A 142,338-nucleotide genomic window follows, 5' to 3' on the forward strand; every position below is an offset into this window, starting at 1 on the left:
AGTCTTGGGTAAAATCCTCTTCTGCCAGTCCAATAAAATTGTCTCTACTCCGTCCCTGTCCTGGTCTCTGATATCTTCCATCTCGGATCATTCCCCGTCCCCGTCCCTGGTTTCTTGGGCCGGAGCCTGGGCCTGGGCCTGGGCCTGGGCCTGGGCGTACTTCTTCCAACCTCAAGGGTTCAGGACACTCCCGCTTCCAGTGACCCTCCTTCTTGCAATTTGCACATTGATTCCTTCCCAGTGGTGGATTCCTTCCTCGCCCTCGCCCTCCATTTAAGGGGCGGTGGTCTTGCTTCACTGCTGTGGCTAGCATCACCATCTTTTCCTTCTGCCACTTCTTCTTCTCTTGTTTCTCAGCCTCATCCCTATTCCGATAAACTCGGCGTGCAATGGCCATAATTTGGCTCATCAGCATCCCTTCCCATCCTTCTGATTTCTGAATTTTCTTACGAATGTCAGAAGCACACTGGGCCACAAATGTAGCCGTAATCATTCTGCTGTTTTCAGGGGCTTCAGGGTCAAAAGGAGTCCATATACGATAGGCTTCCTGCAGCCTCTCTAAAAAGTCTCCCGGACTCTCATTTGGTTTCTGTTCTACTTCTGAAACTTTAGACATATTAGTGGGCTTCTGACATGCCCTGCGGATACCTTGCACAAGCGTCTGGCGGTAGGTGGTAAGTCTGGTCAGGTGAATTGCATTGTTTGGATCCCAATTAGGATCTTCCAAGGGAAAGTTGTCTTGGAGATGACGGTCAATATTAAAAATATTTCCCACTCTGGCCTGCTCACGCAAATATATCTGTGCCTTTTCAATTATGTCTCTCCTTTCCTCAGTGGTGAAAAGAGTATTTAGGAGCTGGCGACAATCTGTCCAAGTAGGGCTATGAGTATTTACTATTGAAGTCACCAAGTCCATCATAGCCTGAGGTTTTTCTGCAAAAGATGGGGTGTGTGTTTTCCAATTCATCAGATCCGTAGTTGTGAATGGAATGTACTGCAGGGTCGAAGTTCGAGGTGGCCGTGGTCCGGGTTGCCCGTTAACCAGCGCAGGCTCCTCAAGTGCATCAAATACTCTTCTAAGAGGGGCTACTACGTGACCTTTCTCTTCACTTTGCTCTAGGGGCCTCAAATCATAAGGGATGGTATCTGTTCCAAGGCGTTCTTTTAGCAGCTTTATACGCCTGGCTGTATTGCTTGCTGACCGATCAAGGTCTCCCTGTAACTTCTGTAATATTTCTCTAGGACTTGGATGTACAGGGGTTTGGGGTGGGCAATCAGTTGTTCCACTAAGGGAGACTGTAGATGGAGGTCTATTAGGAGTCACAGGTGGAATAACCACTTCTGCTTGGGCTTTATTATAGGACTCCAATGCCTCCTGAAGATATTTATCATAATCTATCAAGGAATCAAGCTCTGTGACTCCACCCCCATTATTCATTCCACTTTCTTGCCTCGGGGTTACAACTGGTGGAGTGTTTGGATTAGGCTCCCTTCGATGTGGAGCATAGGGGGGAGGTGGAAGCACCTCTTCCTCTGGTCCCTCAAAAATGGGTTTAAGTTTATTTGGCAAGATTCCTTTCCTAGCTTCAGCTTTTACAGCCAATAATTTGCATCGTTGGACTTTGCATTCCCTTATCCATGGAGGATTTTTATTTAATGTGCTCAGCCAGGAATCTATATATGGAAATTGTTCTGGGCACCCTCCAGTTTCTTTGGCGATATCAGACCAAAGTTTGCTTACTAAATTTATATCAAAGGTTCCCTGAGATGGCCATTCAGTATTTTGTTTTGGCCATTCTAGTTCACATAACGTTCTCAAGCGCTCTGGCGTCATTTTGACTCCATATGCCCCTGAGAAGGCTTTCTTAAAATTATTTAACATACACTCAAGAGGTGTATTTTCCCCCTTTGAACCCCCAACTCCCATTGTATGGCCCTGTGAAGTATCCACTCAGTCACTCACAGACACGCTTTGTGGGTTTCCTTGCCTAGTGAAGTCGCCTTACTAGGAACCGAAGTACTGCCCACTCCACACTCAGGTCAGCTACAGATTGCTCTGTACTTTCTCACACATACAATGCGCTGGATACTTCACCACACTCTACCTCCCAATTTTCCCTTTTCCTCCACCAGACCACCATCTGATGTACCCAACCACCTAGCGTACTCAGTTTCCCCTTACTGAGACGCAGAAGTTTGATCAAGACTTCTCTTCCTCCTAATTAATTGGAGGGCCAAAAATCCCTTTGTGCACTTACCCTTGGTTGGTTCCCTGTTTCCCCCGGTTCCGTCGCCGCCAGTGAGCAGGGTATCAGACAGACGAGTCTTCTGCGTTCCCCCTGGAAAAATTTACCAGTGCGCGCTTTGGGTAAGCAGTTGTCCTCTCTCTTGTACCCTGCCCAGTAGGGCGAAGGGGCTGCGTTCCAGCAGACCACTTATCCGAGTCACAGGGCACCATAAAATGTAGCACCTCTGCTTGTGGTTAACGCTTAGCTGGAATGAAATATTCAACGCAGCAATAGAGAAATTAAAATATTAATTTATTTGTCAGACAAATAAATGAGAGGCACAGTGGTATATGGTTACCAAGCTCTGGCCTGGCCTCCTGCCATTCTGGCCAGCACTTATATTCCCTTAATCCAGCCCCCTTTGCTCCTCCTGTGGCTGCCTCTGTCCAATCAGCCTGGTTGGAATTCCTATTGGCTGTTTGGTAGAACCAATCACAAAAGATACACCCACAAAAGATACACCCATTTCCTTGCCCTTATAAGGGAGACAAAGAGCTATATATATGACATATAAGTAATAATATATCTTACATGGAATCTTAATTACCAGCTCACCTCTTGCCCTATTGCCTTCTAAAACAAATGTTTAATCTTACATTTTTATGTTCAACAGATGTCAAGGATCTTGAGTTCACATCAACATTGAAAGATTTCCTTCATTTAAGGTTTCTAAACAAATGCCTGACAACTATATATCAAGAGTGCTTGGATGGCGTCTTCTGTCTGGCAGGGGGGCTAGGCTGGTGGCTGACTTAATTTCAGGATAAATACAACTCTTACAACCATATGAAATAAGAATCTAGCATTCCTTAAATCCTTTGCATAATTACATTTAAGCCAATATATTTAAGCTAATATATTTCATACATTATCATAGGTAGCCTCTTAAAAGAATAAAGCTTCTCAAAGTAAAAAGGAAGGAACTCAGTAAAAAACAGCTTTTAAAAGAAGCCTCTTTAGTTTACACTCCTCCTTTCACCCCCCTTTCCAGCCTAAAAATAAAGTAGAAAGAAGCTTCTTCTCCAGCCAAGCCAGTTGCCTTTCCCCAACATTTTATTGCCCTTTTTAACTCTCTCAGTTTGAGAAAGAAACAGCTTTAGAAGATTTCCTAAAAATGTTCTCTTTTTTCTGTCAGCTAAATGTTTTTCCCATTTGCTTCTGGCCTTAGAGAATTCAGCTCAAGGTTTAACGTGAGGCCCATTGGTATCATTTTACTTATTTACCCATTCTTAATAGTGTTTTTTCAGCCTTGGGGCAGCATATGTAATTCTCCCTTTTTATGACTTTGAGAATTGTTTTTTCTACCATAAATCAATGGGGCCCTCTTGTCTTAGGAGAAAACCTCTTGCCAAGGTTTTTTCTGCCTGGCATGAAACATTTTGAAAATCTAAGCCCATTTAATTTAGGAACCTGATCAAGATATAAGCCAATATAAGTCTTGATTAAAAATGCAGTCTATATTCAGATGCCACAGTGCAATGAGCATGTTCTAGAGTTTTTGACACCTTTGACTGCACTTTTCTAATACACAGACCACTTTACTGAACTTAATTGTAACCATCCTCAGAGCAACTCTATGCAGACCATTGATTAATATTTCTGTTTTACTATTAGGGCATAGTCAGCATGTGCAACAGAGAGAAAGAGGCAGCTACCCAGGCAGGACAGAGCTGATCAGGCTTTAACTCACCTCTCCTAATTCCAATGCCCCAAATTATCTACTAAGTCTTGACACTTGGAAATAAGGCTGGCCCATCCCACAGGGCTGTAGTAGATGTGTTGTTTTATATTCTGTAAATTGTCCCGTACGTCAGTATCTTCCTATGGAAATAACATTGTAGTGCTGTCATCATGCTGCAGATCACATAGCTGCCTATTGGTGGCCACACCAACTGCAGCATGACAAATGGCAGGTAGGTGAGGAAGGAAGCAGTGTGAGTGGCAGACTGCCTATGTGAACGGTTTAACAGCTTGAACACGCCTACAGCAAGGTTTAGTGGAGGCAGGGAGGCATTCCACACACCAATTCTCTGTGAAGCAGCTCCCCCTCTTTTAAAAGGGCACTTGGGGTGAGCTGTGAAGGGAGGAGTAGATGTAAAGGTAAGAGCCTTTGGTCATGGTGGTTGGCAAAGCGGTAAGTAGGGTTGGTTTAGTATCCCCTATCAAACAGCAATGTAGGTGAAGCTGTGTGAGGATGTGGATGGCACTGTGGTCTAAACCACTGAGCCTCTTGGGCTTGCCGATCGGAAGGTCAGCGGTTCAAATCCGTTGTTCTGTCTCAGCTCCTGCCAACCTAGAAGTTCGAAAGCATGCCAGTGCAAGTAGATAAATAGGTACCGCTGGGCGGGAAGGTAAACGGTGTTTCCGTGCGCTCTGGCTTCCATCACAGTGTCCCATTGCGCCAGAAGCGGTTTAGTCCTGCTGGCCACATGACCCAGAAAGCTGTCTGTGGACAAACACTGTCTCCCTTGGCCTGAAAGCGAGATGAGCACCCCATAGTCGCCTTTGACTAGACTTAACCATCCAGGAGTCCTTTACCTTTTAAATTATTTTTTAGGTGAAGCAGTATATAAACTACTAAGTATTATTCGGCAAGTATGAAGAGCTGTTGGCTGTGGGTTGCCTGTTCATGTGAGCTACAGGCCTCCCTTTCTTCTCAGGGCATGCAAGCCTCTCTTTCTTCACTGGTTCTTATCAGTGCTGTTAGGAAGGAAGCAAGGCAGGGACTGCTACCTGCTTTCTTTGAATCTTCTTTACTGAGGGCTTTGCAAACATTTAATTAATTGGACAAACAGAAAGGTCTGAGGAAACACTTTCTTACATGCAAATCAGTGATAATGGAAAACAAAAGGAAGTGAGCCACTGTAGACCAGTGACAGTTCTTATCTCTGACCCTTCTGATAGAGAAATTGGAAGCTTTAAAAATTAACCAGTGTTCAATCAATACATGAGCAAGAATATTGCTAGCATTTGTTACAAATGCATGCTTTTTAAGTTTGTTTATTGGTTGGAGTTTTTAACCCCGGAACTGGAACGAACAATTGATGTCACTGAGCTGAGCTCTAAGTATAGAAATATTTTGTTTGTAACTATCTGCCTGTCGATAGAAATTTCAGGTGAGTGGTCCCAGCCATGTCTGAAAGCTGGCTAGTAGCCTTAAACACTTAACAACTCAACAATTAACGATTCATTTAAAAGATCTCAAATTTAAGTGAGCATAAAGTTTACTAATAGGCCAATTAACAGCTTCCAATACTATCACATCCCAAAGTAGCTCAGAAGCGAATGACAGTACTACCTAGCAATCCTCCACACCATTTATGAGCTCCCGTTGCTCTGTCCCAGCTCCTGCCAACCTAGCAGTTCGAAAGCACACCAGTGCAAGTAGATAAATAGGTAAATGGTGTTTCTGTGTGCTCTGGCTTCTGTCATGGTATTCCGCTGCGCCAGTAGCGGTTTAGTCATGCTGGCTACATGACCCGGAAAGCTGTCTGTGGACAAACACCGGCTCCCTCAGCCTGAAAGCAAGATGAGCGCCACAACCCCATAGTCGCCTTTGACTGGTTTTAACAGTCCAGGGGTCCTTTACCTTTACCTTTAACATAGTACCTAAAGGCCAGAAAGCCCTCTCACAGTTTCTGATATGAAATTATTGTGAGGTGTGTGTTTTTATTACAATCAAGCAGTGTATACATTTTATGAAATAAATAAAATTCATGTTCATTTCTCCCCTCTTTCAAAAGAGCTGATCACTGATGAAGAGTAAATGCTTCCCCCTCAAACTTGGAGCCAGCAGTGCCCATCATAATCTGATTATGAGCTGTGTACTATTTACCCTGAAGAAGAGGCAGCAAGTATAGGCATCACCCCAGATACAAAAGCAAGTGTTCTTGTTGGGGTGTTATTAGATACTAGGAGGGGGTATTGGATATTATTCTGATTTCCTCATGTGTGTGAGTTCAGTGGAGTGCCATCCCTTTTGCAGCTTAAAAGGGAAGTTGAGATTGGCTAGTTTTAGCCTTTTAGTTTAAGTAATCCAGGATGCTTTAAGGTAGACGGGATTTCCCTTTTCTCCCCCATAAATCAATAATCACACAAACAAGGATGTAAAAGGTAAAAATAACATTTGCGCACTCAGAATACTTCTTGAAGAGCAACAGATACAGAAGCTTTATTCAGGCAGGCTTAAAATGGTAATTCGGTTACAAAGACATGCAGGCATCTCCCCCCACCCCTTACACGGGGCACCAGGAAATCATTAAATAATTCAATTCAAACCCAGAAATGGCGAGCGAGAGCTGGAAGGTTCTTGTGGCTTGGGAGGAGACCTTCCCCGGAGCCCAAAGAAGACGTCATTGAGGGCGTAGGAAGCCCAGAAGAGACTTCGAGCACAGTGGGGCTTTGTTTAGGCTGCTCAGCCTCCCCGCCTAACAGCTGATGTTCGGGGTGGCAAAGCAGAAGTCGCCATTTCCACACACGTCCTCCAGACTCCTGCCAGCCCCAGAGCTTCAATTCAAGTTGTGGTCCTTTTTGCTACAGTATTTTTGGTGTGGAATGGAGAGAGAGCATAAGAGAAGGCATTTAACGGGTGCTTAGAGGTGCTGCCCACTATACGCAATTTCACTTATGTCTGTGGGGGCCCAGAATGTAACCCCTGCTCAAGGGGGGACCTGCATTTAAGTAGCTTTAAAATGGAGTCTGAACTCAGACTGCAGGTGTTCTCACATTGCTGGCCTGTGAAAGTGGAAAAAGCAGAAAGAGGGGTGAGGAGGAGGATATATAGCTACGCCCTCTTCCTGTCAGGGCACAGTGGGAGTGTGTCTCAGAGTTGTCTCTAGCAAATTTACAGGAGAAACTCTGTGACCTTTAGCTCCTAACATGTGCCTATCTAGGAAAACAAGAATAGCTGTTTTGACTGCACTTAACTATCCTTGAGTTCTGGCCCCAGGTAGCCTGGTTAGGTGACAGCAATGGCTGTACATCACTTGAAAACATCACTGGATGATTCTCAGCTGAATGCAGAAGCTGTTTGCAGGAATCTGAAGTGTTACGGAAATTCTCTCTTTAATGACTGAGCTGTGATGATGGTTTGTGTTGTTGCAGCTGTTGTGAGGGAAAGATCCATGTATGGACTCTTCTCAAACTCCTTGTCCCTATGGCCTTTGCTGTCCCTCTACCTGATCAGGGGGATCTAGTGAAGGGGTGTGCCAGGGATTCCTTACTCTTGCAAATAGAGCTCCACACTTCCACCACCACAAGGGAGACAGTAAAACATCTCCCTGGTTTTTTTTTTTACGACAGTCCCCTCATGACAGCTGGCTATTAATCTATGAGCCAATCATGAGAATAATGTTGTCACATAGATCAAATGAAACAAAGAGCCATTGCTCATTTGCTATGGTAATTCATGGAAATGTACGCACATTTAACATTTGCCTGTCACCTGGCTCTGAGTCCGAGATAAAATATACATGACAAGCTATACATATTGTAAAATTGGCAAGTATTATTTTAAGTAGGCTGGGAAGAAATTAGGGGTGCTTGAGGATTTTGACTTCTTTGAATTTTGAAGTGAAGTCCACTTGGACTAATGTGTGGATCAAAACCTAAGCAACGTTCAGGCTCAACCATTCTCAGAATTTTGCAATACAGCTCTCTACTGAAAAGTAGAGGAACAGTGGAAGGAGTTGGGTATGTTTAGCCTGGTAAAGAGGACACTAAGAAGAGATATGAATGCCAAATATCTAAAGGGCTTTCACATGGAAGATGGTGCAGGCTTGTATTCTCCTGCTCCAGAGGCTAGGAACCGAACCAATAGATTCAAATCTCAAGAAAGGCGATTACGACTAAACACCAGAAGAGCTTTCCGACAGTAAGAGCTGTTTGACAGTGGTATGGACTCCCTTGGAAGGTGGTGGACTCTCCTTCCTTGGAGGTTTTAAAGCAGAGGTTGGATGGTCATCTGTTTGGGATGCTTTGAGATTTCTGCATTGCAGAGGGTTGGACTAGAATCAGGGGTCAGCAAACTTTTTCAGCCGTGGGCTGGTCCACTGTCCCTCAGACCTTGTGGGGGGGGGGACAATATTTTGGAAAAAAAATATGAATGAATTCCTATGCCCCACAAATAACCCAGAGATGCATTTTACTCATGTAAAAACGCTCTGATTCCCGGACTGTTTGTGGGCCGGACTGAGAGGGTGATTGGGCCAGATCCGGACCCTGGGCCCTAGTTTGCCTGCCCATGGACTAGATAGCCCACTCTACAGTTATATGATTCTATGATTCAAAAAACATACTGAAACACATAAAAACCGGTATTTTAGGATAAAATACATTTATGAATGCTTACATACATTGAGATAAAGTGCAATCATAAACGTGTATTTTGTGGTGAAATTCATGTAGAAGTACTTAAATATTAGTTTCCTTGCATGTTTTATTTTTTTTTTAAAAAAAATCATATTAATGTGGAAATAGGACAGGATGAATGAACATGTGCAAAATCTACATCAATTGGAAAGAGACTGCTTCATCTTTTCCTAGTAAAAAAACCCCCTGTGCTTGGTAACACAGGCCTCAGTGAACTAGCAGGGAGCTGTCTTTGCTCTGCTTTCACTGCAGGGGAAAAAAACCACACACACCTCTGCATCCTGCTTCTCTTTTTACCCCTTAGGTACGGCTTGTACAATCTGAATGGAATGGCCTGGCCCAATTATCCTCCTTGCAGAGCTGAAAATTCCAGAGGTTCAGCAGCCTCGGAACACCCATTTCCTACAACAGGGTGTCCTGGGTCACTCAAGCCTATGTATCTCTGTGGGGGGAGGTGCTTAGGACCCAGTAGAATTCTCTCTGAATGACAGACAGTGCTTTAAAAGGCCAGGCAAAGCCCAGATGTGACAGCCTGTGCCATCCACAGCGAAACAGCAGTCACTAATGCAGCAGCAGCAGCAGCAGCCTCCCAGCCCCATTCCAGGTGCGGAGAATTCAACAGCAGCACCCCCTTCCTAGGGATTTTGTGCATCTCCTCTTCCTAGTCTTGGGCTACCTCCAGGGTGCAATAATTGCCTTGCTTAAGCTGTCTTCTCCCTGCAGCAGGAAAGGACTTTGATTCCACAAACAAAGCAGATCATTGTAAACAGGACAATAGTCCTTGTTCCCCCCCTTCATGGAGCTGGTACGAAAGCCAGCGGAGCATCACCGGTTTGCTGTCTAGGAAAATGGACATCACAGCAGAGCATGGAAAACTGATAAGCCTGTCAGCTCCTGAGAAGGAGGGGGTGAGATCTGAAGCCGCTACTCCTGCCCTTGCTGGGAAGTTATGAAGAACTCGCTGCTCTGGAGGAGACAGAAGTCAGAGATGCTGCTGGCCAGTGAAGGACCATCAGCCTCACTCGACTTAGGTGAGTGGCTTCTTTGTGGGTCCTTCTGGGGAGGTCGAAGGTCTGAGACAGCATTGGGGCAAAGGCACATACCTCATCTGGTAAGGAGAAGTGCAATGGCAGATCATCTGCTCTGCATGCAGAAGGTCACCTGTTCAATTCCCAGTATGCCTGAAACCCTGGAGAGCTGCTGCCAGTTAAAATTGAGCCAGTTGGACCAGAGGTCTGACTCGGTATATGGCAGTTTCCTATGTTCCTCAGCAATACAAGCCCCTTCCACTGAACGGGCTCCCTGGACCTTTTGAGGGAAATAGCTTCCTTCATCTTGTCCAGTTTCGTATCTGCAATGAATTGGGTGTGACATTCCAGAAGAGGCAGGGAAATCTAGAAATACCCTGGTACTAAGGCACAAGCAAAGCCTTTGCTTGAAATGCTCGGTCAAAATTGGCTCACCTGCATTCAAGGAGAGAGAGTAGAAACTGAAATGAGTGCAAAGAAGAGCCAAGAAAAAGGAAGGTTGTGATAGAAAAGCTGCTCAAGGGGAGAAATGGAAAGAACTGCCTTACCTTGGTGAAAAGGAGTTTGCAGTCTAAAATGACAATTCAGTAGTTGATACAGCAGCGAGGAATAAAGGGTATAAATGATATATACTTGTATAAGCCCTATGAACTGCCAAGTGGTAATAAAAGGAAGGTTTCTGATAGAAGCACCTTCCTGCTTTCAAAACTGGTGAAATCAATTATGGAGGTGATTTTTCAAGTTAGTTTGTTGGCTTGCTTCAGATTTTTTTTTTATTTATACCCTTCCCCCCCCCCACTTTCCTACATCCTTTCTGCAAAGCTGTTTCATCCCCCTTCCTTGCAACCTGTTTTACAATTTATTTTATTGTAGGTCACTATTTGCACTTGCTTGATCTTTGTGGATCACCCCATTGTCTTATCTTACGGACACCATGTGGGAGGTTGCTTCAGAGGCTTCCAGATTATAATGCAAGATATGCAGACAATGAGGAGAACTCTGAGGATAGCCACCAAGAGTCTCCAAAGCAGTTGTTTTTCAGCTTAAACATTGGAGCCTGCCCTCTTGAAGATTCAATACCATTCCATTCCTCCACCCATCCAGTCCCCACAACAGCCAGTAACTATTCCGTTGTTACTGAACGTAGCACTCATTGGGTTGTTTTTGGGGTTCCCATCGTTAGAGTGTTTGCCCTAAAAATGTTTTTGTACTTTTGTTAGCCTTGGGGCCCTCTCAAGCCTCTTGGTGCTTCCCTCTTGTGTGTGTAAACGGTGCCATTTTGGCAACACAAGCAGCAGCGCTCAGAGCCTGAACATCAGAAATGGAGGGAACAGTTTTAAAATCAAACCTGAACATTGATCCCATTTCAGCTTATGTGGGCATGCCAAAGAACGCTCTAACACTTAAGCATTTGCCTCTTAAACATTTGAGTGAGAGCACTATTTGAAAGTGCACTGGTGGTCCCAAGCCACAGTTTAACCAACCCTGCTCTAAGGCCCCCTTCACACCTGCAGCTTAAGAACCACCCCCACATGATGCACTCTGGTGTCTTAGGAGAGCATGTTATGGGAATAATGCAAGTACATGGGTTGGGGCAATTGGGTGAGTCCCTCAATGTGTTTGCATTATTCACACATCTCCCCCTGCCCCACTGCAGTTTGGGATTGCTTCATGCAGAAGTGGCTTCCAAACTGCTGGACCTGTAGCATTGTAAGAGACCCCAAAGGCCATCTAGTAAAGGGGTTTAAAGCATCAGAGACAAGTACACATGGAATGAGATACTGGAAGAATAGCCCTCGACCACCAGCTCCAAACACTTTTTCTGCTAGAGTCATTCACTTGACGGATGCTGTGGAGGTGGCCCTCAACAGAAGAGGAACAACTCACATCCCAGTGTCTCATCAGCACTGAAATTTATACCACAGGAGAATATAGTCCTCAATAAACTTATCCCAAAGGCAGTATTCTGTGGGACAGATTGTGGAGTTTGGGACTTGCCTTACCAATGAAAAAATGTGAGACACTTGCTTCAGGCCGTACAAATTCAAACAATTGCCTTCTGACCTCCATCTTCCTGTATTGTTAGAAAGAGAAGGGTTGATAACAGCAACCAATGTGCTTTATATTGAACACATCTGCCTGAATGATTTGGTATAGGAGCTGTGTCCTTTCTGCAAGGGTGAATGTTGAGGGGTGGCAGGCCTTGCAAGCCGCTCTCCTTTAGGGAGGGGGAAACTGCCCCTGCAACATCTGAGATGGTCTCAAGCCAATCCTGTCTCACAGATCACACTCTCCCGCTCTGTGTGCTCTGTGCCAGGCACTGGCTGCTCTTGTGTTGTCACAGGATCATCAAGGGCCAGAGGCAGATTTACAAGTATGTGCAGAATTAGGGCCTAGCATGGCTGAGTAGCCCCCAAAGTTACTAGTATACCTTGTTAACTGAGAGGGTACCTTCGAAATTTGACTTTGCTGAATTCCATACCCTCTGATGAAAAAAGGGGCATCCTATTCCATTATTATTATTATTATTATTATTATTATTATTATTATTATCATCATCATCATCATCATCCTGCCCATTTGACTGGGTTGCCCCAGCTACTCTGGGAAGCTACCAACATATATAAAAATATAATAAAACTTTAAACATTAAGAAACTTTCCTATACAGGGCTTCCTTCTAAAGATGTCTTCTAAATGTTGTATAGTTACTTATCCTCTTGGCTCAGGGGTTGCCTAACTCCATACCCTCCAACATTTCTCCAATGAAAATAGGGACCTCCTAAGGAAAAGCAAGACATTCTGGGATCAAATCAGAAACAGGGACGGCTTCTGTAAATCCAGGACTGTCCCTGGAAAATAGGGACGCTTGGAGGGTCTGGAATTCCAGACTTTTAGTTGTGTTATTTCCACTTTTCATTTCTCCTACTTCTTGTTTCAATCCAGGAAGCACTGGTCCATTAGGGCAACCAGCGTTGAGTCCTACCAAGCAAAATGTCAAGCAATTTTTTAAAGAAGCCCACAGCCTTTCCTATCCCATACATCCTTCCATCATAATCTAAAGAGGTTCGGGGAGAAATCTCCATCAATCTCCCATTCTCTGACCGACCAGTTACCTCCCTCCCAGCTTTGGGTTGAGCCAAGCATTTGTCACCACCACAATTTAGTTTGTTTGTTAACTAGGAGTTTGTCCAAGGCTGATTCTGAGCAAAGGAGCAAGATGACGATGACAGCAGCATGGCTACAAAAGCAGAAGCAGAAGCTGCTGGCCTGCCTTGCAGAGAAGTTGCTGGGATGGTCTTGTCACTGGGGTGAAGCCCAATATATCTAGAGCCCTCTCCAGCAAGTGTTGAGTTGCCCAGGCAACTCAATCTAAAGAGGAATCTTCCGCCACTGTTATTACTAGGCAGGGGAGAGAACTGTTTTGCTGGACCAGCAGACTATGCACCATTTCACACTAACCTTGCCTCTCTGGGAGAGAGGAAGAACGGTGTTTGGTCTCCTCCAGGCTCTGTGCATGTATGTGTGCGCATGGATAGACTGTGGCACTGGGCATGCCTGTGTATGAAAAAATACAGTTCTAGGTGTGCCAGGTCAGTGGAGGGGGGAGGGTGCATGTCACTTACAGTGCGCCTCTGTGTACATGTTGTTAAAGACTGTGCTGTGGCTATGTTTTTGTAAGATAAGAGTATGGTGGCCAGGAGAGTGTTAATGAAGCTAGAAGATGCCTTACTAGACCCAGCAAAATTGCTAGGTGCAGTTGTATTTTTAGGGAGATTGGCTGAGTCCTCTCAAAAGCTTGCCTTCTGAATGGCTGGAAAGATCTGAAGGGGGTGTGAATATGACACTATTGATCAATATGAAATTGGCCATGTATTCAGGCAACATGGTCCTGCTTAATCCAAACGTGTCTATTAGTTCTTTTCAAGACAAGGGAAATCCCAGGTTGACTTTTAAGTACTAATATTTTTAGTTAAGAACAGCAGTGGAGCTAGGGAGGGATCCTCCCCAGCCCACCCACCACCCAGTGTGATTTTCCCCAGTCAAAATCCCTCCGCTCCAACAGAAAGAAGCATATGGTGTGTGACTCCACAATTTTTAATTGAATGCAAACGTTCAGGACAAATTCATGAAGGATAAGGTTATGGAGGACTGCATTCTGCATCTGCTGTTGGAGAGTGTATGCCTCTGAATACCAATTGCTAGGGATCACAAGTGTAGAGAATGCTGTTGGACTGAGATCCTGCTTGTGAGCTCCTCATAGGCATCTGATTGGTCACTGTGATAATGAGATCCTGAACTAGATGGACCTTTAGCCTGGCTGAGCAGAGCTCCTCATATGTCCTTAGGTGGAGCCCAAATCAAGAACTGGGGCCTGAACAAAATGTCGTCATGGCTTATTAAGCTTCCTGGCTTGAAACAAGAAGTAGGAGAAATGAAAAGTGGAAATAACCATGTCACAGGGAAGATGTTCCTTAGAAGTGTCCTAGCAACATTTCTGTCTTAATGTTTTGCCATCCTTTCAGGCATGGTGTCCCATGGTGTCCCATTACTTTGCACTGGGGGCAAAGAAAGAGCCTGAATTATTATAGCCCTGTACCACAAAATAATCTTTGGGTCATCCCGTATCAATCATATGACCATAGCTCTGGGAGACTCACCTCCACGCAAACAGAGGGTGAGAGAAATCGATGGGGCCATCTGTAAAGGCAGTGGTGGGCTTTGGGCTCTCAAATTTCAGTGGTGCCCTGTGCAGTGCTGAAATTTGGTGCTCCCCTGCACTCCCTGCAGCACTCCCTGCAGCACGGCGCCCAATACAACTGCACTGATGGCTCTACCCTAAATCCACATCTGCTAATGGCCAAAGCTTTCATTGTTATTGTTTACTACAGCAGACTTGACAGCTAATTTATACGTTACCAGAACAGTTGGAGGTTCCTTCCTCACGGGTGGAATTATCCATGCTGCTCTGGTAATGTGGGTCAGGTGAATAATGATACAGTTCTTTCCTCTACCAGCATTGATCTGCTCCTGGGGTTGACAATGCTGGCTTGGAAAGAAAGCATGTCATTTCCACAAACTGTCCTTGCTTCCTTCTTCCAGATGATTCGAGAGGGGCACGGAATTCAACATGCAGAAGCAGGGCTGGCCTGACACATTGTGCCACCTGAAAAACCTCAAGATGGTGCCCCCTCACATTCCATATACAAAAGCAAACCAGGCTGGTGATTGAATTTGACTTTAGCTTTAGCACTGGTAATGGGACAGTGTCTTCCACTGCACCTGAGGGCAGCAGAATGGTTTAGGGGTGCAGGATATGTGTCACACACCACTCTCTCCTTCAAGCTCTGCCACCTGAGGTGACTGCCTCACTCTGCTTAATGGTAGGGCTGGACTTGTGTGGAAGGCGCTCCCATGCTCCCCTAGAACTGGCCTAATCTTGAATGCTAACATTGTGTTTAGCTCTCAGTTTGGATTTCATTTTTTTTTTAATATAATTTTTATTAAGATTTTCCAAATTAAAAACAAATTAGATCCAATTCATACACTTTCTTCCAAAACCAAAGCTAGGACTTCCCCTTCCCGCCCCCAATTGCGTTCCAAATCTTCCGAATAAGCAATTAAATTCAACAAGTTTTTATCCCATGACTCACTTAACATCAATAACCCAATTTTTCCAAATTCCCATCCCCTAAGATCGATTTTTTCCCTTCCACGAGTTCCCCCTTTCAAAATTTTATAAAAAAAGAAAAAAAGATATAAAGATAAAAAAATACTTTTACAACCTTTGGATTCCAAATTTCCCTCCCCCCTTTCTCTGTTGTGTTCCTTCTATCCCTTCATCCTAATGTCTTCCTGAAGTTCCTACCCACTTAATCCATATCCCTCTAATAGTTTGCCAGTCATATTTAATTACAAATGTCCAATCTTGGAAGGAGTCTGTCTCAAAAAGGGGCCCATTTTTTCTATCCAGATTTTTATATCCAGGAGTAAAAAACTCCCATTTAATTTCCATAAGCTTGTCAAATCTGGATGTCCCAAATGTTCCCAATTCTGTCCAGTTCATGATGTTTCCATATTCAGTTTGGATTTCAAACATGGTACCTCATCACAGGGTGGTGGGGCAGGGGACTGAATAAGAGAATATCTGTAAAAGTATTACAGCCTCCCCAAAAAGTGACGGAAACAATAGAAGGGAGCACCAATGGCAGGGAGATTGACCTGACTTTCAGAGGTTTAGCTTGGCATCAGCCAAGTAGTCTAGCATAAATGAGGTTAAACTATAAAATCATTGCAAGCCTCTTCCTTAATTAGATAGACATTGCAACTTTCAATATGTTGTTTCTTATGCTAGTTTGATAGGGGTTTTTTGTGTGTGTTTTTGTTGTTTTGCTGACTTTACTGGATTAAAGTGTGGTCACTTCCAGGATTAGCTAATCTAGAGGTGGGAATGAAGCCTCTCTCATTTTATTTCTTATTGATGGTGGATAGTATGGGGTGCCTGGTGAATACCCCTACTGGAGACTGAAAAGGGAATATACAAGGATGAAGTCTAAAGCTTGTTTCTAAAAAACTACTGGAATGAGGTATACACACAGAGAGAGACACATACACACTATTCAGAGTAACAGCACTGACAGTTTTGATTGAAAATGATTCTAGGTTGAGATAAGCCATCCTCAGCATTCTTAAGAGCGCGCGCGCGCACACACACACACACACACTGCTTATTATACCAGAAAGTGCCAGAGTCCAGGAAGATAGAGCTCATAGCAACCAATGAGGAACTTATTCCACCTACTAAAATGATGTCACTGTGTGCAGAAGAACCACCACTGCCTGTTCCCAAGAATGACCCTGATAAGGTGTCTCTTGGGAGCATTTCCTTTCTTTCCTGAGGGGGAAATCAGCCCAGGGTGACTTAATACCTCCCGGATCAATTTCTGCTCCTGTGTAAGCAGTGATTTCATAATGCAGGCTTGTTAGGTTTCATTTTCTTTGCCCTGCATATAAAGGGGCTGGTCTTGCCCCTGTGGAAGTCAATGGCAAACTCTTCCTGACGTCACATTCTCAGAATAAGGGGCTTTTGACTGGACCAAAATGTGAAGGGGTAGGAATTTTCTACTGGCTCTGTTAGATTAGCTGCAGGATCCAGCAGTTATCTGTATTCAGTTGAGGAAAGTTTTCCCAGGTTGCCATGGCTCTTCAGGTTTTTGGGATCTCACCTGAGGAGATTCCACCCTCCACTTCAAAAATCTGCTAGCCTGTTAATCCGAAATTCGATTTCTGGATACACTTTTGGGGTTTGTTGGGTTTGGTCAACTGCAATAAGAAAATTGCTCAAGTAAACAGAATTAGAATTATATTGAGGCTGCGGCCTTGTCATGACCCTTCCTATGCCAGCCCAGATAAATGTTTGCAGGAAAAAAGTTAGAAGCTAGCTCAACCACATGAATACCACCTTGCATCTTATTTACTGATGCCCCTAAAGGCCTTAACCTAGGGTTCATCAGAGAATGTGATTATAATTGTGCTGCCATATTTTGAAAGTACCACACATACCAACCAGAGCAAGAACTTCCTGATGGTGCAAACTGTTCAGCCGTGAAACAGACAGTCTCAGAAGATAGTGGGCTCTCCGTTATTAGAGGTTTGTAAGCTGAGGCCACATACGTTGCAGGAGGGGATTTCCTACTTTGGCAGAAGGTTGAAGTAGGCAGTAGTGTCCCATGAGCTAGGGTAAGGTGAAACCTCAGAGCTGCATCCTGACATCAGCATCACTGCCACTCAGAGGCATAGCATGGGCAGGGCTGGGGGAGCTGCTGCCCTGGGCATATTTTTTTCAGGGGGCACAAGCAGGTGCCCCCATGACAGGCCCCCTTATCAAGGCCAGAGCTGCAGGGAAGGAAGCCACAACCAAGTTGGGCCTTCAGGGCAAGGGTGGTGGCAGCACCTTTTGCTCATGGCCAATGAAGGGACACCCATTGGACCAGCCAAGAGGGGGAGGGTGTTACTGCCGCTGCCCCGTCATGCCTCTCCTCTCCTCTGTTTGGCTCCTCATGTGATGTCCCAGCACTGACATGCCAGAGCTCCACTCTCGGATCAGGCCTGACCCAGGGCAGGAGAGGAGAGGCAGCTGCAGCATCACTATGTTTTTCCTCTGCTGAGCTCCAGTGTGTGAGGGAGCTGCACTGCAGCCCAGCACCACCAGATTCCCCAGTCCACCAGCAAACTATGCTACACCACTGAGGAGCAACTGCAGTCACCTCAATTACCTTTTAACAGGATGGATAACGTCACAGTTGATTATTATAGCAATGAGCACCCCAGAGCTCCAATAATGGGAGGGGGGAGTTAGGGGGCCCTTAACAACATCTGCATGCCAAACACCACCTACACAAAATTATGCCCCCTATAGTCTTCCAAAACAGCAACTGACGGGGCTTCCCCCTCTGACCTCCTAGTATTTAAACCACTGGAACACCCTCACCTAGTTCACTGTGTGTCCTACTGATTGTGTCTCATCCCTACCCCATTATAGTCAATGTGTTCATTCTGTGTTCCAGTATTGCATGTGCAATGGTTAGTTCCTTCAAGCTACTTTGTCTCCCATTCGATTCTGGCAGCACATTCTGTTCCAGTCATTCCTATGTCACCAAGATTTCTTGTTCTCCACAGGGATCAAGAACTACCAGGAAGGAAAATGGTGGCAGTGACATATACTCTGAACATCCACTGGTACTTCTTGCTGCTAAGACACAGGCCACTTTGAACTAGACCATGGGGACAATGGTAAACAAAACTAGGATCAACTCTACCCAGGGTTTCGATGCCTTCTCTTCACTTGGGGTGTCCCAGTTTCAGGAGGCCATTGGCATTTTCTTCATGGTCATGCTGAGTGTCATTGCTTTGGTTGCCAACACAGCAGTTATGGTAGTCATCCTCAAGACGCCTTTGCTGAGGAAGTTCATTTTTGTCTGCCACCTCTGCCTAGTAGATCTGCTGTCTGCCATTTTTGTCATGCCGCTGGGGATCATATCCAGCTCCACCTGCTTCAACAGGGTATTGTACAGCATCGCCGAATGCCAGACTCTGATCTTCCTGAATGTTTGTTTCATCAGTGCCTCCATCTTCACCATCTCAGTCATCAGCATTGAGCGCTACTACTACATTGTCCACCCCATGAGGTATGAAGTCAAGATGACCACTGGGCTCGCAGTTACCGTTGTGGCTTTCATCTGGGTTAAGTCCATCCTCGTAGCTGCTTTGGCACTCGTGGGTTGGCCCCAAGTCGACGGGGCTAGCAGTGCCAGCAAGTGTACTGTGTACTGGAGCCCAGGTGCCCACAAGAAGATCTTTGTGATCATCTTCAGCACACTCTGCTTCATAGTGCCCACCTTAATCATCTTTGCTGTCTATGGCAGCATCTACAAAGTGGCCCGGATCGCATCCTTGCAGCATGCTCCTGTCCCATCCTGGACTGCCACACCCAGACCAAGATCAGACTCCATTCACAGCCAAGTCACTATAATCACAACCAGGAATGCACCTCCCAGGCTGTCACCAGAACGCTTGTTTGGTGGGAATAAAGCTGCCCTCACCTTGGTCCTGATTGTAGGTCAGTTCCTCTGCTGCTGGCTTCCATTCTTCTCCTTCCACCTCCACTGCTCCATCAACTCTGTCTTGACCATCCCCAGTTATGGTGAGATTATTGTGACCTGGCTTGCCTATTCCTCCTTTGCTATCAACCCTTTTTTCTATGGGCTGCTGAACCGTCAAATCAGGGAAGAGCTGTCCAAGCTGGGGCGACACTGCCTCAGCAAGCCCCTGAGCCAAGAGCTGTGCATCTCCAGTCCAGAAGGGTCCATCCATGAGAATTTCCTCCAGTTCCTGCAGAGGACCAGTTGCACAACAGAGACCCGTTCTACGTATGTGAATTCCAGCCCTAGGAACACTTTGGACCAGACTACAATGGGGTTCCGGATCCCAGGACAGATCCCAGAAGAAACCAACTGATGAAAGACCAGTGCTTTCAAGTCACTTCAGCCATCTCTTTCCACCTGCCTTTTAAGTTAAGAGGGGAAGAACAGAAGGTTCAGTGCGCTGAAAGACCTGACCAAGCCTCCTTTAGGGAGGAATCTGAAATTGAACAATTGATTTTCTCTCTGAGAATAAATGTGATTAAACGGGTTGTTTGCTCATGGTTGCTACTGGTGGGAACAGAGCCAGGTGTACCATTAGGCTACTGTTGGCATCCACCTGGGGGGAGGGGGGGCACTGTGAAGGAGAGCACTTTGCAGACAGTAAGAGATAATATTGGAAGTGGAGGCCTTTTCACACCACCCATCTCCCAAAGTGCTTGTTGGTATAGGTGTTAAAATACTGGCTGGGCCAATAGTGCTATTTCTCCCCAACCACTGGGAAAGGGCAGGTTTAGTTTTGTCATGGATAGATAGTGAAGGCCGTGGTAATTTATTTATTTTTTAAAATGTGAGCTCCAGTGCTAGAGAGCATTCCTGCACAACCCCAAAAGTAATTGGAAATGGTGGGGTGCTTTTAAACCCTCCAAAATGGCATGGATAGGGAAGGAGGGATGTGGCATTTATCCTACACCACTGATACTAGAGCAGTTTCTTTGCGCTATGGCTGATGGGAGTTGTAGTCTTTATCAGCTGGAGGGCACCAATTAAGGAGAGCTGTGACAACCATGATCTGCACTGGATTCATAACTGCAGTGCTTTGGTTGAGGAGAAGAAACAGCATTTCCCCAACAATTCAGCGCGGTGGCATGGAAGCAGGGAACACAACTGCTAGGTGGCGAAATGTTCACTGCATCACACTCAACAAATGGACAACCACTGTATATGCCCTAGGCAAGAATAACTCTAGAATTCTGGGCACTGTAGTTTGTTAATAGTTACTGGGAATTGTAACTGTGTGAATCATGAACTACAGTGCCCAGAATTCTCGGGGGGGGGGGGTAGGAATGAATGTGCTTTGAATGTGATTTAAAGGTATAGTGTATGTGCAGCTGTAGATACAGGGGGCAGAATCCATTGCATTTGCAAACAGATGCTTGAAAGGTTTGTGCATTAAGATGGCTCTTAGGACGGTTTTCTGCTGTTTTGCCATAAAATTATTCAAACTCAGATAATATAATCCAAGCCTTCAAAGCCACTTGCCCCGACTTTGTTTTGTGGCATAGGCAGAATGCGCCAGTTGACAATTAATCTTGGTCTTCCTAAAAAAAATGGCAGGGGGGTTGAGAAAAGTCTGTAGACCCTTCATTTCTTGTTTGTATTGAAGAGTAGGACAGCTATCAACCCCCCGGGGAACTTTAGAAAGTGAAGCTCTGTGAGGGAAATAGGGCCTCCCAAGAATTACCAGCATCCTTAGCAAACCACAACTCCCAGGATCCTTTGGGGGGAGCCATGATTGTTAGTGCTTTAAATGTATGATGTGGATGTGACTGTCCATAGTGTAGCAACACCAAGTACAGATTTTTCTCTGCTTTAGGGTTAGGCATTTTCAAAAAGAGGCACCTCTGTGGGTTAAAGCCTCAGCGCCTAGGGCTTGCCGATCGAAAGGTCGCGGTTCGAATCCCCGCGGCGGGGTGCGCTCCCGCTGCTCGGTCCCAGCGCCTGCCAACCTAGCAGTTCGAAAGCACCTCCGGGTGCAAGTAGATAAATAGGGACCGCTTTCTAGCGGGAAGGTAAACGGCGTTTCCGTGTGCAGCTCTGGCTCGCCAGAGCAGCGATGTCACGCTGGCCACGTGACCCGGAAGTGTCTTCGGACAGCGCTGGCCCCTGGCCTCTTGAGTGAGATGGGCGCACAACCCCAGAGTCTGGCAAGACTGGCCCGTACGGGCAGGGGTACCTTTACCTTTACCTTTACCAGTGTTCTTAGTGTTGAGTGAGTGATTGGTGCTCACAGAATTTCTCTATTTCCATGCTCTTTGTGAATAATCCTGGGTTGGTCAGAGATAGGACCATTAAGGAAAGAAAGGGAGGCGAACCTACACTGTAGGCTTTGTTCTCCCAATGAGGCCAAGCGAGAGTCAATTCATTCCAGCTGAGCAGAGCCATTGGTTCTGTGTAGCTGAATCCCTTGGTGACCTTGAAGAAAGTTCCACTGAAGCAAACACTTAAAGCAGGGGTGGAGGAGGCAGCTCACAGCAGCCGGCTGAGTGAGACAGCGCAGTACCTGCCTGCCTAAAGGCACTTCTAGCAAGCCAGCCTTAATCTAAAGTGAAAGCCTCCTCTTGATTGGCTCCATGTGACAAATTCGGTCTGTCACAGTAAGATGCCAAAGAGTTGTTTGTGTCAGGGCATGACTTAGTCCTTAACTCATCAGTAGAGAGGCACTCCATTTGTTCCAGGGGCATGCTCATCGGGTGCTGTTTATATAAATCACAGGAGATGGAGGTGGTGGTGGTGGTGGTGATGTGGCTTAGCTGGCTTGGGCTGACTTTCTCACCAGCAGTGAGTTTTGGGTTATGTATCAAGGCTACAAACTTAGGCGCACAACCTCTCTCAGAGGAAGCCTCAGGTAGGACATGCTTTTGAGGAAACTTGCACAGGACTGGGCTTGTAGGCTGATGGTTCTGGTACAAGGATTGTGAATATGACATGCCTTCAACCTCCCAACAGAGGAAGCATTTGTGGAAGGAAGGAAGGAAGGAAAAGTCCTAATGATACTGAACCTGTGGCCCTCCGGGCACTGTTGACTCTATAGCAGCCATCATTGCTGACCATTGGCCATGCTGGCTGAGCTTCTGGGAGCTGGAGTTCAACAACAAATGAAGGGTCATAGGGTCCCCATCCCTGCCATAGTTACTATCCACACTTATATTAACTATCTTTTGTTCTTGGAAGCAAAACTTCAGGTTATTTCTGGTTTTGCATCTTATGTTTGATTAAGGAGTCCAGTTGCCTTTGATCCAACAAGGGAGCTCTATGTGCCAAAGCAGGCATCTGAACATGATGCAGATGCAGATCAGAAATGCATATAAATGTACACCGCCATCCACATCACGGTGCTCATCCATATCCCACCAGCCTGTTTCAGTGCATGCATCCCCACCAAGGACCACCAGCAGTTGTGAGCTACGTTGCCTGAGCCAGGAGCTGGATGCATGCCAATGCTCCTGCTTGATGGTTCCACCTGGTAGCTGATTATTTCTAAAGGGAGATGGCAGAAGTAAATCTGGGATCGTATGCATGCAAGGCAAGTACCCATGAGCTGTAGTTGTCTCCTTTCTGAGTTCTTGGAGCCCTGCTTCAGTTTCAGCTGCAGGGTGGGGAAAACAGTCATTCATGGCTGGAGAGACAGGGCTGAGAATTTGAGCAGGGATCTCCACAAGCTCTCAGGAGACTAGAAAGGGGTGTGAGTGGGCCTACTAATAATAGTGAAAGAAGGTAGCCTACTTAGATACTTCAGCATTAGAACACACTTGATTTTTCTCCCGTCTCCCGCCGAGTCGAGGGAAGATGGGCAGCTGGAAAACAGGCTCAACTTTCGCTTGCAAGACTGCTTTGGGCCCATCTCATACTGAAGTCCCTTCTCCCAAGGGATGAAAAAGAGCCAGTGTGGTGTAGTGGTTAGGAGCGGTAGACTCGTAATCTGGTGAACTGGGTTCGCTTCCCCGCTCCTCTACATGCAGCTACTGGGTGACCTTGGGCTAGTCACACTTCTCTGAAGTCTCTCAGCCCCACTCACCTCACAGAGTGTTTGTTGTGGGGGAGGAAGGGAAAGGAGAATGTTAGCCACTTTGAGACTCCTTAGGGTAGTGATAAAGCGGGATATCAAATCCAAATTCCTCCTCTTCTTCTTTCCACCACATGCAACATTCATAACTATGTGGGGGGGGGAGCTAGCAGGCCCCTTAATTAGGTCCACAAACTCCTTCTCCCCATTTCAGTCAAAGAATGCCCCCAAACCCATATAGAAACACTTGCTAATGGGGGCAACTCCCTGTAAATTCAAACATGGCATGTAGAAGAAGTCTATGTAGGGGAAATGGTTGAAGATGCTGTGACTTTGCTCAGGGGTGGACTATGTTACTACACCGCAGTGCGCCAACCGACCAACCCACCTCACTTTGCTTCCTTATGGAGATTTTCTCTGAATGTTGGTTTTTAAAAAAATGGAAATCTGATTTCTGTAATTTGTTGGATCCAGCAAGCAAAAAAATAAATAATTCCAAAACAAAACTCCAAAACTTGTTGTAAAAACAAATAAAGCATTAAATGGCTGCTGGTGGGTGATTTTTCAATGACACTTTACCTCACTCGTCTTACTTACATGATTTGGGGACATGTACCCAAATGGAAAGCCTCTCTGGCACAGTTGAATCACTGTAACTCCACTGCTTCCATTAGTATTTGATTAAGGAGAGATTAGACTAACAAAGCATGGCTTATCTTTGGACAGCTAAATCTGTCCAAAGTCAGATCTGTGCGGTGACTGGAAAAAAAATAAAGCAAGCTATAGTAGTTTATGGTTCTTTCATTTAAAGCAGGCATGGGGCCCTCCAGATGTTGCTGGATTACAATTCCCATCAGCCCCGAGCATTGGTCATGCTGGCTGGGGATGATGGGAGACAGCATGGGGTGGCCCCAGGACTTCCACTCCTGTTTTAAAGCTCCTTCACTGGGAATTACACAGCCTCCCAGCCAGAGAGAGAAAGAGGACGATCCAGTGAGTGACAGCTAGCAGAAACTCCCAGCAGAATATCAGAGCACGCAAAGTTCTCCTATGTGTGAACTGCCAGAGCCCCGTTGCAAAGAACACGTTGTCATCCTTGTCAAAATGCTGTCTCATTTTATGAGTACCCAAACAAAATATGTATTTGTGGAAACAGTAAAGCTAGATTAAAAGTGGGGTCAGGGAGGGAGAATATGGAACAGAATTTTGATGAGGGTGTCATGTGGACACTGAGAAAAAATTGCCCACCTGAGGTGCACTAACAAAGGCTTCCTGATACAACCAGGAGCCTTTTAACAATATTCCCTTCATTTTCCACCTAACAGTCACCTTTGAATCAGAAGCTGTGCATTGTGTTATAATTGTAGCACTTTGTTTGTAGAGATACAATTTCACCCATCAAGCTAATTCCAAAAGCCCTGTACAAGGTTGCACTGATTATAGTAAGCCCCATATTCATAACCTTGGTTCTGTTTTGACACATGCCCAAGAAAGGGCTTGTCTATTTATCCACTACTAGCAGCCTACGTAGCAAGATGCTTAATAATACAACAGCCGGAGAGAACATGGCCTTCAGAGGTGCCCTCTCACTTTATTATATCATTTCTTGAGCCACACAATTTACTTGTCTATCAGTTCTATGGAGCAATATCTTGTAAAATTCTCATGCCAAAGTTTTTGTGGCTTTTTTTAAAAACTGCAATAGCCTACTGTCTTTTAGGAGTCCTGAAAGACAACTTTGGCCAGTTGATTGTCCCAGTACAGACTACATATTGTATGGAAGTAAGTCGTAACTAATTTCAGATCCATTCAGATCCTAAGTGGATAAACTATTCACATGGGGATGCATAGCAGCAAGTCCCAGACTTGTACCTACCCTTCTCAAATGACGTTGCATGTTCTCTTGACTGGGTGTGTACCGGTATGTGCATGCAATCTGCCTGCCCATTTTTGTTGTGGATATGCATATGGAGAGGGAGAATCGTGCATGAACATATCTGATTGCGTTCCATGTTCCAAATGCATAGGTAGGAGATGAGCTCAAGGCTTACATCTGCTGCCTCCTGCTTTGCTTTCACAGAATGTGCTTTAGGTTTAGGGGTGTGAGGAAGATAAAAGGCAGTGGTTCTTCAGATCCATGCCATCTTGCAGATCCTGTCCCCTTGTCACCCCGGATAACTCTAGAGGAATGCAATGATGCCACATACCCTTTGACCACTTTACGCCTTCCTATGATGTGCCGCCATTTGGAGATGTCGTGCTGGAGGAAGCAAGATGTTTTCCCCTTCGCCTTTGACCCTGGAAATAACTGAAGCTACATTCTCGGTTCCTTGCCGCTCAAAGGGCTTCAGCCAGTGCTAGTGGTCTGATCAAAGAGGTGCCTGGCTTTCATTGTCTCAGCCTCTGCTGGCACATTTATTAAAGCAGAAAGGCAGCGCACGCGAATAAAAGCTGGCTAGATGAGCACGTCCCAAGGCAAACACTGCAGAAGGCCTCTGAGTTAATAATATACAGCGTTGCAGGAAGGATTCAATTTTCCATAGCACAGTTGCAATTCAACAGCTCTGCCCTCTTCTCACCTGGGAGAGATGTGGCTGAGCAAGCAGCATTTGGAGGACAAAAGCACATCCGTAATATCTCAGGGCCAGCTCCCCACATTACTTTTTTATACAAGCAGGCCCACCTGAGGACACAGGCGTTTTTGTCATGTTGGAAGTTTTTCTAGTTTGGAAGACCAGAAGTATAATATTGTGAGAGTCTTCTGGGCTATTTTTGGGACAGAGGGGACAACAACACCCCTGAGCAGCCATTCCCATTTATTATTATTCTTTCCACAGGAGCTACATTGTACAGCTCATCCCTGTTACTATGACCGGCTATTAGCAATGAATGGTACAGCTATGGCACAGGGATCACAGTGGTTATTGAAAGCATTCCACAGCATGTTAATGGCAGCAAACATCTATACTGGCAGAACAGCTCCATTACTACAGATATTATTTCTCTTGTAGTTTGGTTCTTGCTGCATGATGTTGAATTTCATGTGCATGGTGCTTTCTGCTCAGTGGGGAAGTCTAGTCTGTGTGAGTACCACCCCCAGCCCCAGGATTTCCCTCAAGCAGAACCCACAATCAACGCATCTGCCCGGAAAGTACACCAATTAATCTGTGAAATACTTTGCAATCTTGCTTTTTTCTTTCCACCTCTACCCTGGTCCTGTATCCTTCCCTCTCATTCTATCTGCTTGTATGTTCATTTAAATTATTTTTAGCCCCACTTTTCATTGTTCAACAATCCCAGAGAGAGGAAAAACATTAAAACAGAAAACAAATTTAGTTTAGATTTAACTTAAAAAACAAAATCAGACAGTATATCAACACCACCAGCCAGGTAATGACAAAACTTTGGCAAATGCTAGGGTGAATAGCCATACATTGTTTATTATTGCTGAAATGACTCCCTCAAAGTTGCTGCCATTCACACTTGAGAGGGGAGGGCATTCTAGACATAGGACTCAGCTACATTAGTAAAGAAAAAGCATTTTATATGTGTTATAACCCTGTGACATCAGATGGCGCTGTGGAGTTTCATCATTCGCCAGTGTGATTCCTGACTTTGAGGTTTACAACGTGTTTTCCTGAAACGCGTTTTTTATGTGTCTAGATCCAGCCTTAGTGTACTTTTGCATGCCATTCTTTCCCTGATCTGATTATTCCTGTGTCTGTTTCAGTAGCCTGTTGATCACTATTTGTTGAGTTGCTTTTAGTTGTTTTATTAGTGATAACTTTTAGTTTGCATTATGAGTGTAGTTACTAGGATAGACCATTTGGCAGCTGCATTCTAGTTTGAAAGGAATAAGCATTTCCTGATTATTTCCTCAAATACTGCACACACCTACAGTGAGTGGATAGTGGCAGGAAAAGATAGAGAATGAAGCAGGAATAGCTAACCTGTGGGCCCTCTAGGTATTGCTGGACTCCAGCCGCCATCATCCATGCTGGTTGGGTCTGAAAGGAGTTACAAACCAGCATGATCTGCCGGGCTGCAGGTTCCCCATCACATTTCTCAGCCATCTCTACTCACCACTGACCTAGCAGAAAGGAAGGCCCTGCAATTTATATCCAGGCAAGTACCAAACAGTTCCAGCAGGGGATGGTTGCCTTCTTCTGGCAATAGGCAGTTTTTGCAAGCTCTGATCCACCCATGAAAACGCAGTATTCCTCTATAGCAGCGTGCGACACTATCATTTCGCTCTGTCGGTTACACATGTCTGCAGCTGGCCCCATGAGCCCAACATGCTGGCAAGTAAACACGCCTTCTGCAGTTGCTGTGGCAACGGAGAGCATAAGGCAAGGGAGGGTTCCCATGTCTCTCATCCACATAGCAACAGGCTGCCCTCACTGAAGATGGCCTGGCTTAGGGCGCACTAGACACTGGCCTCTGTGCCAAATGCTCTCCCAATAAGGCTGCTGCCATTCCTCCCTTTTGCCACCTCTCCTCTCCTCCTGCTCCCACATTTCCTTTGGCACATCCATCATGGGCAAGTTATTGAGACGGTCTAAGACAGGTGGCGTGGTGCTGAAATGAGAGGAAGGTGGCACTGGTGTACGTTGGCAGAGGCTCCATAGGCAGCCTTAAGAACATGGCAGCAACTTTGGAAGTGGTGGCCCCAGCTCCCGCACCACTACAGAACTGTTTCAAGGGGCCAGTGCAGCTTTGTGGACAGAATGTCAGACTGAGAAGACGAGGCTCAAATCCCCATTCAGCTGCTGTCACTGGGTCACTCTGGGGCAGTCCACTGCCTAACTTAGTCTGTGGATCCTAAACCTACTAAACAAGGGAGGAAATCCCATTGAACACAGTGGGACTCACATCCAAGGGAACACATGGAGGATTGTAGTGAGAATAACATGCGGGAACCTCCCTGCATGCGCCCACAAGGTTCTTTGAGGGAGGGAGACAGGGAGTGATAGTAATATGATAAATAACCAGGCCCTGTTCTTTAACCGTGGCATACTGGGGTTTGTGTCTATAGAGTCCTGATACGTGGATGATCCTGCTATGCTTGATCCAGCACCATTTGTTCACAGTCGTAATGGTGAGAGCCAGTGGAGGCTGGAGCATTAGGGCGAATGGGGCACCTCCCCACCAACACATCAGCCTGCCTTCAACCAGCCCCAGCTGTCTGCCTTCTTAGAACCAGGCTGTGAACACACCACACATTTAAAGCACACGACTTTCCCCAAAAGTATTCTAGGAAGGATGGTTTGCCACTCTCAAGAGCTACAGTCCCCAGCACCCTCAACCAACTACAGTTCCCAGGATACTTTGGGGGAAGTCATGCACTTTAAATGTATGATGTGCACACAGCGTTAGGTCTCAGCGCTGCCCTTGTAGAATCCAGCAGGAGGGAGAAGGAGGACAAAATGAGAGTTGGCCGACTGGGCTCATTCAGACTTCTGTTTGTGCTGCAATTTCTGGGCACAGGTTTGGGACTTTCAGACACGGGCTGAAGAGGATTCTTTTTGTCCCACTGCTTTCCCTGGGAAAACCCGCAATTCACCGCTAAATCGTTGCAAATGTCAATCCACAGAAAATTGTTAGGACACGTCCACTGGGTGGTAATTATTCCGAATCAATTAAGAAGTAGGAATCTGAATCATACTGCACAGTTGCTTCCCCCCTTACCCAAATAAGGATTCTGACTCCTCCACAACAAACATAAATTCAGTAAGTGAAGTTTTCTCCAGCATTCAGTGTTAAGAGCAGAACAACTTTCATCTGCCCTTTCTTTCCTCGCTGTCTTGCATCTGGTTGAAAGGCCAGGTGCCCAGCCACCAGGTGGGATGGGTGGGCAAGCTGCCGCTGCTTCTTAGGCAAAACACTGAATAAGCCTTTCCTTTCCCTTTTTATTCAGTCATGCAAATAGCCGGAGGGGTGCGTGTGCATTTGCTTTGCCTAATTCAAATGTATACAAAATCCTAATCACATTACCCTCTGAGTTGACAAAGTTTGCATTTTTATTAAATCAATCATAAGTTACAAAGGAGGAAAAAATATAGAATTATATGTACAGCATTTTCAAAGACAAGCCAAAGAGGATCATGGGATAGGAGGTGGGACATTCCTTGGAGCAGCCAAAAATAAAAAGGGTGAAAAAGAGATAGAAGCTTTTTTTTTTTTTGCCAGCGAGTGATGCAGGGTAGTGAGAGAGATTGGGACCAGCCAGGGAACAAGGCGAAATGGACAACTGGTTAGATTGGTTTGTAGGAATAGGAAATTTTGGCTCCATTCCCCTGTGTTTTTGTGGAATCCAAATACTGGGATGCCTCAGTGCTGAATTACACCACCTGAGAATTTGACGCATTCGATGAGCATTCCCCAGCTTGGTTGCCTCTGGCCAGAACTCCTGTCAGCCCCAGCCATGATGGGAACTGTAGTTCAAAGCACCCGGAGGGCACCAGCTTGAGGAAAGGCTGCAATAAATACATGAATCTGCTGAAACTATTTAATCAGAAGTGATCAGTGCCTAAACAGGCGTAGGTAGTCTACTCTATGCTACCAAATCAATGTGTAACTGAGGGCAAATCTGATATCCTGTTGCTTCTTGAGATTGTAAAGGTACTACTACACCAAATCAACCTCAATTGTCTCCTTTTTGCAGCCTGTTTGGCTTCTTCTTTTTTTTCCCTGACGGCTTTGGTTCAGTAAACCAGTCCTAACATAATCAGGGCTGAGCGCAGCCTGTGATTCCTGAAGGAGCACAGAGAAAGCATTGGCTATGCTGCAAAGACGTGCTTCTCCGTCACTGAGATGAGCCCCCTGCACAAGATTCCCAGGCAGTGGGGTTTGGGTGAGGCTTCCGTGCCTTTGCCCCTGCCATGTTTAGCAAATCCAGTATTATTTATTTACTCATTCATACCATTTATACCCTGCCCTTCCTCCCAAAGGAGGATTTATTTTATTGCCAAATAGCAAACAATATTATACAAAAATAGGAGAAGTATATGCACATTTGTATGATTTATGCTGGTCATAGAAAAGAGCTTTCCAGGACTTGCATCGACCGCATGCAGAATTTCAATGTTTCGTTTTTGGTATGCATTTACTCCAAACAGGTTTGTGACTACTAACCTTTGCTTATCATGAGCCAACTAGTTCATGGCTACAAGCAGGGTCAGAGCCAAGTTGAGTTTTTGCTGTGTTCGTTTCATCCGTTTTCTCCAGGTCTGTTCAACAATCACCTTCCACTTAATGCCTTATAAAGTGTTGACAGTGAATTGTGCAGTCTTTTGACAACCTGTCAATTAGCCAACAATCCGACTCACTTTGGTGAAGCCACGCCAATTTGCAAACCAACTAAGAAATTAGCCATGGAATCCTTGGCTATATGGTACATTTAATCCATGGGGATAATTTTTTGGGGTGCGGTTTGGATGAATTATATGCTGTTGTGATGGCCGTCTGTTTAGGATGCAAGTTTAAGTGCCAGACATACATGTTGGTAACTTTAACCAGAAATCACCAAGATGGGCATCTGCTTCAACCTGAGGTCTCAGGGCACCACCTTTTGACTCTCATGGGCATGTTCTGACTAAACAAGTGCCCTTACAATACTGATAACAAAGAGAACAGAATTTACTAAGGCTGCAGTCCTATATCCACTAATGAGTGACGGAAGGGGTAAGGGCTTATTTCTGGAGCAAACATGCTTAGGATTGCACTGCAAGAGATGAGAGCAAAATTAGAAAGCACTTATTGGAGATGTCATCCCATGACAGCAAGAGATAAACCCAAAGATGAGTGGCATGGCAAGATATCGCGCATCCTGCCAGATATATATGAGAACGGATTTCTGCCATAAAGTTAAATGAGGGGAGATGTCGCCCATATACAATAAGGTGACTAGCTGGGATTGCCAGTGCTGGAAGCTCTTACCTTGTAACAGATAGGGAATATTTATAAAGAACTGCTCTGTTTCTCAGTGAGGGAAGACAACTATATGCCTCTGGTCTTCCCATGGGCATCTGAGTTGGCCAATGGGTGAACATAATGTTGGGGCGGATGGGGCTCCAGTCTGATCCAGAAAATTCTTGCATATGCTGTGCCAGTTCATGCTAAATATTAGAGGGATGTCTGGTGAAAACTAATTCCCTTCAACCACTTGCAGGAGGTCAGGGGCCAAGCTGAACAGTTATGAAAACCCCATCCTGTATTCTAATCCAGCTAAAATGGAACTCACAGCCAGCTTCATATATTAGGAGAGAAGTGCTAGGCAAAAACAAAAACAAAAAAACACTTTTTGGTATTCTGTGATTTCTAGGACATGCACAGCTTCCAGTTCTATAGAAATCAGAACCCTTTTCCAGTTCTGCTCTTGGAAATGCAACCCACGAGAGAAAGTAGCATAGCATGTTCTCTGTTAGGATCACCAAAGGTCTAACAAGCTCTAGCCAGTGCCACAGTGGAGATGGGACCTTTCCCAAGACCTCCAGCTCTATCAATACAGTACATAGAATTTGAGTGGGGTTCCAATTGTCTTTAAGTAACGTGTTTTCCTTAAAAAAAGAAAACACGTCAAGAAACCAGATGGAGAGAGAACCTCTTCATCTTCATTGCTGAAAGTGATCAGGAAGGTTTATGGAAGGTAAAGGATAATAACACTTTATAGTGTGGGGCAGAGATTTGTTCCATGGAAGCAAAACTATGAGGCTTGATTGCTCTTACCCATGATAGACATATCTTTAGCCAGGATCAGGTGGGAGCTCTGCAGAAGCACCACTTCCCTGACTGTCTCATGGCCAGCACTGCTTTCAAGAGCTGTCTCGGTTATCCTCTCCCACATACACTTCCTTTCCTCCACATTTGGCTCCCCCCCCTCACCTCTTTCCCCAGGTAGTCTCGCTTTGGAGCGGCCCGACGCTGATGCCATCTAACAAAGCGTGTGAGGGTTCTCCTAAGGTTTCCCCTCCCCGCCCCACCTCCCTGTTTCAGTATGGGGAGAACTTCTGCCTCTCAGCCTTCTTGATGGCATTGGCTGTCGAGATCTTGGTCGTGTAGGTGGCAAGGCTGCCATTGTGCCCCGTGGCTGAGGAAGGCAGCGTCAAGAAGGGGACGGGTTTCAGGCCAATGAAGTTGGAGAGGGAGATGGCATAGGGGGCACCAAGCAAGGCTGGGGGAGGCGCGGCCACTGCTGTCAGCGTTGGGGCTGGCGAAGGGGTGAGGGGCTGGGAGAAAGTCATGCCGAGGTCAACGGGGGGCGTCTGGGAGGTAGATTTGGCCGTCTCTAAACTGAAGAACAAGAAGGGAGAAAGAATGAGACTCGTGCGTGCATGCACAATTTACACATACAAATGCAGCGTGTGAGGACATATACTTGGATGTATATGTGCTGTTATATGCATGTACAAGCTTGCACATGGAAAAATATGCATAGGTGTGGGCGGATATGTGCAGTTTGTATATTACATACATACAAGTACGGATATGCACACACACGTACACGCACACACACAGGCAAGTGTTTGAGCTGACATGTGCAAAGGAATAGGTACACACAAAGAATGGAGCTAGTGAACAAGGTACTCTACATCGCTTTGGCTTCCAGATAATGTCTTCTCCAGAGTCCTCTCCCTCTGGGACTACATTCTTGCGGAGAACCTCCAGTATGACACACAGGGCTTGTTTAGAACTCAGAAGTGGCTATGTTAAGGATGTTATACCTTGTCATGGTCCCTATTTAAACACTCATGGAATTGCAAAGCATTCCAGCCACATATCCTTCTTGGCTTTCTCAGGTCATTGACAGACCACTGTGTTTTTCTGGGGAAATGAGAACCTCTCCCACGTGAGATGCACGGTACTGTTTATCTATTAACTTGTTCCAGGAGGAAAGGAATGGAGATGGGGGCTGTTAATTCTCCTTCAACACGCAAATGCAACAAAAGTTGAAATGAGTTCTGGGGTCATCACCGCAGGGAAAACTGATTACAAAAACACTTACATGCATCCGTCAATGACGGGCTCCACGCCTTGGAAACTTGCACCCTGTAGCGGTGGTGATCCCTGAACCGTGAATGGCTATTTCCTGCTCTAAATCTTGAAGCATCCCAAATGCCAGGTCACAACAGCGACCAATGACAAATGTTGCTCTGTTTAAGTGAGGTTATCTTTTGGAGAGGACAGGAGAATTCCCTGCTATGACACAGCAGTTCTTCCTGCACAGAACTAAGGTCACATCCACACTTGACATTTAAAGCACTCTTTTAAGCATCATGGCTTCCCCCAAAGAATTCTGGGAACTGTAGTTTGTTAAGGGTGCCGGGAGTTGTTAGGAGACTCTTAACATACCACTGTTCCCAGGATTCTTTGGGGGAAGCCATGATGCTTAAAGTGGTATAAGAGTGCTTTGCAGCAGCAAAGGGAACATTGATGCCCAACATATTGTAGGCAAGGATACTAGAAATCACGGCAGCACCTGAAAAGCTCAAGGCCTGGTTACTCTCATGTGTGTCAGAGACAGGCAGGCATTAGTATGAAAGACAGACAACAAAGCAATGAGAACACTTTGTGGTGCTATGCTTAGCACTCCTGTCTCTTGAGCAGGGCTGAGTGTTTGCAAACCGGCAAATTCAGCCATGACAGCAAGGCACTGTCGCTTGCTCTCCGCAAAGCTGTCCATCTAAGAGGCCACAGGCTTGGGCACAGCAGGAAGAAGCTGCAACGAGACGGCTGCGCAAGTGCTGCGTTACTCCCCACTTGACCTGCCCAGCAGTCCTAATGGCTCTTACCAGGCTGTGATGAGGTACTGAGCCAAAGTGATGCTGACTGGGGTGCCGGTGATGGTCACGTGACGCTCAGCAGAGCCCTCGGTCTGGTTCCCAATCTTGATGTGTGCTCCAGACATCTGCCGGATCTCGCTGATCTTGCTGCCCTGGCGGCCAATGATGCAGCCAATGAGCTAGGAGGGGAAAGGAAGGATCAGTCTTTGGAGTGGAACCGCGCTAGAAACCTCATCGCCTAAGAACTGGACAGGACTGGACAAAGCGAACAGAGAGCGTTTACTCATTTTAGGCAACTCTTGAGTGAGGGAATGAGTGAACCTTCCCAAGCCTGACCTATAGTACACAATGGTCTGCTTGATTTATCGTTGTTCAGTATTGGATGAGTCTGAGCCAGAACCCATCAAGGCTTCAGGCTTATCTACACTTTACCTTTCCAAGCCTGAGATTTAGCCATTTTTATTCACTCTCAAGGGAGTGCAAAACATTAACTGAGCCATGCAGTTCAGGGCACCTACCACACTGTGGCAGGAATTGGCCTATTTCAAAAAATAAAACAGTCCAGATAGTTTCATGAGGCTTGTTCCATAAACAAAAACTTCAGAAAGAGCTACTTTTCCCCACGCAAGGTCAAGGAGCAGAAGTAAAGGTCAGCGTTGCCCTACTGCCCACTCGTTTCCTGCCTTCTGAGACGCTACAAGGGCCTGCTGTGTGCCCAGCAACACATGCTGACATCTGCAGAACAGGCCTGGTACACAGGCAGCTGGGCTGGCAAGTGGGTGGGCACAAGAAATGCTGGCACATTCCTCTCTTATCATTTTCACCCCTTCTGGCCTTCAGCTTCCACAGATACACACAGAGAGAGCGAAGGACATGGGAGTGATGGCGAAGAAGTCGGAGGAAGTTAACCTTTCCCACGGCTGATGCTCCTCTTTCTCAGAGGACTGTTTATTGCTGCCCCTTCTTTTCCCACCATTTATCTCTGGGCCATGATAAGCTTCACCTGCTTAATGTCTCTCCATGCCAGGCTGCTGTTAAAGCACAGGAGCATAAACACGTCTGTGTACATACTAATAATCTTGGGAACTGTACTTGGGAATCATAGCTCTGATAGTTCCCAGGGTTCTCTTGGGGAAGACTTTTCCTTTAATGTGTTTTGAAGGTACAATGGCATTTGTGTGGAGGAGAGAAGGCTGTGAGGGATGAACTTGAGACAGTAGCCCTTGATTCTGGAGTTTGTGTGAGAGTGAGGATAGATAAAACAACCGGGGACTTTGCTGAATTTATCTTCCTTTCAAGGACCATGGCTGAGCGTCAGATCACATGCTTTGATGAAACACTGAACTTTTGAAAGCTAGGTAACAGTACTGGCAGGAGGGTTCACAGCTTGCTAGGAAACTGTACTCCAAGAGTGTTCCTAAATGGTCTTTCGCCAAATGAGGGAGCTTCAAGGAGGGTGCCCTGATGCAAAAGTTCAAGAGTTGTACAGTGGTAACTCGGGTTAAGAACTTAATTCGTTCTGGAGGTCTGTTCTTAACCTGAAACTGTTCTTAACCTGAGGTACCACTTTAGCCAATGTGGCCTCCCGCTGCCACTGTCGCACAATTTCTGTTCTCATCCTGAAGCAAAGTTCTTAACCCAAGGTACTATTTCTGGGTTAGCAGAGTCTGTAACCTGAAGGATCTGTAACCTGAGGTACCACTGTAGTTTGCATGACAAGCTACATCTGGTGAAATTACCTCTTCTACACAACAGTTGAAGCTGCAAGAGCCCTGTCCCCTTTTCCAACCTAGTTTTGACTGAGAAAGAAGCCAAAGGATTCTGCAGCAAAATATTTAGGGCTGTTCTACTTTTGTTTGCATGGAATCACTCTCTGAAGATCTCCATAAAGAGTGGAATGGGTTTGGCTCTGATTATAACCTTTTGGAGCCCATGCACACATTTGCAAACTGGGGGAACTATAATGGGCACAACACACACAACTCAACACAAACCACAACCTATTCCCTTTGGCTGTGATACAAAGCTTCTTTCAAGCACCAAGTGGGATGGGAAGGACCCTATGAGCACTAAGGAAGACCTCTGTGGACACGTGTGTGAGCTTACTAAATGTACACCATACATTTAAAGCACATGACTACCCCCAAAATATATTTGGGAACTGTAATTCATAGAGGCAAACTTACATCGTTAGGAACCAGGAACTCCTGAGAGCTATTCTGAGCGTTCGTGTCCAGGGCTGAAAAGGGAGAAAAGAAGCACAACGTTACTGGGGCTGTTCTGTCCTGGCTCTTTCTTGCCTTCCTAAAAGGTGGAGCGCTAGGATGAGCACATCACAAGGCTACAGAAGAAGTGAAACCCAAAGAATCCTTTCCAGGCACCGCACGGTGCAAAGAGCAGGAGGCACGCAAACAGGACTGGACCGTTTCCCAGCTACTGCAAAGCCATCAGAAGCTCCAAGAAGAGGCTTTTGTTTTATGCCACTTTGCTTGGGTCACATTACACCGGACTAATTTTAGACTGAGGGAGACTGCCCTGCCCTCCTCCTGTCTGATGCAGACTCCCATTGGTTAATGCTGTTCTTTTAACGTAATAAGAAAAAAATCCTAGGTGGAAAATCCTTGGATTACTTTTCATAATGAATTAAAAAAAATCCTGTTGACAAGTATGTTGGAGTGAGAGAGAGAGGGAGGGAGGGTATGTCTACATCTTTCCCCTGGCAATCATAAGTACGTATGCGTGAATCCACATTCCCTTAAACGAAAAAGTACACTTGCCTTCAGATTCTTTTGTTGCTTTTGTAACCAAGAGTTCAAGATTCTCAGAAAAAAATGATATCCACCTCCCTTATTTATTGTGTGCACATGCCAGAGAGTGCACTCCCATTTTTAGTCTTGAATTTATCCAGTGTTGTGCTTTAAATGTATATATACACACACACACACACACACACACAGCAGGGATGCAGAACATGTGACCTTCTAGATACCGTTGGACTGAAATGTGCATTATCCCCAAACAGTGTGGCTAATGGTCAGGGACGATGGGCTTTGTAGTCCAGCAATATCTGGAGGGCCACAGCTTTTCCTGAGTCAGAAGATAAATGCTCCAGTTCTCCTTCTGGTATCCCACTCTAGCATAAGAGTGCTGATCCAGCCTTTGAAAAAAGACCAAGTGGCAGGATCCAACAAAGCTAACCCCCTCCCTTACCTAGCAATTCTCCATCATTTCATGAGCATTTTGTTAATTTATTTAGTTCTTTGAAGGTCCTGCCTTCCCCATTTCTAGGGCCAATTATTTGTGCACCATGTTCTTTCCGTGGAGACCTATTGCCTAAAGGCAGCTGGAGCACAGACTCACCGTTCATCTGAGTAGGCCCCTAGGGCCATAGTCTGCCACAGAGGATTGTGGGAGTTTAAGTGGCTTCATAGCTCTTTGGGGTTCCTCACCTGCTACTATGGACGGAGATTGTCCCATGGAAGCAAATGAGACAGGCTGCCCAGAAAGCTGCTGCAACTTCGACACCTAGATGAGAGGAAGAAGTCAGTGGAATGACAGCAAGTCCTGCGTTCCCATCTACCTGCTCACATTAGGAAGTAGTTGGGTCAGCCATACACCTAGAATACAAGTGTTGGCTACTCCTGAGGTATAGTACTAACTGAGCATGTGAAATTTAATTATCCTATATTTCCATGTATAAGACGCCCCCATGTATATGACGACCCCTATTTTTTTAACCCAAAATTAAGAAATAAAGTTTAGCTTTTTTGGGGGGTGGGGGGAGGTCACTTCCCGCCACTGCCGATCGCGTGCCACAGCCACGGCCGATCACACACCTCACCACAGCCGCCAATTGTCTGTCCGCTTGCCGCCACCAACAGCCCACCCGTCCACTTGCCGTAGCGGCCAATTGCCTGCCCAATTGCCACAGCCACAGCCAATCACCCGCCCAATCGCCGCTGCCAATCTCCTGCTCGCTGCTGCCACCCCCCCCCCATGCATTCACTATATGTGTATAAGGTGACACCCAATTTTTGCCTCTTTTTAGCAAAAGGCATCATTTTATACATGGAAAAATACGGTATATGAAATGGAGTAAGTGAAAGTTACCGGCGGTGCTGCCTGCTGTCATAAATTATTGTATAGCCTTACCCAACAAGGGACTCGCCAAACGTTGTTGGATTACAGCTCCCATCATCCATAGCCTAGCCATTGGCCATGCCTGTTGGGGCTGATGGGAGTTGGAGCCCAGCTATGTCTGGAACCAAAGACACCAGTGTCGAAGCAATGATTCTTCAACATCAATTTCGTTGGACTGGTCGTATTGTGTGGATGTCTGATTGTTATCGTCTTCTAAAGGAACTACTCTATTCCGAACTTTAAAATGGTAAGCGTAATGCTGGTGGTCAACAAAAGAGTTTCAAAGACTCTCTTAAGGCAAATCCAAAAAATGTAGTATAAACACTGACAACTGGGAAACACTGGCCTGTGAGCGCTCCAATTGGAGAACAACCTTTACCAAAGGTGTCATGAGCTTTGAAGACGCTCAAATTCAGGAGCGTGCTAAGAGGAAGGCAGGCTTGGCAAACCCTCACCGTGATCAACTCCCACCAGGAAACCTATGTCCCCCACTGTGGAAGGACATGATGATCCAGAATTGGCCTCCACAGTCACTTACGGACTCACTGTTAAAAAAGTGTTCACTGAAGACAATCTTACTCGGCTACGAGGGATTGCCAAAGAAAGATGTCTGGAGGCACCAGGATTTGCCATCTGGATGCCAGGAGGGGCAGAATGGGGAGGCAGAATGGAAAGTCCGGAACAGGCAAGCAGCACAACAAGACATGGGGAATGATGGAACGTGAAGGCTTGAAGAAGCTGGTCCTAGCCATACATTGAACTACTTGGAAGTGTGAATTCAAAATGGAGCCTCCTTTTAGTCTGTAAAGCTTGACTTACCTCTGCTTGAGACATACCACTGTACTGTCCTTGCATGGAGAATCCCTGAAAAAAGGATGACAAAGGAGAACAGCGCTATCAAAAATGTAAGAGAATGAATAGGCCCAGTTCCAGATTTTGGAAGGGGGCTGGGGAAACTACCCTTGCTGCCTGCCAGTGCTTGCCACCACTCTGACCCTCTGGTAAAGGTAGCACGGTTAGTAGCCGCCAGCCTCCCACTCCCCCTTGTGCAGGCTCATGAGGCATCGCTGCCAGGTAAGCGCGCATGTTTGTGAGCGCAAGGCAGCTGCCAGATTCCCCCTTGTGCTTGCCCATGAGAGTGGGCTTACCCTCACAGTGCTGGTGCTGAAATGAACCGGAAGAGGAGCCATGTGGCTCCTGGCTCATTACAGTACAGGATAAGTCAGCTCACAAGTTAGTAAGCAAGAGAGTGGGGTTGCAGGGACACTGGTGCTGCCAGGTGCTTAAGGGCCAGCAAGTGCTCAGGGAGCCAAGGCAAGGCATCAGTCCCAGGGGGCCATGCTGCTTTAAATGATCCTTGGCAAATGCCTACCTACACTGGGTGCTGGTGCCAGAACTGAGAATAAGAATGGATGGGCTTACTTGTCATTTGTATTTTGTTGGTGGTAAATCTCAAAGGACTTAAATAAATAAGACATTGCAGGGGGTGGGGGAGAGAAGCTCGCAAGAAAGTAGACTTCCTGGTAACTACTGTTGTTACTGAAATGTCAGTTTTAAGATGTGGAAAGGATTAGGACCAGTCAGAAAGAGGCTGTAGAAATTCCATAAGCAGTTTCATCATCCTACCCAGAAACAAATGAATAAGCAATATGGGAGGAGTGAATCTCATTCATTTTGCTCACCAAAAGCTTAAAGTTAAACTTTTAGAACATAACACAAACAAAACCTTAGAAAATGATTGTAGAATAAAACATAGATGATAATTATAATCATAGAATTGTAAAGTTGGGATCCTGAGGGTCATCTGGCCCAACCCCCTTTGATGCAGGAATCTCAACACACGATTCCCCATCTAATTTGAAACCATACTGGACCCTGCTTAGCTTTGCAAATGTGCAAGCAGTTTTATAGCTGCACCACTAGGAGGACATTAGTAAATAATGAAGTCAGATGTATCTGTGCAATTCTCCCTCTTATCTTTAATATATGTGGTATTTCCAAACTCAGTGTGTTAGGTCTTCTATTTCACTTAAATTCGGACTAGTTTATTCTATTGACCCCAAATTATGATGATTTCATCTGGCTGAAATGCAAATGAGTAATTGTTCCTCCTAATATAAAATTCAAATCAGTTACGCATCATTTCATAGTAAATGAAAGCTTAAAGTAGATTTGAAATGGAGCAGAACATTACAGATTTACACCTAATATAATCTGTTTGCTGATACCAATAAGCTTTAGGCTTATTGTCTAGCTCCATTGTGTGGGAACTGGGTCACCACCTCACTGAGATAAATTATTCTTATACAGTTGTAATTTTATTTTATTCAGCCAATCAACACTTTTCAGCCTCAATTTTTGGTCAATAAGTTCTGCTTTTTACTGGCTGTCAATCCTCAGATGTGCTTGAGTGGCAACATTTGACTGTGTGCATCGCAGCAGGGCAGGATTTTGCAAGGATAAACAACTTTTAACAAAATAGCAGATGTTATTTTAGGCATATAGGAAAATATCCATGTTAAATCCCCACGTCCTATAAACTGGTTCACCATAACGTAGATTCTCTTTTTTCTCTGTAAACTTTAAAAGATTCCATTGCGCTATTGCTGGTTTAAGCACACAAAAAATGAACAGAAACAACAGCAACACCTCCCCCGCCCCCAGCCCACAAAACCCCCTATCAATACCAAGAGTCTGTTCAGCACCTCAGCTTTTGCAGCTGGAGTCAGTCAGGGCCCCAACCTCCCAGCCCAGATGGGAAAAGGCTTGCAAGGCAGGGAGCAAGTTTCCTAGGATTCACAGCCAAGATGGTCCTTGTATATATGGTCTCTGAGGGATCTGACAGCAAGCGCTTGGTCACATGACACGGAAGAAGCCAGAAGTCAAGGTGGAAAGGTAAAATCGATACCCATTAAATCATTCTGATACTTTCTAATCTGGACTGATATTTGATGTGGTGGTGAATGTAGGTGTGGGGGAAACCAGTGGCTCTCCAGATGTTGTTGAACTCCAACTCTCATCAGCCCCAGCCAGTATGGCCAATGGGCAGGGAAGAAAGGAGTTGTCATCGCACAACAACATCTGGCAGGACGCAGTCTTACCCACCCTTTGATTACAGCGTAACAAAAGAACCAGAGCCTAACAGTTCTCTCTCCTTTTAACCTCAACAGAAAAATGGTCTCCTGTGAATTTATGAGTCCCTTACCTGATTGGCTGAAAGAAGAACTGATCCCAAGGACAGGCTGGGGTGGTAGGGAATAGTGGCGCCTTTTGGTGGAGACTGAAGGAAACCAAAGGAGGAATCACTGTACCATATACACAATGCCACTTCCATCCAATCCCATCAGTATCCCCCTACCCATGACATCCTAATAGCCATAGTACCCTTGCTACTTCCTATATTTCTTTGAGTTGCAAAATAGGCACCGGCTGGGAATATCTTTAACTAACTCCTGTTTGGTATGATATGAGTAGTACCTAGGGATGCCTGGTTCAGAGGAGAACAATAAAGGTGGCCTGCAGTTTTAAAAAAACAGTCCTATGAGGAAAAGGTTGAAGGCACTAGGTATGTTCTTTCAGTCTTTCCTCGTGAGCTGGTATGTTTATTTTGGAGAAGGGAAGACTGAGAGGGGGACATGATGGCACTCCTCAAATTCTTGGAAGGGCTGCCACACAGAAGAAGGCAAAATCTGGTTCTCAGTTCCTCCAGAGAGCGGTACTAGATCTAATAAGTTTCAGTTTCAGAAGGGGAGATTTCAGATGGAGAAACATCTTGATGATAACAGCAGCACCAGATTTAAGTTGGTGTGGATGGTTCCCCCGCATAGGGCGCTGAGCCAAGGGGGAACAAAATACTACTACTAATAATAATAATAATAATAATACCTATACAATACAATAGAAGATCTATTAAAAAAGCAACTGTACCAAAATGAATAATTGTGAAAATAGGAAATATTGGAGGGGGGGTGCCAAATTTTGTCCTTGCTCAGGGCACGATATTACCAAAATCTGACCCTGATAACAGCAATTCTGCCATGGAACCAGTGACCTCGAGGGATGGTACACCCTCCTTTGCTGGAGGTTTTCAGAGGATATTATCTGATTCAGTGATTTCACATGCATTGTGTTAAGGAGCAATGTGTGATATATATTCCACTGATGGAACTAGCTTTTGACAGGGCTGTCAGATTTACTGCAGGTGCCATTCATGCGGACTGAAGCTACCATGAGACATCTAGAGCAGAATTCATCTTCAGCTCTGCAAACAGTGTTCACTATGGGCCAAACTAGATCTGACATGTGAGCAGCCACTGAAGGAAAGGACTATAGCTAAGTAGCAGAGCATCCGTTCTGCATGTAGAAGGTCCTAAGTTTGATTCTCCAGGCATCTCCAGGCAGGGCCAGGAAAGATCCCAATCTGAAGTGCTGGAGAGTTGCTGGCAGCCAGTGAAGACAACAGAGCTAGATGGAGCAAAGTTCAGACTTGGTGCAAGGTAGCTTCCTATGTCCCACCTCCTTCCTTCCTTCCTTCCTTCCTTCCTTCCTTCCTTCCTTCCTTCCTTCCTCTCCCTTTCTTTCTTTCTTTCTTTCTTTCTTTCTTTCTTTCTTTCTTTCTTTCTTTCTTTCTTTCTTTCTGATTCAACAGTAGCATGGTAGGGAAAGTATGTTTAACCCTTTCCCCATGGACACATTTTTGTGATCAAAACACCCACCCAGCTGCTCTTCTCCTTACAGGGGAAAAGATACAGGGATCCGGTACATTTCCCCCTTAGAGTAGAAAGGCAGATAGGTAGGAGGATATTGATGAGGGGAACTGCCTGCAGGTATACACCCCTGCTGCTGCTTCTTTGGTCAGATTTACAATGATATAAATTAATTATATTGGGCAATATCCAACTGTTAAGGATTTACACTAGCAAAATGGAACTCCCCCCCCCCTACACCATATGCACCCCTTCCCCAAATCTGCTTTGGGGGGTTGAAAAAATCAAAGGCGAATATCACTGATTTCTTCTGCTTTAAGAGGGGGGGGGGGAGCCAATGTGACTTATGTTTGTGACATCAGCACCCATAGCACCAATCCCCATTCTCAACTGTGTCCTAACAAAGGGGGCAATGATAGTTGAGAGTGCTGATTGGTGCAATGGCAGCCGATGTCACAAAGGCAGTACTGTTCCTTACGCTAGAGATGGCTGATAACCCTGGTCTCTGAACAAAGCCACAGTGATGGGCTCCAGCTGAAAGAGACTTGCAGGAAAAGGAAGCAGGGACCCAAGATACAAAAGCATCAGATTTGTGGAAAGAAAGGTACAGCAAAACCAGCTGGGAAGGGATGCAGCCAGCTTATATGTATTATCACCAGTGGGGTGGCATTTTCTAACAATTCTCCATGCATGTTTGGAAGGAAATGTAGGACAGTCTAATTTGGAGATGTAGATACCCAGACTTGCGGTACCACTTCTCCACAATTTGCAGAATGTTGTCCTCGCCTGGTGAGGTGGACCCAATGATCCATACCTCCAAGATGACAGCGCAGATCTGTCGCACACACTGGATGATGGCATCTGGTACTCCAGAGACTGTCACAGCCCTCTCGGTGGAGTTGGGGAGGAGGTCTCCAGCCACTTGGACTTGTGCTCCTGTGGTCTGCATTAGGGGACAAAAGCAAATTCTCAGTCTTTCTGGGCATTGTGATGAACCCTGCCCACCCAGGGAACAGCCAGGTCAGAAACAGCACATGGGTCACTAGAAGGGAAGTATTTCAGAGTCTTCTTCTAATGGTATGATTTCCTAAGCAGAGATTAATCCACACGCAATTAAAAGAATGCATGAGACCCTCTCAAAGAAATGTTTGTAGTTTAGCTCAAAATTTTGTTTATTACTTATTTATTAAATTTGTATACCACCTCTTCTATTTCTCCTTACTGAAACTGTTTTTTTTTTATAAAAATGAACAACTCCTCAATGTCTCTCTATTCCTGCTTTCCTTAAACCTCTGCTGTTGTTTAAAACCAGTTTTCGTTTCTGTGACCCTCTACCTCTGCTTTACTCAAATTTCTGCCACTGTTTGAGTACAGTGAGAAAGGACAGACAGTGAAAGGGAAAAAATGGCAGTTTTAGATTTTTTTCTTCTTTCATTCATGCCTCACTAGGGGCACCAAACCCCATTAATCACTGGTCCCCTCCTCTGGGTCAGTCTCCAACCCTCCACCACACACTCATTAAGAGTCCCTGACAATATGTTATTAACAACCAACCAACCAACCCCCCCCCGTCCATTTAATTTTCCCTAACTGAGCAAGCCAAATGACAGCTTTGCTCTTAAAGATGCAGTAACATATATCAGCTTTGCACACACACACACACCATGTTGATAGGAGATTGCAGAACAGGAGAGAGGAAAAGGCATGAAAATGTGGGAGGTCTGTGTGGAAGGGAGATTTGTAAGTAGGAAGTAGGGAAAGGGGTACGGAGGTGAGAATGTTGTGTGTGCACAAAAGCGGCTGCACAATAAGAGAGCACATAAGGCAGGGGCCGGCAAACTACGGCCCGGGGGCCGGATGCGGCCCCCCAGGCTCATAAATCCAGCCATGGACCCTGCTGCCCGCTTGGTCAGTGCCTGTCTGCTGTGGATGCCTCACCACGCGGGAACTGACTTCCGCGACGCTGGCACGGCTTCTGGGCAGGCAGCGATGCTGGTGCAGTTTCAGATTGGCTGCAGGAAGTTCCTGCAGCCAATCTGAAGTCTTGCCACCTGTGGCTGAGGTAAGCTCGGTGTGGCCATGGACAGAGGGGCCAGCCGGCCAGCAGCGGATCTAGGCCACACCATGTGCGTCGTGACGGGCGTTTTGCGGGACCCCTGGCATAAGGCATGGAAATGCGGGGGGTGATCTATGTGCAAGAAAGAATTGAGAAAAGTAATGAGGCAGGTGGGGGGGGAAGGAGTAAAGGTGAGAAGGAGGCAAGGAAATGGGGTTGAAGAGGAAAGCATGAGCATGCAAGACTGCAGAATAGGCGGAGAGGGTTGCTTCAGAACTGGGCAGAAGGTAAAAAGGGTGCATCATTTTTGCAATGTGTGGGTGGAAGAAGAAGCAGGGGGTTCCCATGGGGGTGGTTTGTGTACAAGGGGGGGTTGCACTAAAGGAGGGGGAGGCATGGACATAGGGTGGAGGTGCAAACAGGTGTAAAGTGGAGCTGCAGAACAGATGAGAGAAGCCCAGAAATGGGGTTGGGGAGGTGAAAAGTGAGCTTAGTAGTTGCATGGGGTGGGAAGGGGAAGCTCTAGGGAGTTAATGCAAGGGAATGGCAGTCCCTAGTTTTATAAAAAGTTCACTCATGTAGCTTAGGGTGAGTAGGAAATATGAAAACTAGGAAGAAAAATGGTTCAGGTACAGAAAACAAACGTAGAAGAAACAGGTGTTCTTGTCCATGGAATGGAAAGGAATGAAGCAATAGGAGAAGACCTCAGATAACTGATTTCCAAAGTTTTTACCTCTCGGATCTCCTTTATTTTGGCTCCTGCTTTGCCAATGAGCGAGCCACATTGGCTGGCTGGAATGACCAGCCTCAGTGTGACAGGTGGCCTGGAGACACTTCCTCCATTGGCAGCTCCTGTTCCCAGATCCTGAAACAAAACCAACTGGATGAGGTTCAAGATTCAACAGGTTCCTTCAGAATCATCTTTTTGGTAGTAGTGCGCAAAGGACCATTCTGGATACACCACTGCTGTTGTGACACTCAGATGGGCTGGTTCTTTTCCCCAGCATTTCTAAAATCCATATGATGATATTCAGATTTTAGAAACCCTGGAGCAATCAGCCAATAACATTCCACACTGATGTCCAGGCAAAACATGGCCTGATCTCCTAACCTGGGTCATGATTGGGAACATGATTTAACTTTCCGCCCCCCAACTCCTGGACTCTACATGCCAGTATCATTAAAAAGATAACTCCTACATGCAAAGATAAGTATATCAGAACCCTTTCCATGTTTAGTCATAATCGTTCAATGAGGTATGTGGTTGAACATTCTCATGCATTTTGTTGCCCCATACACAAGCAGTAAAACCAATTTTTCTCAAAATCAGTTTGTCCAATTGTCCTCTTTCTTGAGTGTGTATTAAGTTTATCAACTGGATCACAGAAACACTATATCTCCCAGACCATAAGAAACTAGGCTCCCTTATAGAAAGTGGGTTGCTTCCTCCTGCTATCTAGGATGTGATTGCTGTGCCAATGCCTTTTTGTTTCTGTATGTGTGTTTTAAACTGATATGTGGAGAAAAAACATATTTCTTTTGCTACAGCATCCTCCAGTTTCATCTGTACGAGGCAATGAAACTCTGTGAGGAGGAGACTCCGCCGTGTGGAGGCAGAACTGAGTGACCATCTTACCTCTTCCAGCTTGAAAGCAATCATGGAAACAGCTCTAAAAACTGCATCAGTGGATCCTGTGATAGTGGTGATCCGTTCTGGACACGATCCCTCTGAAATTGTGATCCTGGCTGTACTCTAAGAAAGCAAACCATGAGTAATGTCATAAATAATAATTTAGCATTGCTACCAAGTGCTTAGAATGCTTTGTTGATATAAGAATCCTGTAAGATGGGCTCCATATTACAGACATGCAGCTAAGAGAGAGAGGGAGGGAGAGAGAGAGAGAGAGATACTTGTCTCTCTAGGGAACATAGGAAGCTGCCTCACACTGAGGCTGTGCACACATGACCATTGAGATAGCTGTTGCACCTGCACAGACACTTCACTGAATAGGTGTTCAGGGGATTAAAAGCAGAGAAAAATAAATCAGGTAATTTGCACCAGGTGAAGACATCCCTGCCCCCTCTCTGGTGTGTACAGCAATGTAAAAATGTGACCTGAAATACAGTACAGGGGGCCGGGGGGGGGGACCCCCTGCATCTCAAGTCACTGATTTGCATCTCACCTTTGCCAGATAACAGATCTATCTAGCTCTATTGTTGACAATAGTTCACAGTGGCTCCCTCTCCAGGGTTTCAGAGGAAAAAAGCCTTTTCCAAATCACAGTCCTCCCTGGAGAACCCCAGGGACTGAACCTGGGGTTTTCTGCATCCACAAAAAGTTATCTACCATTGAGCTATGGTATTTCCCTGTGTAGAATAATTATGTAACTTTAAACTTCATTTGAATTTTAAAGAAATGCTGACAAACAAGGCTTGTGCAGGCTGCTCCCCTGCCTTGTGCCTCTTCACATTTCTCCGCATACTCTTCTCATTTCTCATTCAGGATACCCACTTTCCTCACAAAAAAAACTTTTTCCAGATAAAATGTCCAGAATCGTATAGGCATTCTACACCATTCCATGTTTGACCGGCAGCCAATTCCAATCTAGAATGGAATTACTTCCACACTTACTTGTTCCCGTATCCTCTTCACAGTCTCTCCTTTCTGTTGGATTAATGACAAAAAAGTTTGTCAGACTTCCGCAGCTTCACAGATGCAACAAAGAAACAGCCGCCACACACAAGAGCCTACATCAATCTTACCTTGCCTATGATACTGCCAACTTCCTGCAGAAACACAAAAGACATGAGAAGTTGTATTAAGGGAGATTTACAAATCAGCAGGAGTTTGGCAATGTCTGTATACTTTCTGCCAGAAAATGAGAAGGCAGCACTTTTCTTCGTCCCACCACCCCACAACATGGCTCATTCAGGATTTGACAGCTTAAATGAGAAGGATATCCCTCTTCCCAGACATTGGCAATCTCACAACCTTCCTTATTGGAGTCTTTACAAATAAAAAATGTTATGGTGAATTTACATGTTAATCCAGAAACCTTGGCAATGTCTTCTGCTGAGTCTATTTTGTCATTCCAGCTCGAGATTCCCCACACAGAAAAGGTATTGTGTGTAGGAAAGAATCACATCCACACGATACGTTTAAAGCACATGGCTCCCCCCAAAGAATCCTGGGAACTGTAGTTTACCTATAAAGAACTACAACTCCCAGCACCCTTAACTAAGTTGGAGGGAGAATGGTGTACATTAAACATGACTAGTATTTCAAGACGCCCTCCTGATTTAGAAGTAGGGTAGTGGCTCACTGAGTTTGGGGACTTAGGTTTGCATCATAGCCAATGTTCCCCGCCAAGGCAAACAGCAAATCTGATCCAATGAGAGGTCTGCTATGGACCCTAACGAAATCAGGATCACAACCTAATACGGGAGTCTCTGTTTACTTACCTTCCCATGCATAAGCATTCGAAGGGTGAGAGTGATGCTGAGTTCTGCTTCGTCTAGTCCATTATCTGAGCCACTCATCCTATCTGGCGATGCCATGATGTAGGAATGCATGGGTCTGCTCCTAAGGAAACCAACACCCAGGGTCTAGCAGGAGCGGAAGGCGCCAAATCTGTAGACGCAGAGAGAGAAATAAAAGAGCCTCAGAAGGAACCTTGCTTGTAAATCAGCCCAGCGAGTTGGCAGGGCTGGAGTGATGAGGAAGCAGTGGTTGAGTTTCATGCAATGTCCTTTGATGCTTCTTGTCTCAGAGTCAGGGCGCCCTGGAGGATAATGATTGCAACGATGAAGAGAAGCATCACATAAGGAAACACAGCAGCCTTTCCAGATGCAATTCACTGAAAACCCTTCAGAGAAACTCAGTCAAACATTATGATTTATTAATCAGATTTATATCCCAAACTCCCTCCAAAAGGAGAACATACGACGATGATATACATATGCAATCTGGGCAAAAAGGTAGGTGACATTTAAGAATACCCTGCCTCTCGACAAGTTTATTTCGATAGTCTATTTGCAGAGATCTTGGATGGTATGAAGTGGGGATCCCTGGGTCAGAGCCACAGTACCATGTCCTGCTGGACACTTGATCTCCATTTTGTTCAGATATGGGATGGAAATGACCAGCTGTGTAATCCCTGCCTCACCTCCAGTGTATTGCATGGCTGGCTGCTGTTCAAGTGAGCGAAATTCTTGAATATCATAGATACCATATATATGGGGTGAGGGGTGAGGGGTGGAATATGAATCCCTGTGACCCACATGTGTGGGATAAATAGCAAAATAATAGGCTGGGTGCCTGGATTCAAAACACAGGGCTAAACTCACCCGCCAGCAAGAGAGAGTCCCCAGTAGTAGAACTTACACAAAAGTCAAGCAGTAGTACAGTATAGTCCTAAGAATATAGGTTGATAGACCCTTTTATCCCATCTAGTCCACTTGCAAACAGTGCTGCTCTCTTTCCACCTTTCTTACAATGAACAGACCACACCCTGTTAAGTAAGTTTAAAACACTTTACTTACAAAACATTCCAAAGGTCAGATTCATGCATTTATCCAAGCAGCAGCAAGGAGAACATAGGCAGAATACTTTTGGGTAGTAAACACAGAAATATAGCTTCAAACATGTGCTCTAAGCTTAGAGCTTGCTTAGAAACATTTTCCTTTGTCAGTTACATGGAGTGGAACGAGTGGGAACAGGAAGAGAAGGCTTCACTTTCTCATCAGAGAAGGGGGGACATAGCAGAGTCTAGGAATCCAGCTCTATTTTCTTAACCCTTTGTGTGGTAACTAGCATTTATGCGTAGTTATGTTTGACTGCAATTTCCCTACTATATCTCTCTTTTCTGAATGTTTGGTAATCTGTTCTAGAAAGGCATCAGCCATGTCTTCAGGATGGCTTTGTGGTCTATAGAAGACTCGCACAGAAAAGTTGCTGTTGTTTCCCTCTCCTACAATTTTTACCCAAATACTCTCAACCTCTCTTCCACCATCACTTGTCGCAGTCCTCAAGACTTTTGGACTGGGCTGAGAATCTTCAGCCCCTTCCCCTGTTGTTATTAACTTTTAAAAAGTTTGGTTTTATTTACTTTGCTTACAGGGTGGCTCTCCCTCTAAAAAAATGCCTAAATGCACAACTATATCTATGAATTAGCATATGCAAATTTGCACCATGGAATTTTAAGGATCTAGCAACACCCCCAACCCTATTTTGATATCTATTTCTTTGTAAAGGGAGAATCCTTGAATTAATGCAGTTGCCTCAGAGATTCTTTAGATCATCTGGCTTTAATTCCTGGGTTTTCTGCAGAGTCCCCTCTCAATGTTTAGACTAGTTGCTCCATTATAGGCTTTTTTGTGAATCCAAGAACTACAGCTATAAAATAGGAGCAAGATTATTAACTTTCTGTAAACCATGTGGACCAGAGGTGTTCCTCCTCCTGTGTTTTATCTTGCAACACAGAGTGGAAGCCATGTTAGCCTGTTGTAGCAAAAAATGCAATTAGTCTTACGGCACCTTGAAGGCAACTGTATTATGTCATAAGCTTTCATGGACTCAGGCCCACTTCGGCTTGCAAGGTAACTTCAGTTCACTTGAGAGGGTTAGAAATCGCAACTGACACAGAAGAGGAATTACGACACAGTTAACGCATTTTACATGTCCAGCTGGCTCGTTCACGAAGCCTCTCAAAAGGAAGATAATACTTTATTCAAGAAAGATAGTACTTTAAAATTAAGGTCAACACGTTCATTACAGAATGCGAGGCCTTCTGTAGATGCACAGCTCTTTTTATCAGAACAATCTACTGCCAGCAATTTACTGTAATCCTAACTAATTCTGGGCTAGGCAACAAATATAAATAAAAGCCTGCACACACATCCTCACTGCCAAGGTGAGACATGTAAAGGAGGGCCCTCAAATGACCCATTTAGAGACATGGCACATGCTGGATGAAAGCACAATTTGGAATTCAGATACTACTGTACCGGGCAAGTATCAGGCAAAGTCTGAAATATTCATCAAAGCTTCTGATTCTATACCTCACCTGCTATTAAAGGTACAGCCAGACCATCACTTTTGTCACAGTTCATTTCACTTTTTCCTTTAGGGCACAGCAAAACTCAATCTGCCACAACCAACCAACCATTCCTAGTATTTCCCCCAGGTCTCTCTCCTTGGTCCTAGCCCAACATTCTCTCCACTGTGCTATGGGCTATGGTGTCTTCTGCAACAGGTTATTGAGACAATAATAGTGCATTAGTGGGTGGATTTTTTCTGCTTTACAGTGGTACCTCTGTTGCGAACGGGATCCATTCCGGAAGCCCGTTCGCAACCTGAAAGGAACGCAACCCGCGTCTGCGCGTGCGCGGGTCACGATTCGCCGCTTCTGCACACGACATCATTTTGCACATCTGCGCATGCGCGAGTGGCGAAACCCAGAAGTAACCCTTTCCGGTACTTCTGGGTCGCCGCAGGACGCAACCTGAAAACGCTCAACCTGATGCAAACCTAACATGAGGTATGGCTGTAGTTTGTTCTGCAATGCTTCCCCAATGTTACCACATTATTGCTGGCCTGAGAGGCTATAGCGCAACAAATGCAGGACGAAAATAAACCAGAGCATTTAAAAATAAACCAGGCATTAAATAAAAGTTTCAGGATATCAGCAGAAGATTGCAGGATATGCATTGACTGGAAATGAAGCGATATTACAACCTCAAAGCTTTTTCCATGGTATTGAAAGCAGGATCATGTGTCACTGCACCAAAAGCATCATGAACACAAATGATCACAAATGGAGAGGCCCCACTGTAACTATACCCCATTGATTCTATTTTGGTTTGGGTCTTTTCATATTTGAGGAAGCTAGACAATAACTTTTTTGTTTCATTTTTATTTTAAAAACTTGCATTCCACCTACTTTCGAAGGAATTCAAGGCAGCTAACAAATCCAAATACCAAAAACAATATTTCAGATATAAAACAATCACTTTTTCTGAACCCAGCCATTAACATCACAAAAGTCATGGTACTAATTCGGACACAGCAAAGCAACAGGCAGAAAAATAATCAGCTGAAGGTGTTTTTTAAACAGCAACATCCTTAGCACTTGCCTGAAACCAAGAAGTGAAGGGGCCTGGTGCACTTTGCCTGCCAAACTATTTGGCAGAATGGGCACCACCACACAGAAGGCCGTAGCGAAGATTGCAATCAGCCACGCCTCGTGAAGATAAGGAATCTGCATCAGAGCCGCAAATGATGGCCAGAGCATGTGGTGAGGAAAAAACCAACCATTAAGAGGTGCACTTAAAATGCCAGAGTGGGTTTGGATATCGTTTTTGTTTTATTTTTACTTAATAAGAAATTGCTGAATTACAAATATGTGTGCATACAATAATAAGTTATTGCAGCTTTCTGGAAAATTAAGTTTTTGCGACAAGGAAGATTGAGAACGGATCATGAAGTTGCTTCTAAGTAGATTTGGTTTTGGCTAAAAGAGCTTAACACACATAATTCAGTAGGTGCATGAGTACAATAATGTACATTTGCTGTCATATAAGATATTTTAAAAAACGCTTTGATGAGGAAAGAAGATGAGGAGCAGAGTTGCTCCACAATCAATAAAAAACACGCTGAAAATTATGTCCCTTTAATAAGCTCATACAATTTTCAGCGGTTGTGTGAAAAACTGCCAGTTTGGATGTGTCCAAAGTGTATTGATGACAGGTTTCCCATGTCTGCTTTTTGTGCCATGAATCTGTCACTTTGCTCAGTGGTCGCACAGCAAACCTTTGTACAGACGTCACCTTTTACCCTTTTGCTTCTGGTGGAGCAGAAGTGAGCACAGCAGCTGTCAAAGGCCTTCGCTCCCTTTCTTTATGGAGCAGCCTCATTCAGGCTGTCAAGTGGATTCAGAGATAGGAGGGCAAACTGCAGCCCCAGCAATGGAGCCTTGTCTATCCTTCAAATGTAGGAAAGGGGAAAGCACTCCAAGCGCACTTACTCAGTATTAAAACTGTTGGACAGAAACGTCCTCTGGAGCCATTATTACAAAGCTAGGAAGTTCAGCAGGCAAGACACTCTCCCCTCCATCACACTGGCAACAATAACAAGTTAATGCTCAATACCCAGGGAGCAGCCAGTATTGATTGACTGTTTCTGTGAAGACATCAGGGCTCTCATGTTCCTGGAGTATCATCCAGATCAAAAAATCATTCTAGTCTTTATAAGCACTAGGAAGGATGGGGAACATCTATCCACGTCTCACAGAACGTGCTTTCAAATGAATTTTGAAGTGAACAGGTATATGTTCTTTGCGTTTGATTGTCGTCAAACCATCTGATGATGCAAGAGGAGACATGTGAGGGTGCCTGCTGCCACATGCACCGGAAACAGCAATGCTGCCATGTGAGATACGTCCCACCACAAAATCTCAACTGAAAGTTTCCAAAACTCTTCAGCAAGGAAGCCTAAGTTATGGGGACACCAGAATTTGATGGGACCAACATACTTTAAAAACCTTGTAGTTAAGGGCCAAACGAGACCAAGCTTCTTTTTGTGTGTGTCCCCAATCTCCATATACAAAGAGCAGAAAAAGGAGAACATAGGTAGGTGCTGCTGCTGAACTTCCTTTGCTTCTGTGCCTTACTTCCCCTCAGGCCATCGCTCCTCACTTTTCTCTGACTGCAGTTCTACGATTCCTAAGAGCAGCTCCGCCCCATCCTTGGCAGTCCTCATAAACAGTAATAATTCACTTTGCTTAAGATTAATCAACCTGAGCTTTCTGCTTCTTTCCTCATCTTAGAAACAAGACCTTTCCAAGAGACCCCTCTCCGTGCTCTGCCTGTGTTGGTTTGCCTGTTGGATCTATGTTTGGTCTAGCGTTGCCCTCTGCGCAACCTCCACCATGCTGCCTCAAACCCAACCTTCCTGCTAATAATGTGTGTGGCTCTCTGCGTCAGGCGCATCATCGGAGGCATCTGTGGAATGCAAACCCACACAGTGATGTGCCAGCCCATGTGCTTCCCCTCCCCCAACCAGAGTCCCTAATCACCCTCTTCTGAGGGAACGAGGAGACACAGAAGCAGCAGCAGCGGAGGGCATGGGCTGCCCCCTCCCCTTTTGTTTCTTCAATAACCCGAGCCAAAATGGTCTTAGGTCCCTTCTGAAAATCCATAAGGAAAACAGGCTGAAAATGCTAGTTAACCCAGTGATGAGGCGAGAAGGCGACAGCTGTGTAAATGCAGACACTGGACACCCACCCCCCTTTTCTGATCTTTCTCAGCTGTCCCAGGCGGCAACTGTCCCTATCAAAGAGTCCTCAGGGGGCTTATTTAGACTCCAGCGCCTTTATTCTTGCCTGAGAGACTGAGTGCCAGGAAAACCTGGGGCTTTGTTTGGGACAACAACAAGTTATGGCAGGCGAGACAACAGAAGAGAAGCCATCAGGCCTCTTCTTTCATTTGCTGGGCTTGGAGGGCTCCTCTTTCCTGTCAGACAAAGGCTCCAGAAAAATACCCCTCTGAGGCAGAGGACAGAAGACCGTGTGTGTGTGTGTGTGTGTGTGTGTGTGTGTGTGAGAGAGAGAGAGAGAGAGAGAGAGAGAGAGAGAGAGAGAGAGAGAACCACAGACTTCAATTATGTAGTAATTATTGGTTGTGGGTATTAGGCTGTGTGCACAACAAACACATTACCAGGGGAAAACATATCAAACCACTGTACAGCGGCACCTCGGGTTAAGTACGGTACTTAATTTGTTCCGGAGGTCCGTTCTTAACCTGAAACTGTTCTTAACCTGAAGCACCACTTTAGCTAATGAGGCCTCCTGCTGCTGCTGCGCCGCCAGAGCACGATTTCTATTCTCATCCTGAAGCAAAGTTCTTAACCTAAAGCACTATTTCTGGGTTAGCAGAGTCTGCAACCTGAAGCGTATGTAACCTGAGGTACCACTGTATTCAATTTTAAAAATGCTAGGATGCACATGGATTTTGTGGCTAACACTGTGTGCATACCTCTTTGCAAATTAGCTGTGGGGGTGCACTGGATGCAGAGTAAACAGGACTACATACACAGCCTAAGATTGGTCCTAGACACACAGGGCTTGGCTTGGCTTTGCCACTTTAAAAAGGTAAAGGTACCCCTGCCCGTACGGGCCAGTCTTGACAGACTCTGGGGTTGGTGCGCCCATCTCACTCAAGAGGCCGGGGGCCAGCGCTGTCCGGAGACACTTCCGGGTCACATGGCCAGCGTGACAAAGCTGCATCTGGCGAGCCAGCGCAGCACACGGAAACGCCGTTTACCTTCCCGCCAGTAAGCGGTCCCTATTTATCTACTTGCACCCGGGGGTGCTTTCGAACTGCTAGGTTGGCAGGCGCTGGGACCGAGCAGCGGGAGTGCACCCCGCCGCGGGGATTCGAACCGCCAACCTTTCGATCGGCAAGCCCTAGGCGCTGAGGCTTTTACCCACAGCACCACCCGCGTCCCGCGTTTGCCACTTTAATACAAAGCAAAAAGTGGGGAAGTCCCAAATATCACAAACCAATATTTATGAAAGGGCTTTTATTCTGAACCTCAGCTATTCCTTGGAAATCATACAGAAAAGGAAAGAAACAAAACCATAGGCATTCATGCAATAGCAAAAGCCATTACATTTTGCCACAAACTCAAGTTTACACTCATAGCATATACATAGTTGCCTCATTAGTACTGAAATAAGCATTCATTTTTTAAAAAAATCATGGAAGGGGGAAAAAATACGTTGTCCTGTTTATTCAGGACATTTGGTCAATTGATAACTTTTTTAAAAGTCAGGCCTCCTAGTGCTAAAGGTCAAGTGAGACAAATGTGGCACTCTGATGTGTTGAGGAATAATTCAAACCCACCCTTTTAATCATTATACTTTTCAGGTATTTTCAGGTCAACTGAATACAGTATTATGGGAAACCTGTGTCTTCCTCCAGTCCCAAACCTACTTCCTGTCTCCCAGCTGGGACGAGATATTTATGTGAAATTATGTCATCATTGCATCACTCCTGTTGTTTTATATACAGGAAGAGAGGTTTGTTTTTTGTATAGATACTATCATTATAAATTTGTCGGTTTTGAGCTAATCAAAAGCATTTTGATTATAATTTCAATTATGATCATCAAAATATTGGTTATTGGCTCACAAACACCTAATTTTTGATGATACTTCCTGAACCTGAACCAGAACTCTGGGTGAGATTTGTTGTTGTTTAGTCGTTTGGTCGTGTCCGATTCTTCGTGATCCCATGGACCAGAGCACTCCTGTCTTCCACTGCCTCCCGTAATTTGGTTAAACACATTTTAGTAGCTTCGAGAACACTGTCCAACCATCTTGTCCTCTGTTGTCCCCTTCTCCTTGTGCCCTCAATCTTTCCCAACATCAGGGTCTTTTCCAGGGAGTCTTCTCTTCTCATGAGGTAGCCAAAGTATTGGAGCCTCAGCTTCAGGATCTGTCCTTCCAGTGAGCACTCAGGGCTGATTTCCTTAAGAATGGATAGGTTTGATCTTCTTGCAGTCCATGGGACTCTCAAGAGTCTCCTCCAGCACCATAATTCAAAAGCATCAATTCTTTGGTGATCAGCCTTCTTTATTGTCCAGCTCTCACTTCCATACATTACTCCTGGGAAAACCATAGCTTTAACTATATGGACCTTTGTCGGCAAGGTGATGTCTCTGCTTTTTCTGATGCTGTCTAGGTTTGTCATTGCTTTTCTCCCAAGAAGCAGGCGTCTTTTAATTTCATGGCTGCTGTCACCATCTACAGTGATCATGCAACCCAAGAAAGTGAAATCTCTTACTGCCTCCATTTCTTCCCCTTCTATTTGCCAGGAGGTGATGGGCCCAGTTGAGCTTCAGACCAAGCTTTAGACTCATTCAGACTGGACGAGATAGATATATTCAAATCTATGGTTGCTGAAGGGCAGCAATATGGTAGGAAGAAGATATGGATAGAAATCATTCTTGTTTTATGCTCTGACTGAGAAGAGCAAATGTATCTCCAAACATACTGGAAACATGTTAAGATTTCTCATAACTTTCACCATTTTGGCCTTGATTTCTAACATGTACTGTCTTCAGCTAAAGTTGCAAACTGGGCATAAGTACCATTGAATTTAATGGGACTTACTTCTGAATGCACATGCATAGTGTTGGGCTTTATTCGGGAATTTTGCAAAGGTAGCTTTATAAATCTGAAATTATGTTCTGCTGTTTTCCCTAAGATAAACCTTTTTATGGTTTAAGATTTAACTCATTTTGCCCTGGGTTATTCTTACATCTCATGACAAATAGCAAGCTGTATACTGCATGGCACTTTTGTTACCTGAAAATTACATTTCAGAGCAGAATGAATAGTGAGATTGGAAAGCTCCTGGATTAAAATAAGAAATGGTGCGTATATGCTATGGTTCTCCAAGAATAATAAAGTTGGGCGGTGCCTCAAATATCATCTAGCCTATTCCCTGACAATGCAGAAATCTACTGCTGGAGCATCCTTGATATGTGGCCACCCAACCTGCTTAGAAACCACTAATGAAAGAAAGTTCACCACCTTCCAATATAATTTCTGCCATTGTCAAACAGCTTTTAGCATCAGGAAGTGATAACTCTTTTTAAGGCAAAATCTCTTTTCTGATCACTTGTACCTGTTAGTTCACATCCTGCTGTCTAGAGTAACAGAAAACAAATTTGCTCCATCATCCGTACAACAGCCTTTCAAATATTTGAAGACAGCTATCATATTTTCTCTTAAATGTTTTCATCTTCAGGCTAAACATACCCAGTGCCTTCAGCCTTTCCCCATAAGACTTGGTCTCCAGATCCTCACCATCTTTGTTGCCATTGTCTCTGAACACATTCCAGTTTGTCAATATGCTGTGCAGCCCAGAACACTATCTCACATCAAAGCTGACCAAAGCAAAAAGTAATGGCGCCATTACTTATTGAGGAGCCAAACACTACATTTCTGTTGATAGAATTGCATTAGCTTTTTAGCGGCTACATTGCACTGCCAACTCCTGTTTTGACTTGTGGCCAACTAAAACCCCTACAATCATCTTTTTTTACATGTGCTTCTGTCTAGTTCTGGCTACCTCAAGATCATTGGATGGAAGTACTGTATGCTTTTAAACTGTAATTGCTTTTAAAATGTTTTCAACTGCAACTGCTTCTAGATGTTTTTAATTCTAATTGTTTTTAGAGTGTTTTAATCTGTTTCAGAAAGCTTTTGCTTTGTTTTGGTTTTTAAATTGTGTATCTATTTGCTGCCCTGGCCTCCTTAGCAAGGAAGGGTGTGATATAGATTCAACAAACAAGTCACGCGCCACCCATTCTATGTGCATTTGGTTTTTCCAACTGGAATGCAGAATGTTACATTTATCTCTGTTGAAATTCATCTTGTTTTGACCCAGTCAACCTGAATCCTGTTTTGATTTCTAAGGGATTAGCTACTGCTCCTAGCTTCATGTCATCTACAAAATGGATGTGTATTCCCTCTAATCCTTTGTCTATGTTATTTGTAAAGAAGTTTAACAACACTGGACCCATGACAGAACCCTGGGGTACCCCACCTGTTGCTCTGATGCTTTTTTTTTTTTAAATAACCTGTCTTGTGTGATCATTCTAGTGGAAGGCCGTGTCTAACTGAATGAAAACAAATAAACAATAGGAAGGAATTCATCTGGAGCTGAAGATTTGAATACGTTTAGAGGGCTATATTGCCTCTTTACTTATCTTGGGCTGCAACTTCCCTCTTTCTCTCGTTTGGTCTATCTTTGCAAGGCTGAGCAGAGTATCGCTTGTGGGAGAGGAGAGGACTGCGGCAAAGTAAGAGTTAATCAGTTCATTCTCCTTTGTTACTCGCTAACATATCTCCATCTTCTCCATCCAGTAGATCTACCACTTCCCTCTTCTTCCTCTTGCTCCTAACCTAGAAATAATAATCATCCCCTTTGTTATTTTCAACATCTTTCAAGCCTACACTCATTCTGAGCTTTAGTCCTTCTGACACACCTCTCCCTACAAGATTTGGACATTCATCCTTGGTGGTTTGCCTCTCCCTGCATTTCATGCACATGCCCCTTTCAAATCTAAGCGCTCCTTGAACAACCAACCTAGATTTCAAAGCTTGTTTTTCTACCCTTATTTCCCCGCCCCTAAGTTCACAAATTAGTTCCATTTTGCTAATTCTTCCGCTGAGATTGGTTTTCTAATACATTCATTAATAGACTGTTTTCAATACTTTTTTTTTTTACCTACAAGCCAATGGGCAGTGGGGCACACCCGTTGCCAAAATGGCGCCATAAACAACTGCTGCCAAATAACATTGTCTCCCCCTTTTGTCCTAAGCAAATATTACTAAAAAATAAATAAATTTTGCCAGCAGTAGCATTCTCCTGGTAGAGAGGTTTCACTCCTTGACCTGAAGCAAGCATTTATAGTAATTACTGTGGAACGAGGAGTGTACAAATAAATCAGGATTGAAATATATATTTCTTATTCCCTCGGAACAACAAATCAGCTACTACCTATGCCACACACTGGCATGCCGCCACAGCCACGGCCTCTCGCCTGATCTACCACAGCAACATGTTTTGAGGAGAAAATTCCTCCCTTAATTTTTCCAGAGCAGGTGATCAATATAACCCCCTGCATGTGATTGAAACACAACCTCCTTAAGCATTTAATCCCACTTATACCCTGATCCTTTGTTAGTGACCACAGGGACTCGTTCAGAACTAGCTTAGTTTGGACGTTTCTACAGTGAAGTCAATGGTGTAACGGCAGTGGGAGTCCATTTGGAATCTGGATCTATTGCTCATACAATCCTAGTAGTTATTTTTGCCCTGCCAGGGAATCCTGTTACGGCAAAGTCCGCTCTGTAGATTACTGTAGGCATTTTACAGCCCCTTTCAGATTTCTGCTATAAAGCAGTAGGGCTGAATTTTTGAGGTGGAAAGGGTGGGTGTTTCACAGGAGGAGAAGGAACCTGAGGAGTCCTGCCTTATCTCTCGAGGGATGCAGGTTGGATAAAATTTCAAAAAGGACATTAGAGAAAACTATGAAAGCACTGCTATTGAATTCTGGGAGAATGGTAATAAATAAACAGTCTTTTCTTTTTTTTTCAAGGGATACATGGCAACCCCAAGACCTCCACCCTATGAAGTTCACAGTCCATGCCTCTGTAAATATCACAAATAAAAAATCCTGAACCGAAATCACCTGTGAGTTATCTGACTCCGTCCAAAATCCCAAGCCTAAGGCTACAATCCTAAACATACTTACTGACTAAGGAGTAAATCCGATTGAGATCTACTTCTGGGTAAGCATGCTTAGGATTGTGCTGCACAAATGAAAAAGTGGCCTGATTTGGCTTTCGTTTTGATGCTTAGTTGCCCTTTCGAACGACTTCTCCCACCCCTTGAAAATTAGGGCAAAGGATGGTAAGCACAGCAAACTAGATGGGAAATCCCAGCTCTGGCTGTTGCTTGAAAAGGGAGCAGATGGCATGAGTGACAATATCTGCCAATGGAAGGGATCATCAGCCCACGCCTCTTATTAGTGCCTGATCCATTGACAGCACTTCGGCTCCCAGGGCTCAGCGCAGCTCTCCATCAAAGCACCCAGATTACTTGGCAGAGGCTAGGAAGCATGAGGAGAGGGCTATATTTTATCCAGCTGAAGAAACAAGCAGAACATACTGTGTACCCTTCCCCCAAAGCCCCCATTGAGCATGCTGAAGCCTTGGGCCGGAAGCCACAAGGAACAGCTCCTGTTTACCATCATAAAGACACTAAACTCTTCTAGTCAATGTTTTTCTGCTTCACACATTACTGGTTGAGTGTTTGCAGGCGCAGGGGTCATTTCCAGACTGTTGCTATTTTCGGATGGGATTCCGTCGTGGAAATTCAGGTTGCACAATTAGAACTGATTTGGTGCTCTTGCGCAACACACATGTTACTTGCACCCCACCCAAAAAATCAGTCTTTTGTGATAGGGAATGTGATGGGGGGAAATGCATCAGAAAATATGGGATAACAATTGCTTCATGCAACATTATATTATGTCCCCAGCAAATAAATCAGAATGAATGCTCAGTAAATAGCTGACATGGTACAATCTCCCCACAAACTGTGCAAACAAATCAGGACAAATGCTTACAAAAAAAAAGCAGTCATGGAAGACCAGTGTGATCATCCATCATATATACAGTATACCATAAAGAAATGCAATGCAATGCACACACACATTTACTCCATAAAGTATGGAGCAGTCCTTAGATATTCCTATGAGCTGATATAAAGCTAGAGTGACTAGAATATCCCCAAAGGAGTGACAGACTAGGATCCAAGCAATTCTTGCAGTATCACCAAATATTAGGGTAATTACTGTTCAGATAGTAGCAGTATGCAATGACATAGTATCTTGTGTTACATTCACAGGAAGAATCCATAAGCACTGAATCACAAAGGGATAGGGTGCAGATTCCTATATGTTGAAGGGAGCAATACCCTTTCAGATCACCACCACCATATGGACCCTTCTTTTGAGGCCAAACACTGCAGGACTAGACACATTGAGGCCTACAGGAGATGGATGCACACATGCCACATTAATCCTAGCCTCGAAATCCAATATATCTAGCCCTCTTCCTTCATGGAGCTATATGGAAACCATACAAGACTCTACCCAATACCTGCTAGATAGGGCTGGTAGACAACTCAGTCTAAAAGCCTGCTGGTCTGTGTGGACAATACTGAGCTAAATGGAGCAATGGCCTGGCTTGGTACAAGGCAGCTTCTACTCCAAAGTCCTGCCCTGAATGTACCTCTGCCCTGTGAGAGAAAAGTGAGTGAGGTTCAAGGAGGGGAGAGGTGTATCCCTTTTATTTCTCAACCTCAAGTTGCTTTCAGATTGGGGTGCTGCTCATGCAGATGTTTTTCACAGCATCCACACAACCCTATCATCATCATCAAAACACCACCCTGTAGTTTTTAAACATTTGATTTGTATTTTCAGTAAGTAAAAAGAGCCTATTCTATACCCACTGCCACTGCTGATGCAGAAACTTAATAGTGCATTTCGGGGGTGGGTAGTTTTTGTCACGCATGTGCATTGATATTTGCATCTCCATCTCACACCTCTACTCTGCTTCATCCTCATCTAGGGCACAAGCTGGGCATTTTGTTTCCAGCATCCCAAACAATACAGGCATGCCTATTTCCATCGCTTGCTTCATGCTGAAGGCACGTACAAATTTTACAACCTTGGCCCAGAGGGATTCTTCTTTCAAGATCTCCACACTGTACATGCAGGGGTTTGCCTTGGAGAATGTAGTTGCAGGATATACCAGTCAGGCTTTTAAAAAGACCTCTTTGTCACTCTTCTACAAGACAGGCAAATTTACGAAATTAAATTTACACCCCACTCTTTCTCAGGGAGGCTTAAAGCATGAAAGTAAGACCAAGAGAGGTAAAACTTAAAATATTTAAAAACTGCAACTTTCACAGCCAGGTTTAAAATAGAAGAAGAAGAAGAAGAGAAGAGTTTGGATTTGATATCCCGCCTTTCACTCCCCTTCAGGAGTTTCAAAGCGGCTAACATTCTCCTTTCCCTTCCTCCCCCACAACAAACACTCTGTGAGGTGAGTGGGGCTGAGAGACTTCAAAGAAGTGTGACTGGCCCAAGGTCACCCAGCAGCTGCATGTGGAGGAGTGGAGACGCGAATCCGGTTCCCCAGATTACGAGACTACCGCTCTTAACCACTACACCACACTGGCATAGGAGCAGTTAAATTCCGCGGTGCAACAAAGGTCTGACCAAATAAATGTTTTGGTCTTCTATCTAAAAATGGGGCAGAGGGCTAATTCTGCCTGGGAGTTTCATACATGGGGTTCTGCCACAGAAACGCCTTGTCCGGTGTCACTACTCTTTGCCACCTTAGCCAACGGGACCTCCTGATCATATCATGTAGCCAGCAGGTGTTGAAAAAGGTGTTTCGTAAAGAACTTAGTTCCCAGACCACTTAGAACTTTGCACACATGTTCTGACCACTTGAGTTGGGACAGGTAGCTCATAGACAACCAGTAGTAGTAGTAGTTTGGATTTGATATCCCACTTTATCACTACCTGAAGGAGTCTCAAAGCGGCTAACAATCTCCTTTCCCTTCCTCCCCGACAACAAACACTCTGAGTGAGGTGAGTGAGGCTGAGAGACTTCAAGAAGTATGACTAGCCCAAGGTCTCCCAGCAGCTGCATGTGGAGGAGTGGAGACGCGAACCCGGTTCACCAGATTACGAGTCAACCACTACACCACACTGGCTCACACACAGTGCAGTGCCTTGAGGATCAGAGTGATATGAATCCCTTTCACTGCTCCAAATAACAAACAGGAAGCAGCATTCTGGACTGGGGTGCAGCTTCTGGGTCATCTTCAAAGTGGCCCCATGTAATGCACATTACCGTGATCTATACAGGGTTACTCTACCATGTCTCACTCTAGAGCAAGACCCCCAGCGTATTAACCTATAAAATTATCAACTTCAAGTTTTGGCGGGGGGGGGGTTGCCCTTCCTGAAACATAATAAGGCAGCAAAAGATAATTTAAAATACAGCTTCTGAGCCAATTCTACCTCTAAGCCCTGTTAAGGCCTTGGGCTGAAAATGCTGAGCCCAACACTTTCTATCCATAATCCTTCAAGTAAGGGAAACCTCTGAATAAAACAGCTGTCTTCTCAAAAGCTCACACTGAGCGTTTTGTAAGAGTTATAAATGTTGGCTTTTTGTAACTAATGCTAAAGTCAAAAGGATACCAGCTCTCTCTTGTCCTGGTGCTCCCTTCTAAATGGATTCTGGAGGAAGAAAACGAAGCCCCCTTTGTAATCTGATATCTGAAGCAAGTGGTTCATTCATGTGGTTTTGTGGTAAAGAGGAGTCTGCAGTAGGGCTAGACCTGATCTTGGTATACTGCAACTTCATTTGTTATTTCATTCTGCAACCCTGAGAAAACTCCTCCCAGTTTCACTACATCATCCACCTTTGACTAGGGGTACATGGGGTGTTAAGGGAGGGGTAACATGCTGGGGGACACATTGTGCTCCTTCTGGGGTAGTTTGTCCACCTTTGGTCCCCACACCCTGCACTCAGCTCTCACCTGTGACTCCTGGAAGCTGTCAGCATGAGACAGCGGCCACACCCTGGGAATGGCTCCGACTGACTGGCTAAACCAGATGAGGGTATCTGACAGCTCTCAAACCCTCAGTGAGTTAGGGGCTTTCTCTGAATGTGAATACAGGCTCCAGAAGATGAAGTGGACAAGACTAATAGTGGGTCCCACAGTCAAGAAGGTGGTATCTGCATATGCGGTAGAGGGAAGTGAGGGGCAGGTGGGGCTTGTCCACCTGGGAAGGTGGCCCATCTAGGAGAAGGAAAACTCTGCTGCCTTGAGGGATATCTTCAGGAGAAGTAAAGGCTAAGGAGTAAACCGTACACGTATCCTCAAGACGGATGGCACCTTGTACGCCTCCTTCCAGCAGCTCCTGCAGCCAAGCTGATGCCAAACGGATTGCTTTCCTTTCCTTTGGACCACATCAGTGAGGCCGAGGTGGGGGGTGGAGGTGGCCTTGTTGTCTGGACAGCCCAGGACCTCCACACATACTTCCCAGGCTGTGCCATGGGTAGGTCACTTTGATGCTGCTAACGCAGTGGTTTGGCTTTGCCCCCGGAAGAACAATCCATTGTCTCTCGAGACAGATGGATGCCAGTAACAACCGCTAATGCGTATATCTATCTTCAAAGTGCCACCACACATTCAGCTAACTGTAAGGACCTTCTTCTCCATTGTACAGAAGGAGAAACTGAAACACAGAGGTGAAACCGTTGGGTGGTCTATTATCATGGCGGAAGAACCATGATTAACATTTAGCAGCATGTTACCCCCAGCCAATCCTTTGCTATTTTAAAAGACATTTTGCAGCAAAATCCTGTGCATGTGCGCTCAGAAAGAAGTCCCTCTGTTTTCAGTGAGTGAGGTTATAGGACTGCAGTCTTACAAAAGCTTTCAGCCCTAAAGGGGGACTCAAACATGAATCCAGTCACCCATTGGAAGGAATTAAAAATAGAACTCTTTAGGGCTGCAGTAGCTTACCACTCTGAAAATAGATATCAGCAGCTCGACTTTTTAATTTTTCTTTTATCACATGGTAATGGCGGCTATAGATCTTTGGATTTAGTTTTATTCCCACCATGGGATAAAAAGACAATAAATCTCAAAGCACTTGGTGCCTTATGTCATCTCCTCAATAATGCATGTATGGTTCCCCCCTCCCTCTTGAGGTGTCTATGTTACGGGTTGTATCTTAGCTTTGTACAAAGCCACTCTAAGATCTCTCCTACCATCTCTTACAATCGCATCCAGAGTGCACAAAGAATAACATAGTTTTAATAAGCCTCCAGTGGAAGCTTGCTTGCGTGGGTAGCTTTCTCATTAATCCTCCCTCAACTCACCCCCGGCTTTCGCATGAGAGGGATCTCTTACTGGAGCATAAGAACAATTCCTGGTGTGTTCCCTGAATGGTGAAGAGGAGGAGAGTGGAAGCCCTTAGAAAGATGACCTCATAGCTGCTCTGAATATTGATGCGTAGCTCCCAAACTGAATGAGCAGGGCAGAGTTGGAGGATGTGTGGACTTAAAAGGACAAAGGGGCAAATGTTTGAGGACAAACAGGGAATTTGGATAATTCAGATGGAGCTGTAAAAGCACCAGAGCAGGAGGAGGATTTCCTTTGAACAGGGCTGTTACTGTAGAGAAGGCCCTGCAGCCTTCCCTAAGAGAAGCCCATATGGAAGAGGCTGTTGGTCACGTGACGAAAAGGGCTGCCTGGGAAGTTTTCTCCTGAATTAGGAGGCAGAATGAAGGAAGCTGCTCTATTCCCAAAAGGCAGGGATCCTAATTAAAAATAACATTTCAGCAGTTCATCAACTGCTGTAGAAGATCTGCTGGGCAATTCTGCTTTTAAATTAAGGATACGCCTTTGGGGGAAATCATTCCTGTTAGGAAGAAGGTTTCGCTTTGCAACATGGTGGTGGAGTTGATGGAGGCATCATAATATGCTTTCTCTGTTGCCTGGAGAAGGCCCATTCCAGCATAAAGTGACAGGGTTATGGTAGATCTATTCCTTCTGAACAGCCAGGAATAATATTTTACCTCCATCACCTCCTTCTGGCCCTGCTTTTTAGGGTCCTTCAGCTGGACAAAGGCAAAAACAACAGGCCATTTTGGCCCCACAGCTCTATTAACTTCTCTTGCACCTTAAACTGTATCTAGGTTAGGATGACTTACACAATGATTCTTAACATGTTTACTTGGAAGTAAGCCCTGTACGCAGACTGAATATCCTTAGAACCTTAAAATTCTTCTGTGGCAGCCACATACATCCCCCCACATACAGATGGAGCAATTACAGTATTGCACTGCGAAACTTGCCCCAATAGAGCCTAGTACTGCCACAGCAGTCATGTGCAGACCAAGTAAGAAAAAGCGTTCTGCATAGCCAGAGATGGAACGAGTAATTTTTTGGCCAGCTGAGACAACATCCCTTGCCCTTGACTGCCCCAGGGCCATCTTTTGTCATTATTTTTGAATATTGTACCCACGTGAGGTTCCGGTCTGTATAAAGTGGCCAGAAAGGACTGGGAGGGGACTGGCATTCGGTAGAGGTTGGGAACAAAAGGATGTGCATTGTAAAGAACGAATGCAATCTGCTGCCAAACTCAGGGGCGGTCTGGGGGGCGGGCAGGTGCTGGAAATGGAGGCTGTGTCACAAATGGAATGAGCTGGGCAGAGATTCATCACCCAACACGTCCCCAGGGATCTTACCACAATAGTAAGCTGAGCTCAGAAGTAGGCCATGCCAGTTTGGAGATGCAAGGGGGTGGGGGGATGAATGGGGTACAATAGGAACAGAGGGTGGCGGGTGATCAGAGAGAGAGACGCAGAAAGAAGTGTGGAGAGCCAGAACTGGGGAAAGGCGTGTTAAGTTGGCTTGAGGGCGCGCTTAGATTCGCTACTAGAAGGGTGCGTGGGGGGGGGGTGCAGGGGAGGCGCATAAGATCAGAAGGTTTGGAACGAACAAACACCTGAATTTTTAAAGGAATGCATACAGGAGAAACAAATGGCACGAGGCAGGTGCTGAAGGTCAGAATAGAGCTGAGAAGAAGCGGCATGAGGAGGATCGCGGGGGGGGGGGGCAGGGGTGCCCAGTAAGTGCTTGAGGACGTTTGTAGGGTCTGGAGCTGGGAACGAAGTTTAGGGGGAGGGGGATCTCCTCTTTGTCGCCAGCAAGGACACGCCGCTTCTTCTATCCTCGGGAGTTGCAATACATCCCCCTTCCTCCGCTGTCCCCTCAATAACTTCTCTTCAACCGCGAGAGGCAACCGCAGGATCGCTCTCAGCCGCAGAAAGCGAGCGCCGAAGTTCAGGAGAGGCCTCGGGTGTCAAATCATGCCCGCCTGGTGGGTTTACAAATCTTCGCGGTTCCGGGAAGAAATGAACTCTCCCCGGCCCAGAGGCGGCTTTGGCTTTTTGGCCACGCGGGGCTTGGAGTGCGCGGGACTGGCGAGGCATCCCGAGGCAGCGCGCAATCTCCGAGGAGGCATCGCCAGCGCTTTCTCCTCGGCGCGCCTGCTCTGCGCTCCGCAGCAGCATCCCCTGCTCGTCGCTCCTTCGGCAAGTCGAGGCGCATGGTCCAAATAGACGGCGGGCAAAACTTCGCCCCGCTCCCTTGCCCGGGATTCCCGCCGCTGACGGAGCGGCGCGCTTCTCCCCCCCCCCCCCGTTGCCAGCCTCGCGGCGCATCTTGCTGCAAAGTTGATCTCGGCTTGTAGGGAATTTGGGGCGGGTGGGAAGGTGCTCTGTGGAGTCCCTGATGCCCTCCCCGTGGCGGGGAGTCCTTCAGCGACCGTCCCCGCGCAACTCCCCCAAAGTTGGGTACTGGGCCAGACCCGCGCGCGCGTTCACACGCCTCGATTCCGCCTTTTTACTTACCTTCGGGGTCTGTCCAGGGGGGTCCTTGCCGTGCCTCCTCCTCCTAGTCCCACATTGTCACCCGGAGAAGCGTCTGTGACAACTGGGAGTGACATCAGCCCGCAACAATGAAATCAAAGGCTTGACAGGCGAGGGAGGCCGAAGCCTCGGGACTCTTTTGCCTCCCCCTGCAATCCCGCCCAGCCTCCCTCGGCCCCTCCTTTGCTCGCCGGCTCCCTCCAGGATCCAATTACAGCGGATAAAGGAGACACTAAAGGAACAATGCACACTGGGTAAGACCATCTGCCAAGGACAGGGACATTCCACGCCCCCCCCCCTCCCGGCAACGCAGATAGCTCACCCTCTTTTGTATTTGGCATTCATTTCCCGGAAAGCGACCCGCCGCGGGCCCCGGCCGCCTGGGGTCCCGCCATCGAGGGCAGGGTGGAGCTGGAGGCTGGCCTCCTCCGTTCGGGCTGCAGGACTTGCACTGCTTCGTTTCACGCTGCTTAGCGCTCGCCCTCCCTTGATTTGTTTACTCGAAATCCAGGTGGCCGCCTTTGCCTGCTTGTTGTCTGCCCAGAAGCCTGCCTGATTTCTTTTGATCATGCACTTTGGGTGGTTCAGAGATCTTGTCCCTGCTGCCCCACTCTGTGGGCTCTCTCTCAGGTCACTGGGCGCTTGCTGCGAATTAATTGTGGGCGCCGAGCAATTCTTTTAACTCAAGAGGAGGCCAATTGTTGGAAAGTGAAAGAGCCCCTGATTATCCACGGGTCACTCTCAGTGCTTTTAAACTTATGTAGTTCATTCATTGGATTTCCTCACTGATTGAGTGCACAGTTCTGAGGCTGGCGGAGACTGAAATAATTTACAAAGAAAACCCTATGTTTTCCCCAGGGATTCGGGTTATTGCAATGAGCCTCTCCTTTCCCCAGTTCCGTTGCATCAACTTCATTAAAGCTGAGCACAATAACTTGTCATTATTGTCAGCAGAGAGGAGAAACGCCCTGGTGCATCTGCAGCAGCACAACTGGACACTTTGATTTGCCCCAACTACAACAAGACACATCTCCCATATTGGTCTCTACAGCCACAGCAGACGCTGCAACCTTCCAACAGCTTGACCTCACCCCCAAAGGCACATTCCTTCATCTACTCCTGAGACAGACAGGTGCCAACAACATTATTATTTGGATACTCTTGATATCTGTGTTCTATGCACACAGTATCTTCCCCCATCATGGTTCAGGAGGATTTGAGGTACTTGATTATTACAGTAACAGGGACCCTTTCTTGGCTAAATTTGTCATTGTCCAGTCAGCAGAGTGGGCCTTGTAATTCAACTACCTGTTTGCAACAGAGAATAGGAGAGGACCGAAAATTTACAATGGAAATAATGAAGTCCTTAGCATCCCATAACAGCATCCTGCTTGCCATCCTGTAGTCATGCAACTACTGTTTAAGTGTATGTGTCTAGTTTAGCTTAAACAAAAAAAATTCCTTCCAGTAGCACCTTAAAGACCAACTAAGTTAGTTCTTGGTATGAGCTTGCACACTTCTTCAGATACACTGAAACAGAAGTTACCAGACCCTTCTATATAGTGAGAAGGTGGGGAGGGGTATTACTCAGAAGGGTGGTGGGAATGGGTGATTGGCAGATAGCTGTGATGAGCCTGTTGACGACTCTTAATGACTGCAATAGGTCTTACAGGAAAAAGCAAGGGGGGAGAAGGTGAAAAATGGCTTTGTCATGTATAATGAGATAAGAATCCAATGTCTTTGTTCAGACCAGGTCTCTCCATGGTTTTAAGTTTGGTAATAAGTTGCAATTCAGCAGCTTCTCTTTCCAGTCTATTTCTGAAATTCCTTTGTAGTAAAACAGCTACTTTGAGATCTTGTATAGAATGTCCTGGGAGACTGAAGTGTTCTCCTACTGGTTTCTCTATCTTGTGATTCCTGGTGTCAGATTTATGTCCGTTTATTCTTTGACTATGGCAGACCAACACGGCTACCTATCTGTAACTAGTTTAGCTTAATATAGAGTTGTTGGTGTCAGAAAAATAAAGGCATATAGAGCTGATTCGCATGTGCAGGTTAATCACCTGGTGGCTGCAGTGTCATCATGATGACATCCATGTGTGAATGATCCATCATGGTCTTCCAAGCACCACAAGCATGTCACTCATCAGTCCCAAGCCCTATACAAGGCAAGTTGTTGGTGTTAATGTGTGTGGCTCCCATTTACTCATGCAAATAAATCTATGAGTGTGTGCGTGCATGCACCAAGGTAAAAGGTAAAGGACCCCTGGATCGTTAAGTCCAGCCAAAGGTGACTATGGGATGCTGTGCTCATCTTGCTTCAGGCTGAGGGAGCCACTGTTGTCCACAGACAGCTTTCCAGGTCATGTGGCCAGCATGACTAAACCACTACTGGCGCAACAGGACGCTGTGATGGAAGTCAGAGCACACGAAAACGCCATTTACCTTCCTGCCACAGTGGTACCTGTTTATCTACTTGCACTGGTACGCTTTTGAACTGCTAGGTTAGCAGAAGATGGGACTGAACAACGGGAGCTTACCCTGCTGTGCGAATTCAAACTGCCGACCTTATGACCAGCATGCCCAAGAGGCTCAGTGGTTTAGAACACAGTGCCACCCATACTGAACCTTTGCAATCTATACAACATTGTCCTATAAGAAAAGAGAAGGTACGTTGCAGAAAGGGACTTTCAGAGTACCTAGGTTTACTCACTGAAGCACATCTTTCAGGTGGGGAAAGACAGTACCCAAGAGGGTCAGTTCCCAGTCTGACATGGAAAAAAATTCTTTCCCACCCCATATACTGGAGCCAGAAACAGGGAGTGTAAGTGTAGAAAGAAAGAAAAGAAACCATATCTCTATGATGCCACCCAACACACTTGAATCCTCACCTTATGGAAATACTTGATAACCGAAGGACTGTAGTTGGGTGGAAGAGAACTGCTACAAATGCAAAAGGGGAGGAGAAAACCCCTCCCTGGCCCTATTTGTCCACAACAGAATAGAAACTGAAGCATGGGATGAAGAATGCTGTTTCTATCATCTAACAATTGCCAGCATAGCCTTGGCAGAGGAATGTGACACTCGTGTGGGATGAGAGAGAAAAGCTGCACAGTAATGTGATCTGCTGCTGCTGGCTACCCAAAGAGAAGAGTTGGGTGCAACTAACCACACAACAGGTTGTGTGTGCACTTCACCACAACTGCTTCAGAGATGGTGGGGTGGGGAGAGGGAGCCTGTCATTGTACACCCCATGACTACATTTAAGGCTTAGTGCCAAGCATCTTATCTGTCAAGAGTAGAAATGTGCCAGCCCTGAACCTACTGTAAGGTAGGACTGTGGATTGCGGAAGCATTGCCTTGTGTTGATGATGGAGCCAAGCCAGCATTGCACAGAAACACCCCGTGGTGGACAGGGCATAGATGGATGGGTAAGTAACAGGAGCTTCTTGGAAGCTGAGAAGGGAAGGGAGAAAGTGTGGGCCTAGGGCCATGGATAGGAAAGGCAGATTTTGGCGTGGTCAATGTGACTACTTCTGGGGCAACTCTATGGCTGTGAAATGTGGGGAGATGGTTTGCCAGTCCCTTGATTGGCACCTAGATAGATGATTGTCATTCACGGGACTTCAAAATTCCTGAGCATATGTCTGTTCCTAAAGAAAGGACGTGTTAGCTGCTATGAGAAAATGAAAGGGAATGGCGCTCTTTTTTTGCACAATAGATACTTGTTGGGTGGCTTTTATTTCTAGTTCTATTGATTTTACGATCATGTGTGGACATCCTGATGTTTCTCACCTCAGCTTCAAAGCAATGCAGCTACCAGTGTCAGTGAAAAACAATAAGAGGCTACTCTGCCACAGAGCTTTCCCCTTTCTAAAGCTACTGCAAAGTTGACTTTTCCCTTCTCAATTTCTAGCTGCCTTGAAAATCAGGTCTACCAAAGGTATGTAACTGCCTCTCCAAACTTATTTCTTTACTTATGCATACTCCATGTTTCCTTATGAAATAAGCTCAAAAGCAGCTTACCTGCCCCCAAAAGCTACTAAAATACACAAAGCCCTGAGGAAAAAATCCACATGACTAAATACATTTTGTATAATAAAACAGATTCAGCATAAAAACGAGATGGGATTTTAACCCATGCTAAAAGCTCAGCAAAATTAAAAGGTCTTAACAGCTCACCTGAAGCTTAAACAGAGAGGCTGTACAGTACTGGGCTCTTGTGGTGCAACAGTGATCTCAAATGGAAAGCGGGGGGAGCAAAAACTACATGGGGGGCGGGGAGATGAGAAAGAGGACAGGGCTCCAGCTCCTTTAATAGTGGAGAAGAAGAAGGTATTTCAGTTGTAGTTTGTTGGAAAGGGGTGCCACCAGGAAGTAGGGGGGGAGTCTTTCCCCAGAGGGATCTTTGTCCACAGCCCACTCAAACTGACACCATGCTTGCCTGCTCCTCCTTTACTCTGATATTTGGCCTTCAGCCAGTCAATGACTTCTGCAGCCTCAGCATAGGAAGCTGCCTTATAATGAATCAGCCCATTTCATCCATTTAGCTCAGTACCGCCCATACTGCCTGGTAGTGGCTGTCCAGGGTCTCAGACTGGGACATTCCCAACCCTATCTGAAGATGCCATGGATTGAGCCTAGGGCCTTCCCCATACAGATGCTCTGTGTTATGGCCTCAGGCCCCTTTGTTCAAACTGGATTGCAGTTGTAGCTAGCTAGGCTCCAGGCCTGACACTAAGGTGCTCACACCTAGATGAATGGCTACCAAGGCTGTGTGAACTGTGATTTGCAGGAAGGCCTCGTGTTTTGAAGTAGAATAGCAAAAATTAATTGAGCTTCTGTTCTGCTCATATTCATTTTCAAAGTTCTGTGGACAATCCAGACTGGATGAGATTTTCTTCAGACATTTTAGTCTTGTTGAATGCCAGCATGAATAGTTAGAGAAAATGGATTTTTTTTTCTAGAAATAAGACACCCAGCTAGTATCTCTTGGCCTGAAAATGCATTGAAGGTCACGTCACCTTGGCAGATTATATTCTTGGCCAATATAGCTGTTGCTGATCCTTGAGATTTGGATATCGCCCCATAAGAGATACTTATTTCACACCGATGGTATTCCACATATGGCTCCACTCCACATTCCATTTACTTTGATGTGTTTTCGTGCCACAAAATTTCAGTAGCGAGCAACCCAACTTCACTGACATGCCAGAGCAGAGCACTCTCCCTTCCTTTGAGGTGCAGTCAATCCCAGTGCTTTAGATCCTAGCTATAGATGGAAGTTGCTGACTGTGTGGGAATCAGACTCCCGGACTTGCCAGCCCCCTGCCAGCAAATCCTCTGCCTAATAGGATAAAGTTTGGTTTTTGACAGCCATCACAGCCTTCAGCCAGTCAGGGTGCCATGTGACGATTAGAGTCCACCTCCCTCCTTCTTACTGCTGGCTCCATCTGTCTGGTCTCCATCTGTGGAAAATGAGCACAAGGGAACAAGGCCAGGTGGCTCTGGAATAGCCGTGCGGCTGACTTTAACCTGTCTCCCATCTGTTCACCTTGGTCATTAGTTTGGTAATCCCCTGGGCATTTAAAGGAATCCATTTGTGCTGTTACTCCAGGGGCTGGCAAGCATTTTCTCTTAAGCTGTAGAAAGCTAGAGCATCTAATTCCATCTCATGTGGATAATGGGAAGAGGCAGTGCACTGATGATACAGGAAAGGTGGCAATCAAAGGGACCATATCTCAGTGGTAGAGCACATGTTGTGCGTTGGCCAGCCAGAACGGACCATGTGAATCTAGATTGATAATGGCTTCCTCTGTGTTCTGCACCAGTTCTGCTAGGAAGACATTCCAGCACCTCCCATGATTTGCCTGATTATATTTCCTATGAATCTATCCTTCCCTTACATTGTTAATTATGCCTGTGCATGAGCATGCCTTAGCTAGGCCGATTAGTATGTCTATCATTTCAAATCCCTATTACCCAAGGCTACACCTAATTTTGAAGACTGCTAAGGTTGGAGGACCCAAGACCAATATTGTTTATGCTACAGCCAGATTTTCATAATCTGAGTAAGTGCACATTTACTAAAACTAGAAATCTTTCAATAGCCCTAAAGGAAATTTAAAAAAAACTACATTATTAGTTCAGATTTTGTCTTTTCCTTACAACTAGATTCATCATAACAACTCCCAAGACAGTGCTATTTTCCAGTGTTAGGTTCAAAACCCAGCTTTTGTGTTCTAAATGGCAGGCTGAGCTTTCTGGATTATAATCACAATGTGCTCCCCATGTCTATAAGCCAACCTGGAAGACTAGTTCAACTAATAGCAAACATTCTCCCCAACATTCCCACATTCTCCAAAAACCTACTCCGAACTACGATGTCAAATGTAATTGTGGAGATAGGATGATTCATAAATGTGTGGTTGAGCTACATTAGAAAAGAATACATCAACAAAATAAGCAGAAGTATAAATCAATGTTTTAATTGATTAAAAAAGGTTTTGTGTTTTTACAAAATGTATCATTTGCACAGCTGATTTAATTAATTTTCTTTATCCAACTTTTATTATTGGAAGTCTGCACTCTTTGCTAACTTGACAGTCCATTTGATTCCAAGCAAGATAAAATTGTTCAGGTATAGAGTAGCAGTGGTGAGTGATGCTTCCTCCCTCAGAGCACCCCAACTCTTCCAAGGTGCATAGCAGAGATAAGGAACACGTGGCTCTTCAGAGGTAGTTGGACTCCAACTTCCATCACCCCCTGCAAGCATGGCAAGTAGAGAAGGATGGTGGGAGTTGTAGTCCCAACATAAGGAAAGCCACAAGTTCCCCAACAATAGTGTTCAGTGCCATTGCATTTCTTCCTTCTACTATTGCAACCTTAGACAAACAATACTCTGACATATCCCATATGTTAAACTTCTAAGAAGACTCCCAGAACCATCTAGTAATTTAATCACCAATGAGAGTGATAACCGTAGAGCACGAGGATGTTTCAAAATAGGTAGCCACATGTTCTTGTTGGGCTCAGGCAGAAGAGGTGATAGTATTTAACATATGCACATTGTTGATGAGCTGCAGTCCTATGCAGATTTCCCTGGGGGTAACTTAATGGGACCTCTGAGCAGACATGAGTACCAGATTGCACTGTTAGAAAGGGGAAGCCCTGGAGATGCTAAAGGTTTTGTCATACAAAATTATCCTCCCTAAAATCACTGAGTCAGCCTTAGCCCTGCCTTCTAATAATTGCTCACCACAAAGCAGCTGGCTGCCACTATGCACGTCAAGAATACATAGTCTTGCCAACCCAAAGCAGGAAGAAACAGATTCTGACAAAGAGATGGTGTGTACACTACAGCAGTGACAGAGCAAAAGGTTCTGAAATAAAGACAGGTGTCGCCTGGCAAAGATGTCAAGGGCAAAGATAGCTAAAAGTTCCAGAGAGCAAGGCGGGCAGTCTCTGAACAGACTGCTTGGTTGGGGAAACGTACATTGCCCCACCTTCATGACATCTGTTTCAGCTAACTCAGCATGCTGGCTTGTTGCCTTTTGTGTTCATTTAACTACAAAGAGGGGGAAATTTCACAATCATGGGTGTGATGAGGAAGAGGTGGATTTCACACCAGATCGTGAAATGGCAAATTTACACTGAGGTGCCAACGTGCCTGTGTAACAGATCCATATTTATATATTAGGGTGACCCAATAAATCCCATGGCCAAGGGAGGGGAAATGGGGGGTGGGTGTCATTCTGAATATGCAATTCATGGAACGCGATTCTATGATTCTATTAAGCAATGAGCATGTTTTAGATGCAGCATGATCCATCTGCTAAGTATTTTAGTTCTATAATTATTGGATTATTGGGTAGTCCCCAAAGGACTTGGCTCCTGTTCGATTGCCGACTGAATGGCAGAAAGAGAACCCAGTACCCAGGAAGCAAACACCAGACATTTGTGGAAGCCACTGATCATTGTGGGTGGGTTGGGAGCAGGCCGGGCCAGTTTGCTCTTCACTCTATGCTCTTCAGGAAGTCTAGGAGCCCATGGTGCCACTCATCTGGCTTGTCAAGGTAACAGGCATGGCCTGCCCCTTTCATCAGCATCACCTTGTGATTAGGTAAGTGCTTCAGGTTGTTCAGGCTCACTTCCCCCAGCTGGGCGTCCTGGTCCCCATATACGATGAGCGCTGGTGTCTAAGTATGGGAGAAGAGAAGTCAAGTGTGGTCAAGTCAACAAACAAGGAACTTCCCCCTTCTTGGGTGCTTTCAACAAATATCTCAAGTGAAACACAGGTTCAAGGTTGGAAATAACTCTATGCACATATAAACTGTATTGTGCACAAGCTCGTACCCATGTAGTGTCACTTTTGTGCATGTGTTGGTGGCAGAGCTCACCACCCCAATCCTCTCCCCCCATCCCACTCCACCTAGATGTCCAATTTACCTATACTAAATGTGCAAAGACAGCTTGTGTCTGCCTTCTTCACTGTAATTGGCTTGATCTGTGCCAAACAAAAAGTTCAGGAAGCTAATATGTGCTTGCTGTCTCTTTGATCTCTGCGTTATTCAGTGTTTAAACCTTTATTAATGGTATTACTGCCAGTAGAATTATCCTTTCCTGGTTGCAGTATCTTCTCCTAGCAAGGAAAACAAACCTCTCCCACATTTTAAATAGCTCAGAATATCTGCGGTAGAGATGTTCAGGATTCATAGAAGTACAGAGAATTCCCACTGCTGTCAAAGCTATTGTCTTACAGGGTTACCAGGGCTAAAAAAAGGTCACATTTGCAAGGGGAGATTTTGCATTTGCCAGCCACATTTGCCTGGGCAAAGGCACACCCCAGAGATTAATAGGAGGAGGAGCTTAAAATATTAAAAAGTGAGGAATTTGGACAACAGTCAGATCAAGTGCTCTGCGTTTGCAAGAGACATTACAAAGCTACACTTAGAGGTTAAGGAACACTCAGAGATTTACAGCAGTTACAATCTAATCCCTCTTGCTTCTAATGATGCATTTTCTCTTCTGTGTAGAAGCAGACTTACTTTCCTTTCTCATGTAAAAGATCACACTTATTCCATCAACCCACTAATGGGGAGAAGGCTATCACAGTAGTTCTTTTTCTCATAATAGTGAAATGATCCCTGCATCATACTATCCTTGCAGCAGTTCTTATGAGATGACAGGCAGTCATTGCAGAAAGAAAAAAGCAAACAAGCTTCCCTGTTTGTGTTTGTAGGCCTGATTATAGGCCTGCTTTGCATCTCTGAAAGCGGTTTTGTGCCTGAGAACGAAGCAGTAGGCACTGCCCTCTAGTGATTAGCTCAGGAACCCTTTCCCTGTTGTATGCAATTGCTGATACAGACGTACCCTGGAAGTCGAACGGAATCCGCTCCGGAAGTCCATTCGACTTTCAAAATGTTCGACTTCCAAGGCGCAGCTTCTGATTGGCTGTAGGAAGCTCCTGCAGCCAATCAGAAGCCGCATCAGACGTTTGGCTTTCATAAGAACGTTCGAAAACCAGAACAATCACTTCCAGTTTTCGATCGTTCAGGAGCCAAAACGTTCAGCAACTAAGCTGTTCGAATTCCAAGGTACGATTGTACTGCTGTTCTCTGTATTCCCCTCAATTATTTTTCAATGTCATTTAATTTCCAGGGCTGGTGTCAGAGGTCTGCACTGCAAGGCACTGGCTGAGGCCCATACCCTTGCATAGTCATTTGCCCTCTCCAGGAGTATCAGCAGTGGCAAGATTAAGGAAGAGGAGCTGCAGTGTGGTGTAGTGGTTAAGAGCGGTGGACTCGTAATCTGGTGAACCGGATTCACTTCCCCGCTCCTTCACATGCAGCTACTGGGTGACCTTGGGCTAGTCACACTTCTCTGAAGTCTCTCAGCCCCACTCACCTCACAGAGTGTTTGTTGTGGGGGAGGAAGGGAAAGGAGAATGTTAGCCGCTTTGAGACTCCTTCAGGTAGTGATAAAGCAGAATATCAAATCCAAACTCTTCTTCTTCTTCTTCTTCTGGTCAGCAGTGCCAATTGGGCATTGACAGAGAGGGCTCTGAATAAGCAGTAGTGACAGTAGCCAGGAGATGAGCCCACCCAGGTAATTTTGGCCTAGGCGCACCCCCCCCCAACATCTGCACTGTTAAGTATCATTGGCTGAAACAAGACCTGCCCCAGTTTTAACCTCAGAACCCCCTCCCCTCTGCATGCCTAGCCGCCCGGCGGACGTACTTTGACACCGGCGTATTGTGTGGCTGAGAACTTCTCTGTGCAGATGGGTGCCACTGGGACATAGGCTTTAAGCATCTCACTGTGCTGGAAGAGGAACGGAAGCGAATACATCCCGCTGAGAGATGGGCTGATCACCACCGCCTGGTCTAGCTTCAGGGCCTCGAAGACAGACTTCAAGAAATTGGCTGGTGCTGGCTCTCCGACAGGAGCTGGGGCAGTAGCCTCTTTGGAACGACCTAATCCTGGACCGCAAGAAACAAGACACTGCACGTCACACATGTTCTGTGAAAAGGATGAATCCTGATTAAATTGGGTGGAGGAATGAGTACAGGGTGGCATTTCAGTGCTAACAAAGCAATGTGGATGTTGGACGGGGGGGCGGGGGGGGACACACCCTTGCATGCACAAGCAGCACCAATCCAACAATGAACATGCACCTGAAAGCTCCCTTTGTGCTCTGTTTCACTTTAGGTCTGGAATTACAACAAGCTTACAAACTGTGATTTGAGGGGGACTGCCAAACCAGGGTCTCAAAGCATGCTTTGAGGCTGATTTTGAAACCACAGTTGTAACTAACTGTGATTTGCTACTGCTGCCATTTATTTATTTTTCATCCCTAGTGCTTTATAGAGTCCAAGAGGTCAGGTGTCTGACCCAAAGAGCTTTCAATTTAAAATCTGAAATAGAGGGAGAGAAAGCAGGGGGTGAACAGGGAAGCCAATAGCTGGTTGTTTCAGTTATACGTGTTTAGACTTAGCCACAGGCTCAGTTATAGTGGGCAGTGGTGTAGCGTAGGGGGTGCGGGGGCCCCGGGCGCAACATCTGGGGGGTAGGGGGCGCAAATCCACGGGTTAGGGGGTGCAAATTACTTGCCTTGCCCCGGGTGCTGACAACCCACGCTACGCCACTGATAGTGGGGCATGGGAATTAGGACAGGGATGGGGTTGCTGGACTTTGGAGATAAATACATGCTCATCCTGGATCCAGCTGTTATGTCTAAGTTCAGGCAACGTTGATAAATCACAGTTATGGCCATTGCTGAGACTTCAGAGGACTGAAGAGGATGCTGCTGCAGTATGGAGATGAAGCTCACCATTGAAAAACAAAAGCAGGTGAGCAGCCCTAAACCTTGGCTTGCCTGTTATACCCAACTAAGCCCAAGCATAGTTGAGGATATTTATCTTTGGTTATGACATCCATGGCTTGGCAAGATATCTGAACTGAGCCAAATGTGTATGATCAGAACCCAAAGGCGCACACACCTGCATGACAATTTTGCACATGTTCTTCCATACATGAGTGAGACTTACCACATTGTTAAAAAGCAAAACAAGAATGAGGGCCTGGGTGCCAGCATCACCTTGAGGAAGGGCCAGGTTCTTACATTACAAATTATAACTGCACTGGAGTTGCCCACAGGTGTGGAAGTGATCCCTTCACCTGTCAGGATCCAGACATACCTGGCAGATCAACAGCCACAGCACGGTATCCTGCTTCTCCCAACTTAGACAGAGTCTGCAGGTTTAGCCACGTCTCTGATGAGAAACGGATGCCATGAAGCAGCAAGACAGAGAACCGGGGGCTCTGCTGAGCAGGCTGGACCTGCCGGTAGAACAGCGTTTGCCCGCCCACCGTGATGGTGCTCTCGGTCAGTTGCGTGGTGGTAGCAGCCATCACTGCCAAAGAGGGTGTTCTGGGAAGCCTGAAAATGAGAGCACCAAACAAAAAGAAGAAAATGGAACAAATAAATCATGGGGTTTTTTTAAGAGGAAGGAGATGACACTACTTTATTTTCTGACTGACAAAGCTGGCACAAAATGGTGTGTGCAGAAGTGCTTACATTTAAAGTGTTTAAAGCCCTAAATGACTTAGGCCACAAATATTTGAAAGGCTGCCTCCTTCTTTGCAAGTCCCTTGGGTGCTAAAATCGGTGGAGGGAGCCCTCTTGGTTGTTCCACTGCCCTTAAAAGCTCAGGGTGGCGGCAGCCAAGGAGAGGGCATTCTTTGTGGCGGCCCCTAAGTCATGGAACTCCCTCTCACAGAGGTGAATCCTGCATCTTCATTATACAGCTTTAGGTGAAAGCTTATCTTGGCTTTCAACACCTGAGGCAAGGGATCATTCATTAGTATTGTAAGAACTGCAGGAGGAAATGCTGGCTTTGCATTGCCTTTTCTGGTTAAAAACCACCTTCTTAATGCTTCTTTCCTCAAACTGGCCACAGGTTTGCAAATGGGGGGCAATAAAATGTTGAGCCACATGTGTAGATAGGTGACAGCTGTATGTGTACTGTGACACCATTGAAAAGCATTGTGTGTAGATGGAGTGGCAGAACTTTCAGATCTGTGTTGGCCCAATTCACACATACAAATCGCCGCCTGAGTTTGCATTAACCTGAGCAAGGTTTGCAGAAGCCTGCTCACAAGACCTCATTTGTACAGTTCTTCTCCCTTCAAATCTGGGCCTATTCTAGTGTGCTCTGCAATCCAGTTAACAATCTCCTAGCTCAAGATCTGACAGTTGTGTGAATTCAGAGGAATGCCAACAGCACCCTTTTATGAGCCAATGCTGCCATTTCATCTCCTTACAAACTCAGAAAGCAAACAATGCTTTCACCATCTCACCTAGTCCAGCCCACTTCCTCTGGGGGTTCAAAGTATCCTGAGCTTGTGTGTGGAGGCAAAGGGGTAGAAAGGTGGTGTGTGTGTTTGTGTGTATGGATATAATCAAGCACACAGGAATAATGTGTAGAGAAATCAAGTGATGTGAATCGCGCTATCCTGTTTGACCCACCAGCACTTATCTTACTGCAGTGCAAATACTGTGAGAGCTGGGGTGTAATCTGCGGTCATATATAACTGTAAAATAATGCAACAGGTCGGGACACCAAAGTGATTTGAGGCACTGGCAGGACTAAACTATGCAGCCCATTTTCACCATCAGTATTTATCCAGGGGACATTTTAAATAGTGAGAAAGAGAACAAACACCTTAGAGTATCTGCAGATCATGTTCCTCACCTGGGATTAGGGAAGTGGGCGTAGCTTCCAAGCAGCCTTAGTTTCACACACTGATTTAGTGTTTCGTCCAGATGTTATTTCCTGCCAACCTAGCAGTTCAAAAGCACATCAAACTGCAAGTAAATAAATAGGTACCGCTCTGGCAGGAAAGTAAATGGTGTTTCCGTGTGCTGCTCTGGTTCGCCAGAAGCAGCTTAGTCATGCTGGCCACATGACCTGGAAGCTGTATGCCGGCTCCCTCGGCCAATAAAGCGAGATGAGCGCCGCAACCCCAGAGTCGTCCACGACTGGACCTAATAGTCAGGGGTCCCTTTGCCTTTGCCTTTACCAGGTGTTATTAACTCATGTGTGATTATATACACAAAGAGCATTCACATGGTACATTCAAAGAGTGTACACTCTCATCGCCCACACAGATAGTTGAGCTGTATAACTCAAGAAGCGCACACTTGGTTCCACAGAGACTTAACTTTTGAACAAGCCTATAGGGTGGGGGAGAATTTAAGCGGCCAGGATTCATTTTATGCAATCACATTCTATATGTCTTGCAAGCCGCTTGGGAACCCAGCAAGAAGCTCCTTAAACTCGCCCTGCCTGGGTCTTTCCTGCACCTTCTTATGAGTGCATGGCGGGGCGGAGAGAGACAACTTCTGAACTTTGTCCCGTTTCCTGGCAGCTGCAATGGAATGGCCAAGTTACCAGCTCAGAACGGAGGAAGAGCTCTTTGAGACAGGCAGGCAGAAAAGCGAACCCACCACCTTACCCTCAAGTTGCTCCCTTTACGAAACAAAGACACTGGAAGCTTCAGGAATGCGCCACTGTCCGTCGTGTCCGATCGCCGAAAGAGTTGATGCTCCCCTCGACTTCCGGATCCAAAGGTACCGTCGGAAACCCGACGAAAGAGAGCAACGGGGGCGGAGGCTGGAGGGGAGGGACAAAATGTGGAAATATACAGCATTTCTAAGCAAAGGTTCGCGCGAACACTAGCGACACCTAATGGACATCAGCAAACTCATCTTGACAAGTAATGGCACTACAAGCGATCTTAGACGAGCAGCCTAAACACCGGGAGGTACGCAACACTTGGGCGTCCATGCGCACGTGGGCTGCACTGCACAGATCCAATTTTGTCCCCCTGCGTGCGCTCTCGCGCACTTCCGTCCACATATGCGCGCTTTCCGTCTAAATTTGTCTCTGTGTTTCCCACCCACTTTTGTGAGCCGTGCGTGATGGGCTATACTGGCCTTGTGTGATGTCCCCTTCTCTCAGTTAGTACAGTACTGGATACCTGAGGGCCTTTAAGGGCATGCATGCAGGTGTTTTCCTGCACGGGGACACTTCTTCCTTATAATTTATCTGGAACAGTGCAACAACAAACTCCCACCAAAGCCAACATTTCAAGCATGCTCCAAGTAGGCAAAACGGCCAATTTTTTAAAAAAGAAATAAATAAAAGTGCAAGAGTAGTTTCAAAATTTAAAACAAATGCATGTGTGTGTCATGCACGGCCACTACATAGAGAGTGAGTGACCCATTGCCAGTGCAAGGAGCAGCCAAGCAGGTGCAGACACAGGCAGCTCAGATCTTACCTTTTTCTTTCTTTCTCCTTTTACCTGTAAGGGCTTTGTTTTTGCTTGCAATGCAGCTGTTTTGAATAAATGCTGTCATACATGAGACAGTTGTTGCTGCTGTTTTTAAAATACTGGGAGTGTGCCTTTGGCAGCAGCCTGTAGAAGTAGGTGCGCTGCATCTTTTCCCTTAGGCTGGTGGAAACAATATGGCTAGGCTGCGTTCAGGACTGAGGAGACAAGAAGATAATTTGAAGTACTTTGGGATTTGTTTTTAAAAAGCACAAGCCCAGACAAACTTGTTGGTCAGGCACAGGGTCCCAGGCAGGTTCTAGCAAACATGACTGTGCAGGGAGTATATGCCAGTGGTGGGAAAAGCTGACAGTGAGTGGTGCCAGAGACAAATGCTCTGGATTACCTAATAAAGACATCCATTCATTTTTACAGCCCTTTCCGGTTGTTCTGTAACTACCTAAGGGAGGGGGAACACTCTAATTAAAAAGCCAGGTACAATAAAAGGGAAATTAACAGGGAGGAAGAAACTCTCATGGGAAGTGTAAGTTCGGGAAGTGTAAATTGCCACATAAAATGAAGTCGCCCACCTGTGGTTTGAAACAATTAAAGATTTGAAGTGCTAAACTGAAATCAATCCCCCCTCCTTTTCTTTTTAAAACAGTCAACAAGTATAATATGTTGTGTGTGGGGGGGTGATTAACAAAATCAACCCTCCTGACAAACTGGGAATATCCCCTCATTCCCCCAAGTTTAGGATATTCCACCATTCTTCAGCAGAGTTTCTTTTTCTATGATAAAAATGAGCGGCTCACATAAATGTAAACTAAGTTTTAATAATAAAGAAAACTAACAAAATAACACAATGAGAGAAACTTAAATGCTTAAGGAATGAAAGTAGGTAAGATGGGGGAATTGGAAATGCGAGGAAATTATGTAAGGAAGATAGAACGTTGGTTTGGGGGGATGAAAGGGAGTTTGAGACTCGAAAGAGTCAAATTATAGGTGATGAAAAGATATGTTATAAATGTTTGGTTGAAAAATGAAAACTTAATAAATATTATCATAAAAAAGAGAGAAACTTAAATGCAAGATGAGGCAAGTCTGAGGCAAGAAACAAGAAGACGCAGTTGGTCCCTCTTAACTGAACAGAACAGAACTCACACTGCAAGAAGAGGCTGATTTGGAGCATAACACAGAAGCCCCGCCCACCAGATACCAAACATTCTACCATTCAAATTAGGCCCCCGTGTTTTTCTTACACATTATGCTTCAGCATCATTTCCAAGCTTTTCTCTGAAACCAGAGAGACTAGGAACTTGGTTGTTCTCACATGAGTTTTCAATACAAACCAGTTGAAGTATAATAATATCACACACCGTGCATGTGATTTGCTGCAAAAGGGTTGAAATGTGAGAAATACAATACTGTGCGAAAACAATACCCTTTTTCATGCGAGTGTAATTTGTCACTGGATCCAAGGAATGCTTGGCAGATTTCAGAACACACATCAGAATGTTTGAAAGGGAAGGCAGAAATGGTGGCTCTGCAATATTTAAGTTGAAATACGGGAACAGCATGGGCAGAGGGAGGACTGAAAAGGTTGGTGGCTTGTCTAGTATCTTCTGCTTGTAAATTAGAAGGCTATTGTATCATACGTATGAGTGAATTCATGAAAAATTACCATACACATCATACATCACTGTTGGTGAATGTTTACATAATTATAGAGTTCTGTAAAACTGCCATTCAACATGTTACATGAACTTTAAATGCTAAAGGTTTTCTCATTATGCTTCTATCTCCTCAAAGTGATGGAAGTATTATATAATTGAGATTTTTCTCCCTTTCTAGTTTGTTTTTCCCCCTGGCAAGTTTTTTTTGTACCTTTCACAGCTAAACTACAGGTGGAAATTCAACAAATGCAAACCTGCACTGCTTCCATTGTCAATGAACCTGGCATTCCAATCACAAATTGGAGTCTGATAGTCAATGCAAAGGAAGAGAATCATTTCAGCGACGGGGAAATGTATTTTTGTGCTTTGATTGAATGAGTCGTGTACACTTTTAATGCCTATTAATGTGTTCATTCATGTGTTGCATAAGAAAAGAAGCTGGTAAAATGCGGTCTTGACTACAGTGGCGTAGCGTGGGGGGACAGGGGGGGCCGTCCGCACCGGGCGCAACATCTGGGGGTTAGGGTTAGGGGGCACAAATCCACGGGTTAGGGGGCACAAATTACTTGCCTTGCCCCGGGTGCTGACAGCCCACGCTACGCCACTGCTTGACTATGCTACCACTCAGTGGATTTGTAACTGGCTGACTGACCGAACCCAAAGGGTGCTCATCAATGGTTCCTCTTCATCCTGGAGAAGAGTGACTAGTGGGGTGCCACAGGGTTCTGTCTTGGGCCCGGTCTTATTCAACATCTTTATCAACGACTTGGATGATGGACTCAAGGGCATCCTGATCAAATTTGCAGATGACACCAAACTGGGAGGGGTGGCTAACACCCCAGAGGACAGGATCACACTTCAAAACGACCTTGACAGATTAGAGAACTGGGCCAAAACAAACAAGATGAATTTTAACAGGGAGAAATGTAAAGTATTGCACTTGGGCAAAAAAAATGAGAGGCACAAATACAAGATGGGTGACACCTGGCTTGAGAGCAGTACATGTGAAAAGGATCTAGGAGTCTTGGTTGACCACAAACTTGACATGAGCCAACCCAATTCTCGGCTGCATCAATAGGAGTATAGCATCTAGATCAAGGGAAGTAATAGTGCCACTGTATTCTGCTCTGGTCAGACCTCACCTGGAGTACTGTGTCCAGTTCTGGGCACCACAGTTCAAGAAGGACACTGACAAACTGGAACGTGTCCTGAGGAGGGCAACCAAAATGGTCAAAGGCCTGGAAATGATGCCTTATGAGGAACAGCTAAGGGAGCTGGGCATGTTTAGCCTGGAGAAGAGGAGGTTAAGGGGTGATATGATAGCCATGTTCAAATATATAAAAGGATGTCACATAGAGGAGGGAGAAAGGTTATTTTCTGCTGCTCCAGAGAAGCGGACACGGAGCAATGGATCCAAACTACAAGAAAGAAGATTCCACCTAAACATTAGGAAGAACCTCCTGACAGTAAGAGCTGTTCGACAGTGGAATTTGCTGCCAAGGAGTGTGGTGGAGTCTCCTTCTTTGGAGGTCTTTAAGCAGAGGCTTGACAACCATATGTCAGGAGTGCTCTGAGGGTGTTTCCTGCTTGGCAGGGGGTTGGACTCAATGGCCCTTGTGGTCTCTTCCAACTCTATGATTCTATGAAAAGCTGGTTTGTTTGTTTGTTTTTGATAACCAGGCCAAGGGATCAGACTTCAGAGATAGCATTGTAAGTTTGGGAGGGGTTAGAAAGGAGGGAGCCTGAATGAGTGCAAATGTTTCTTATTTTCAACAGGCCATGTTGTGAAATACATCCTTTATTAGGGAAACTACAGGTAGATGGGGACGCGGGTGGCACTGTGGGTTAAACCACAGAGCCACAGAGCCTAGGACTTGCCGAATCCCCGCGACGGGGTGAGCTCCCGTTGCTCGGTCCCTGCTCCTGCCAACCTAGCAATTTGAAAGCATGTCAAAGTGCAAGTAGATAAATAGGCAAACGGCGTTTCTGTGCGCTGCTCTGGTTCGCCAGAAACGGCTTAGTCATGCTGGCCACATGACCCAAAAGGGCTGCGCCGGCTCCCTTGGCCAATAAAGCGAGATGAGCGCCACAACCCCAGAGTCAGTCTTGACTGGACCTAATGGTCAGGGGTCCCTTTACCTTTTACCTTTACAGGTAGATGACTTGAGACCAGAGTGAAGGTTTGGAGATGATTCATTCCTATTGACACCCACCCCTTGCCAGGGAGACCGGGCAACCTGACTGTGGATGGAGAACAGATTGCAGTTTGAGTGAACGGAAAAGACATCCAGAATTGAGCTTTGGGGTTTGCACACAACAGCATTTGGGAGGGAGGGTCTGGTTCTCTTTCTCCTTCCTGAGATCTGATATGGAAGCAGCAAATTTTAGAGTAGGTTTGCTGGAGATTATCTTGATGGCTAGATAATGTATGATGTTTTTTTGGGGGGTGGGGGCAGATTAGTTTACACAAAGGCTAAAGAACACTGTACATTTAAAGCATATTACTTCCCACCTAAGAATCCTGGGAATGCTTAAGATTATACAACCTTCTAAAATTAGTGTATAATCTTATTCTATAATTATACAATAATAATTTAACAATGTGTGGGCAAGTGATTTTGAGTGCTCCAATATCTTCTTTCTGGGTGACTTAGGCTGTTTTTTCTTGATGTCCCATTGCAAGTTAACAGAGCTTGCACACCATTTTCCAGAAACTGAAGCATCTTATAATTCCAGGGTTCCTAAATGCTGAACTTTGGAGCACACAGAACTGCCCCTCCTTGGTGTTCTTCCTGCACACCGTCTTCAGAATGACCTTAGGAGTCAATCCTCAGTGGCCAATTCACCTCCTTTCACTCTGATTAGCTTCTCAATTGCTAAAAAGCTAAAAAGCACCCCTTTCTTGCTCATTGGGTTGTTTGCTGATGCTGGATGCAGGTATCCTGCTGCAGAAATAATAGCAGATCTTGAACCCCACCATCACTACCGGACCTCAGGTTGTAAGTCGCTTTTACTTTTTGCAAAAAGTACTAACGAATAAGTGCAATTATTAATAAGTCACATTTGACAGTGTCTTTGCACCCAAGGCAGATTTGGGCTGTGGGGGGGCACTCACTTGGAGGTTCGGATGCATGATTTGGCACAGCCCAAAGCTAGTGTGGGGTACACACACACACACACACACACACGAGTTCCTAATTTGCCATCGCGATCGGCGATCATCGTGTATTCATGAGCCACCATGCATATGAATATGCATAAGGAAAGCAGGGGATCTCCCTCCCTCCGCAGCTGGCCAGGCCCCGACCACGCCTTCTGCGTCGCTCCTGCCCGAGACGCCGCGTAATCCCTCCTCCGGCCGCTAGGTGTAGCCTTCCGCCTGGAGGAGAAGGGCAAGGCGAGCAGGCCGGCGGCTTCTTCTTCTGCTAGGCCCCGTGGAAGCGGGGCGGGGAGGCTTCGCCGTGGCGCCATTCGCTCCGAGCCAGCCGGGTCGAAGTGTGTCGCAGGGGGCGGGGGAGGAGGCAGGACGCAGCTGCCGCGGAGGCTGCTAAGTGAAGGTACAGTCACGGGCCGGCCGGGCTGTCCTCTGGGCGGGGGAGCGCAGCGCTTGCCGGGCTCGCTGCCTGCAAAGCCCGTGGCTGGCAGAGGAGAAGCCTCCGCCGCCGCCGCGCGCAGGGGCGGGAGATGCGCGGCGCCGTTGGCTGGGGGGGCCCCCTCCCTGTAGGGGTTGGGGAGCTCGGACGTGGGGGAGACCAGCCGGCCAGACCCGCCAGGTGGGGGTAGGGAGAGAGATGTGGGGGTCAGAGTTGGCTAAGAGACTGTCCCGCCTCCTCTCTGCAAGGTTTTGCATCGAAGGAGGCGAGAAGCCGAGCTCGGTTGTTGCTCAGCGCCGCGCAAACCCTTCTTTGTTTACTTCAGGAATTTTTATTCCTTTTCGTTTTAACTCTGCAGCCTTAAACGGCAAAAAGCACACTCCTCCATGGCAAAGAACGCCCTCCCTTCTTCCCCAATTCTGCTATACTGTATTTAGCTTATTGGGATTTTGACCAGGCCCCCAAGACCATTGAAAATGTATACCTATTTGTTATCTCTGAGGGAGTTTTCCAAAAGAGGGATGGAGCAGGTGACATTTTGGGGCTCCCCGGTTTTGCTTCCTTCTTCCTTTTTAAATCTATGACCACCTGTGGCTGCAAGTACATGGGAGACTAGTTTGCTGAGTAGAACATGTGGGGTTTCTGGGATGTGGATGTTGTCATGTATATAATACTGTAATATGATTGCCATAACAACTGACAACTCAGTTTGCATCTCTCTGTGTTCAGCAAAGTGTCCAGTGAGGGTTTCCTCATCGGAGGTGCCTGCTTCATGCTCCTTTTTGTGTCACTGAAGGAACTGGAGGAGGGGAAAAAGGGAAGGTGTGTATGTAAGTGGGAGGTTAAAAAAAAAAGGCTTGTAAACAAGGGTGTGTCTTGCTATACTTACCCAGGCAGGAGCAGTGGGAAGCTGCGTGCTTGTCCCGGCAGGAATGGTCTCTACTTCTTCTTGAGGTTCTTAATGTTTCCTCTTTGCTGAGGGGGAATTGGTGAATGGCTGGGGCTCAGAGGCACCCAAGAGATAGTAGCGCTATGCTCCTGAAAGATGGTGGAAGAATCCGTCGGGTGCACCTCTCTTCGTCTGTGGCAAATTCGATACAAGAGCTGTTGGAGCAGATAATATCTGAGCGGGATGCTTTAGGCCAAGCCCTGGCTTCTCTCTCGGCTGGACTGGCCAGACTGGAGAAGCACCTGGAAGAGACGGACCGTCGGGTAGAAGCTCTGGAAACAAAAGTGGTGTCCACGCAAAGCTGTGTTGTCAAACACTCCACTCTGATGAGGGAACTGGCGGTAGGGCGCCTGGTGGCCGACCGCAGGCTGGAGAGCCTAGAGAACAGAGTGCGAGCTCGGAACTTAAGGGTCACTGGTGTCCCAGCAGCTGTTGGAGATGTCAACCTCATTCCGTACCTAGAAAATCTGATGCCAGCTGCCTTGGATTTAAATGGGAAGGAGGTTCCCATCTGCATTGAAAGTGCATACCGTCTCCCAGCAAAGCATGCCCACGAGGGTAGTGGCAGTACAGTGCTAATAACTCTCTCAGATGTACGCCATCGGGAGAGGATACTGAACGCACCGTGGGCTTCCCAGACAACAAAGTTCAACGGACACAAGGTATCCTTCTTTCCTGACCTCAGCCCTGCCACGTACGCCAGGCGGAAGCATTTCGTTGCACTCAAGCAACAGTTCCTGAAGGCAGGAGCTCGGGCTTATGTCTTGAGCCCTGCAAAGTTAAAGGTGGTGCACCAGGGGAAAACCTACATCTTCAAGGACAGCAAATCTGCAGCCCAGCTGCTGGATAAAATCCAACAAGGTAGCTGGTGAAAGGTTATGGTGAATAAGGATAAGTCTTGAAGGATAAATTGAAATCTGAGCCAGGAAGCTATGGCCCTTCTTTCTTATGATTGTGAATTTCACACTAGTGTACAGCTTTGTTTTGGCTATCTCTGTCCCTTCTTTATTTTGAGTAAAAAGTAGTTAGTAACTGATACAAAGGAATGAAAACTAGCTAAGATTTACTATCACCGCAAGCCTTGTGAGGTATGCAATATCTTGGGATAGCTTCTGTGAAAGTTGTTTATTTCTGTGAAGAAAGGTTGCAGCATTTGGGACTCTTCAGTTTAGAGAAAAGGCGAGTAAGAGGTGGCTTTATAGAAGTATGCATAGCATGGAAAAACCGGATAGAGAAAAGTTTTCCTCCCTTTTTCGTAACACTAGAACCTGTGGAGATCCAGTGAAGCTGGATGTTGAAAGATTCAGGTCAGATAAAAGAAAGCACTTCTTCATGCAGTGCATAGTTAAACTACAGAAGTGGTGATGGGTACCAACTTGGATGGCTTTTGAAAGAGGATTAGACAAATTCATGGAGAAGTCTAGCAGTGGCTACTTTCTATGGTGACTGTGCTGTGCCTCCACACTTTGAGGCCGTACTTCTTCTGAATACCAGTTGCTGAAAATCAGCAGCACGTTTTGAAACATCTTTGGAATCTGGGGTCCCTTCCCTCTTTTGCCTCCCTCTTATCAAGGTGTGTCACAAAGTGTTACTGCAATTTTCGTCATCCCTGGCTGTTGGTCATTCTGGTTGGCTCATGGTAACAGGAATCCCCCCCTCCCTGCCCACTGTTGAGTGAGCTGCACAGGACCTCTTGACCAGGGCTGGGGAACTGAGGGCCCACCAAATGTTAGATTCCTGCCCCTATTTCATTGCCCATGGGTAATAGCATGTAATGATATGATTAAAATGCTGTTTTACCAGAGAATATTGATATGACAGTTCACTCACTGACAGCTGGAATATTAGCTGTAACTACTAAATAGAACAAATATCAGTCTGCCTTGCCTGGAGAAAAGGCTCCTAAGAGTGTAGGATATAGTTTATGGTTGAATTAGCTATTATTGTTAGAATTAAGGAAAGGGAGATTTAAGTTGCAATGCGTTTATTGAAAAAATGAGCCTTTTCAATGTCTACTGGAATGCTAAGAGTTTAGGATGATGTGCAGCCTTAGGCACTATTAGGAATAGCATAAGGATAACTTTGTTTCCTATGGGAACATGTTTCCTATGGGAATAACAGCCTAGTGATAAACAAGCCAACGAATGAGAGTCCGTTTAGAGATACCAGCTATTCCATTTGGCTGCAAAGTTTGTATTATTTGTTACATTAGGTATATTGCATTATGCTTGTTGAACATGTGTGTTGTGAGTCGGCAAAATAAATTTTGAAAAAAACGGGGGATTTGGAAAAGGTATTGGGAAGAGGCTATGGAGGGACACCTAGCAGGCTCCCTCTGGAAGAGTATGAGAATGGTGGGTTGCAAATGGGGAGAGAGAAAAGAGGATTCAGTTGTCACCTTTTCACTTAACGGATCTCCTGTGCATTCATAACTGTGTGAGTCGATGCTGAATTTCTGCATTCGTTAGCATAGAAATCCAGTAAACTGGGGAGTGAAACGCATTTCTGAATTTTTGCCAGTTGTGTGGCTGATAAAAACACGATAGGCCAGCCTTCTAGACGGACCTTGACCACTGTGCTGGGGAAGAGGCATGGTGTAATATACATTCTTTTTATTAATGGCAGGTTGTCAGTGCCAGTTGCAGGTTTTGGAGAGCTCTCAGTCAAGTTATCATTAGTCCCCTGCCTCTTAGTACAGGCCCAACCTTCTCATTGTTTCAAGATGCTCCTGTACTTCTTTTCATTGTTACTGTGTGCTCATCTGCCATGGTGTGAGCAAGCAGGCAGTGGTTTACCCTGCCCTCTGTAGGTGAGGAGCACGAGTGCAGAGCTCTTGGTTGGGGCCCATTAAAAGTGTGGCCCTTGTGGCCCATGCCAGCCCACCTTTTTTCTTTGCCTGGTGTAAAATCAGAGGGGCAGCCCTTCTGAGTGCCAGGGCAAACAGTGAGGGAATGCCATTGTGCTCATGCCCATGTTGTGGGCTTACCAGTGGCATCTAGTTGGCCACTGCGGCAAATGGGACCCAGCAGAGCTCTTCCTGGAGGATGTACTAAAAATGTGTAGAAGCATGCTGAAGCATTAGTAGAACTTAATTGTTCCTAAGCTGCTTGGGCAATTGCAACTTTTGGGTTCAGCCTACCCAGCTCCAGCAGGTATCGTAAAGACTTGGAGAATATCACTGATGCAGGGACAAACTTGAAGTAGCTAATGTTGAGCAAGAGGAGTTGGGGCATCTTGGGTTCTCTGAACCTCTCAACAAAAGGTCTAGGTTTCTGTGGTACAAAATCAGAAGTGGTTTTGGGGATATACGGTTCCTACACTGAACCCAGATCAAAGCACCACTACCCAGTGGGATCATTTTATTATTTATTTGGAGTATGCATGCTGTTGCAGAGAAGGCCACATGCCCAAAGAGAGGCTACTCTGGACACAGCCTCCTTAATTTTTCCTGAACCTTTCCCCATTGTGATCCTGCAATTTGAGTTGCTGTATAGAGTTCACCTGTTTCCTTGCCCGTGTTCAAATTCTCTGATCCTAGTGGTTCTCTTCCTTTCTTTCTGTCTCAAACTCTTTCAGAAAAGATGACTATGACTTTGATCCGCAACAGGCTGGGGCTGCTGGTCTTAGGAGTCCTTGTCACCTTCGTCCTCTACCTGTTGCTGCCGGCAATCCAGCATGAGAGATTCACATCCTCGGTAGACATCCCCAAGCCACGGGCTATGGAGGAAGAAATGAATAAGGGTCAAGGCACGGGCAACATCACCATCTTGACAGGGACTGTCCTGCAAAGTCCCTCTGTTTTCTTTAGAGAAGCTGTACAGGTACAGAAAGATGGGCCACCCTTCACTGAAAGGTAAGGTGTCGTCCCCCACCCCCGCCAAACTCTTGACTGTAATAAGATAAAATGGCCCTTGTCACCTTAAATAATAAACAATTTCCATGGCAGCCTGTCCATACTGACAGTTTGCAACTGCATCAGCTTAGGTTATGATTCTAGTAGTGTGTCCTCATGCAATAATCAGACTACTAGAGACAGAACAAATTTTGACAAATTGTTCTTCCTTTGATCCAGCAGTGCATTCTGTGCCTCTGCAGATATGCAAGTGCTTGTTGACTAAACCAAGATGGCTGTTGTCCAAAGCATCTTTGAATTAAAACTATCCTGGTAGCTGCATTTCTGCTGCTAAAAATGATCCTTCAGCACTTGGGAGAATAAATACATTTTGGCTTTTCAGTTACTTTTCCACTCAGAGGTGCCAAAAGATGACTGTTACAATGGTGAATTATCCAGATCTAGACTTTACCTCTGGATCAGCTGTTTCACAGATCTTTTTGTTTCTTTCCAGCAAAGTGCAGAAATGTTCGACATAGCAATAGCCTGCTGAGTCTTGCTGATGCTGAAGTTTTCCTCCTATGTTTGTTGTTCTAACCTATTGGACTTTTCAGGTGGTAGCTTTATTGTGAAAGTCCTACTATGTTATTGCAGAGGATCCAAACACCTTTTTCCTCAGCTAGCACATTTGTTGTAAAGAATCTCATTTTCCTAGCTGTCAAGCACAATATTTCAGCACTAAAGAGACAGACAGACAGACAGACAGACAGATAGATACTGTATATACTCGAGCATAAGCCAACTTTTTCAGCACATTTTTTATGCTGAAAAAGCCCCTCATGGCTTATACTCGAGTGAGGCAGGTAGCAGTGGCAAAGGGATGAGCAGCCCGAAAAGAGCCCTTTCTCGCCGCTGGTCCCACTGCTGCCGCCCGCCTCTCGCAAGGGCAGGCACAGGAGCTGTGGTTGGGAGAGGCACTGTGCTGTACTGCGCCTCTCCCCACTGCAGCTCCTATGCCTGCTCTTGCGAGTGGCAGAGGCAGCAGCAGAGGGACAAGCAGCCCGAAAGGAACCCTTTCTTGCCGCTGGCCCCGCCGCCGCCGCCCTTGTCAGACCCAAAGCAACTAGATAATTTTATGTAAAGCTGCCGGTTCCCAAAGTTTTGTAAACTATTACCTCAGATGAGGAAATTCTTTCTCTTTCCAATATTTCACTAACAAATCCTTACTGTTAGTCATATAATGTAATAATTTCTCACTTTCTTTGACATGAGTTCTTATTGGTGAGCGCTGGTGACATCAGTGGTGACGATCCTCAATCCTCATTCTCAATACCCACACCTATAAAATATTTTACTTTCATTTTTCTGTGTTGGAGAACCTGAGTACTGTTTACTATGCCACTGTATCTTAAATATGTGTATATCCTTTGCTGCAGTCCTGTGTTACTGTGTGAACATTTAATTCTAGGCTATGTGCAGCTCACAAGCGCTGGAGTGTGTATATACCCTCCCCTTCAGAAAATCTACTGCTTTCCCATCCCCATCCAGGCTATCATTACTTCTGGATTTGTTGCTTGTTTCTTCATATGCAAATAGACTATACACTGTGTTTTCTTTTCCAGGTTGGCAGTGATCTTCCTGCATGGTCAGTCCTTCAATTCCAAAAAATGGGAAGAATTGGGGACACTAGCTTTACTTTCTGAGAATGGATATCGTGCAATAGCCATTGATTTGCCTGGTGAGAATAAGCTGCAGACTTACCCATTTTGGAGCTTTATGTGCTCTTGCAGTTCATCAGGGAGAAATAACATAAAAATGTGTCTATCTAATTTCATCACTGGCAATTTAGTTGACAGTGAGCAAAGGTATAAGAAAAAGCACCACTTACTGTGTTCACTTAACTACTCCCACATAACTGGGGCAGGGGTTAAGGTTTGGCGTGTAAGGGTGTTAGGGGAGAGGTAGTACAGTGGTACCTCGGGTTACAAACGCTTCGGATTACAAACTCTGCTAACCTGGAAGTAGTACCTCAGGTTGCAAACTTTGCCCCAGGATGAGAATGGAAATTGCGCGCCGCCAACGAGAGGCCTCATTAGCAAAAGCACACCTCAGGTTAAGAATGGTTTTGGGTTAAGAACGGACCTCCAGAATGAATTAAGTTTGTAACCCGAGGTACCACTGTACCTCATGGGGGGGGGGACGTGTCGTGCTTCTCCTGGGGTAGTTTGTCTATCTTTGGTCCCCACCCCCTACTCAGCTCTCAGCTGAGGCTCCTAGAAGCTGTCAGCATGCAATAGCAGCCACAGCCCAGGAGCAGCTTTGACTGGCCATCTAACCATGTGAGGGTAGCTGATGGGTCTCAAACCCTCACTGAGTTTAGGACTTTCCCTCCATACAAAGACAAGCTTTGGCGGATTGAGCAGATGAAACCAATAGTGGGTCCAACAGTCAGGAAGGCAGTTTCTGCTCATGTTGTAGAGGAAGTGAAGAGCAGACTGGGCTACTCAGTCTGGGAAGGTAGCCCTTCTTGGACAAGGAAAACTCTGGTCCTAAACCTTTTCTGTTTTGTGGGATATCTTCTGGAGAAGAAAAGGCTAAGGAGTAAATCCCTAATGGCGTCTTGTGCGCCTCATTCCAGCAACTCCTGCAGCCAGGCTGGTGCCAAATGTAGTGCTGTGCTGTCCTTTGGACCACATCAGTGAGGCCAAGAGGAGGGTCTTATTGTCTGGGCAGCCCAAGACCTCCACACACACTTCCCAGGCTTGCACCCTGGGGAGGTTACTTTGGTGCTGCTAACACAGCGGTTTGACTTCACCCTAGAGGGCAGATGGATGCCCCTAAGCAGATGGATGCCAACAGCAACTGGTAAAGCAGTGGTGGCCAAACGTGGCCCTCTAGCTGTTTTTGGACTACTACTCCCATCATCCCTAGCTAACAGGACCAGTGGCCAGGGATGATGGAAATTGTAGTCCCAAAACAGCTGGCGGGCCAAGTTTGGCCACCACTGTGGTAAAGGGATCCTTAACTCCTTCCCAACATGAATGCCACAGAAATAAAGGACCTGCCAAAATCCCTGTCCATCAATCACATTGGGGGGAAAGTGACTGAAGTACTGTACAAAGTCAGGCAGTTTTCTTGAGTTCCCCAGCTGTTAGACTATAACTCACATCATTCCCAGACAGCTAGTCCAATGGCCATGAATAAGCCAGTTATACTGCTGGCTGGCAAATGGCCACCTAGATCTTCCATGAGGCCACCAGATTCCAATGATGCTTTCAGTGTTCTCTGATCTTAGGACCCTAGATGCTGTTGGACTACAGCTCCCATCATTTCAGGGTGCTGTGAAGTCTGTGACGAGTGAGACAAGGGGAAACTGCACTGCCCATCTTTCTTGGATATATTCTTCTTTCAGGCAACACTGTTCACTAGAGGGCAATGCTTGGTCCCTGCTCTGGGATTCTTTGTCATAGCTACTCATTGCCTTGGAGATATGACAGGACTAGCCTAGATAAGTTTGGCTTGCCTTAGAGCACAAGGTGGCTGCTAATTAGCAGTAAGCAGTGACCTATGAGTTGAAAGTGCTTTTTGCTTAGTGGTGTAAATTTTAGACAGATCGCTGCATCTTCTACAAAAGAAGCCAGAAGTAATTGCTAGTAAGTTCAGGTTGAAAATTAGTTGGTTTAGCAGCAAAGCCATGTAGTTATCTCTCCTTGAATGTTCAGCTTCCTTGAGTCTTTGTTTCATAGGAGCTAACTCAGCTCTGCATTTTGCAGCAAACCTCAGTGCTAGTGGAGTGATTTCTCCCTCCACCCCCACCCCACACACTTAATGCTGGTGTAGGTTCTTTAAATGACAATGATGCTTAGCATTCATAATCACTGCATTTTTGAGAGAAGGAATCAAATATGTTGGTAATTCCTACCATAGCACTGTAAGGTAATTCAATAATATTGCTCCCATAATACTGTGACTTGCAGGAGACCACCTTATAGATTACTTGGTTGATTTGAAATGGGAGGCGCTTGGCTCATGGCTCACCCTCTTAACCACTAAGTAACTAAAGAAACCACCACTGGCAAAGATCAATTAACTCTGTCTCTGCAACCTTCCTAAGACCCTGATTGTCCACAGGATTGGACAGAGGAAAACCGTGCTATCAAGGAAAGAACCTAGATCTGTATGCTTAACAAAGTGACGACAGTGGCCTGAGCTTGTGCAAGGCATAGTTTTCTTCACTTTGGGCAATGGGGATCGGTTGGTAAAGTCAGTAGCTGGAATCAGTCTCATGTTTTTCCACCAGTGCTTGTTGCTTGTTGCCTGTGTGTGTCCTGGCTGTCTAATTACCCCAGTTCCTTCTGTTTCTCAACAGGCTATGGGGAGTCCCCAAGCTCCAGCACTGTTGAGACAGCACAAGGCCGTGTTGCTTTCCTGCAGCAAGTCTTCAAGGAGTTGGGACTCCAGCAGCCTGTTTTGATAAGCTCTTCCATGAGTGGTCGCTATTCTATTCCGTTCCTTCTGGCTAGTGGGGAGCAGCTGAAGGGCTTTGTGCCTATTGCACCTGTAGGCACCAAGGACTTCACTACTCAGCAGTATCAGCAGGTCAAGGTAAGAGAGAGGGAGCTGTGTCGTGGTGTCCCTTCTAATGTTGTGGCCTGGAGCTCATTTGATAAAAGATATCATGGGGGCAAGTCTTAGCATACGATTCTAGCGGTGGAGCAGAAAAAGTGAATGTCAGCCTAGTCTTCGTTCACAAGTGCATCTCTCATGCTTTGAAGGGAACCTGTGTAAAACCAATAATGTGAACACACAGCAGGTACAGAATTTGGCATAACATCTGGCATCCCAGGGAAGTTGACCATTGTTTAGAAGGAAGCTTTAGGCCTGCTTGACTTTTTGTGGGGGGTGGGGCAGGATGGAATACATACTGGATTAAGGATAAGAAATTTGAAGGAAAATAACAGAGTTCAGTAACTTTGAGCAGCTTCCAGGCTTTTCTGCCTCCTTGGGTTTTAGTTAACCATTTTTACTTAGAGTAGACCCATTGAAATCAATGCTTATGACTAACATTATTTTTAAAGGTTCTACTCTGAGTAAAAGTTAGTTTAATACAGCCTCTTGTCTCTGTTCCTGGTTAGTCATCTTTCCCACCATTCCATTCTGTCTCTGCCTTTTGCTGCCTCAGTATTAACTCTTCTGTAGAGTAGTATCTCGGGTTAAGAACTTAATTCGTTCCGGAGGTCTGTTCTTAACCTGAAACTGTTCTTAACCTGAAGCACCACTTTAGCTAATGGTGCCTCCTGCTGCCACGCCGCCGGAGCACAATTTCTGTTCTCATCCTGAAGCAAAGTTCTTAATCCGAGGTACTATTTCTGGGTTTGCAGAGTCTGTAACCTGAAGCGTCTGTAACCTGAAGTGTATGTAACCCAAGGTACCACTGTATATGGAAATAGTTTCTCTAGGTATGGAAATGCATGCTCTTGTTTCATCCGCCTGATTCTGGGTGCAACGTTCTGCAGAAGGTGCACAGGACTCCACCCAGATTACAATGAGAACAGGATTCTTCTCTCAGTTGCACTGGCCTACCTACTCCTTACAGCAAGAGGCAGCCACTGTGGTTCCCATCATGTGTTGCAGACAACATTCCTGACCACTGGCCGTGCTGACTGGAGCTTATGGGAGATGTCGTCCACAGCATCTGGAGGGCACCTCATTTGCTACTCTTGTACATCTTTCTTCTGTGCCAACACGTTTTGTACATTTAGTCCCTTTAGTCAGTTACAAATAAAGCCTTTTACAAAACAAGTCGCTCCTCACATGATCGTGCAGTCATGTAAGTTTGTAATAATGTATTCCTTCGGGAGATACTTGGTTCCCAACATTCTCTTCTGCCTGAAGGTCTCTAGGTAGACTTTCTTCTTTGCATCTTGGCAACAGGCACACTTGTTGAATCAGATTTATTTGGTGTACATTGAAATGCATAATTAGGAAGGAGATGTGGAGCTTTGCAAAAGTGAAGTGATGGTGAGTGTTGCCAGCCATAGCAATCACCCTGGCTTCATAATCACAAAAGAAAGAAGCTGGTGGAAATAAGCCAATCATCAGCTTGGTAGGAAGTTTGAGATTGGGATTTACAATTGCAGGTGTACTATTCCCCCTCGATTCTCACCTGACGAGAATAATAATAATAATAATAATAATAATAATAATAATAATAATAATAATTTATTATTTATACCCCATCCATCTGACTGGGTTTCCATAAAGCAGCAGCTCATACAATATTCCAGTCATTTGGCCATTGTGTTAGTCCAGATGATGTGTACAGCATAGTATGTAGCTGACCATATGGGACAGTAGTGCATCAAACACTGGCTGTCCTATCTCAAGTAACTCATATGCACCTTTCCATATCTGAATATTGTATGAGCTGCTGCTTTATGGAAACCCAGATGGACGGGGTATAAATAATAAATAATAATAATAATTATTATTATTATTATTATTATTATTATTATTATTATTATTCTCCTCATCAGGTGAGAATCGAGGGGGAATAGTACATCTGCAATTGTAAATCCCAAGCTCAAACTTCCTACCAAGATGATGATTGGCCCCTATAACCTTTTCACTGTCAGCTAAAATGCATATTATAAGGGTGCATAGCTTTATAATAGTTTTCAATCTGATGCTCTTTAATGTTCTGATTTATGTGTGCTTTTGTATGTCATCTTGAGCACTTGCTTTGGCTGGAAAGGAAGCCCAGAGATGTTACAAATACATTTCCAGCAGAGCTTTCAAAGAAGCGCCCACAAGTGCCCTTACATAAAAGTATGGCATTTCTTCATCCGCAGTGCTCCAGGGATTGTACTTCCCATGCTCACTTCCACCAGGCCCTTTGGAACATTACTGACGTGTTAATGTTTTGATCTTTCTAGATTCCAACGTTGATTATCTATGGAGAGCGTGATACTGGCTTGGGCACTCAGTCTCTTCAGAGCCTTCAACAGATTCCCAACTCCAGAGTTGTCATGCTCCTTGGAGCTGGCCATGCCTGTTACCTTGATAAGCCTCAGGAGTTCCACAAAGCACTCCTGAACTTCCTTGGTGAGCTGAAGTGATTGTGGTACTCTGTATATCTGACCTGCCCATCTCTTCCTGGGAAAGAATTAAGACTGAACCTTTGCCATGTCGCTGGGGTGCTGTGTGTTTGAATCTGTTTCTCCATATTTAAAAGGGCTGTAGGACTTTCTGACTGTTGACAGGGAATTGCTTCTCCCTGCTTGCTCTTGAGGCTGCTTTTGTTACGACTGCTCCAGGCTTTACTGTCTGAATCCTGCAGAAATATTGGAACAAGGCTATATGGAGCAGAGTGACACCGTTTTCAAGCTATTTGTTGTGACTGTGCCTGGAGAACTTGATCTGCACATCGCTGTCAGCCTCTTGCCCTGTTTTTAAGAACTGATCCCTCTGGACAATGATGCAACTTCAGCACCAGTTTCTTCTTTCAGGAGCATAAGCAGCCCATGCTACATCGAGGCCGCACTTCTCCATCATCAGCTGACTACTTCAACTGGTGTGTACACTCCTGCTTTAAGGATTGAGTGTTTTCTACGTGTATGTTGTTTTACTGCTCTCCTCTTTCTTGGAAGGGATCTCCTCAAACTTGCCCATCGGTGGAAGGCAACTAAGTGGGCTGCCTTGCTGAATTGTGGCACCCCAATAAGATGAAGAGAGTGTGTGTCCTTGTTTGGAAGATCTGAACAGGAACAAACCACAGAAAACACTAATATATATGAAATTGGCAAGGAGGCCTTTGAGGGAGTTGGGGGAATTCTTTTTCTTTCTTTCTTTTCTTTGGAAAAAGCACTATGTTTAAATGTCTGTTCCATTTAACATTTGGTGATAATTGTGATGCCTTGGGAACCCAGCTGAAACAAGTTGGCTGGTTGTGGGTGATTTTTGTTTTGTTAGTGTTACATAGATGATCACCCAAGAAAGAGGAGGTGCGGGATAGAAGGGGAAACGATGCTACAAGGTTTTCAGGGAATGTAGCCCATATGTCAGGGTTGTGGCTGATTGCTTCTATTTGGTGTCATAAGCTGTTTAGGGATACTTTTTTTAGTGTTGCACAACTGCTAAGGGTCAATAAATAATTTGTACAGATCTTGTTGGGTGTATGTGTACACACACATGCTAGGTAGAGACTGGGTGGAGCAGGAGAGCCTTGCCTTGAAGTAGCATACAGTCATACCTTGGGTTGCGAACGTGATCTGTGCAGGAGGCACGTTCGCAACCCGCAGCGCTACATCTGCGCACGCGTGTGACGCAATTTGGCGCTTCTGCGCATGACATTTTGTGTTTCTGTGCATGCGCGAGCGCCAAAACCCAGAAGTAACCCGTTCTGGTACTTCTGGGTTCGGCGCAGTCCACAACCTGAAAACGTGCAACTTGGCAGCGTTTGCAACCTGCGGTATGACTGTACATGCTTATTTATTAGTTGTCATAGAAGATGGAAATTTCCCCTATACATTCCTGCGTGTTGGGGTCAGCTTACTCTCTGCTCATCCATGTGAGCAAATGTAGCTTGATCTATTCTTAGCTGATAACAGGATCCCTCCCCCTCCAACTCAGAGGATGCTCAACCTCTGAAGACTTTTCCAAATTAAGACTAAGAGGCCTCGCTGTTGCCAAAGACTTCAAAGCATCTACTACAATGGAGCCACTGCCTTTGGGTTTATGATGCCTCACAAATTAAAAGCCCGATAACAGCTCTTGGGCATATTTGTGATACTACTACAACACAACACCCCAACTTGCCTTTTTAAAGCAACATCCGACCTCAAGTATTGTACACTTGCACTAAACGTTAATAAATTCCCCTTAAAATATGTTCAGGTGATTACCATCCTAATTCCTTTGCACACCGAACTGTTCAGGTTGAATTTATTTTAACTGCTGAGATGAATGAAATAAAAGGTTCAAGTTTGAGATCAAAGCAATTTAGTTGCCTACTAAGACATCTGTGAGTAGAATATCCTCAGTGGGGTCTGAGAGTTTTGTGGATGGCGTGTCACGGTGCAGACTGAGTGGTTTGAAAGCTAACAGTACAAAGTAGTAGGTAGCTGTTCTTTATAGAGCAAAGGATAGATCTGTCTGGTGAGTTTCTGCTTTGAAAACTAAATTCCATTGCTGAGCCCCTGCAAAGTAGGGACACTGCAGAGATAGTTCTTGCTAACTTTCAGGTATAAGTGCTGGTGTTAGTTTAGCATGGTGCCTATCCTATCCTAGTTCTTTAAGAGCCAGTGGCCTATCTTTGGGTCTCTCATTCATCTAGCACCTTCATGCATTTCCAGCTGACTCCTACTCACCTTTTATGGGTGACTGTTTCTGGTTGTGGTACAAGTACTCATACTTGAAAAGAGATACTGATAGAGTGAATGTGCTGCACATTAGGATTGGATCTGCCTCACAGCCTCACTGGAAGTGGTGTGCTCTTTGGGGGATGGTGAAATTATAATTGACTGTGAGTAAAATGGACTATTACTTAATGGCTCTAGGACTTCTTATTTGCAAAATGACAATGGATGGGAATTGTCTTCTGCTCTTTGGCTCTTACTCATAGAGACAGCCTAGAACTGAAAAGAATGCCAAGATTCAAAGGAGCACGGAGGGGGGCAGGGTTAAATGGCACCAGATGCTCAAGATAATTATTAAAATGCTAGTTAGGCAACAGTGCACAGGATACAAAGTCCAACACTTCATTTTCTTTCTTGCACATTTGATAACTATTTTACCAAGCGAGATTCCAGTTAGGAACATGGAATGCTAGGAGCAAAATAATGGATAGAGTGCCTACTTTGGATATTACATGACAATATGTTTGCTGTATAAAATCAGTGCTTTTAAATGATGGTGTGTATTTGACAACATACAATGGATGCAAACTAGCCAGTTACAGCTCATTGCCATGACATGTGTCTACTTTATGCTTTTCTGTGTTTACTGCTGCAAGCACAATAAAATCTGGAGCCGGAAGCACACCCCAGTGGATATGCAGTATGTATACACATGCTGACCAGCTCCACTGGCCAATTGTGTATCTCCTGCACACATGCAAATTTGTATATCTGCTACAAAAATATGAATTGGTCCTTATAAATAGCCCAAGAGTAAATGTACCCCTTTCTACCTCCCTTTTAAGCTTCATTTTATAACTTAATTTTTTTAGAAACTTAGGACACAACCCTTGCATAAATGGGGAGATTTCTGTAATAAATGACGTTCCTAGGATTCTTTGGAGAAGCCTCAATAGTTCACTGTTATAAAACCAACAAATACATTTCAAGAATAGTCCTAAAAGTGATTAGCATCCAATCTGGTTTTCAGAGTAATTCTCTTCTACTCTGAAGCTTTAAGCCATTCCTCCCAATTTGAGTTGTTGGCCAGGAGTAATATAAGAGCTAAAATCCAGATGATATTTCCAGGGAAGGATTGTCACTCATAAGTGGGGTTGTTGGTAGAGAAGGCTCCAACATGCTCCTTGAAACAGAGTCCTCAGCCAGTCTGCTGCTGCAGCTCTTCGTCATTCACCTAGATGGAATTCACCTAGATGGAAAATGCTTCAGGCTGCCTCCTGGATCTTCTGAGTAAGTATCCTAAGTGAACTGCACACCTACAAAAGGCAGCAACAAAGCCTTGCTGGAGGAAGGGGGTGGCTAGTCCTGAGAGTCCCAAACAGTGTTACAGGATTCCTGCCCCTGGCTCTCAGGAACCCTAAATAGGAGCACTCCTGTTAGGAGCTGGGGATATGTACTATTATAGTTTACTGACTTGACTGGAATGGTCATCACATTGATAGATCAAGTATTTTCACTATGCAGATGGTTTGCATATACAGTCATATCTCGGGTTAAATTTGCTTCAAGTTGAGTGTGTTCGAGTTGCGCTCCGTGGGTTTTGCCGCTTGCGCATGCGCAGATGCTCAAAATGACATCACGTGCATGTGCAGAAGCGTCGTCGCTAGATACCTTTAGCTCTAGATGCGAATGGGGCTCCAGAACGGATCCCGTTCGTATCTAGAGGTACCATTGTAATAACATTGATTTTAGTCAGCCACGTAAGGAACCAACTGAAACTCTTAACTTTTAACAACTGCTTTCATAAATTGGGATAGAAGCTTAGTGTTACTTAACTTTTGCCATCCTGCCTATGTCAGGTTCAATAATAGGCAGAGACTTCAATGCCTGCAAATGGGACATGAGCCCATATTCTCTTTGTGATTAACATACGGAACAAACATCTCTGTTATTTTGGCAACCAACAAAAGTTGGAAAGAGATGGCCCTGCCTAAAACTATTTTATACTTGTTATAGTCCTCTGCTTTGCATTGCCACTTCCTCCTCTTCAGGGCATTGCTCTTAACTAGTTCAGCATGTAACAAAGAGGAGCTGCTGGAGATAAACTTATTCAGCAGCTTACAATAGTGCAATGTGTAAAAATGAAATAGGAGTAATTGCTCAAGAGAGCGTTGACCCTGAGCAGGGAAGATAATGGTGGTGTATTTGAATCTGAATGGCAATAAGCCTTGAGTAAGGTTTTTAACATTTGAGGTGTTACTCTTCTCAATGGAAATCTGATAGAAGATAATACTACACATAAAAGGAGCACATTGACCCTCAGAGGAATGAAAAACATAGTGTCACATTGCATACAACCTGGCTATTGAATCTGTAAATGGCTAGTTAAGAGCTAGTTAAGTGGGATCACCATTTTTATTCAGGCTTCTGAAAGAAGTGTATATGCTTGCAATCAGTGGGAAACACCTGCCTTTTCTACACTTAGTAGCTTGCAGTGCCGGCATAGATGTGCTACATAGGATGGGTGAGAATCTATTTCTTTATCAACAGATAAAATGCTATCTTTGTTCTTGCTATGCCTGCTGCACCCAGCACTAAAAATCGTATGCTCAGTGGATATGCGATATTTGTCAGATTGGATTTGCTACATATTCTTTGTTCTACCTGGTGTTTCAAGCACCCTGAACAACATGAAATGAATGAGAATTGCAAGTAGCTGTACCCTTCCAGAGAAATAGAACTTTTAAGAGGCCTGCGCAGACCCACCCAAAGGAAATGGAAATTGGGCGCTGTGTGAACATGACTCTTTAGAACAAACACTCAGTCTTGCACACAGTGAGTATGGGATGACACTTAAAATTCAGAGCATGCCACAGCAAGTGCTGCAGTACTGAGTGAGGACAGTGACCTCAAGAGGTTCTGGGAAACACAACATGCAACCATAATGAATTTGGGAAGCTGCCTGAGAACTTAGGGTAATAGGATATGCACTGTCATAGCTATAGCGCCATCAAAGGACTTCGGCTGTGCAACATTCATTTGAAGATCTACTGAAGATCTGCAAGGACCTCTGCCCTTCCTGGCTGATTAAAGCCATGGCGTGGAAAGTCAGGTCCTGGGTATTACAAATGCATCATTGCATGAAGTGGTGGGGCCAACCATGCTTAAAGAGGCAGTGTTGCAGCCACTGCTTTAAAAGTCATCCTGGAGCCGGTGTTGTGTGATGACCACTAGCCAGTTTCCAAAAACCTTTTTGAGGAGAAGGTGGTGGCAGAGCAACTACTAGTGTTGCTGGATGAAACTGGTTATCTAGATCAACTTAAATCTGAGTTTAGATCTGGTTTTGGGACTGCATAGGCCTTGATCACCCCAATGGATGATCTGATTAGGAGGGGGACAGGAAGTACAACCTTCTCAGTAGCTTTCAATACCATTGACAATTGTATCCTCTGATTGTGGGATGCGTATCGGAGGCACTGTTCTACAGTGGTTCTATTCCTACCTGCACAGTCGAGTGCAGACAGTACCATTTGGAGAGTGCTCTTCAGCTCCCTGACACCTGTGCTATGGTATTCCACAAGGCACTGGGTTGTCCCCAGGACTGCTTAACATCTATTTGAAGCTGTTAGAAGGGGTCATTAACAATTTTGGAGCACAGTGCCATAGGGATGCTGATGACATGCAGCTCTCGTTGTCCATAACATCTGAATGAGGGCTGTGCAAGCCCTGGACCAGTGCCTTAATGAAGTGGTGGACTGGATGAGGGCCCTGAGAAGACATAGGCTATATGGGGAGGTAGTTCCTATCTCCAGAAGGTAGACCAGCTGTCTGTTCTGGATGAGGTTGCATTCCCCCCCCCCCCAAAGGAGCAGGTGTATATCTTGGAGGTACTCATAGATACATTCAAGTGACCTCTGTGGCTAGGAGTGCATTTTGCCAGTTTCATCTGGTACACCAGCTGCAGCCATATAAGAAACACGAGAACATGAGAAAATCCAGACTGAGGGAGAGGAAAGTGTGGAAAGGAAGTGTTTTAGAGAAAAACGTTATATGGACAACCCATAATTAATGAAGGTATAGGAAACTTAACTATCCATGTTAAACAACAGTATAGATGAGCCCAGAGTCTAGGCACCAATATTCCCTTCCTGCTGATTATCTCTATGGTACAGGCAATGGTTGAAAGAACAAGGAGTACAGGAGGGCTTGCAGATTGACTGGGGTAACTGAAAGGAAGATGTGTCTAGTGCAGACATTTTGGCCATTTTAAGTGCACCAATCTCTGCTTCATAAAGTTCAATTTATAAATAATTTAGGAGAGAGAGTTGAAGTGTCACAAGGAATTACATCTCAAAGGGTTATGTACTGTGAAAACCATTATGCATTAAATATATGCAGTAGGAGTTTATTGTGGGTTGTTGTACTCAATAAGGGTTTCGACCTGCCTTCCAGGGATATAAGAATTGCATCTGGAAATGTATGCAGCAATACTTTTCTTTTTGTGAAGTGTTACTAGTGTAAAATTGGCTATACACAGATGAGAAGGTGGTTGATGTAGTGGCTAAAAATGTGGGCTGTGAGCCAGGAAGTTCTCAATTAAAATGTAGCATCAACCATGAGATGGCTAGATTTTATTACATTTGGCAAGCCAGTTAATAGCCCCTCAACCTTCATTTGCAATCAGGCAAAGTATGCTCTGAAGGAGGTGGATTTGGACAAGAAAGAGGTTTGAGGGGACCAGTGTGACTGCTTAAAGTCCCTTAATGATCAGTGACCACCCACACCTTTTTAAAGGGGAAATTACAGGTAAAACGTTTGGAAAAGCTATGAAATAGCTGAAGATGATGGTTTATTTTTAAGCCACCATCCTCTTTCCCAGCAAGGATGGGGTCTCTGTGTGTAAAGCAACAAAGAACCCAGTTTCAATCTGAGAGCATAGGACACGTAGTCATGTATTTAAACAAGCAGGCCTACTGTCTCCACACCATTTAACACCCCCCCAATCATGGGAACTGTAGTTTATCCCTCACAGAGCTATAGTTCACAGCACCCTTAACAAAAACTATTCAGGAGAAAAAGCAGCACGGGCCCCCTTCTGGAATGTAGTTTTGTATCAGTTTTTGTGCGTGTGCTGAAAACTGCTACTTCCTGGCTGCTTAACTCCAAAAGTTCTGTTTATTGCAAACAACACCTTCAGGGGCAAATAGAAGTGGATGCTTTTCAGTAGAAAACCATGAGCCTGGGGCTGCTGCTACCTCAACTAGTTATGTTTATTTAAACATATGTCACATGCAGCTTGGATTGAGACAGAAAGGAGAGTTGTAGTTTAGAGCTCTGGAAGGTACCGTTTTGGGGATGCTCTTTGGGTAGTGATGTAAGAGCATGACTGGCTGGGGCACCCCAGCCAGATAGGCAGGTTATAAATAATAAAATTATTATTATTATTGTTTAGCAAGACAAAATCTGCCTTCTATCTGCCTTCACCCATCTTTAGCTTGCTAATGAACTCACATGTGACAAAAATGCTGTAGGTTTCCAGTGATTTCTCCTTCCAAAGAAATCCAGGTTCAGGTGAGTGCTGCCCTTGGAACTACTTGCCACTTGGTGCCAAACAATACTAATTTATAGGCATCTGTAAGGTTTTACAACAAAGGTAACATGTGAAGCACTTTGAATGCTCTGAAGTACTAGACAACATGCTAAGCATTAATTTCAGGATACTGTAATAGCTTAATTTCATTATCACTACACCCTTTGTCTGACCCTGTGTTTCTAAGCCTTAATTTTAAACTCCATATTTCTACATATTACTAATCAATCTACATATTAAAAACTCAATATAGGATATTCAGTAAACAGGCTGAGAGCCATGGCAGGTGAAGTGTGTATAAAAATATGCTGCTGTGTCGGTATTCTGCCTCCTGGTTAAGCCTAAGCTTGAACCCTGCCCCTTTTCTTTTTGGAAGGGGCAGGAGTTCAATACAGCATAAAGAAAGTGATTAACTGAAACTTCTACATATTTATGCAGAAGTAAGTCCCGCTGGCTTTAAACAGAACTTACTTCCCCCAAAGGACTTGCGCCCTTAGTCACGAGCTAGAAATTTTCTCAGCAAAAGTTATCCAAAGATCTGGTGGGAGTAATCCAATATCCTTTCTTCTGCACCAGGGGCGCATTTTAGGAGCCCTCAGATTGTAGGGAATTTTCTGAAAAGGACAATAGATTGATGGGCTCCCAAAGATTCACAGGAGCCAAATCCTAGGAGCCAAATAAAATTAGGGGACCAGGGTCCCCAAAGTTAATGGGGAATACCTTTCAAATAGTGTGTGTGAATCGCGTCATGTGATCGATTCTGCGGGGCGGGGCTTACCTGCCCCTCCCCTCCAATATTGTATTCAAGTTGGCACCTTTGCAAAAACTTTCGGTGGGAGTTAACTTACTTTCCCCTGCCCCGATATTTTCCACCGGGGCACCCGCCCATTATGTCGATTAATACCCTCACCTACCTCACAGGGCTGTGGCAAATTTGCAAGGCGATGTATATGGAGCGTTTGAAGGCGCTCTCAAAAAGGGGCCCAGGCAACTTAAGAGTTTGGAGTTTCTTAGCTGGGCTGCGAGTTTCCGCAGGCGGCTCGCGCTGTCAGCCTATAGCCAGCCTGCTCAAGAGAAGAGCCGGCGCTGGGGAGCAGGAAGTGCTCCCTGTGGAAGGGCCCTGGACGTGCCCAAGCCTGCCTTTTAAAACCTGGCCGTTGCGCGCGCTCTCTCTCTCTCTGGTTGGCAATCAGGATTTATTCACTCGGGCCCGGGCGACGGGAAAGGGGTGTTAAACCCCGGAACTTGGCGCCAAGGCCAGCCCTGAAGGCGAGAGGACAGGCGGGACCCCGCTGCAAAGGTGCATTGGCGCGCTCGGCTCTCCCCTCCCTCCCTCCGCAGTAACCCTAACCAGCTCCCTCCCTCCCTCCCTCTCAGGAAGTCCTGAACCAGAGGCGTCTTCTGCCTCTTTCCGAAAGCTCCCCCCCCCCGCTCGGCCACGTGCGCCAGAGCCCCCTCCTCCCACTCGCCCGGCTTGGGACGGAGGCAAGGCAGCCCGGCTGCCCCCCGTGGGATTGGCCCCGCCTGAGGCCGGCGGGCGGGCTGGAGGCAGGACTGTCCCCGCGCCCAGCCTTCCTCCGCCGCCGCTGCTGCCGCGAGTGCAGCAGAGCCCGGCAGCAGGAGGAGGGCTGGAGGCAGGCAGTGGCTTCTGCGGCGACCGGAGAGGTGGGTGAGCGGGGCAGGGCGGGACCCGGGGAGGCTGCCCGAGAAGGTCCCCTTTGGGCGGCCCGGGCGCGGCAGCGGCACCGCCGGCCCTCGCGCCTGCAGGGAGGAGGGAGAGAGGTTCCTGCGGAACTACTTGTTTACTTAGCAGCCGGGGCTGGAAGGCGCGTCCTGAGGGGGCTGGGGAGGGGCGAGCTGGCTCGGCGCCCCTCGGACGCCCCCGCCCCTAACCGCTATCCCCATAAACGCGCCTTGCTCTTCTCCACGTTCAGCTCCGCTATCGGACGACCCCCCTCTTCGGAATCGACTGCGGCTTCCCAGTCCCGCTGCCTGCGTTGTGTGGCCGGCCTTTCCCCCTGTCAAGTGCAGCCTTGCTTCCACAAACGCATTCTCTTCCCTCCTGCCCTCAAATGCTTCATTTAAAAAAGAAACGAGAAACGAAAGCCGCAGCATTTTCCAGCACTCATCATACGCTGTCATGCCCCAAACTTCCCTTGGCCAAATCTGCCTCTGCTCGTTTTCTAAAAGTTTCCCTCTCGATCCCTGCTGCCTTAATAACTTGCTGTCCCCCAACGCCCTGTGCCTGTTTAACACGAATCTAGCTTTGCAAAGCAAGTCCACCGAAGTTACAACCTTTCGTGAACTTTTTTGCTCGCCTACTGTACCTGCCTATGCCTGCCCATTTGAAGCGCCTGGTTGCACTGACTGGTAAATAAGCGACTCTACAAGCCTTCCTTCTTGCCACACAGGTATTGCCACACAGCAGTGAATTGTGGACTCAGTGCTGCTCATACATTCAGGTTTTTTTGTTTTTGTTTTTTTAAAATGGATAGCATCAATGCTGTCCACATGAAACTGCCATCCCATGTTATTTCCCTGACTAATCAACTATGATGTGTGATGAAATATTTCCATGCTTGAGCAGCACCTTCTTCACAATAAATTGCTGGGCAGAAGTGTCTGCAGTCTTTCTTCCCATACCTTTTCTTTCAAAACAAAACAAACACCCCCCAAAACCCTACTTCCCATACTTGCTCTTGCCCACTTCATGCTCCCTCTCCCAATTCTATTATCACCAGTTTCCTTAACACCTAACCACAAGAAATTGTGCAATTAATTTTAACTCCATCCCTTCTATTCTAGTCACTACCATGATGTCTAAAAAACCCCAATATCGAGTCTTCAATATCCTACAGAATTATTGTCTTATTAAAAGGAGAGCACAAACTCTGGACCTTTATATCACACAGTTCCCTCAATACGGGTCTTGAACCCAGTGCTTTTTTTTTCTTAAAAAATAAGTTTAGTGGTACTCTCATTTTCCTACTCGTATTGAAATACTACCCCTCAATGAGGTCAAACTTAGATCCACAATATGTTTCGGGGTATGCATACTCCTGCGTCCCTCCAGAAAAAAGCACTCTGTTGAACTCATCAGTTAGGAGCAGCTACACATTGATAATACAAGTTGTACCTATTTACAGCTGTCTGACTGGCAGTAATTCAATTGATGCAGCTTTCTTCACACCTGTAGGGCATGGCTATTTATACCTGTGGAGTTTTTGAGCAGGGTGTGTGTGGAGGTGGCAACGCTACTCCCAACTTGTAGGTCAGTTTCACAGCCTTCTGTGTTTCCAGAACCTTTTGCTAAGCTGCCTGTTTGAATGCTTCCATGTAGGTGTTGAGAGAACACATCGCCCGTTACTCTTGCCATTACTGTACAGTCATTTCTCGTTTCCAGCAAAAGTTGCCTTGTGCTCTAGCCCAAGAGCTCTATACTAGACACAATACCCAGAAGAAGCTGTTGTAGAAAGTGCACATGGCCATGCTCATTTTCAGATTAAACCTTGTGACCTTCATAGCAGTAGGTGTAATTGAGTTGAAAGAAAGCCTTGATTGGGATTTTTCCCCCCACTTGGGTGCAATGATGATTTCCCTCAAGTGCTGAGCTCAGCTTTCATAGCTTTGGATGTGGTTTTTTTTTGAACCATTACAATTTTGGGAGCGAATCCATTTCGGGGAAGTTTTTAAATTACCAGTCAATTATTGGTGCCATCCTGCAATTTCCTCCTGTTGCTGCAGCCTCAGGAAAGCGAGAGAAGGCACAGCAGGAATTAAATGTGGTTATACAAGTTAGTACCTGTAGCAGCGCAATTCCACTCTGAACAGTAAATAAGGGAGAATGATATTCTTGCTCTTGCTCTCTGCATTTCCTATGTATTCACTTCTTAATTTCACAGAGGACTCTAATATCCTGTGTCCAGAAGGCTAACATGCTGCCAGAGAAAGACCCTAAAAGGCAAGGGGAGAAGGACCCCCAAGAAGATCCATCAGTCACCCTCTTCCGGGAATATCTGAGAATCAAGACTGTCCAGCCAGACCCTGATTATGGTACGGAGGGTGTTTTCTTTTTCCTCCTTCATTTTAAAAAGGCGAAGTTCTGCTGCTGTCTACTTGACTGGTGTCACTGCTGGAGCTTTGCAGAAACATTACATAATCAGCAACCAATGGGAGTCCATTCGGAGGCTGGTTACTTTAGCAGCTGGAGGTAATGTTCCTGCATCATTTGCCAGAGTGAACAAAACAAATTGATTTCTAGAGTTCATTTGAAATGGTTTTATCTCACCTGTTCTGGCTAAGATGCACTGAATGCATTTGCAACATACAGCATAATTTAAACAGGAAAAACCATCTAGTTGGAATTATGCATCCCTGGATATATTTACATAGACCTATGGTTATCTGTGCTGTGATCATTCGGTCCATATGAATTATTCTGAGTACATCTTGTAAGTATCTATCTAGCACCACCACCCCTTGTTTCATATGTATTATTTTCATTATTTAGCCTTTATAATCACATGGATAAGTCTGACTTCCATTTCCCCTCAGCACTTAAACTGTGCTATAAAGAGTGAGGGGAAATATCTTTCCTCTCACTTTATAACATGCATTTCATTGCTTTCTTTTTTAAAACAACATCCCATCAGAGTTTGCCAGGACCTGATTGGTCTGCTTCTATGCCACTGTTTCTCTGGGAAGCTCAGAACAACATTTTAGCCTTATTAAACACACACACAAACACACCTGTGACCAGGGATATTTTTGGGACAATTTTTATTAAATTGTTAATTAAAATATCGAGATAAGATATGTAAAATTGATAACAAAATTAACCGCTATAATACAATCCAGAACATTTGCCATCTTTTCAATGCATCATTGCATTTTCTACTTCAGAGTCAGAACATTTCTCTAGCCTCCTTTTCTAACTCAATCAAATCATAACATAAAAATACTTTCAGACAGGGTATCTTGCAAAAATGGTAACATGTCCCATGACAACCCTTTCCGCTGACAAAAGGTTATATATGTGCAAGCAACATTTTAATATGCTGTAATGTTCAGCCATGCTAGCCTGCCACCATCTTCAGTCTGAGTGACTCAGACCAGACACAAACTTACTATTTCTGAACTAGGTCAGTAAAATTTCCTGAGGATTAGATGCACAAAATTCCTTACTACGCTGAAGAACCAGCATAACTTGGTTGGAGACATTCTCAACATTGGGAAAATAGGGAAGCCACAGCTGATATGGAGTAGGCCGATGAAAACACAATTCAACACAGTTAAATCAGGTGACAGACAGCCCTGTACTCACTTCTGTGAGAATAAGTCCCACTGAGCCCAATGGGGCCTGTTTCAGAGTGGAAGGATACACATAGGATTGAACTATTAACCGCTTAACAGGTTTATGCATGAGTCTCTCTTTGTTGGATTATAGCCTTCTGCCAAAATCCAGAGAACAATTTTAGAAGAACACAAGGTCTTGAATGCACCCAGTCGGACTTGTGCCCTTTCCCCCTTTGAACAGCAAATCACCATACTGTAGCACAAACAACTTTTGACACTTTCTTGAGTTTCGGAAATACTTGGCTGGAACTTTTGAAAGCTACTACTGGAGAAATGCACATCAAAAACCCCAGTGGTCCTCAATAGGCAGAGGAGCAGAAGAAACTTGCTAGACCAGAATGGAATGTTTTCATAAAATGCAAGTCACATGGAAGCTCCAGTTTAAAATTTCTGTTCCTTGCATGATTCAGTCTATTCCTCAAAAGATTCAAGTCACATTTCCAACCCATGTACGTTGTTTCAGCAGACTTAATCTTCCTACCTTCACCTTCCTAACCATGATTCCTTCCCAGTGCAGATGAGCACAGTATAGGCCAGAGATGAAGAACCTGTGACCCTCCCAGAGATTTTTTTTGACTCCAGCTCACATCAGCCCCAGCCAGCAAGGGATTGTGGGAGTTGTAATATCTAGATAACCCTAGTTTCTCCACTACTGATATAGAGTGCAGGTTGTGCCTCAGAGGACATCAGATAGGGATGTGATATCCCTTTCTCTTGCTCCACCCCCACTCATGCCTGGTGGACAAATCCCTACATACGGCTTTTTGAGTTGCCATTTGAAAGAAATAATGTGTTCCATAGGCTGTCAGATCAGAAAGTAATTTGGAAGGGTTTAATGGTGATACTTTGCACCCAAAGCTACTCAGAAGTGTGAAACAGCAGATGTTAATAGCTTATCTAAGAAACACTTTGCTGCTTTTCGAACTTTGGTGCTGAGTGAAGTCCACATTCCAGAGCTTACTTCAGACAAGTATTGCCCCTCTGTTATCCTGAAGTATTAATGAGTCACAAAGTGAAGGGATTTAAGCCTTGTTTTCATGGCAACAGGAGTAAATCTGTATGCACTGAGCAAGCTGGAAGAGAATTTTTTGTCTGTCGTATACATTGGCTCTCATCCACTTCGTTCAGGCAGACATTGAGTTGCAGTCATGTGAACCCTTGTCCTCAGTGTACTCGGCCTAAAGTTGGCAAAGTTAGCCTTTTTAAGTCACCTTGTAACTTAGGCTCCTGTTCCCATATCACATAGTTTGAAGTAAGGCCACTGAAGCCAGCAGGACTACAGTGGTACCTCTGGTTACAAACTTAATTCGTTCCGGAGATCCGTTCTTAACCTGAAACTGTTCTTAACCTGAGGTACCACTTTAGCTAATGGGGCCTGCCGTGCCACCACTGCATGATTTCTGTTCTCATCCTGAGGTAAAATTCTTAACCTGAAGTACTACTTCCGGGTTAGCAGAGTCTGTAACCCGAAGTGTTTGTAACCCAAGGTGTTTGTAACCTGAGGTACCACTGTACTCTGGAATGAGTGGCTTAAAGGCTGCAGTCCTAGCCAGCCAGGTGCATCTGAATTGCATTACATTGGCCTTTTTGAGCTAGGGTCAAAATTCATATGAGAAGTGAGATTGTGTATTTTAATTGAAAATACATTGTATTTCCACCCATTGCATGTCCACCTACTGCATGGTGGCCATTGGAAAGTTGTTGAAAAGAAAGCCTCTGTGTGGTAGCCCCCTTATCTACCCCCTGGCCTTATGTACCTGCCACACGCTTGCAGCGTGTGCTGGATATACCAGAGGGAGAAATGACTCTTGTGTAATGCACACTGAAAATCAAATCCCAGGCATGGCAGAGAGTACACATGACAGGATTGCTATGGGCAACCTCATTCAGTCTTTTGTTCACACTGTCACCAACTGTGTGTCTGGCTGGTTCTGTGAATAGTCTAAAGAAAACTGGCCAAGTCATTTTGGAGAAAAATAAAACCAAAAAACCAATTTTATTATTACAAACCTGCACTGGATTACTATTTGCATTTTACTTATGTCAACTTGCTTCAGTTCAAGCAAAGCAGTGGCTTACTGCTCCGCTGCTTTGCCAGAAAGAACACTTACAAGAACTTTTGTAACTAAGAATTATTGCCTTAGCATGCAATCCCCCTCCCATCTTCTGCATGCGGTGATGGCTGGGGCGGAGGGGATTGTATAGATCATTTTTCAAAACAGCTATGGCCTTTAGCCTGGCCTGGGATCCACTTGATCAGGCATAGGCAAACTCCGGCCCTCCAGATGTTTGGGACTACAATTCCCATCATCCCTGACCACTGGTCCTGTTACCCAGGGATGATGGGAATTGTAGTCCCAAACATCTGGAGGGCCGGAGTTTGCCTATGCCTGCACTAGATCCTGAGCTACCCACCCACCCACTGCCATCACTTGGTGGCATTAGACTTCAGCTGCTGCCTGGCTGGGGTTAGGATTGCTCTTGCGAGTTTGCCTTTTTCCTCCTCCTTAGCAATTCATTTTCCTTCCGTTTTGTGTATTTTAAATTATAAACCTGAGGGTAGGGTCCATCTTATTACAGGCTGTTGTAAGCTGGTCTAGGAGCCTTTTTCAGCCGAAGAATATACTGAACAATACTTTAGGTAAAATGTCACAATCCTATTTAGCTGTATAGGATATGCAGCCTGGGATGCATCCCACTTTGTGAATGTTAGTGGGAGAAAGAAAAGTGCAAGAGAGCCATAATTAGCTGTTGTGCATTTTTCACTGACAGAAGCAGGAGAAGCCCATTTAAGTGTTGCTTGTGAAAAAGTCTCAGTGGAGAAAGTCTTGGCTTGTTTCCATGAAGAGGGCATCACCCGATGAAACCATTAGGTTCTTACTGGACTATCATTGTTGTACACTTTTGAGCTAGGCAGAATGAAACTGTATGAATTGTTTCCTGTGTCCAAGGAGAGAAGGGCAATAGGAGGACTGCGCCAGAAAACTCCAGCACAAAGCGTTTGCAGGGAGAAAAGATTTGTTGTTGAAATCCCCCCCACCCTCCCCTGTTTTGCTGGAGGGGCCCTGCAGGGAGAAGAATCCATCAAAGGGGACTTAATAAGGTCTGTTTCCTGTTTGCTTGGCCAAGTAAACTCCTGAGAGGAACCACAGAATGAAAGCAAAAAATTTTTACCCCCCTCCGTTTGTTTTGCCCTACTGGGTCAAGGAGGCCCACATAGAAGGTTCTGAAATAGAGAGGGGCTGCCAGAAGGAGAGGGCTAGCTTTGCAAAAAAAACAACACTTAACGCTCTCTGGACACAGTCAGTAGTATGCAGTGGACCCTGTAGTCCTTGCAGAAATTGTACTTTTAATCTACAAGGAAAATAAGGCAACGCTGCTCCATGCAGGCCTACCATCTTTAGAAAGCTTTAACTTCTCATCATGCCTTGGCTGGTCCCTGTCAAATTGGCTAGTCAACTGGGTGGGGGGCAGGGAGAATGGATGGATATAAAGTGTGCAATGGGAAGCATTGGAAATTAGCAGCACAGACAAGACTTGAGAACCTTTCCAGATTAAATGACAAAATATGTCAAAATAATCCTCAGAGCAATATTCAGGCAGAAGAATAGCGGAAGGGGAAGACAAGACAGGCCTTTTCTTTACTTGACACACTGGGCTTCAGAGAAAAAAAATGAAAAGGTGCAAGTTGCTCTTGTTGTTTCCCCCTTGCCCAACTGTGTCCATCTGCAAAAACCTGTGTGGCGTGAGAGATCAGCCTCTGTCCTGAAGCCTCATCTTTGTACACAGAAATATTAGAGTGATGGGAGAGCATTCCAGCGTGTTATCAGAAGGCAAAACAGGGGTTCACAATTTTGGACAAGAAAAAGGAGAATAACTATGATCCAGCTGGCAGAGTGCTGGATGGACTTTGGAGAACCAGTGTGGCGTCATATTTACCAGATGATTTTATGTTTTTGGCTATGTGTCTTTCCGAATACCTCTTTATACATCTCTTTACCCTACCTTTTGACATGAGGTGTATGTTGTAACCCACCTTGGGGAGAAGAGCAAGTAATAAATAAGAATATAACACAGTAATGCTTTACTATAATTTGAAACGTTCAATGGAAAATACTTAAGACAAAGAACTGCTTTAGCTAATATGAAACGGAGGGCTCAAACAAGAGGCCTTTGCGACATTTTGCAAAGAAACATCTAAAAGCCAGGGTATGCAAACAAGATGTGTTCCCAAAAATATTTTAAAACCTTGTCCGATGCTTCAACTCCATTTGCTGTCCACCTCTGGGGAAAAGTTCTACTGCTCATACTGCATTGGGTACAATGGATGTGCAGCTTTTTGTAGAGACTACACTGATGATTTGAGTAAGTTTTATTGAATTGCTTCATGTTGTATGCTGCCTTGGTAATTTATGGTTTTATGTATTTATTATTGCATTTCTATGTTGCCTTTCCTCCAAGGAGCTTGAGGTGGTGTGCATGTCTCTTCTTCCTCCCCATTTTATCCTTACAGCAACCCTGTGAGGTAGACTAGGCTGAGAGTAAGTGATTGGCGCAAGGTCACCAAGTGAGCTTCATGGCTAACTGAGGATTTGAACCCTGGTCTCCCAATCTCCGTCCAACACTCTAACCACTGTACCTCACTGGCTGTCTCTTAAGGCCATTTCATAAATGCTTTTAGTAAATGCATACGTAAAATAAATGTCATTGACCGAAAGGTGGTTAAAGCGATGTATTTCATTGATATGTGGTTTTTACAGCTGCTTCTCCTCTCTCCTTGCAGACACAGCAGTGAAATTCTTGGAGAGAATAGGCTCTGAACTTGGCCTACAGTGTCAGAAAGTGGAGGTAATTAATGAGAAAGCCATTGCCCCGTCTCAGTTCTGTCAGGATGTCTGATCACCCATCTCCAATTTACTGTTACGTAGTCTCTCAAAGCTTATGACTTGGTAAAGGAGGTGCCATTAATCTCCTGGCATACAGGAAGCTTTGGGCTAAAGTAAATGGTTCCTGGCTCTCAAGAACATTGTTCTGTTTGTTCATTTAAAGTACTTCTAGGCCTCCCTTGACCAAGACACATTCCAGAGCGGGGTACAACGAGCATGAATAAAACTATTCATACCAGATGCAAAAACAACAAAACATCAGTATTAATAACGAGCTAGCGAAATGAGAGGCGTAAATAAAACTGTAAAACTATACTGCCTAAAGAATTATAACGCAGAGCTCTAGTTACACCACCACAGACTCAAATTTGATATCACAATGGTACATGTCTTTTAAATTCCGTCTCATCTGCTTATTCTCTTAACCTCTGCAAGAGGGATATTTCTTAACATTCTTGGATTGTTGTCCGTGTCAAACTGCCATCTGTTTTAAGCACCAGGAATAAGAAGATGGCGTTGGATTCACATGAGCAAAGTGTCCACAAAGCTCCTGTTAGTCATGGGTGAAATGTAGACCACAATTTTAGATTCCGTAGTTGGAATCACTGCATTAAGTTTACAACCCCTTATTATTTCCTTGTGGCCACAGAAATGTGCTCTTTAACGCTTCTCCAGAGAAGACTTATTATTGACGGTTTGGGCCTAAGATACAGATAATCAGTCAATCCTAGTAGTGAAAAAATGTTGCCATTCCTTATTTGTTAATCGTGTAAATCCTCTCTGCTGCTGGTGATAATGTTTTACACAAATGATCACTGGTTCTGTTACAATACTGGTGTCCAATACCAGCACCTAGTATGGAGGCTGGAGTCAGAGCCGCTAATTAATGACCTCAAAATAGTGCCTAGCGGAGGTTCCAAGGAGACTGAGGGCCATATTCTCCTAATGAGTCCTGCCAATGCAAGGATTTCCACTTGCACAATGGGACTCCCCCCACTTTCCTCCCTGGGTGTGCCCTGAACCCTCCCCCAAATCTTTTCCAAAGGGTTGGGGGAACCCCTAGAACAGATTTAGGGGGTGTGCAGGGGGAAAAACATTCTGTTGTACAAAGAGAAATCCAGAGTCCCTAATGCTTCTGAATATCAGTTGCTGGAAACCACAGGAAGCTCTTGTGCTTGGGTCCTGCTTGCAGGTATCTTACAGGCATCTGGTTGGCCACTGTGAGAGCAGGATGCTAGACTAGATGCTAGACAAAAGAGGCCATGGAGAAGAAATATTGAAGATCAAGGGAGGACTTGGGATGAAGCAAAATGTTTTTTTTGGCGGGGAAGAGGGAGGAATTCAGGCTCTTCAGGACCACATGTGTTGGCCTGACTTGAAGGGTGGAATAGAAGCATAATAAATAAATGGTTTCATAGGCAGTCTTGAACAAGTTTTGATCAATTATGCCCCCTTGATTGGTGTGGTTCAAGGTAGTGGTGGTGAGGAATGTCTTCAGATTTATTCTCAGGCAACCTTCTGATGAAGCCACACTGTGGGAAGCATTCTGATAATGCTGGTGCTCATATTGGCTGTTTTATAATTTGTTGCAGCCCTCGTGCAGCCTATAATCTCTTCATGAGCTGGCTATCCCATTAATCTCTTATTACCATGTTCTCAGGCTATTCTTGAACAGATCCAGCATGACCTTCCCTGCATTAGGGCCTGTGTTTAGACTGATTATTGTTACAAATTAATGCCATGTAAAAACGAAAACTTTTATTTTTAAAGGAGTGATTTGTGTTCTTTTCTCTATTCCTATGTATAGTTAAAGGCTAATTCCCCCCCCCAAATGTTAAAATTTAAATGGGTCAGTTTCAAATATTGGAGTTTGCCTCTACCTCAGTCTTAATCATAATAGTCAAGGGTACTTTAAAAGGACTAGCAACCATAAGCCTATATGAATTTCCCAGAGTCCTGTATCTGTTCTGGACTCCGTCTAGTGATCTCTGGAACTTCTCTGTGTTGGAAAGTACTGCATTTTATTATGCCGTTGGAGGACTGCAGGTGTGGACCTGGATCCGCAGAAGCAGATTGGGGCTGCCTGATTTCGCCATAAGGAGACACTGTGTTTGCCTGAATTCCGAGGCTCATTTTGATTCAGCCTGTGGCTGTTTCTTTAACTCACAATGAACAGGGTTGTATCCAATGCCGGTCTTACTTAGAGTAGATCCGTTGACATTAATGGACCTGAATGGCTCGGATTTATTAATTCCAGTAGGTCTACTCTGAGTAGAACTTGGTTGGAATACAACCCACACTATGCTCAGCCTTGCAAACAAGTCTACAGAAACTACTCACCTATAATGCTTCCCTCGCTACCCATTTGCCCCACAAGTGGCAGTTTTAAAACGTTTTTACTGCCTCGTCACCTCACGATGATGCTTATTTTCCCACAAGAGGCTACTGCAGAAACCTGAATTGAGACAAAGCCACCTTAAGGCTCCAGTGCGCTTGCTGTCCATCAGATTCTCGCTTAATTTAATGGAACAATTTGCAGAGAAGAAAATAAGACCCTATGGAAACTCAAAAATGACTATAAAGTCCAAGCCACAATAAGGTAGAAGAGTGTGAGCCAGAACAGGGTGCTTCTCTCTCATCATCATCATCCATCAGCCCCTCTTACTGCCTCTCTGGATTGCACAGAAAAACCATTTCCAAGTACTTGGGAACCATCTGTGGAGCTTTTTGTCCATACTGATCTAGTGACAGGACGAGCAACCCACAACTTGACTTGGTGTTCTGTTTGCAGGTCTGCCCTGGCCGTGTGATCACCATCCTGACCTGGAAAGGCACAAACCCGCATCTCCGCTCCATACTGCTGAATTCCCATACAGACGTCGTGCCAGTGTTTGAGGTTAGAAGGGGATTCAGGCCTCTGCATCTTGCATGTGATGTTGCTGTTCAGAAAGGGTGTTGGTGGTACAAATGTGCCCCCTCCTTCAGAATGCTTTGAAAGACCCAGGGAAGCGTGATAATCCTTGCTTGCTTCTTGTTTTGAATATATAGAGGACACAGGTTACGGTGCTCATATTGGTGCGATGCGTTTTCATTCACATCAACACCTGTGTCATCCTGGGGGATTAGTAATACATACCGTAGAGTTAACACTTCCTAGGATTACAACAGTTGAGGGATGAGATGGAAGATACCTTTGAGTAAGACCTATAATTTAAACTCAAGGAAACTCTGCCCTCTTCGTTATTCTAGTCCCCAGAGTGCCACCTACAGGGAGAAATAAAGAGCTGTAGGCATTTAGATGGTTTCTTTAATAGAGTGGTACCTTGGTTCTCAAACTTAAACTGTTCCAGAAGTCTGTTCCAAAACCAAAGCGTTCCAAAACCAAGGCGCGCATTCCCATATAAAGTAATGCAAAATGGATTAATCCGTTCCAGACTTTTAAAAACAACCCCTAAAGCAGCAATTTAACATGAATTTTACTATCTTACGAGACCATTGATCCATAAAATGAAAGCAATAAACGAGGTACCACTGTATTTTATAGTACAGTACATTAAGTTACAAACGCTTTGGGTTACAAACACTTTGGGTTACAAACTCCGCTAAACCAGAAGTAGTACCTCGGGTTGCGAACTTTGCCCCAAGATGAGAACAGAAATCGCTCATCTGTGGCACGTCAGTAGCAGGAGGCCCCATTAGTGAAAGTGTGCCTCGGGTTAAGAACAGTTTCAGGTTAAGAACGGACCTCCGGAACAAATTAAGTTCATAACCCGAGGTACCACTGTAAATAAAACAGTATTGTAGATGATAAAAATAAAAATTACTTTTTTCCTTACCTGCTTTTATCCATCTCCGTAGTCACACAATCAATCAGTCAATCAATCAATCAATCAATCAATCAATCAATAGCTGAAGTAGGATCCACACAGTCTCAAAAACAAATTAACTGAAAAAGCTTCAAAACAAAAAACGCAAAATAAATAGCAGAAACAAAAGCTCCAAATATCACCTCAGAACACTGCAATCGGAAACGGAAGGCTTGAATTACAATGCGGGGGGAGGGGATGCAAATTTGCAACGCAACAGGAAACACAGCGGGCTGCAAATTAGCAGCGCAAGAGGAAGCACAGGGGGACTCAAAACGGAGCACATTCGGCTTCCGAAAATAAGTTTGAAAACTGGAACACCTACTTCCGGTTTTGCAGCGTTCGGGTTCCAATTTGTTCATGAACTAAGCGGTTCAAAAACTGAGGTACCACTGTAGTTAGTCTCCCACAGTGTTGTTTTTTTAATTGCACTTGTAGTCAGAGTGTTTAAAGCAGGCACACATGCCAAATCGCATAGGGTGACAAAGAAGATATGGATGGATGCCACCTTCAAAAATGTTCTTGAAGGTCATTGTAAAGGTCACATATCATTGCACAGCATGGGCTAGACTACTTTTGGTGAAACTCTTTGTAGTTATGAAAAATGGACTGATTTGGACATACTATACACAAAAATGAAGGTAAGAAGCCTGCTACCAGATATATAATAATCAGGGAAATCTTTCTGAAGTTTGAAGTGCTATAACACTTGGAGTGCCTAAAACCCTGGAAATTATGGCCAAAACATAGATTCATAATGCTATACTGTTTTACCTATCCCACAAAGCTATTTCAAGTCTATTACATATTTGGTAGTCAACTCATTTTGTATAACTTGATACATAGAATGTCCAGATTGGGTTGATATTTACTAAGTTATGTCTGAGTTAGGGGAGATAGCCATATTCCTTAAAGCAGTTAAATGCAATAAAAAGGGATTCCTAGTTTCAAAACCAAATCATATAACAGAGGTTGTTTCCTAAGAACTCCTTGCCTGCAAATGAAATATAAAAATTGCTTTCCTTGTTTTCAACCACTTGGATACCTCTGGATGGAAAGCAATGGGTGTTTCCTCATTTGTTTCCTTAGCTGACACATTGTGTTAGGATCACTTTCTTGGAAATGCTTGCTTGTTCTACGCTTGGGTGGGAAGATTGAGGCAGGGCCTTAATTTGGTGGTGGAGCACATGCTTTGCATGCAAAAGATTCAAGCCTTGATCTGTGGCATCTCCAGATGTGACTAGAAATGACCCCTTCTGAAACCCTGGAGGGCTACTGCCAGCCTAAAATACCAAACTAGATGGCCTGACTTAGCATAAGGTAGTTCCTAAAACCTGCTTCACTCTGCATTCAGCACTGAATTGGTGCCCCAGCAACATTCAGTGGTGGAGCATATGTCCGCGCTGCCCAGGCTGGGCGCGCTCCAGGGGGGTGGGGCATGGAGGGAGCCCCACCCATCCACCAATCCCGCTTCCTTCCTCTTTGAGCGTCCTGGGAGGCTTGCCATCGGCAGCACACCACCCGGACACTCGCAGGCAGGCAGGCGAGAGGACACAAAGGAGGCAGGCAAGTAAATAATGGAGGGGGAAAGGGAGAGGAAGGAAGTGGGATTGGTGGGTGTGCATAATGCCCGCCAGGGGTGCCAGCGTCGCTTGCCAGGGTGCACGAGACACCTGGCGTGGAAGGAGCGCCCCTGCGAAGATCTGCACAGGGGGATTTTGTCACCCCCCTAGAGATGGCACCTGAGGCGGACCGCTCCCCCCGCCCCTACCTTCGTCCACCAGTGGCAACATTACAGGTGTCAGTTTGCTATCACAACTCAAGCTATCACAGTGGGGAAATATTCCTGTTTGCCTTTGTTATGTGGAAGCGATTTGGCCCAAAGTTAGTACATGAGTGTCTGACATAATATTTGCGAGTCTTTCCAGACAGGAGTTGAGGAATCAAAGATCTCATATATTTGCTCCTAATATTCAAAATACATAGGATTTCCCCTGTGCTGTAATAGGATGTCACATTTTCAGGACCTCATGTCCTCCCATCACTCCCATCTTCCTGAGGTGTTCTGTGCTGTTTTCCTTCCCACAGGAATATTGGCGCTATGATCCGTTTTCAGCCTTCAAGGATTCTGAGGGAAACATCTATGCACGTGGAGCCCAAGATATGAAATGTGTTTCTATCCAGTAAGTCCATCCATGGTGGGAGAGAGGACACATGACTGAGATTATCTCATCCAATCGTAGTTCACATAGAGTGATCATTTCAAGTTCACTTTAGTGGGTGCAGAAGTCAGTGGAAAACTTCATCCTGATTGGCCAGTGTGCCTTGGGTTAAATGTTAATGGGTTCAGTGCCCCAAAGGTAAACAGGAATAGATAGACTGCTAATACACACAAATGCTGCCTGAATAGTATGTGGGTGGTTAAATCCTGCAAGTAACAAAGTTTTGTATAACTTTTGTAGCCATTTTGTTTTTATTTTATTACATTATGTGCTGCTTAATTACATCGTAAGCAGTATACAAGTAACTCAACACAATAAAAATAAAAATCATCTAAAACCATAAAATCAGAATTCAGTTAAAATACCTGCTTGAATAAAAAAAAGTCTTCAGTAGTCATCGGAAGTCCAACAGGGAGGGGAACCCATCTGATCTCAATTGGAAGTAAGTTCCATAAAATTAAGCTCACAGTACTGACGCATGGGCATAGCCAGGATATTTGCTGCGGGGGGAGGGGGGCAGGACTGACGTGATTGGTCAGTTAGTTAAGTATTTCTATTGCTTTACTTGATTGGGTGGGGGAGAAGCTGCCCCCCTGCCACCTCCTTGGCTACGCCCATGTACTGAATGCACAGGTTCTGGTAGATACAAACTGTGCATCTGAGCCATGGGGTATCCTTGATGGTGACTCCCTCAAAGACATCAGTGGCTAGACACGGATCTATGGAACCAGGCAGTCCTTGAGGTATCCTGGATCCAAGTTGTAAAGGCCTTATAAATTAATATAAGAACCTTGAACCTCTCCCAGTAGCATATAGCCAGTCGGTGCAAGCTTTTGAGCATTGGAGTTGTGTGTTGGCGATAGTCCGACTGCATCAACACTCTAGCTGCAGCATTTTGCAGTAGCTGGAACTTCTAGAAAAGGCTCAAGAGTAACCCCACATAGAGCAAATTACCAATGCATGAATTACCATGGCCAAACTATGAGAATGGCCATAGTTGGCGGACTAGCGGTAGCTGGTAAAAGACATTCATAGCCACCAAGGCTATCTGAGCCTCCAGCAATAAAGGCAGGACCAGGAGCACCCCCAAATTCTTATTAATGTGTGGTTAATACAAATTACTTGTCTTGCTCTGCCCTGTATGGTATATCTTAGAAGTCAATGGACTCTGATCCAGGCTTCAGCTAGCTTCCAGTCACCCCCCCAAAAAACCCCACCCTCCTTTATCATTCCTGCACCTGTGCATGATCCTGACTGGGTGTAGACCAAGCATCTCTTGGTTGTCCTAGGGGTATCATCAGCCACTAAATAAGGCTCCTTTCCTTCCAGGTACATAGAGGCCATCCGGAAACTGAAAGCCGAAGGGAGACAGTTCCCGCGTACTGTTCATATGAGTTTTGTCCCAGGTGAGTTAACCAAGGGCTTATTCTTTCCCATTTACTTGTATTTCTTGCACCTAATAGTTTCTCCTCCTTCCATATTTCTCTCAACCCTTTTGAATGAACTTTAAAAGGCCCAGCCCTCCTCTTTCCTTAGATCTCCCTCCCAAAAGACAGTTGAAGTAGTGGTAGTAGTAGTAGTAGTAATAATAATAATAATAATAATAATAATAATAATAATAATAATAATAATAAAATGTTATTTATACCCCGCCCTCCCCAGCCAATACCGGGCTCAGGGCGGCTAGTAGAAGTTCATGTCCCTCCCCTCCCCTCTCAGCTTGTAAATTACACCAGGCAAGTCAACCCAACTTTTTAATCCCTGCCATACAAACCTTCACTGTATTGACTGTCCTCAATCCCTCTCAATAACCAGACTCACCCAAAACAAAAGAAAATAAGTCACCCTCATCTCCTTTGGTGGTTGTCTGTTTAAGAGATGCTATAGGAGGTGGCTGAGGGGAACCAGAATTTAATATCTGGTAGTGGTGGCGGCTGTTCCTCCTCCACTGCGGGAGGCTGTATGCCTCTGAATACCAGTTGCTGGGGATCACAAGTGGGGAGAGCGCTGTTGCACTCAAGTCTTGCTTGCAAACTTCCCAGAGGCATCTGTTTGGCCATTGTGAGAATAATGTAAGTGGGCCTGTAGCCTGATCCAGCTGGGCTTTTCTTTATGTGGTCTTTGTAGCTGCCCCAAACAAGGTTTTTGCTTGTAGATCCTTTAATAGACAGCCATTCTTGTTCCATCCTTGGGACACTAGAGGGTACCTGCAGAGGATGCATGTATAACGATTACATGTACATGTACAGAGGATGCATGTACCAAGGATTTGGGGGCTGACTGGATGTAAATGGAAAGTCTGTGTTCTCTCCTTATGCCCTTTTTGTGGTTAAAAGCAATCATGATGCTTCTCAATTTGGGTTGAGACCATGCCACTGGAGGGGTGGGTGTTTAACCCTTTCCCTTCACACTACTTCCATGACTTAATCACTCCCCACATCCCCACAAACTGCTGCTATAAACTGCAATATAGGTTCATGCCCCCCTCCCTTCTCTGCAACATATAACCACATAGGTTTAATTCAATAAAAATACATCCGAGGGGATCCAAGCACCGTTCTCCCATGGCATGTTTCTTCTGGCCCTCTGTTGCAGCCCAGGTAACCAGATACTGATACCTGCTATTTCTGCAGCCTTTTCAGTATTAGTACAGTCTGCAGTTTCCTGGCTCTCCTGAGCAGACTGACTGGCTCCTGCTACACAGCAGGAAACAATTTGAACATCACAAATCTCTGTGTCATTGCTAAGGTGGATCATCACTGTGAGCTGAATTGCCACAAGTGAAATCCCTCCAGGTTCCCATAGGGAACTGTGAGTTGCCATAAGCTCTTGGGCCCGTTTTGACTCTCAAGTGCAGAGAGAGATGTGGTTGGTCTCTGGAGAATGAAAGCAAAGGTGTTTATATGGCGATTCACTTACCTGGTCTCTTTTCCCTCCCCTGCAGATGAAGAGATCGGGGGCCACAAGGGGATGGAAATGTTTGTGAAGCGTCCTGAGTTTGCAACGCTTAATGTTGGCTTTGCCTTGGATGAAGGTGAGGCTCCCATCAGGGAAGCTATTTTGGACTTGAGGGTATGAGGGAACCAGCCCATACATTTTGTTTTACCCTTGCTTCAGTTTAACCTGGGCATACTTCCTCTCTCATTGCCAGAGAGAGGGAGAGAGAGAATGAGATTCTGTTTGGTCACAGGCTTACTGTCAAAAAGGGCATACAGTGGTGAAGATTCTTTGTTTTACTGGTGCAAGGCAAATGATGAACTCACTTGCATGAGGTTAATGAATTCTCAGCCACTTTGACGGTCTGTTTCCTGGTCAAAAGGCGCTTCAGAAAGCCTACTGTGTCTTCTAGCTAAATGTGTTGTTTGCTAATTCCATTCTCTCTCTTCCCCCAGGCCTGGCAAACCCAACAGACACTTTCACTGTATTCTATGGCGAAAAATGTCCGTGGTGTGAGTACAATCTGGGATTCCTTCTATGTTTGTGTGTTTGGATTTTTGTCTCTGTTTGTGGTTCCCTCATGGCTACTTCTGGTCTTACATGATGTTTGCTTGCATTTTCAATACAGATCTTGGAAGAGATAATGTCTTTTGAAAGAAAGAATTGCTGAGCCTTTTTCACAGGGAAATCACGAATTCTTCTGAGTAGTTTCTGGAGTTCTGCCATACCCATGTCTTCACTGTAAAATAGTCACACATGTAAAACCTTCCTAGAGCTTTTGGGGCTTTATGGAGGAGCCAGAGCAGATAATGAGACCAACATCCTGTTGAAATTGGTTTGGGACTTCATAATTCTTAGCCACAGCTGTTTTTCACTTTCACAGTAGATTCGGATCTGTGGATTTTTAGTCACAGTTAACATCACTGGAATCAACTTGGAATTTTAAGCCTCCTTCCTTGAGTGGTTTTTTAAACCTTGGGATTTTCAGTCAGGGCTTGTAACTTGTGAATTTGGATAATTTTGCAGTGAATGTCTGAAAGTCAGCATTCACATGTGAGTGTTAACAGATCGTGTAAGTGTGATTGCCAGCATTCCCTGCCTTATATCTGTAAAAGGGAGTGGGGATTCATATCAAGGTAACAGGATATCCACCATTTGTTGGATATATGAATGGTAACATTGCCATAAAGCTGATTTACTATAGTTTGCTGCTTTTATTCCCCTTCCTAGATGGCTTTGCCTCACATTTTCTCCCCTTCACCCATGCTTGCTTTCTGGCTCCCTCTCTTTGGGATACTGCCACAGTACAATGTCTCATCTGCTGCCTTACTGCTGTCTCCTTTGCTCTTCCTCAATTTATTCCTATGGTGCTCTAGCCCATCCCTGTTGCCCTCTTAGTACGATGCCCACAAATGGGGCCCTTAAAGTATAGACTATGCCATTTCCCCATATAAGTTGAAAAACAGTGTATGCAATATGGATGCAAATTGGCTAGGTTGCAGGGGCTTTACAGCAACAGTTTCTGTTGCTGAAGAAACAAGCCCACTATTCAACTGCAGAAGCCGTTTGACTCGTCAGCCGTGGGAGTCTGTTCAACACTCCAATACTATTCTCTCTTCTTTGTGTATGTTGATCCTTTGGATCATGGCACTCTTCCTCTAAAAGATGTGTTGAATGTGGTTTTCACTTACTGTAGGAGTTGGGCATCAAGGTGTTGCTTTGACTACCTTGCTTACCATTCATGTTTTGTGTCTCCTCTGAATACTTTGCAGGGATTAAAGTGAAGGTAGAAGGGAACCCAGGACATGGATCCAGATTCATTGAGAACACAGCTGCTGAAAAGATGGTAAGAGATTAGGAATAGGGGCGAAGTGGCGTGGGAGGCGAGGCTGCTTTTGTTTGGCAGGGGACAGAATTGTTTGCTTAGATCTAAAAGCAATGCCTTCAGCCATCCGAGCTGAGCTCTGTTTTCATAGACCTTTCTTTACACAAGCCTTTGAGCCTGGTGCCATCCAGCTGCTGGGCCACCTTGAAAAACATTTGCTCATTAGAATATGTATCTATGTTTCCATATTGTTGCATTGACTTTTCTGCTTTCTTGCCCATAGCACAGAGTGATTACTTCCTTCCTGGAGTTTAGAGAGCGTGAGAAACAAAGGTGAGGAGGGAAAAGGAGCCCCTATGGGAAGCCTGGGAAGGGGTGTATCTCCTGGCTCACTTTTGTTTGCTATTTATTTGGCGACCGTTTCTAAAGTGCAAAGGCCTTTCAGTCCTTAAGTTTGTCCTTGTAACTGAGATAGAGCCCTCCCTTAGGACTGATGCTAGCATTATTCATTGGGCCACACTGATGTGTGACTCGTTGCCATCTGCGTGGGTTGAGCAGCACATTCAGGTTGTCATAGAGCCCATGAGCAGTAGCCCTGCTGGGCAAAGGTAGAGAAGCTTTATAGCAGGGAGGGGACTGACCCATGGCCCTCAAGATGTTGTTAGACTACAACTTCCACCAGCTCCAACCAGCATAGCCAGTGGTGAGGGATGATGGGAGTTGTAGGCCAACAACATCTGGAAGAATTCTGGTCCCCTATCCCAGCATTAGTGGCACTCATTGTTTCCTGAGACAAGAGGCTTGCAGTGGAACGTGTCTATGTTTCCAAGACCACTTGTAAGCTGCTGTATGAGTCACCTGTCATTTGGATTCCGCTTCTTATGGGTGGGATTGTTAGCTGCTCTGACTATTGAAAATGCCCACTGTTCCTGCCAATACTTGGAACAGTGATTTTAGCCTCCTGATTCTTCACCCTTGGGACTTAGGGAGCAATTAAGTGCAGAGTTTCAAAGATGTGGGGTGAAAGTCTTTCTCCCTTGTTTCTTGCAGGTTGAAATCAGAGAAGCACCTTACCTTGGGTGACGTCACTTCCCTCAACCTGACCATGCTCAATGGGGGCATCTCCTTCAATGTGGTCCCTTCTGAGATGTCTGCTGCCTTTGACATCCGCATCCCTCCCACAGTAGATTTAAAGGTACAGTATCTGGCTACTGACAGAAAGGAAGGAGGTAGGGGAATGGCGACTAATTTTCAGGCTGTGGGGTATTGCCTGGAATATGCTTACTGGGAAATGGCTGGGGAGTGTATGCTTATTCTTCCTGCATTGGACTGTGTCACCTAGAGCTCTCGTTCCTAGGCTTCTTACGTTAAAATTGTTTGAGACATCTTATAAAATATTACGAAATGTTACATTTTTTTTTGTCTTGCATTGGTTATCATTGATCACATGAAAGCACCTTGCAACCCTTCCTGGTTATGATTAGGAGAATTGAAGGGGCTGATTTTTTTGTCTGTAAGGTACCTCCAAGAGCCCTGCTGACTCTCCCATTCCACTTTCCCTCCTTGCCCTGAAGGATCGTCTCCAGTTGCAGGACCCGCCTTCAGAGGCTGCAAGAGAGGAAGGAGCCGGTTGGGGAAGCAGTTGAGGGAAGCCTCTGAGGTTTGGCATGGTTCTAAGCCAGCATGGATCCTTGGATCAGTGGTTAAGCTTAAGGAGCATTTGATTTTTTATATTTGTGGGGGTAGGAATGGCAGGAAGGAGTGCAGAGGATTCTGGGATGAGTTAGAAGGACTGTGGGATAAATTGAAATCAGAATCATTCTGACATCAACTAACCCCTTTTATACCCAGCTGAGAACTCCGCAGGAGATAACCCTCTGCAGATACTGTTTCATCAGGAGGTCCTTTCTGTACAATGTACATTGCCTTTAGTGTGGCAGTACTTACCCTTTGGACCTCCTTTCTGCTACGTACAGATCAGAGAGATTCTATTTTTCCAGCACCTATTGAAGACTGTGCTTTCTTAAACAAGCCTTATAAGTTGGAGGTTTTTTTAATAAAAAAAAACAACAACCCGGTCTGCTATCTGTTATTATATCTGAAATGACTTTTATATGTTTTTACTGATGATGTTTTTATTGTTGAACAGATTCAAGATGTTTCACAGGAAGCAATTCCTGGATGAAATAAATAACACTCCATCTTGCTTTGTTTCTGCTCTGCAGGCATTTGAGGAGCAGCTCACAGCCTGGTGCCGGGCGGCTGGGGAAGGTGTTAGCTATGAGTTCCACCAGGTAACTGTGGAGACGAGGGAATATTCCAGCAGCCTGTTGCCACCCCCTTAGATCTAGGCGCCTAGCTCTGTTCCTGGCTTATGGCTACATGGCCCCCTGTGCTGTTGTAGCTGCTGCTGCCACCTCTCTCTCTCCCTCTCTCCTCCATCTCCCCCTTGGGCCTCTCCTCTCTCAATATGGCTACCTTCTGTTCTGCCTTGTCTCCCTCAACCTCTCGCACTCCTGCTGCCGCTTCTGCCGAGCCCTTGCCACAAGTCTCCTGCACTGTAGGTGCCCTGTTGCCTCCTCCAAGCTTCACCCTCTACCCTTTTCTTTGGGCTAGAAATACACGGATCAGTCGGTGACCTCCACAGAGGAATCTGACCCCTGGTGGAAGGCGTTCAGTGGCACCTGCAGGGACATGTGAGTAAGACGCCTCATTCCCCCCATTCTCACACTCTTATGAAGACACCTGTGGAGGCTGGTGGCTGTTTTCACCTGCCGGACGCAGAAGGAACTGTAAACACAACAGCAATTTGGAGGGAGGGATATGTGAGGGGGGAAACCTAACATTCTAGGCATTCAGAAAAAGACTCCCCTAGAGGGATCAGTATGGAGAACAGGAGAGTGGCCCAGTTATCCTCACCCTTCCCAACGTCTCCCATTCTGTTCATCCGAGGTCCCCTGTGCTCCATTTAAAAAAATTCTCACCATCTGAATCCCGCCTTCAGACAGCTTGGAGCCTCCATGGCAGGAGAAAGAAAAGCCTAGCTTAGCAATGGGAGCTCCCCTGTCATAGTATCTCTGTCTTTGTCAGGAACATGAAGCTGCAATGCGAGATCTTCCCTGCTGCCACAGACAGCCGCTATATCAGAGCGGTGAGTGCAAGTGCATTTCCTGTGTGCATTTATCTTTCAGTTGATTTCTTCCAGTACTTTGGTTGAGCTTCTCTTGTGTCCTCTTCCCCCTCCTCCTCCCACTGTGTTGCAGGCGGGACATCCGGCTATCGGCTTCTCCCCAATGAACCGCACCCCTGTGCTGTTGCATGACCACAACGAGTTCCTGAATGAGCAGGTCTTCCTTCGCGGGATTGAGATCTACGCCCATCTCATCTCTGCACTGGCCAGTGTCCTTCCCCTGCAAGCAGAGGCCTGAATAGGGGCAGGCAGAGCAGAAGGCAGCAGTCCGAGGGAGAGAGAAACCAAAGAACGAGAAAGAGAGAAGCTGAAAATCTGCATTGCTTCCTATTTTGAGACGGGACCCTGCTAGAGGGGACGTAGGCCTTAGATGTTTTGATTGAGGGCTAGGGCTTGCTGAGATCACACCCAAAGCAGACTGTTGCATCCCAGCATCCCTGAGTGGTACACAAGGGGGGCACAGCATGTTGGAAGCAGAAATGTACACTTACACCAGTACATATAAAGTGGGGCTCTGTAGGCGTCGGCAGCTGTTTCTCTGCTCCTTATCAAAGCACTTACAGTCAAGACCCTTGTTTGCACAGTTCCTGCATCAGGTCCCAGAGCTCCAGCTCTTTATCATCACCAGCTACCCATGTTGCGTTTTAAAGGATAATCCTCAAGCACCAGGTTTGTAGAACTGAGGTTCTCACCGCTGAGGTTTCTTGGGTTTTGTGGCAGAATGTTATTGCCTTGTCACTGGCTCCTTTCACCGCCTTCTCCCCTTAACACCAATGCTGCACCCTTCTGCCATGTGATTCCCTTCTCCACATACCAAACCCAAGGCCAAAGCAACTGGAAAAGCAGGGTAAGTCCTAAGCTGCAGGATTAATCAAGCTCCCCCCCGGTTCCTTCTTCCCTTTTGCGGGTTGATGTTCTTGACACCTAGTTGGTTTTCTCTGCTACAAGGCATGCCTAGTTCTCAAAGATCCAGCAATCTCAAATTTTCAGTGGGAGTCCAGGCACCGTGGAAAAGCCTCTGTTTTACCTCCATTATATGCTGTATGGTGTTGGGCAAATCTACACACTCTGTGCCCCTCACTCGTAGCAGGGCATGAAATGTTGCCATGGGCACTTTGCCACATGAGATCTTCCTACAGAACTTGGTGAAGATGAAGGAAAAGGCAGGTTTGCTGAGGGAGATAGTAATTAATATTGCCTTACTTGGAACCTGCCTTCCCCACACACCAAAGTAGGATTGATGTGGGGATGGGTGTCTCTCTGGATATTCACTCTTTGGGACTTAACAGCAGAGGAGCTGGCTGCAGCATGGTGCCTTAATTTTCTGTTGAACTGTAATGAGTTCCTGCTGACACTTGCCATTCCCATGCAGGTAAGAATTGGGTGAACAAGATTCAGCCATAAAGGACAGCCATCTCCTCCCTGCCCCATAACGCTCCAAGGGAACAACACTACTTTATGATGCTTTTAGCAAAACTTGCCCTTGCTTGGAAAGATCGTTTTTCACATTATGCTACAATATAATTCCTCATCCTCAGGTTTACATGATATTTGATAACATCATCTGGAATTGCCAGCAAATTCCCTAGAAACTATACTCACAGTCGCTGACATTGTAGATCAAGATGTACTTAAGTAATGAGGAATACCTGCCCCTTCATCTCACTGTTATCTGCATGCGGCTTGAGCAATAGATTGGATAATGGCATAATGCTTTAATTTGACATATGTCCTTGCTAGTATCAGTATAATATCATCCACTGAAGTATAATGAGGAAGAAAATGGGGTTCACTTTGTTAAGTATCCCAAAATGCCCTGATGCCAGAGTAGGCCTATAAATCAGCATACTTTTTAAAAACCTAAAGCAAAAAAACCCCCCGCAAGATGCTTGTTTTACAACTCAACCCTAAGCATGTTTGGCAATAACTCCCACTGTTTTCAGTGAGGTTTACTCTTTGGTAAGTGTTCACAAGACTGCTGCCATGGACAAAGAGTTGAATGGCTACCTTTATGAATGGCAATATGAGAAGTTAATGAATGACTACAAGGGAGAGGGATACATAATGCAAATATTGTGATACAATCCTCCTCTTGGCAAGTGTACATTTGCATCAGTAAACCTATGTTTTTAGAGCTGCCTTGATATTCATCCCCATAACATCACCTCTTTATGGAGGTATATTGCCCCTCCTCTCAAATAAGTTTAGTGAAGAAGAAGAAGAAAACAGCAAGTGGTTGTTTGAATCCCAAAGGGGTGTTGCCTCTGGGATCCAAGGTGCCACACCCCATCCCAAGTAAATGTATTTGACAATTTTAAGCACTGCTTCTTTGTGGAGCAAAAAGCCTTAATAGTGGCACAGACTGCATAGTCAGCAATGCATGCATTGCACAGGAGGAGGAGCCTTCCACACCTGCAATGTTGTTTTTGCTCTCATTTGAGAAAGAGGTACAGCCCCCTCAGTCAACCTGGGAAAAGTGCAGGCAGCGTGTAGCTCCCTGCATTGCACAAGCTGCTTCCTCTGGTGGGGAAAGGGAGGTGCTGCTTGCAAGATGGACCATCCCTGCACTCCTCCCTCTCTTAGGTTAGCAAGTAAGGTATATGGAACCTGGAAGTATATATAGTATGTCACATTGAATAATGCTTAACTTGAAAGTGTGCAATCAACCAGTACTCCTCTGCAAGTGCCATTAAACTTCCTGGTGGTTTGTGCTGATTGTGTCTACATCGCCCTATCACCTCGTAAGCACACCTTTTCACAGGTAGAAACCCTAAATGTGCATAGCTTCCACCAAAAGATGCATATCTCAGCATACATATATTTTTATTCACATTGAGAAGATTAAGTACTGCAGGCCAACAAAGAAATGCAAAGGTGTATAAGGCATGAATATGGAGATAATGAACATGATCATTGAATGCTGAGAGTTGTTCTACATTCCCCTACGGATTATGTATAAGGGCTTATTTGTTTGGGGTTTTGAGGATTTGACACCTGGCCCTCTGTAGTCTTAAATTATCTAATCTGCTTGCTGGCTAAACGAAAATAATAACAAGCTTGTTCCGATTTAGAAGCGTTAGAAAACTTCAAATTTGCTTACAATGTTCCATGTCAAAAGGCCAGAAATATACAAACATGATTTTAAAACAAAAATAGGATGAAGGTATTAAAATATATTCAGATTTCAAAAACTCAAAATGTGTTCAGTTTTGTTGATGTGATAAAATGTTCCTTGAGGAGGATGTGGGACCATAACTTCTTTGTTTTCCACCAGATGGCGCCCTACACCTGACTATCCTCTGGCAAAGGCTGATTCCCACTTTACAGGGCACTATCTGCATTGTAGTGTTTGCTGCAGTTTGGTGCAGAAAGGGGCAATGCAAATCCCTAAGTGCTTGGCTGCTGGCTGCTGCTGTTTTATCCATTTCTTTTTGGTTGTAGGAATCACGTTGGCAAACATGCTCAAAGAAGAGAGTTTTTAGAGTACGTCACAAGTTTCAAAGCACAAATAGCATTTATCCAGCAATTTTGAATGAATATGAAATGACTGAACTGATTAGTAGCGTGCTTACTAATTAAGGAGGAGGTTGAGGAAGAAAGGGATGCACCCAGCGCAGTTATAAATCCCTTCTCTGTGCTGCAAATATGTAAGGGGTGTGGGGGAAGGCCAGAAGATGATCTGCTATACTTCCCGCTTTTCCGCTGAGAAGCTCATGCAGGGAGGCATATGCCCGCTGGATTAGAGGATTGGCTTGGTTATTCCTGTGTTTGCAAAACAAACAAGCAGAAAACCCTAACAGCGTGTCCTTGAATGGACATCAGTGGCCCACAAATGGATGGGGGGGAGGGGAGGAAATACCTTTCATCTGAAATGTTCACATTGTGAGATAGTTATGACATAAAAGTGTGTGCTGAATTGGTAACAAAAATTGGTTCCAAAGAAAGAAAAAAGCTGCCAGTGGCTGGTTTCAGTGTGAAATGTACACAGCAGAGTATGCCCTGTGTTCTGCCGCATCTGTATTATGAACCTGGAAAGGGATGTGAAGGTTGGCCGAAGCATTAAGGACTGGTCCCTCTAAAGCAAACTGGAAAGAACTTCAGCAAAGATGTCGCAAGAATCAGGCAGTGAACATTTCACATTGGTCACTTTGGTAGCAGTGGAGAGAATCCAGCTACGATTATATCGGGGGGGTGGAATACTTCTCGCTATACACGTACAATATTCTTGAGATCTGAATTAGTTGAAAACACTTGGAGGAAGGGGGAAAGATCCTGGAATAACTGTGGTCAGCTTGTGGGAAACATCCACTCAATTTGCTGCAGCTGTCAAAAAAGCAAAACCAAATGTTGGGAGACCACTAGGGAGGGCTTGGTGGAGAACCACAGTACTCCTGTGTTGTTGCTCTGCGCTCTGTTACAGTTCCTCTGATCTACGCATCTGGTACTGGCTAAAGAAACAACTGTGTCTTAGGGAGACGGCTGGTTTGACTCGGTAATGGTGTTCTTGTATATTCATTTGAATCTGCTTCTCCATACACTGTACAGGTAGACAGGGCATGCTCGGAACCCAATAATATCTGGTGGGGGGTGTTGTTCCAAGAATATGAAACACAGGTGTGATCAAAGCCTCCTGGAATAGACACAGCCCAGTCACATCTGGGATTTGACCTGGATCAAGTTGGGCCCCAAAGCTGGACATTTTCTCCCGCCGGATAAATCAAGCCAGGTGTGGAGTGGCATAATTCTGACTTGCGCTCCTTACGCCACAGTGCAAACATCCACACGGTGCTATGAGATGTTTGGGGAAGGGCATCACATGGGAACAGCATGGTTTCCCTCTTTGGAGGGAAGGTTGTTTCCACAACAGCCTGTTGAGGTTGCGTGCAAATATTTGCAGAAGCCCCCTTACTCTGCCGCCCTGCTGTCTCCTCTCCACTCAAAACACAACAGCAAGCGGAATAACTTAAAGGCAGCCGTCAAAATTGAAATCAGATGAAATGCAAAAATATTATGCTTTGGGTCTGAACTTTCCCTCTCCTCACAAATGAGATCCACGTCTCCCAAGGCAGGGGCTCTCTCTTGGGGGCCCCAAACCTGCTCAACCTGATAGAAAATGATGAGTGAGCAATTGCGATGACAGGCACAATGGGGTGAGATGGATTAGCAGTGGGGCAGGTCTCAATAGTTCAGTTCAGTTTCTTGAAGTCAAGATCTTAACCCCTTAAGGAGGTGGCACAGGGTCTATCTCCAGTCTGTTTCTTCCTATGCCAAAGATGCAGTTGGCCAATAACTAATCCCATTGCCTGATTATTGCTGGGTCTTAGGAGGCAAAATGAGAGATTTCCAGGAGGAATTTGCCGGAACTCAATTCAGGCACCTCTCAGGTGGGTGCCATTGGTCTAGGCTGGCCTCAACTAGAGCCAGGGCTTTTTTGGCTGCGGCTCCAACCTGGTGGAACGCTCTGTCACAAGAGATAAGGGCCCTGCGGGACTTGACATCTTTCCGCAGGGCCTGCAAGACAGAGCTGTTCCACCAGGCCTTTGGTCAGGGCGCAGCCTGACTCCCTCCTTTGGCAATCTTTACAGAACTTTAGTTTATGGTTGCAATCAATTTTGATTTTAATTAATTTTTATAATGTTTTTATAATGTTGCACTATTTTAGTGTTGTTAGCCGCCCTGAGCCCGGCTTTGGCTGGGGAGGGCAGGATATAAATTAAAAAAAATATTATTATTATTATTATTAATTATTATTATTATTATTATTGCCATTCTAAGAGGAGGAGGCATTCATGGTGAGTTCCGGCCCCTCTTTCCCCAGAAAAATAGCACTGGAGATGAGGATTCTGGATTAGTCCTATCTCAAAAGAAGCCTGTCCTCATTGTCTCATCGTCAAATCTGTTATGGAATATTAATATAGAAGAATGCTATAATTTGAAGTTGAGCCAGTGGGATTTGCAATTCTCAGGGCCAAAAGCAACCATTAATTTGATTAATAAATTTATATTTTGTGACATAGTGGTATCCAGTGAATAGAGGGGTTTATTGCATTACAAAGCATCTATTAACATTTCTTAATCCAGGCAATGCGCTGAAGTTGGTTTCACAAAAAGAAATTATTTATCCATATTACTGACAAAGGAAATTATTTTCGTTCAGCAGTTTAAAAATGGCACCTGTGTTCGGAGTTACTGGATAAAAAAAGATATAACCATATTTACTAAGGAATAAGCTGCACCAACACCTTGGGACTGACTTCTGTGCAAACAAGCATAGGATCATATTGCATATTATTAGTTAAAAGCAAGTCAGTTTACCAACTTAAAACACCACCATTTTGTTTTTCTCAGATTAAAGATGTTCATTTGTATTTGTTATACATATTAGTTCCAGGCATGGCAGGAGGAGGGTACCAGATGTACATATGGAAGCATGCATGGGGGGTGGGGACTGAATCCAGCTCAGTCTCTACAGCCCACTTTTGACATGTGAGTGAGGCTGCCTACCTGTCTATCACCCGGTGTCATACGAGGTCAGGTGATACTTCCTCTGCAACCCTGGTTTGAATCCAAGCTGTGCCTGCAAAGATTCCTGCTGAACGTTGGCCTTGCATTTACTGATTGATTGATTGATTGATTGATTTAGCACCAAATACAAGCTCCGCTTTCAAGAGGGATTGACTCCACTGGTGAACTTGGCTTGGGAGCCTCCAGCTGGAGCTGATCCCAGTGGGATTTACAGTTGGAGTTGGATTTAAGCAGCACCAAATGAAGCCTCGTTGCCAAAGGAGCAATTGATGCACCTGTGCAGTCCCAGTGGTTCCTTGGCAGATGCAGCTTTACCTCTCCTGAACCTGATTAGTCAGATCATGTCAGGTAAGTGAGAGGTGGGTGTGGCCAGCTGAAAATAGCTGCACGGCATGCATAGAGTGGCGGCTTACAAGCTTCAGTTGTAATCTACTTAACCACCTATCCTGCTTCTCAACTAGGTGTTGGCTCTTCTCCAAGCATGACTGGCTAGCTGACTCCTAAGGAGCCCAGAGAAACACGCAAATGTGTCTGTTTTTCAAGGGAACAGGGCAGAATTCAAGCCCTGTGGGTTGGGAGCAAACATTCTCCCATTTGCCCTGAAATTAGTGAGTTTTTTAAGCCATGAAAAGCAAGAGAAGTTTTTGAAAATACAACATTAACTACAATGCCTCTAGCTTCTCCTGTTTCATTTGGTGACCAACACTACAATAATAAACAACTTTTGAATTGCAGCAAGTAATTTATGGTGCCTGCATGGACGCTAAGGAAGTCAGGCCCTTACACCTTTAATAGTTTGTAAAAGTGGAAATTTCAGCTGGTGCAGTGTTTCTTCCCCCACCCCTTGCCTGATAAAATTGCCTCTTCTATGCAGTGATTAAAAGTACAAGGACCCTTTTCATCTGGTCTACCTAGCGGTGACTGCTGAGCCCTTTTTCATCCCCACCTCACTTCCAGAAGTGTATGTGAAAATGGAAGGTAATCTCACATTACATTTAATACTAATTGCCTCATTGTTGCATATGAGGATTTGTTTGTTTATACTGCTGTTCTGTGCTCTCTTGCCTCATTATAGTGTTACGACTCATCCCTGTTCCTTCGCTGTACTTAACCACAGACTGCTCTGTTTAAGCTTCCCTGTAGTGAATATAAGCCTCACTGATTGACCAGTTCAGACCTTATTTCTTCAGCCTATTGAAATAAGGCCTCTGGGCAATAATTCTGAATGCAAGAGCTTCTAGTGTGGCTCAGCCATCTCTTTGGTATATATTTTGCATATTAGCCTGTTTTTGGATCACAGTTGAGTATAAGGCTGATGATTGGGAGCAGGAAAAATTTTGTAATATTTCATTGATTCTGCAGGGAAGAGAAACCTGAAGAAAGGTAGGGGTAGGAACCAGCTGGCTGCCAGATGACTTTACCACCAAAGCCACAGGGCCCTGCCTCTGGAATTACTAGCCAAATAAACCTCTGGCTTAGAGCATTGGTGATTAGCTAGGCCTAGCATTGAGAACGAGTTGTTGAGCAGTGAAAACGGCATTCACCAAGAATAACAATTTACCAACTGGGAAGCTAACCTCTCCCAGCTAAAACTAACCGTGAGGGATTCCATGCTGTGAAGGTGGCAACTAGATTAACCGTGTAGATAATGGTTGTGTGTAGTTAAGCAACTGTAGCTCATTTCTGTGAACTGAATGAGTTTGCTCTCTCTGTACATGGAAGATAAGCTATTGTGCCGTTTGTAAACGATGATGCCTAATGTGGAAAAGGTGCACACAATTCACAAAGATGTAGTAAGAAATTTAAACAGCCTCTGTCCAAGGCGTTAACATCCCAGTTACTGCTCTCCAACAGTACCATCTAGCTGGTTGAAGAGGCCAGGGCCGGCCCAAGACATTTTGGCAATTGAGGTGAACCACCAAATGGTGTCCCCCCCCCCCAAATGAATAAGGGTTGAGTGAAGATCTACGTCAGAAATAAGGAGTGGGGAATAAAGATCTACTGTACATTAGGATGTGCTGCCCCTGAGGATCCTGCCGCCTGAGGCAGTGGCCTTACTTGGCCTCATGGGTGGGCTGGCCTGCAAGAGGCCATACCCTTCCTACTTGCTCCATGTCCCATTGCAGTACATTGCTGCTCCTTTCCACCACTTGAGTTCTGACTGATCTGGCTGCTGGATTTGAATGAGGAGACTAACTGATGAGAGCAGGTAAGTGGTTGTTCTGGCAGTACTGTACAGAGATTATAGCCTATTAGAATCTCCCATCCCCTTCATGGATCACTGCCTTGCCGTGGCGAAGGGGCTTGAAGAACTCAGAGAAGCTATGAACTATGCCGAGCAGGGCACCCAAGATGAACAGGTCATAGTGGAGAGTTTTGACCAAACGTGATCCACCTGGAGGAGGAACCGGCAAGCCACTCCAGTATCCCTGCCAGAAACTGAAATTGACCAATTCTATGAAGACTTACAAGACCTTATAGAAGTGACACCAAAGAAGGATGTTCTTCTCATTATAGGGGATTGGAATGCTAAAGTAGGGAGTCAAGAGATAAAAGGAACAACTGGCAAGTTTGGCCTTGGAGATCAAAACGAAGCAGGGCAAAGGCTAATAGAGTTCTGTCAAGAGAACAAGCTGGTCATCACAAACACGCTTTTGCAACAACACAAGAGACGACTCTACACATGGACATCACCAGATGGGCAGCATCGAAATCAGATTGATTATATTCTCTGCAGCCAAAGATGGAGAAGCTCTATACAGTCAGCAAAAACAAGACCTGGAGCTGACTGTGGCTCAGATCATCAGCTTCTTATAGCGAAATTCAAGCTTAAACTGAAGAAAGTAGGAAAAACCACTGGGCCGGTAAGATACAATCTAAGTCAAATCCCTTATGAATACACAGTGGAAGTGAGGAACAGGTTTAAGGATTTAGATTTGGTGGACAGAATGCCTGAAGAACTATGGATGGAGGCTCGTAACATTATACAGGAGGCAGCAACGAAAACCATCCCAATGAAAAGGAAATGCAAGAAAGCAAAGTGGCTGTCCAATGAGGCCTTACAAATAGCGGGGGAGAGAAGGCAAGCAAAATGCGAGGGAGATGGTGAAAGATTCAGGAAATTGAATGCAGATTTCCAAAGAATAGCAAGGAGAGACAAGAAGACCTTCTTAAACGAGCAATGCAAAGAAATAGAGGAAAGCAATAGAATGGGAAGAACCAGAGATCTGTTCAAGAAAATTGGAGATATGAAAGGAACATTTCGTACAAAGATTTCCATAATAAAGGACAAAAGTGGAAAGGACCTAACAGAAGCAGAAGACATCAAGAAGAGGTGGCAAGAATACACAGAGGAATTATACCAGAAAGAAATGGATGTCTCGTATACCCCAGGTAGTGTGGTTGCTGACCTTGAGCCAGACATCCTGGAGAGTGAAGTCAAATGGGCCTTAGAAAGCACTGCAAATAACAAGGCCAGTGGAAGTGATGGTATTCCAGCTGAACTATTTAAAATTTTAAAAGA

The 142,338-nt window shown here is 45.2% G+C and overlaps 5 protein-coding genes and 1 long non-coding RNA gene across 10 annotated transcripts; 4 read left to right on the forward strand and 2 right to left on the reverse strand.

Annotated features, from left to right (window-relative positions):
* Positions 1 to 8,954: 8,954 nt before the first annotated feature.
* GPR62 (G protein-coupled receptor 62) lies at positions 8,955 to 19,876 on the forward strand. Of its 2 annotated transcripts, none has more exons than XM_081900341.1 (2): positions 8,955 to 9,688; positions 18,364 to 19,876. In XM_081900341.1, the coding sequence occupies exon 2, from the start codon at positions 18,466 to 18,468 to the stop codon at positions 19,699 to 19,701; it is 1,236 nt and encodes a 411-aa protein (XP_081756467.1). In that variant the 5' UTR covers positions 8,955 to 9,688; positions 18,364 to 18,465; the 3' UTR covers positions 19,702 to 19,876. The 2 variants fall into 2 exon arrangements, with proteins under 2 accessions (XP_081756467.1, XP_081756466.1); XM_081900340.1 differs by lacking the exon at positions 8,955 to 9,688 and adding an exon at positions 16,655 to 16,795.
* Positions 19,877 to 29,393: 9,517 nt separating this feature from the next.
* Positions 29,394 to 68,335, reverse strand: PCBP4 (poly(rC) binding protein 4). The gene is made up of 13 exons (XM_081900337.1): positions 68,162 to 68,335; positions 48,537 to 48,705; positions 47,838 to 47,861; positions 47,707 to 47,739; positions 46,711 to 46,827; positions 45,808 to 45,939; positions 43,833 to 43,961; positions 41,518 to 41,592; positions 39,132 to 39,176; positions 37,622 to 37,697; positions 36,359 to 36,411; positions 34,182 to 34,351; positions 29,394 to 32,682 (listed from the first exon to the last, which is right to left on the reverse strand). Exons 2-13 carry the CDS (start codon positions 48,645 to 48,647, stop codon positions 32,382 to 32,384), a joined length of 1,266 nt encoding a protein of 421 aa, XP_081756463.1. The 5' UTR covers positions 48,648 to 48,705; positions 68,162 to 68,335; the 3' UTR covers positions 29,394 to 32,381.
* On the forward strand, positions 43,078 to 60,335 carry LOC309363900. Its single transcript, XR_014165631.1, has 5 exons — positions 43,078 to 43,622; positions 46,633 to 46,846; positions 49,009 to 49,052; positions 56,001 to 56,152; positions 60,247 to 60,335. It is a non-coding gene; the product is annotated as an uncharacterized lncRNA (long non-coding RNA).
* Positions 68,336 to 74,836: 6,501 nt separating the features above from the next.
* Positions 74,837 to 83,223, reverse strand: LOC309363880 (putative protein-lysine deacylase ABHD14B). Its single transcript, XM_081900403.1, has 5 exons — positions 83,023 to 83,223; positions 82,198 to 82,355; positions 79,878 to 80,119; positions 78,418 to 78,659; positions 74,837 to 76,377 (listed from the first exon to the last, which is right to left on the reverse strand). The coding sequence occupies exons 3-5, from the start codon at positions 80,089 to 80,091 to the stop codon at positions 76,195 to 76,197; spliced, it is 639 nt and encodes a 212-aa protein (XP_081756529.1). The 5' UTR covers positions 80,092 to 80,119; positions 82,198 to 82,355; positions 83,023 to 83,223; the 3' UTR covers positions 74,837 to 76,194.
* A 4,831-nt stretch (positions 83,224 to 88,054) lies between these two features.
* Positions 88,055 to 101,227, forward strand: ABHD14A (abhydrolase domain containing 14A). 3 transcript variants are annotated; one of them, XM_081900384.1, is made up of 5 exons: positions 88,055 to 88,246; positions 92,808 to 93,084; positions 94,686 to 94,801; positions 97,433 to 97,668; positions 99,999 to 101,227. In XM_081900384.1, the coding sequence occupies exons 2-5, from the start codon at positions 92,813 to 92,815 to the stop codon at positions 100,179 to 100,181; spliced, it is 807 nt and encodes a 268-aa protein (XP_081756510.1). In that variant the 5' UTR covers positions 88,055 to 88,246; positions 92,808 to 92,812; the 3' UTR covers positions 100,182 to 101,227. The 3 variants fall into 3 exon arrangements, with proteins under 3 accessions (XP_081756510.1, XP_081756509.1, XP_081756511.1); XM_081900383.1 differs by lacking the exon at positions 88,055 to 88,246 and adding an exon at positions 89,012 to 89,104; XM_081900385.1 differs by lacking the exon at positions 88,055 to 88,246 and adding an exon at positions 89,930 to 90,092.
* Positions 101,228 to 108,964: 7,737 nt separating this feature from the next.
* ACY1 (aminoacylase 1) lies at positions 108,965 to 135,488 on the forward strand. Of its 2 annotated transcripts, none has more exons than XM_081900339.1 (15): positions 108,965 to 109,309; positions 111,912 to 112,062; positions 118,148 to 118,212; positions 121,042 to 121,146; positions 124,205 to 124,299; positions 125,668 to 125,744; positions 127,283 to 127,372; positions 127,731 to 127,787; positions 129,048 to 129,121; positions 129,384 to 129,433; positions 130,151 to 130,295; positions 131,326 to 131,394; positions 131,717 to 131,796; positions 132,191 to 132,251; positions 132,364 to 135,488. In XM_081900339.1, exons 2-15 carry the CDS (start codon positions 111,945 to 111,947, stop codon positions 132,526 to 132,528), a joined length of 1,251 nt encoding a protein of 416 aa, XP_081756465.1. In that variant the 5' UTR covers positions 108,965 to 109,309; positions 111,912 to 111,944; the 3' UTR covers positions 132,529 to 135,488. The 2 variants fall into 2 exon arrangements, with proteins under 2 accessions (XP_081756465.1, XP_081756464.1); XM_081900338.1 differs by lacking the exon at positions 108,965 to 109,309 and adding an exon at positions 109,512 to 109,674.
* Positions 135,489 to 142,338: the final 6,850 nt, after the last annotated feature.

Source organism: Podarcis melisellensis (genome assembly GCF_964234715.1).
Source record: "Podarcis melisellensis genome assembly, chromosome: 2".
Lineage (NCBI taxonomy): Eukaryota > Metazoa > Chordata > Lepidosauria > Squamata > Lacertidae > Podarcis > Podarcis melisellensis.

What these genes read in the sequence shown, in the direction of transcription:
- GPR62 (XM_081900341.1), top strand. Translation starts at nt 18,466, where the DNA reads ATGGGGACAATGGTAAACAAAACTAGGATCAACTCTACCCAGGGTTTC.
- PCBP4 (XM_081900337.1), bottom strand. Translation starts at nt 48,647, where the DNA reads ATGCATTCCTACATCATGGCATCGCCAGATAGGATGAGTGGCTCAGAT. An exon ending in TCTGCGCTGTCATCTTGGAG is followed by an intron (nt 41,593 to 43,832) that starts GTATGGATCATT and finishes GGTTTCCTTCAG; the next exon opens with TCTCCACCAAAAGGCGCCAC. An exon ending in CAGTACCTCATCACAGCCTG is followed by an intron (nt 32,683 to 34,181) that starts GTAAGAGCCATT and finishes CTTGTTCTTCAG; the next exon opens with TTTAGAGACGGCCAAATCTA.
- LOC309363880 (XM_081900403.1), bottom strand. Translation starts at nt 80,091, where the DNA reads ATGGCTGCTACCACCACGCAACTGACCGAGAGCACCATCACGGTGGGC. An exon ending in TGTGGCTGTTGATCTGCCAG is followed by an intron (nt 78,660 to 79,877) that starts GTATGTCTGGAT and finishes CTTGCGGTCCAG; the next exon opens with GATTAGGTCGTTCCAAAGAG. An exon ending in CACAATACGCCGGTGTCAAA is followed by an intron (nt 76,378 to 78,417) that starts GTACGTCCGCCG and finishes TCCCATACTTAG; the next exon opens with ACACCAGCGCTCATCGTATA.
- ABHD14A (XM_081900384.1), top strand. Translation starts at nt 92,813, where the DNA reads ATGACTATGACTTTGATCCGCAACAGGCTGGGGCTGCTGGTCTTAGGA. An exon ending in GGGCCACCCTTCACTGAAAG is followed by an intron (nt 93,085 to 94,685) that starts GTAAGGTGTCGT and finishes TTTCTTTTCCAG; the next exon opens with GTTGGCAGTGATCTTCCTGC. An exon ending in AATAGCCATTGATTTGCCTG is followed by an intron (nt 94,802 to 97,432) that starts GTGAGAATAAGC and finishes GTTTCTCAACAG; the next exon opens with GCTATGGGGAGTCCCCAAGC.
- ACY1 (XM_081900339.1), top strand. Translation starts at nt 111,945, where the DNA reads ATGCTGCCAGAGAAAGACCCTAAAAGGCAAGGGGAGAAGGACCCCCAA. An exon ending in AGAGAGCGTGAGAAACAAAG is followed by an intron (nt 129,434 to 130,150) that starts GTGAGGAGGGAA and finishes TGTTTCTTGCAG; the next exon opens with GTTGAAATCAGAGAAGCACC. An exon ending in TTAGCTATGAGTTCCACCAG is followed by an intron (nt 131,395 to 131,716) that starts GTAACTGTGGAG and finishes TCTTTGGGCTAG; the next exon opens with AAATACACGGATCAGTCGGT.